We start from the raw sequence: 144,179 nt of genomic DNA on the forward strand, positions 1-144,179 counted from the left end.
TTGATCCTGGGTCTCCCATAGATTAGGGCTGGCAGTTACCGATTCACCATGTGGTTAAAAAAAGCAATGACCACCTTGGCAAAGGCTTGGTAGCAAGGAAATACTACCTACAAATATGTCAAATTTCCAAATGACCAACTTGCATGTTTGCTTTTTTCCCTCAAACATAGTTTGTTGTGGAGACAGAGGACTCTCTTTTACTTATGTCAGTGCTTGTGATAATGCAAGACCGCAAGTGTTTGAAGAAATCTTGCAGTTCTCGGAAAAAGTGATTTCTGCAAACAACATTTTCTGTTGCTAAAACATTGTACAACTTTTTATAATTCATTTTTGCTTTGAAGAAGATGACACTAGCTGATAGGAATTTAAGCTTAGAAATAATCATTGGACAAAAATAACTCAGTTGTTCCTATTTTAACATTTACATTTGATTAAATTGAATAGTCTTTCTATGGCTGATCTACTAAAAAGAACTAGCATTATTAAGTACTAGCATTATTCTAGTTGTTGATTATTCACAAAAGATAACCATGATTCTAATTGTGTACTTTCATTGTTGAGTTCCTTATATATCGTTGTACATATATATATATTTTACAGTCATGATGGTATTTGTAGGTTTTTTTAAGTACTGAAGAAGTTCTAAACCCTTTTTCAGGGTTATGAACATGGTCTTGTCATGGGACTGGAACTCAGGTGGGGAGGTAACCATTTGTCATGGGACTGGAACTCAGGTGGGGAGGTAACCATTAATCCCGAGGTAACCATTTGTCATGGGACTGGAACTCAGGTGGGGAGGTAACCATTAATCCCTCTCGACTACCCGGACTATACATCATTGACAGATGGTATTTTGTAATTGTAGAATCAGGCAAGACATTCTATATCTTCATTTCATTCTAGATGTTCTACTGGAACTCAGGTGGGGAGGTAGTCATTAAACCCTCCGATTACCCGGGCTATACATCATTGACAGATGGTATTTTGTAGTTGTAGAATCAGGGCAAGACATTCTATATCTTCATTTCATTCTAGATGTTCTAGAGTCATAATTAGCCAGCTTACGGGATTGAATAAAACAATTTAAGCTTTTGGATGTTCTGCACTGCACGCCCTCTTTTTCATTATAAACTTCAGTGCTGTTTCAGTTTTGTATTGCAAGCTCTATTATTATGCAGATTGTTCATGTTTCAGTTTTGTATTGCAAGCTCTGTTATTATCCAGATCATGTTCTAGCCTGAGTGTTCTGTATAGATACAGCTATTTGAATTCTCAGCGCAGAGGTTTAAGCTTCATTAGACTGTACTTCTACAATGTTCAAGTCCTGCTTTCAATTCCCGAGCTCTCAAAATACTAAGGTTCTATGGGTATATTCTGCCAGTCATCGACATGGAGATGTTCTTCAGAATTCTATTTTAATTTTTAGTTGTACATCCACATAGTGGATGCATACATTTAATATTCCCAAGAAAAATGAAATGCACAACCAACCCAACTTACCAATTTTTGAACTAAAATTATTGTTAAAGTTGCTAGTATACTAAACGTCGACTCACAAGGGTTTTTCTTCCATCTTTTTAGGCTGCAAAATGTAGTTAAACAATTTATTTTCATTTTCTCTTTTAAAACAAAATCTTAATCTCTCTCTGTACGGCAAAAAATTTAGGAAGAGATAAAATAAATGTTATATAATTTAGGAAGAGCTAAAATAAAGGTTATATGAAAACACACTTATAAAAAATTAAGTTACTAGTATACAAAACATCGACTCACAAGGGTTTTTCTTCCCACTTTTTAGGCTGAAAAAACTAGTTAAACCATTTATTTTCATTTTCTCTTTTAAAACAAAATTTTTATATCTCTCTGTATTGCAAAAAAATTAGGAAGAGCTAAAATAAATGTTACAAGAAAGAATACTTATAAAAAGATTAAAAGAAAAATGTTAAAATTAAAAGGGGGTGGCTAGTCTCCTGAAGAAGCATTATATTAGGCTAGTATGTACAATTTTTTACATATATACAACCATCACATTAATCAACATCATTCACCATATACCAATATACACTCACAATGTTACATAAAGGCTGCACAGCAGCATCACAATAACGGATCTGGGCGGGGAGCGAGTAAGCCGTCAACCCCGCCGCTGAACCATGCACTCACACTTTCAAACTTATTGTTGAATAATTGAAAAATGCAAAATAATCTATGAATAATCTTTTATTTAAGATATGTTGAATGGATTGTTCTAATTGCTCCTCACATTTTTTATTTATAAATGATGTAAAAAGTATTAATTATTCATTAAGTTTAATATTTATTATTTATAAAAGATATAAATAATGTAAAAAATATTAATTATTAATTAAGTTTGATATTTATTATTTATAAATTATATAAAAGATAGAAGGATTAAACTTTTATAGAAATTAAAATTATTAAATATTAAATATTAATTAAAATTGATATTTTTAGAAAAAAAAAATTAATCTTTAAATATTTATAATAAATATAAATTTATATTCATTTTTAATATATATATATATAATTAAAAAATTAAAAACATTATTCATTTTTCTAAATTTAATATATATATATATATATATATATATATATTTATTTATTTCTTAAGAATATTCTTTTCACACATAATTCATGTTTTTTTTTGTATAATAAGCAAAAGCTATCTGGTGATAATGTGCAGAAAAAGCAAGAGCAGTGACATTACAACCACGTGGCTCTTGTTCCATAATTTACAACTTTTCAAATAGAAAATTTGGGAAAAAACAAGAAAGGGAAATATCATTTGGATGAGGGACATATTAGAATTCAGGTAAATGAAGTATTAGCAAAAAATAAATAGGGTTCTACAATTACTTCATGAAACCCTTAATAGTAAAATAGAAGTTGGTTGCAGATACGAATTTAGAAATTGATGTTTCCATTTTGAAGGCAAATCTAGAAAAGGCTCTGAGCCATATGCTAGAAATCAAGGAAATAGCAAGTTTAGGGCTATTTAGGTTGAGCAATGAGTTAGAAGGTTAAGATAATTTAAGTAAGATTATCGAAATTCCTTTTGAATTTCTAAATATAGGATAAATTTGAATCTTGGACTTAAGCAATAGTGATGTGTGTCCATCCCCTCTTGAAATGTTTGGGAAAGGGTCACATGATTCTTTATCTCCTACTAGGTTTGGGAAATGATGGGTTTTATGTTAAGACCAGTGAGTCTTTGCACCCTTCTCGCTTGACCATTCAATGGACATCTCTTTTGCATGTTGGTCACAATGGCATGCTTGCAGTCATGTTCTGGCCACACACAAGGTCTTGCTTCCTGTGCACAAGTTCTATTTGCTATATAAACATTTGTCACACTCACACACGAAGTTGTAAGCACTGTCGTGCAAGCATCGTCATGATCATTCAACAATCCATCACAAGTGTCACGCTTGTTGCGCGCACTATCGGTCAGTCACACTAAAAATATGTTGTCTTGATGGTTTGAGGCATCTTGTCGTCGAGTCGTGTTGAGTGTGTGTTTGCAAGGTCGTGTATGCACAAGTTCACTCACTCACACACTTAGTCATTTTGCTGAAGTTCTGATGACTAGATCACCCTCCAACAACCAGCCCTCCACCCTAGAATCGACTCAAATGACTGTCACCCAGAACAACACAGAAGTGTCCCAACAGGCCATTTCAATTTGCGCAGCCCGCAAGCACATCAACCAAACCTCAAGCTAGTCAACCAGAGAGTTTGACCGGGCAATGACCCAGGGACTCACTCCCCTAAAAAATTGCGTAAAAATTGACACGCATACCTGCTCTATTGACTGAAGAAACTGCGTAGACATGACGGCAGACACCCATTGTCCGTCACTATCTCCCTCAAGAAATTGCACAGTTTTTCCATCCAATCACCTAGTCAATCGGCCTGCTGCTCACCCAGAAAACTGCGCAAATTTCATAAGTAGTCCCTTAGCTTCCAAGCATCTCACTCAGCTTAAAAACTACGCAGAGATGTTCAACAGACCATCCTCCCAGCAATTGCGCAGTTTTTGTCACCAGCACTCCTATAGCCCACTGCTAGCTCCCTGGAAAAAATGCGCATTTTTTCCCGGCAAGCCTCCTGCAGCCCATTTCCAGCTCCCCAGAGGAATTGCGCAATTCTCACTGCCAAACCCCCTTTGTTTCCCGCACCACTTCCCTCAATAAATTGCACAGATCTATCCTCCATCCGAGCCAGATCCCGTAGACAGTCACTGCTGATCCGGATTGCCCATCTCAGTCTCCCAGTGACTTCTGCGCAATTTTCACTGGCAGTGCCCGGAGCTCGCATCCCAGCTTGAAATCTGCCTTGCGCAGTTTCATAGCCTTGTCCTCTTTCCCAGTCACCTGCATCCGAAAACGAACGACAATGCATCATGGTAGACTAGGAAATTTATGGATTTGATGTCGTCTTGTCATGAGTGATTGCAGATACAGGTACATGGATAAGACATGATGCAACAACGAACGGGATGAACAAGGAGAGCACATGCAAGGAGATTTTTTTCGCGAACGGACGAACGAAGAATGCATGCGAAGAGATTTGTTTACAAACGGACAAACATAGAATGCATGCGAGGGGATTTTTTCGCAAGCGAACGAACATGCGAAGCATGCCAAAGTATAAGCGAGCGAGCGACGTGCACATGAGACATCAAGCGAACACCAACGACTCCGCACACCTTGCCATGCGGAGGTGAAGCTATGATACACCAAGAGCACATCCATCACTTAGTAGCATTGTAGCTCGACATGGACACCACCACCAACATGAACATACCAACACTGTCGTGTCGAGTCGTGTCATGAGTCATCTCGGCCACATCACTACTGTGGACCATATTGTTGTAAATCAATGTAATGTAATGTGGAAGTCCAAGAGACCCACATGTAATATGAAGAGTCATGTAAAGTTGAAGAGTCAAATAAGTCAAACAGTCATGAGGGAAGTCGAATAGTCACAAGGGCTAGTTTTACCCTTGGCTATAAATACCCCTCATTTGTACATGCAAAGGAATTTCACCTTGGCTCCTCCCACATAGCCTTGAGAGTCTGTAGTCTTTTCTTTGAGGAGCGAGCAGTGGCTCCAACGCCCCTCTTACAGGGTTAGTGATGTATGGTGTACCGATGTGTCTTGGAACTTTCACTTAATTCAGAAGCCTGATAATAGGCCAGCACGTTTTCACACATGTATTGTAATTGTTTGTAAGACTAATCTTGGAACACTTGTAATGCATGTTTCTTTAACCTATGTTAAAACAATTGAACTCTTTCAGTTGTTCTAATACATATGTTTATGAAAATGTGTTGTATAAGTTGTTAACGTTGTCTTGCCCGTGTGGGCTGCCTCACCGTACATCAGATAGAACTGTTGAAAAGTGTGCAACAAGAAATGCTTGTTGAAAATGCAACAAGATGATGGAGCTTAGTGGAAAGGAGTCGCCTTCACTAAGTGGGCCCGCAGGCAAATTATGGCGCAAAGTCTATTTTTGGATCACAGTAGGAGTGATCACAGCAGGAGTGATCATAGTAGGATTGATCACAGCAGGAGTGATTACAGCAGGAGTGATTACAGCAGGAGTGATCACAGCAGGAGTGGTCAGAGTCTATTTTTAGACTGCTAGTCAAAAATAGAAAATTCAAATATTATTGTCTCATAATAATATTTGGACTATAAACTTTATCTTATCCTCTTGGAGCACTTCAGTTTGAGCTACAGATGTGGCACATGCAGCTGACAGAAGGAAATACGCTTTTCTTATGTGTTAGTTGAGCTATTGCATGCAAGACATCAGTTAGAACTCATGTGGTTGAGTTCTGTGGAGTTGGATGAGCAGTTAATGGAGTTGTGTTCAGTTTGACTTAGTTGAACTAGTTTTATTTAGTCTAACTGATCAATAGACTAAGTGATGAGTTGTGTGAATTAGTTATTAATTAATTCACTAACTATTAACTCATAATGCAACTGAAGAATACATCAGTTAACTCAGTGCATGTACAGTTCAGTGGAGACAGGTGTTAGAGGTTGAGATTGCTATCAGTTGTGCATGAGATTGTGCACATGCATGGGATTGAGTTATGCCAATGATCTCTGCGTAGTGTGGGCCAATACCAAGTGAAATATAGCTTGTGCTCATGTGATTTATAGTGTGGGTGATTTTCACAAGGTAAATAGGAGTTTGGATCAGCCATTCTCATTCATTCTCTTGCAGTATTGTGCAGTGGAGGCAGGCAAGCAGCGGAGGAGATTTGGAGATCAGATCTGAGCTGTATTGTGTGTAACAGGTGGAGATAGTGTTGGATACTTGTGAGGAGTATTGTACTATGTATTGTTACATGTTCTCAATCAATATAATATACAGATAGTTGGGGTTTTTAGCGAGATGATTTCCCCGGGAAAATACTGTGTTGATATGTGTGATTTATGCTTCTATGTGCGCATGTTATTGTTTCTGCTTCTGTAAATTGATGATCAACGTAGAGGAGGTTATGTATTATGCATGTTTTCCACAATAGTGTATAATCGAGATAATATCTATGAATAAGTACTTAATTATTCAAAATTTCTACATGGTATCAGAGCTGGTTGATTTGTAGAAAAATTTCTACAGGATATCAAAGCAAGGATTGATCATTAGATCTATTATTCAGAAAGTGTTTACATTTTATTTCTTCAGGCAGAGTCTGTAATCGGGCCAGGTAGCCTCTGGATTCATCCTTCCTCTGGAAGGTGAGATATCCGGTGAATTCCCATACAGTCGATCTCTGTATGAGAAATACTTTGTTCTCACGAATTTTAGATCAGAAGCGGTTGAGTTTTGAGCTAGTGGAATGGTGCTCAAGGATAAACTCAGAAACATCAAGTGTGAGAATGGAGACAGTATGCCCCAGTATCTCACGAAGTTCACCCAATGTCGGGATGAGCTGCGAAGTGTGGGGGTAACTGTTGAGGATGAGGATATGATGAGTCTAGCACTCCTTGGCCTTCCTCAGAGTTGGCATAGCTACCAGGACTCAGTGAATGGAAGGGAGAAATTGCCAGGATGGGAGAGACTTTGGTCGGATCTTGTGCAAGAGGAGATTAGACGGCACACCAGAGACAGATCTTCATCTATGCATGATGAGGAGAACTGTGCCTTAGCAAGTAAGGCGAAGAAGGGGAAGGGGAAGGTTTCTCTTTCCGAATCCAGTTCTTCCAATGATGGGAAGAAGGTTGACAAGTCGAAGGTGAGATGCTTTCGTTGTCATGAGTTGGGCCATTATGCTACTAATTGCCCAAAGAAGAAGTCCAAGAAGGGATCCGGGGAAGGATCTGAAGGTGAAGCAGCCTCACTTGCTTCACAGTTTGAGTTGGACTTCACACTCTTCGCATGCATGGTTTCATTCATGGTGGGAAGTGGTTGGTTTCTTGACAATGGAGCTTCTTTCCACATGACCGGTGACAAAAGTTTGTTCAATACTTTGGAGGAGAAAGATCTCCATATACTCATAGGGATGGGTGATGATGAGAAGTATAGTGTCTCAGGTGTAGGCACGGTTATTTTTCAGAGGGAGCATGGAGCTCGCCTTACCTTGACCGATGTCAAGTATGTACCAGGACTGAAGAGAAACTTGGTGTCGATCGTAATGCTGGAAAACAGAGGCTATGATGTAGTCTTCAGTAAGGGAAAGGTTTTCCTTATACACATCATCACTAGACAGGTGAAGCAGATTGGTTCACGGGTCAAGAACCTGTATGCTCTTGAGGTTCAAGATGCATGCAAAGCCTTGAGCAGCGAGGCAACTGATGGAGACTTGGTGGTTGAGAGGGAGCGTATATTACCTCTCAACATGTAGAGCCAAAAGAAGTCTCAGACGATTGTGGAGGAGCCACGATTGGTGTAGCAGCTTCAAGAGGTTTTCGAGCAGCCACAACAAGGGAAGTTGAGAGGAGATCGAGTAGAGATATCTACTCATGCAGAGACCTCCAGTAGGGGGAAACTTCGAGCCAGGTGGGCAGAGGGATCGCATGCAGCCATACCTCCAGGTAGGAGGTGGGGTGATGTGGATTGATTGTCTCAAGGAGGAGGGGCAGGATCCTTGAGGTACCCAACCTCTTGGATGAGACCTTGCTACGGGAGCCCCGACGTGGAGCAGCGGGAACTGACTGATTGGGTAGAGATAGATGTGGATGGAGCAGCAGAGAGAGTGACAGTGTAGGGAATCCCAGGACAGCGCATAGCATGTAGGTTGCAGCAATGCGAGAGGCACAAGTATTTTGCACGGTGCTAGGTGGCACAGAGAGGTGTGCAATGGTGCGAGATGCATGGAGATGTTGCAGTAGCACAGATGTCAGAGAGGGAGCACTTGTTAGCAGCAGGTAGAGCTTCATCATCAGAGTATGTTCCTAGCCCAACAGAACAGTTAGTTGGGAGTGTTTTTTTTCCAAGTGTTGTTGGAGCAAAGTGGACTGGGCAGATGTGTTGCATGCAGAACATTCCAGAGTTACAGGATCGGGTTTGAGAGGAAGCCTTTCTTGTTGAGAGGGAGTGTTGAAAAGTGTGCAACAAGAAATGCTTGTTGAAAATGCAACAAGATGATGGAGCTTAGTGGAAAGGAGTCGCCTTCACTAAGTGGGAGTCGCCTTCACTAAGTGGGCCCGCAGGCAAATTATGGCGCAAAGTCTATTTTTGGATCACAGCAGGAGTGATCACAGCAGGAGTGATCACAGCAGGAGTGATCACAGCAGGAGTGATCAGAGTCTATTTTTAGACTGCTAGTCAAAAATAGAAAAGTCAAATATTATTGTCTCATAATAATATTTGGACTATAAACTTTATCTTATCCTCTTGGAGCACTTCAGTTTGAGCTACAGATGTGGCACATGCAGCTGACAGAAGGAAATACGCTTTTCTTATGTGTTAGTTGAGCTATTGCATGCAGGACATCAGTTAGAACTCATGTGGTTGAGTTCTGTGGAGTTGGATGAGCAGTTAATGGAGTTGTGTTCAGTTTGACTTAGTTGAACTAGTTGTATTTAGTCTAACTGATCAATAGACTAAGTGATGAGTTGTGTGAATTAGTTATTAATTAATTCACTAATTATTAACTCATAATGCAACTGAAGAATACATCAATTAACTCAGTGCATGTACAGTTCAATGGAGACAGGTGTTAGAGGTTGGGATTGCTATCAGTTGTGCATGAGATTGTGCACATGCATGGGATTGAGTTATGCCAATGATCTCTGCGTAGTGTGGGCCAATACCAAGTGAAATATAGCTTGCGCTCATGTGATTTACAGTGTGGGTGATTTTCACAAGGTAAATAGGAGTTTGGATCAGCCATTCTCATTCATTCTCTTGCAGTATTGTGCAGTGGAGGCAGGCAAGCAACGGAGGAGATTTGGAGATCAGATCTGAGTTGTATTGTGTGTAACAGGTGGAGATAGTGCTGGATACTTGTGAGGAGTATTGTACTATGTATTGTTACATGTTCTCAATCAATATAATATACAGATAGTTGGGGTTTTTAGCGAGATGCTTTCCCCGGGAAAATACTGTGTTGATATGTGTGATTTATGCTTCTATGTGCGCATGTTATTGTTTATGCTTCTGTAAATTGATGATCAACATAGAGGAGGTTATGTATTATGCATGTTTTCCACAATAGTGTATAATCGGGATAATCTCTGTGAATAAGTACTTAATTATTCAAAATTTCTACAAGAACCTTTCCCATAAACTTGTTATAATGATCGTCGCACTTGCGCGGACTACTTCGTTGAGTGTTGTATGTGTTATTCCTTCTTGTGTGTGTGACTATCGCATCCGTGTGGACTGCTCTGCCGGAAACTGCGCATGCCCTGTTGTCTTGTGTGTCTCTGAAAAAGTTGGGACTTTTCCCTTTCGACTAGAGACTCACTTCCACCCTCTCCCTCTGCGGTGAAAGAACCTTGACACAAGTAACACTAGCACTCACCAGGCACGTGAACCTTGTTGTTCGAAGACAAAGCAGACCACTCTCATGTGCTGACAAGCAAGAGCTAAGGCAAACATTTAAGATAATGGCAACCGGGCCATCATACCGGATGGGACTCCTACACCAAATGGTGTGAGGTCTAGTTGGGACTTCATACCGGGGAGATCCCCTAAATGTTGGCAGGTCCAGCACTGTCAACATTTCTGGCGCTAGAAGGAGGGCCACCAATTGTTTATGGTTGAATGTCCTCTCACCCCCACTCATCAATCATCTGGTCAAGGTAGTAACTCGCACTCCCTCTCACCTACGCATGACTCTGAAGTTGGTTACTCCTCACCTCCCATACGTGAACATGAAATTTTGTATCAGCACCTCTGCTCCATCTGTCCCATCACCCATCAGTTCGCGAAAGTAGTCGGACTGATCCCAAGAATACATCATCTTCCATACGCATCAAGAAATCCAAAAACCACTCCCATAGGGGTTGTTGTATCATTAGTGGAAGAAGCAGTTCTTGCCACACTTGAAGGTCTAGAAGAAGTTGTTGAGAACGGAGAGGAACCTCTGGTCTTCCAACAGGGAGAACGAGACACCCTCATGATCTTGGGCTCAGACTCCGGTACAGGAGGCGGAGGGGAAGGCAGCGGAGGAGGCGGGGGTGGAGATTAACCAACAGACTCAAAGTCGAAACCATCAGATTTTGAAGAGGAGGAGGACGAAGAAGAAGAAGAAGACATGGCTGACCAAAATATGGAATGGATGACTCAGGGACCATTGGCTCTCCCGAGTTCTTTGCTTAGGATGCCAAAGCGCTCGGAGAGAATGCTCACAAAGTTTTAACCTGACAGCAGAGTGAAGGCAGAAGATCACTTCGACAACTTCTACCTACAACTGCAGACGCTCGAGATACGGTACGACGATGTTGCATGTAGATTGTTTCTGTGTACCTTGGATGGTCATGCAGTAGTATGGTATCACAACCTTCCTGTCAACTCCATCCATAATTGGGGTACGTTCAAACGCATGTTTCTGGAAAAAAAAATGATGACAAGACCCTAGCCATGTTGCTCAAAGAATTGGGAAGCCTCAAGATGGAGGGGAAAGAAAAGGTAAAAGATTTCAATCAGAGGTTTTTGTGCATATTGAATAAGTTTGCAGTGGACACGAAACCTCATGACTCCATCACTGTCGATTACTACACATCTGCACTTCCAACTAGCATTGTGCAATTCATCAAGCGAGCTAGGAAACCAACATTGTTAGAAAAATGCGAAAAGGCAATCGTTGTTGACCATGACCTGTGCGTGATTGGAGTCATCAAAGATGACAAACCAGTGAAAGACTCCATAGACGCAAGCAGGAAGCCCCAAGCTGCAGCGAGCAAGGGTAAAGACAAGAAAGCAAGTGATATTGAAACCCTTACTCGTCTTGTCAAGAACTTGACAACAGAAGTGTCTGAGCTCAAACAACGAACAGTTGACACATCTGTGAGCAGCCGGCCGCCCAGACAAAGATAAGGAAGCATGTCATCATGCAGTAATCAATTCCAGACTAAAACTACGCAGAGCTCCAGCTCCGTGTTCTAGGTCGAACAGTGTGCAAACAACAAATTTTGCTCATTTCATGAAGATGAGCACCCGGAAGGGTCTTGTTTGGAATGGAAACTAGTTGCAGGCTCAGTATGCGATCACATGCAAAACATGACGAGCAGTACGCAGGGACATCCAGGAGACACGGATGATGACAAAGATGCTACAACTGATGAGACTTCAAGCACTAGGCATGTGGTCAACATCTATCAGTGCTCACAAGCAGCACAGAAGACAAACACCGAAAAGCAACCCCAAAAGCAAAATGGTTGTTATAATCTCAGAAGTCAAGGGGCTACCCCTACACTTTGGGAGATGCAACAAAGGCTCAAACTGCTGAGGAAGGTTGATCCACCAGCTGTCCAAAAGCAGAAAACACAAAGCAAACTCGGGAAGACAGTGGCAGACAAGATTACATCCATGAGTAGCAAACTACAGAACACCCTGTCAAACAACACGAATACCAATCTCACCCAGACATCTCGGTGAGTCTACCCGCTCTGGATTACAACATTGTGGAAGACATGAAGAAAATTCGTGCAAACATCAATTTGTTTGAGTTGGTGAAGATTCAGAGTTAGCGAGACATCTTGTTGCGCGCACTAAGGCAGACATCTATGGACAACATAGCCTCTACGAGCAAGGGAGAAAGCACACCTTCTAGATCACTTTCAGTTGTGCTAAACACACTCTGGATGGAAGAAGCAAACTTTGTTTTCCCTCCCTTCCTACTTTCATTTGAAATCTTTAACCATAATGTTCACAACTCTTTGGTTGATTCTGGCGCGGCAGCGAATGTTATGCTGCTCTCCGTTGCCAAAAGGATCAATTTGCAATGGAGCAAGACATCCGCGCAGATCATCCATACGATCGGACGTCAGTACCAGCCATTGGTGAACTTCGGGATGTGATCATCCTACTATCTCATGACAGTCGAGTTCACCAGTGCATAAACATTTTTGTTGTGGACATACCGGAAGCGTATGGCTTACTACTCAGCAGAGACTGGTCAGCAAGATAAACGGATACTTTGTTGACTGGTCACACATGTGGCTTCCGTACAAGGGCAAAAGCAATCAAATCCGAGTGTTATCCAAGAGATACATGAGGCACAATGTCACTCCCATCAATGGCGAGAATGAACCGTTGGCCTTCGCAGAGCTCATGTTTGGCAACTGCCTCTTGGAAACAACGTTGGGGTGTTATCGCACACAGCCAAATCAGACCTCACCAGACACGCAGTTGGGTCTCCTTCCTTTCCCAACTGATGGAAATGAAACTTGTACATTGTATTGTAATATTAGTAGCAGTAGTAGTAGTGACGGCAGTAGTAAAAGTGCATCGAACGGTCCATGTACAGACAAGTTGTGGACCATGTACTTCGACGGATCAAAGACATAGGATGGCTCTGGAGCCGGGTGTGTCTTGATTGACCCAAAAAATAGGAAACATTTGATTTCAAGTCGCTTGGAGTTCGAGTGCACAAACAACATTGTTGAATACGAAGCACTCATGTTGGGCTTGCAAAAAGCCATTAGCCTCAATGTGGTCGCGCTCAAAGTGGTAGGTGATTCGGAAATAGTGGTACGGCAGGTACGTAACACCATACATTATTTGTCACCTCATCTCAAAAGTTACCAGCAAGAGGTATGATGACTGATCTCTAACTTCCAAGCATTTAATACCACTATTGTACCAAGAACGCGTAATGCAGCTGCCAATTCTTTAGCAAACACAGCTTCTAGAATGTCATTGCTTAGGGATAGATTTATTGTTGAAATTTTGTATAGGCTTTCTATCCCGGATAATATAACTAATTTACGCGTGTTTGACGATGATCAACAGATACTGGATTCATGGCCAACATTGATATCTTCAAGGATGCAGCGATTGACAAAGACAAGCATGAGTAGTCTCTGCAAGTTGGGGTTGATGACAAGAAAGGCAACCTCATCCCCAAGGGTGTGGTATCTTTGGAAAAGCTCTATCACTTGCAAGACCACTTTCAGGAACCAAGGAACAGTAAAACCCACAACTCTACCATGATGCACGAACTCATTAACTTGGGAATAGGCAGGAGCAGCAAGCCTTTGTCTGCTTGTTCAAACAGTATTGGGATGTGTTCGCATGGACATATGATGATCTAAAAACTTACGACACGCGAATAATCCAACATATCATTCCGATCAAAGAAGGGGTCAAGCCATATCAGCAGAAGCTGAGGAAAGTACATCTATCACTTGAACCCCTCATACAGAAAGAGCTCACCAAGTTGTTGGATGCATGGATCATATACAGAGTTTGTCATTCCACATGGGTTTCAAACCTTGTTCCTGTATGTAAGAATTCTGGGGAAATCCACTTGTGTGTTGATTTCTAGAACTTGAACCGCGCCTCAGACAAAGACAATTACCCTGTGCCGTCTATGGAGCACATTTTGCAGACAGTATCTGGGGCAAAAATGTTTTCCTTACTTGACAAGTTTTCAGGATATAATCAGGTCCTGGTAGCAGAACCTGGTCGACTCAAAACCACCTTTCGTACCAAGTGGGGTATGTTCGCATACAGACGAATGTCATTTGGGCTTGTGAATGCAGGCGCAACCTTTCAATGCGCCATGGACATCTCCTTCCGAAGACTCATCAGACAGAGTGTAGTGGTGTACCTCGATGATGTGGTTGTGTTTTCAAGAAAACGGGAAGACCACATATGCCATATGAAGAAAAAATTTGAGAAATGTCGGAAACACGGGATTTCCGTGAATCCCAAAAAGACCATATTTACAGTGTTTGAGGGGAACCTCCTTGGGCACATCGTTGCCAAAAGCGGGATCAAGGTTGATCTAGACCAGGTCCAGACTATTACACAGATCCCTAACCCATCCAATAAGAAAGCAATGTCGTCCTTCTTGGGAAAGATAAACTTCCTTCAAAAGTTCATCTCGGACTATGCGCAAATAGTAAAACCAATGCAAGACATGATCAAGAAGGATGAAGTCTACAAATGGGGAAAGAGGGAAAAGTACGCACTCGCCCGTATCAAGCAGGCTATCGCAGAAGCGCCTGCACTCTACAGCCCAGATTTCAACAAAGACTTCTTGATATACACCTTCGCCTCCGACAACTCGCTCACTACAGTATTCACTTGGAAGGACAAACTCGACGACAAACGTCCCATCTCCTTCATGAGCGCAAGCATGCATGGAACTGAACTCAACTACCTCGTCATTGACAAACAAGCATATGCAGTATACAAGGCGGTGAAACACTTCAGACCCTACTTGTTGAAGAACCATGGCATAGTGTATATGCCTCACCCAGCAGTCCACTCACTGCTCGTATAGCAAGATCTGGGTGAACGACGTGTGAACTGGATGACAGGCTTGCAAGAGTATGATCTTGACATCAAGCCAGTTTAGATTTTCAAGGGTCATGGTCTCTGCATACTCGCAGCTGAGGTCATACACGCACAGGAGGAAGAAGCAAAGCTCTCCGGTTGGGAGCAAGAAATTGAAATATATGATGTAGTGCGAGCACCACCCACTGCATGCGGAAACTCTTGGTACGAAGATGTGTGTCAGTACCTTGAGCACATCACCATACCCTCTCACTTCTCCATCAGACAAAAGAGAGCATTGCGCCTCAAAGCTTCAGCCTATCACTTGGTGCATGGAGTGCTTTACAGAAAGCACAGTAACAGAATCTTACTCAGATGCCTAGAGGCACATGAATAAGAGAAGGTTTTGCAAGATTTGTATGTCGGACCAGTCGGGGGTCACTTTGTGGGAAATACCACTGCACATAAAGTTATGTGAGTCGGTTTCTATTGGCCCACATTATTCAGGGATGCACATGCTTATGCCCGCAAGTGCCTGGTCTGTCAGTGATGCGTCGGAAAAACATGAAGGTCAGCAGCCCCACTGCACCATGTTGCAATGACTGAACTGTTCCAACAATGGGACCTGGACATCACTGGGGAAATTTTCCCATATCTGTCAAAACAACACCGCTACATTTTGACAGCAACCGATTACTTCATGCAGTGGACAGAAGCAGCTCCACTCAAGCAAGTGAATGACCAAGAAGTCATCAGCTTCCTCCATTAGAACATCATCTCACGCTTTGACATCCTGGTATCACTTGTGTTTTAAAATGCAACTTACTTTTCATCTTTTAAGCTTTATGATTTTTCATTGCAATATGGTATTGTGCTGAAACACTCATCTAACTACTACCCATAGGGAAATGGTCTCGCAAAATCCACGAACAAAAACCTTATCTGTATAATCAAAAAGACCATTTACTCTGAGCAGCGTAACTGGCACTCTGCCTTGACGAATGCCTTATGGGCTGACCGCGTAACACCCAAACCCTCTCTAAATACCTCACCATACTTCCTGGTCTACGGGAAATAAGCCATCCTACCACCCAACATCTACTTGCCTACGCTTCAGTTGTCTCAAGAATCCCAAGGCAAGCATTTTCTGCTAGTTTAGCATAGAATGGATACACTTCACAAACTACAGGAAGAAAGGATGAAAGCGAAAGAAAAGTTCACTCCACCAAAACTGTATCAAGAGATGGTTCGACAAGAAGTCTGCAGGGAAAGCTAACTTTGATGTTGGTGACTTAGTCTTGAAATGGGATAAACCCCATAAAGACAAAGGCAAGAATACGAAGTTCCAGTCCTTGTGGATTGGTCTGTACATTGTACATGAGAAGCTTGGCCCACACACATACCGTCTGCAATCACTTGACGAGAGGATTGACAAACTTCCTGTCAATGGCCAAGATCTCAAGCATTACTTTTAGTAAGCCGGGGTTGCGCCCCACACTATGTACATAGTTTTTTTACTGCTTATTGTTTTGCTTTTTTGCTTTGCTTACTGTTTCTATTTCGTTTGGTTTTGTTTGTTTAGTATCCTGCTATCTTTGGTTTCTAAATAATGTTTTCCTTTACTAAGTTATGTCTTTTGAATGAGTATGTAGTTGAGATCTAAAGAGTCTTGTGACACTGTAGCACTTGGCATGTACTGCTTTCGTCTTCTCTGTGCTTGGTTGTAACCTTCGACCGATGAAGTCTTGACAGAAAATATGAGCCGTCTGCAAGGGAAGTTTGGGTATAACCATGAACCTGTGTCCACACTGGGAAACCCCATGCCTATACTTAGCCTTCTGCTCTGTGTGATCAAGCTCATCCAACTAGTAGAAACGGAGAAGGGGAAAATATGAATGAGAAAACCTATGTCAGAGGTCTTACATGCTTCTCTGAAGGAACAACCTCTTATTCTCTCAATAAGTCGGGATCCCTCTTCCGCCCCAAAAATAAATAAGTGCCTGTGCACAGTCCTCCTAAAAAAAATAGAAAGGCGAAAGAAGAGAAAGGATTCCTACGCAGAGAGGTGAAGCATGCAACTCCACCAGGGTACTGAACAGGCTCTCTCGTAGTGGAGCAATGTGTGTGTTCTTGCATGACTCTATCGGGGTATTGTCCAGGGCTGCTGGCAGTGGAGCAACACCAAAGATGAAAACTTATACTCTAACATTTTTTAACTCACGAACCAAACTACCATTCCCAATTTCGAAACATTGTAATCAAGTTGAAACTTCTTGTTGTGCTTAACTGAGTTGGTGAAAGGTGAACCATGTCTATCCATGGGGTAAGTGGGAAAGCCGAAGTAACCTACACAGCGATTCAATACTCCCCGAAAGACCAAGGCCCTGTGCTGTAACAGAAAATCTAGATTTCAACCAATGTGTCGCCAAGTCTTGTAGCAGTTGCAACACCCTCCAAAATTTTGGCCTGCATCCAATTTCAAAGCCTTCCTTGGGTTTTTCATTGATCTTTTCAAGAAGTTGGGCTCGTCCCGTGAGCTCGTAGTGAGTCTTGGCACCCTCCTTGCTTGATTGTTCAACGGACATCTCTTTTTCATGTTGGTCACAATGTCATGCTTGCAATCATGTTCTGGCCACACACAAGGTCCCGCTTTGTGTGCACAAGTTGTATTCGTTATGTAAACATCCATCGCACTCACACACGAAGTTGTATGTATTGTCGCACAAGCGTCGTCGCAGTCATTCAATGGTCCATCACAAGTGTCGCTCTTGTCACTCGAACCGTTGGTTAGTCACACTGAAAATATGTTGCCTTGATGGTTTGAGGCGTCTTGTCACCAAGTCATGTTGAGTGTGTTTTCTTAAGGTCGTGTATGCACAAATTCATTTTCTCACACACTTAGCCATTTTGCAGAAGTTATGACGACCGGATCACCCTCCAACAGCCGAACCTCCACCCTAGAATCGACTCGACCGACTGTCACCCAGAACAGCGCAGAAGTGTCCCAACAAGCCATTTCAATTTGCGCTTTCCGCAAGCACATCAACCAAGCCTCCAGCTGGTCAACCAGAGAGTTTGACAAGGAAGTGACCCTAGGACTCACTCCCCTAAAAAATTGTGCAAAAGCTGCCAAGCATGCCCGCTCCGCTGACTGAAGAAACTACGCAGACATGTCGAAAATACACCCAGTGTCTGTCACTGTCTCCCTCAAGAAATTGCGCAGTTTTTCCAACTATTCACCTAGTCAGCGGTCTACTGCTCACCCAGAAAATTGCACAAATTTCATGAGTAGTGCCTCAGCGGCCCAACATCCCGCTCGGCTTAGAAACTGTGCAGAGCTGTTCAGCGGGCCAACCTCCCAGCAATTGCGCAATTTTTGTCACCAACACTCCCGCAGCCCGCTACCAACGCCATGAAAAAATGTGCATTTTTTCCTGGAAAGCCTCCTACATCCTACTGCCAGCTCCCTGGGGGAATTGCAAAGTTTTTACTGCCAAACCCCTCTGCTGCTCGCACCACTTCCCTTAAGAAATTGTGCAGAGATGTCCTCCTGCCGAGCTATATCCCACGAATAGTCACCACTGATCCGGATTGCCCATCTTAGTCTCCCAGTGACTTTTGCACAATTTTCACCGGCATTATCCGAAACTCGCATCCCAGCTTGAAATATGCCTTGCGCAATTTCATAGCTTTGTCCTCTCTCCCAGTCACCTGCATCCGAAAGCAAACGACAATGCATCATGGTAGACTAGGAGATTTATGGATTTGATGTCATCTCGTCATGAGTGATTTCAGATACAGGTACATGGATAAGACATGATGTGACGACAAAATGGATGAACAAGGAGAGCACATGCAAGGAGATTTGTTCGCAAACGGACAAACGAAGAATGCATGCGAGGAGATTTGTTTGTGAACGGATAAACACAGAATGCATGCGAGGGGATTTTTTTACGAACAGACAAACATGTGAATCATGCCAAAGTACAAGCGAGCGATGAGTCATCTCGGACACATCACTATTGTGGGCCATATTGTTGTAAATCAATGTAATGTAACATGGAACTCCAAGAGACCCACATGTAAGATGAAGAGTCATGTAAATTTGAAGAGTCAAATAAGTCAAACAGTGATGGGGTAAGTCGAACAGTTACAAGGGCCAGTTTTACCCTTGGCTATAAATACCCTTCATTTGTACATGCAAAAGACTTTTCACCTTGGCTCCTACTACATAGCCTTGAGAGTCTGTAGTCTTTTCTTTGAGGAGCAAGCAGTGGCTCCAACACCCCTCTTACAGGGTTAGTGATGTATGGTGTACCAATGTGTCTTGGAATTTTCACTTAATTTAGAATCCTGATAACAAGCCAGCTTGTTTTCACACATGTATTGTAATTGTTTGTAAGACTAATCTTGGAACACTTGTAATGCATGTTGCTTTAACCTGTGTTAAAACAGTTGAACTCTTTCGATTGTTCTAATACATATGTTTATGAAAATGTGTTGTATAAGTTGTTAACGTTGTCTTGCCTATGTGGGCTACCTCGGCAAACATCAGACAGAACCTTTCCCATAAACTTGTTGTAATGACCGTCGCACTCGTGTGGACTACTACGTTGAGTGTTGTACGTGCTATTCCTTCTTATGTGTGTGATTGCCGCATCTGTGTGGACTGCTCCGCCGGAAGCTGCGCATGTCCTGTTGTGTTGTGTGTCTCTAACAGAGTTGGGACTTTTCCCTTTCGAATGGAGACTCACTTCCACCCTCTCCCTTTGCAGTGAAAAAACCTTGACACAAGTAACACTAGCACTCACCAACCACGTGAACCTCGTTGTTCGAAGACAAAGCATACCACTTTCATGTGCTGACAAGCAAGAGCTAAGGCAAACATTTAAGATAATGGCAACTGGACCATCATACTGAATGGGATTCCCACACCAAACGGCGTAAGGTCTAGTTGGGACTTCATACCAGGGTGATCCCCTAAATGTTGGCAAATCCAACACCGTCAACATGGAGTAACCTTGTTTTAGAGGAAGATAGTGGGATGCAGGTGAATGTGTGAGGTGATATCTCCTAAGATACATACAAGGGGATAACGAGGAGGTGGATGGCGTTTCTTATGGGAACCTAATACCAAGATATGACCCTCTCAATAATCCCACTCAATCTTCCTGGATGCGATTGATTAATGGCGCTGGTACAGCGCGGCTCTTCCGAGCGGGAAAGTGGCGTGGCCACATGGCCATCCACGTTGTAACCAAGACGCCCACCGCCATAATTTATGGCGTTTTAATGCAGTCTGAAAGCCGAGAAACATTAATGATGGGTGAGGGTCTAGGCTACCTAATTTTGATCCTTAAGATGGAGACTGCGGATCGCCTCCCCCTTGTTCTGCCTCCTCTGGCCTGTAACTGCCTCCCCGTTGCTGCAGAGCCGAGCTCTCGAACGACCATGGGGAGAAGGTGCCAGATCCTTTGTTGCATTGAGATGAACGAAGGTGCCCACTTCTCGCACAACCTGCTTTGCTGCTACAGAGTTGCTGCTCAGGCCCTGAATTCTGCCTCTGGTAACCAAATTCCTCACTCTCCTGCCTCCACGAGCCATTCCATCCCTTCTCCTGCTCCTCCAAGCACCCGACATACCGAAATTCACCAAGCAAATATGCCCCGTTTGAGGCACAGAATGAGAAGTCGAAGAGGTAGCAGCCGAGGCAGAGCAACCCGCCCTCCCTCGCTGTCCCCGTCTGACCCGACTCCTGCGGATTCCTCCTCGCCCTCGACTGATGCTCACTGCACAGGTCGGTATCCCAACACCCGCAGTGGCAAAGGGCATGCCCAGCAGACTGGTTTTAGGCGTGATGCGGAAGCCCAACACCCCCCTGATGACTCTATGCCGATGATGAATCCCTGTCATTCAACCCAGTTCCAGTTTAGATGCACTTTGGAGCGCCCTTGTATTATCGCCACCATTTCTGTCGCCTTCAGAGAGGAGCCACAGAGCACTGTCATCCCGGCTCACATCATTCAGGACAGGACTGGCACTAGCAGACGGAACACTCATGGTAGCAGCTCAAGGACTCACAGATCTCCTGGTGACACTCTGAACTAGACGGACGTAGCTCGCTCTGAACCGAACGATCTGAACCGGACAGACAACACTCTAGGCGGTAATGTGAAGTGGAAGCTACGACGAGCATTCCAGGTGGCAAGACGTAGACGGAAGCCACGACAAGCAGACAACAGCATGACGTCGAAGATGTGTATGCCTACGAGTGTCTCATCGTGGAGGAACCTCTACCACATGTTGACACCTAGCAGGCCGCGGTTCTTTATTCAGGTTTTTAGACACCCGGTCACCATCTTTGGGGTCTTTTTTGTAGTTTTGTTGTAATTGTTGTTTTTTGGGGTCAATTTTGTTTCTTGTTTTGCTCAAAAAACTCTTATGCATGGGAATTACAGGCTGGTTCCCCTGTGTGGGCAGCTCACACCATGATTTTTGGACTGGTTTCCCCTTATGGGCAGTCTCTTTTTCAGTTACTGTTTGTTAATACTTGGTAAACTCTGAGACAGGTTCTGTAGAGGCCAATGCCTCCATGTATCATTATTTTTTGTCTCTTTAATAGATTTAGTCTTATTTATAAATAAATAAATCCCACTCAATCTTTTATGGAAAGAAATTCCTATTTATATCATGTTCAAATTAAGATTGTTCGAAAGATTCATCGAGGTAAATAAAAAACTACTCCATCACACCATAGAATGGAACAACACCCCTCTAAGGCTCCCAAATTATCGTGTTATTCCTTAGTTTAGGTCTCAAGCATCCCTCAAAAAGATTAGCCATTACTTGTCTATTTTAAATTCATGAACTAATTTTTTTTTGGGGTAAGAAATTATGGGTGATAAGAATAAGATAATTGGAAACCTTGGAAAAGTCCTATAGGCATGACATTTTTAAGCCTCGTCTGCTAATGGGAATTAAAATGTTTTAGTGATGGATTAATTCTTTTACTAAATGTGTATTGTTTTAAATTAGGTTTTGAAGACAACTATAAGCATTTGGACTTTATTTTGTCTATTATTAATATGTATGGTCCATATGGTTGAAGACAATATTATTAATAGGTATGGTCCATATGGTTGAAGACAATAATTTTGGGATGGTGTTTTCTTCCTAGATTATGTTAAAAAGGGAGAGAACTAAGAATTTTGGGATGGTGTTTTCTTCTCAGTATTATTTAAAAAAAAGAAGGGAATTAAGAATTTTGGGATGGTGTTTTTTTTTCTAGGATTGTGTTAGAAAAGGAAAGGAACTAACATATGAGACCTAAACTTTACTTTGAGCAAAGCAAAGATTTAAGGTGAATCACCTAGAATTGGTAGATTGTTGGATTATTTTGGACACATAATTATAGTTGGGTTAGTTAACATGGAATCCATCAAATTAATGTTTATATGGTAAAAGAATCAGATGGAGTGGAGGGGATTTCTCAAATACATGATAGGTTTTTAATTTTTTATTAATGATATTGATAGATTTAGATTATGCGAGGGATCTAGAGGGTATGACTACTCCCTTTTTATAATTAAGTTAGAGAATCAAGCTAATAAAGTAGCTAGGCCTTCCAAAATTAAAAAAATTTCATTGAAGAGTGATGATTTTAAGGCTTTGGTTAATAGATAATATGTAAAACAAGACATAAATGTTAGGGGACCTTCTAGTTATCAATTTTCTTGTTTCTTTAAAAAAAAAACCTTAAAGAAGTCATGGTGACCTAGGTTTCTAACAAAAAAGAAGAAGGGAAAGTATGTGTTAAAATTGGAAACCAGGGCAAAACTTCATGTGGGTCATCTTATTCATGGCTAATAATATTTTTATTAGATTCCTCTCGTCGAGAGGTGTAGGATTGATATAAAGATCATCCAATTCCGATAAGTATTCATGGAGATATGAATTTATTTTGATTATGGAATTATTATCAAGCCGACCTACAACTCATGTAAGCTCAGAAGCCCAACAGTCACATCTATTCACCCACCAACGTTGTGTATAAATATAAGAGGACTTTTCCTCATTTGGACTCACTCATCTCATCACATCTCTCTCTCTCTACTGCGCAGATATGAGTCTCTTCTCTACTGCGCTGAAATGGGTCTCTCTCTCTCACACATGTGAAGCCGGAAACTGCTGAAACTGAAGCTGCAACTGCAGAAGTAAAGATTGACTTGCGTGGCCTAGAAGATCTCCTCTTTGGAACTGTGTTGTAGGTTCATCTGAACCTCCTTTGAAAGCCGCAACTTTTGGTGGTGGAATGAAGTCAATCCGACGAACGGTTTGCAAGATATCGACTGCCCTAGTTTGAAGCCGAAAACTGCTGAAACTGAAGCTGCAACTGCAGAAGTAAAGATTGACTTGCGTGGCCTAGAAGATCTCCTCATCTGAACTGCGTTGTAGGTTCATCTGAACCTCCTCTGGAAACCGAAACTTTTGGTGGTGGAATGAAGTCAATCCCACTGTCGGTTTGTGAGATATGGTCTGCCCTAGTTTGATAATGAAGCCGCTAATGCTGATGCTACTGATCTAGGGTTCGCTACTGCTGATATGAATCAAATTTATTGTACTATTTCTCGCTGCTGAATTATTGAAGATAAAAGAAGATTTGATCAAAGGGTTTCCCCACACATTGTGGGGTTTGTCCCTGGCTAGCCGCCACATCTTATGTCTCTTGTCTTGGCTTGTTTTCTGTCGATCGTTTAATGTTCTATCTGCACTTTACTTTATGTACATGTGATTGCTAATCGGTGGAATATAATAAGAAAAAGAAGTAAACTGTTATAAGCATAGAACATACCATAACTTAACAGTATGGAAATGTAATTAAAGGCAACTGAACATGAAAATGCGCAAATCTATGTAAATGATGAAGAATGCAATAAATGGACTATCTAAACATGTCTTTAATTTCTCATTAATTTTGTATTAGAATTTGCTACAGGAAAAATATATTAATAGCTATTCAGTACTCACTCATGCTTCTACTTATTGACTAGGAAGAAGAGCAAGCATAGAGAATATGATAAGTACAATGAATCTAGACACATGCACAACAATGGTTCAACTAGAGATGACCCGAGGCATGCAAGCATGCATCTTCCTAGGTTTGCATGCACCTAACCTAAATAAGCAAACCCTAACATAAGGCATCTTGAATTAGAGTGTTCAACATGCACAAATGCATGTGCCACTGTCCTCAAGTCAATTGCACCTTTAAGAAGTACAACGATACCCTAAATGATTGGAAGGTCAATCTTCTACTATACCAATCCAAGTTTCGATCCCCAATGAGACATCCGACCCATTGTGAAAGGCTAAAAGAGTAGACAGAGTGGACATCCCCATGAGTTGGACCTCCTTTACAGGGGTGTCTCTAGACATCTTTGCTCTTGCTAAGTTACTTGGTATATCTAGCTTGTCAACTTTTAGATATCATGTTTGGTCACAATGGTAGTTAGTTGATTTGGTCCTAGGCTTAAGCCCAGATCATGCTACTAAACTATCGATTTCCCATGGTAATTAACAAAAATAATAATAAAAAAGTGACGCAACACCTTATCTTCTAGGAATCAACACTTACACCTAAATTGGACTAAGGATAACCTGGACCCATCTTATCTATCATTGGTGCATGCATTGCATGTGTCTTTACTCCTATGTTGCAGGAAACTTGGGCCCCCTACATTTGCATCGAGCTTCCGTTTTGAACTCTGAAGCTCAACTGAAATGCATTTTATTTTGTAAGAAATGCATTCACATGTCAAAAATGCATTTTCAAATGAAAATTGTATGATTTCTCCTTGATTTAAATGTTGGGACCCAACCCATCAATTAATGAGACTTGTAAAAACATGTAAAACCAAGTTTTTTTCTTTAAAATGATTTCACTCACATTGCACCAAAATGTTGTTAGTTAATGGTGTTGTTAAATTCTCAAGTAAAAGAACTTTCACTTAAATTTTTAACATTACCATTAATTGTTTCATAATGTTTAAAAGTGTTTCCAACCTCATTAGTCTTCATACGGAGAAAGTCGAATTTCATATCCTTTCAAAATTCAGCAGACTTAACAGTTTTCAGAATTTCAGAATTATTTTTATTAGATTCTCTTATGTATGAAAGTATGATATTAGTAATTAATCAAGAGCATCAGTGCTTTTATGTACCCCAATGTTTGTGATATTGTTTGTTGGACTCCTCTATCATGGCCTTAGCAAAAATGTACCCTTCACTCAAATCATTGATCTGGCATGCTAGATTTTTTTGTAGCATATTTTGAAGTTTAGATTAAGTAGTTTCACCAAAATCAGGTGGTGCTTACTGATGTCTCTGAGGATTGAGGTAGTGGCAAAGGACGATACCAATGATGAGAATTCCAATATAACTGATAATGAAACATTACTAATCATTTATATTTCTCATTTAAATAAGCTCTTGTTCATTTATTCATAATGATTTTTGTCAAGTTTATATATATATATATATGGCTTCATTGTTTCCACCTTTTTTGAGGGTCATATTTCCGGTGTGTTTCTGAAACAGGTATCCATTTCCTTATATCATGCAACTTACTTAATTTTGAAGAAGGATACCAAAGCGGAGGAATTGCCCGGACGATCAAAAGTGGTCAGAATCCGGGCAAAAAAATTTCAAAAAATCTTGCAGTAGACTTACTTGAATCATGTTTTCGATGGTGGAAATAGATTCTGCACCATCAAAAACCTCTGGAGCGCCCAAGATCTGTTTGACAGCTGTAACCTAGATTTACAAAAATCCCTGCCAGATTTTATCTAAATCTTGCCAGAATTTCTATGACTTTTCGAACTAAAAAGCAGTCTGTTTAGACTACGCCCTTAACTTTATTCCTTGAAGCTTTATTCCTTGAAGCTTCCGCGAAAGTAACAGTGCACTGTCCAGTCTATGATACTTCTGCACCCTCATCAACAAACTATCATCTTGCACAGAAACTATGTTGTACCTCTCTTAAATGTCATGTTCTGCAGTAACTAAAGGGCTGAGATCTACTGATTCTAGAAAGAGAAAGTGCACCCTCACTGTTCAGTTTGTAGCTGCAAAATCTTCACCGCCGTACCTTCTGATGTAGTACGAGCCTATTCCGACACCTCCTTTATTGAACTGTTTTGTGTCTGTACCTGCAACTTTAAATTCTGTGACTTTTGCGTAGGACTTGCGTGTCCCCAAAATTCAATTTTCAGGATAGTACATGTAACTATCCCCAAAACCACTTTAAATCCTACACCTAAAGGCATATATAATATGGTTCTTCCAACCTGGTTTTTATTAATCTAAAGGCATATATAAGATGGTTCTTCCAATACCTGGTTTTTATTAATCTTCAGTCCTTTTCTCTGTTATATAAGATGGTTCTTCCAATACCTGGTTTTTATTAATCTTCAGTCCTCTGTGAAAAAAATATGATTCCATGACATCCTCTGTTTTGAAATATCATAATATTTTGAATGTCCCGAAGTATAGGACTGCTGGATTTAACGCTATAGTAAACAGCTTAATTTCATATATTCCTTTTACTCTTAATAGTTTTAGCTTCAAAAAAATGATTATTCCCAAAGTAAAATGGCAAGCATCATACATAGGTTATTATAATTAAAATTGAAGGCAACCATGCTTTACAAAGGGCCCATTTCGAAAACAGAAAAATACCATAAAATGTTTGTAAATTGATAAAGACGCGAAAATTAGAGCGATCTTATACACCTTATAGAAGATTACATCAATAGATCTCAATTAGATTTTATCCAATCATCAATAATGCCAGCTAATAGTGTTGAGAGGAATCAATCGCTATAAAAAAGTTTACTTTAGGCAGGCATGGGGCACTCGGTCATGGCCTGGGGCATTTTTTAATTACATAAATGTGTGAACATGGAAAAGGAAAATTGGCGCCTTAAAACATTCTACTTCTGTCCCTCCATTTTTTGTTCTTATTAAAAGAGAAAAAATAGCGAACGTTGTTACTTAAATCAATTACTTATTAGAGATCAGAAGGCAACTATAAAAATTCAGTATTTCTAACATATGTGGGAGATGAAAATATGGAATAGGAGGTGTGTCTCCCTCCCTTTCACCATTACAGCACTTCCCGCAGACCCTCGCCCAGGACATTTTAATTATACTTTCTTACAAAAATGTGGAAACTCTGTAGAAAAGAGATAGGTGCCTCATGAGAGATTGAATGTCCTTCCACATTTGTTCTTCTTAGAAGAGATTGAAAATAGCGAAAGTTGTCACTTAGTTAGAGATAAGAAGGCAACTATAAATAATTCAGTGCTTCTAACATGAGTAGGAGATAAAAGGATGGACAAGGAGGCATGTCTCCCTCCCTTTATCTCGAACCCTGCAAGGGCTTCTCCAGCATGTAGAAGATGGCAAGCGGATGACTACAAAAGGTGAGGTAGTCGAGACTAGGTGGAGTGGAAGCTGTAAGAAAGCAACAATAAAAATGCAGTGCTTCTCACAGTAGGAGATAAAAAGATGAATAGAAGGCACGTTTCCCTTCCTTCCACAATCACAACACCTACACCTCGAACCTTACAAGGGCTTAACCAGCATGTAGAAGATGGCAAGTGGATGACCACGAAAGGTGAGGTAGTTGAGACGAGGTTCGGAGGAAAGTGTGCACTTCTAGAAAATAGCATGGAATTTTGTTCTTTACATTTGACTTCTGCTATTTTTTGGTTGCACATTACACACATGGTGATGGCAAGATTTTTTTATTGTTTTTCTAACCTGAACAAGAATTTTTTGGACAATCAATTTCTTCGAAAGATACCCTCACTTCTGCTGTTTTTTGTTTGCACATTGCACACATGGTAATGTGCAAGATATTTATATTTTACTTTTTTTTAAAGGAACAAAATTTTTTGGAGAATCAATAACTTCAAAAGATCCCCTAACTTCTGCTGTTTTTTGGTTGCACATTACAGCACTTCTAGCAAATAGCATGGAATTTTGTTCTTTACATTTGACTTCTACTGTTTTTTGGTTGCACATTACACACATGGTGATGGCAAGGTATTTATTTTTTATTTTTTAACCAGGACAAGATTTTTTAGAAAATAACCAAATACAACTATTTCATTTCATAAATGCCACAAACAGGCCAATTACAACTGTTACTCTCAAGGTGTTTGTAGTCTATCTTTATAGACATGCTCTCAAGGTGTTTGTAGTCTATCTTTATAGACATGCAGTGGCAATGGACTATATTCCGCTCATTTTCGGAGAAATTTATTAGTTATTTATTATCTACTAATAGAAACATGTCACCAAAAAAATAATACAAAAATAATATTTGATAAAACTACAGAATGGGTTACAGTAAATTTTATGTTTTACCATACATTACCATCACAAGATACCGGTTATTAGTTCCAATTAAGGACCAAATAAATTGGTAATAACAATTGAAAATCGTATAAGCCCAGTTTTATTGTCCTCCCATTTAACAGTGAGAATGTGGGTGTCCAATTAACAGAGAGCTACATTTGAACCTTGGGCTTGGCTAGCTAAAAATTAAAATTAACAATTTAAATATAAAAAAATTGAAGTCACAATCTTGAAAATTCTCATAAATGTAATATCCTACTTATACATGAAACGGTAAAACAACAAATTCTCTTTAAACACATCCTTGAAAGTTACCACATAAGATCTTGCAGATAAGAGAAAGGTGTGTGTTTTTCAGAGTAGTTCAGGCTTTGCACGCCTTTATGTCATGTAACAGTAAAAGACAATGATCAAGGAGATCACGAGTAAAGAATCCAGATGACAAATAATGAATGTTAAATCACAGAGCCAATAGCCCCAATGTAATTATGAATATTATATTACCAACCCTTTAATGGAGAGTTGCAAATGCTAAATGACTTTGTTAACAAGGGGAACCTCTGAAAATTACATAATGGACAAAAATGAACTATCAGTGATAAAAAAGTTACTACATGAAGCTGAGTTCGTCAATTATAAGGAGGAACTTGTGGGAATAAAGAGTACTCATGGATTTATTCAACCAAATGCTCAAACAATAATATTTCTAATTATAGTCGCTATCTATGCTCCCACTCTCATACCTGCAGGAAGATTTACATAAAAACTGTCAGCTTCTAATAAATGTCCACAAGGCTCTAATCAAAACTATACTCATATGTGAATATCATTCTTGCCGACAATTTAAATGGTGAATTAACTTGAAGAAGTAAAACAACACAAACACAATAAATCTCACCAACCATTTGCTAGGTTGTCATATGCTGACAGATATGTGAACTTATTTACTAGAATTTGAAATTAAAGCAAAATTTTAATAACACAGCAATATGATAAATGACTATTAAAAAGAGAACTACAAATGAGACTGAGAAGTAAGGGAGACAACTAAACTATACTCATAAATGTCCACAAGGCTCTAATCAAAACTATACTCATATGTGAATATCATTCTTGCCGACAATTTAAATGGTGAATTAACTTGAAGAAGTAAAACAACACAAACACAATAAATCTCACCAACCATTTGCTAGGTTGTCATATGCTGACAGATATGTGAACTTATTTACTAGAATTTGAAATTAAAGCAACATACTTTTAATAACACAGCAATATGATAAATGACTATTAAAAAGAGAACTACAAATGAGACTGAGAAGTAAAGGAGACAACTAAAAAAGCAGGAACGTCACTTGATAAAGTTCAAGAAACCAAAACATGGGAACAAAGCATGTAACCTCAAAAGGAAATGTCTTATTGCAGGAGTGACAATCAATAGGAGTTGACTTAAGCAGAGCTACTGAGCAGTCGGAAAGAACTTCAAAAAGTAGGTTTCTCCTTCATATGAAAGGAAGTTTGAAGATCCCAAATAATATCGAAATCTGAGAAGCAGCCATAAATTGACAAACACCCAACAGCATATGGAGACAAAATTTGATCAAAGTCAATATCAAAATCTTTCTTCCGGTCTCTCTCCATTCAATCTCCAAGAACAGTTCGAGGTGGTTGGGATGGGGTTTATTGATTTTGTTAATAAATTTAGAAGACATTTTCCTACTCAAGAAAAACACGAGCAAATATATGTGAGTATTAGCCACCAAGCAATGAATGTCAATGATAATTGTATAATAAACTACAACCAACTTCAGTTGATAATTTTGGAAAGAACTCGAACTAAAATATAGCACTCTTCTCCCTTAATGTACAATTTATGGGCATCAAGAAATATAGCAATAGCGATAAAGGACATGAACAAATTATTATCAACAGAACTCTCCTTGTTGATCTGTCCATCTATCAATAATCCAGCAACCCTTCTTTGACCACCTTACATCAAATTTGGCTTGAGAACTTCGTCAATTCCTGCCTTCTTATCCATAAAAGTGGTGTCAAATTTTTTGTATTACTGGGGGCCCTCTTAATGGCTTGTATTATTTGAAAAAATCTTGGTTCTTAAGACTTTGTAAGAGCAATAAAAGTAGAACCTACAAGAACAATAATGGAATATTATGAAGGAGGCTGCACCTTAAGACTTTTGCAAGAGCAATAGAAGTCTAACCTACATGACCAATAATAGAATATTCTGAAGGATATATTCTTTCAACAATGCATTATTTATCTAGCATTATCTTTGTAGGATTTCTGTGTTAACTGTAATTGCTTCAGACAAAACACCACATAACCAAGGAACCCTAGAAAATGAGACTTCGTTTTTTGATGACTTCATTGCTACTTAGCATACAGTTTTCACTTTACATCAATAACTTGGCAATATTCCCACAATGCGGCCCTAGGATCTTTTTTGGGTTTCCCTGTTACCATCCAAAGTTCAATATTTCCACAATCAAGTACTTTAACCATAGGGGGTAACAGTTTGAGTCATCCTTCCAGCTATAGCATGCCATCTAGTGTCTAGTCAACAGGAACCACCCCTCACGTCTTATCACTTAGAGCAATAGAAATCTACTCCACATTCATTACCTCTTGATGCACCTGCATTCAACCTCTTTCCATTAATTTTCCCCTTGTACCTGAAAACCAAAGCAAAACCTCCACCGTAAGATCTACGAAAGTTTAATAAGTGTAGGAGTTTAATTAGGTTTCATACCCATTGCACATTTTGACACTCCTATCTTCTCTTCTACACTGCCTTGCCCTCTCTAGAAGGTCCTTCTCATCACCATACCGGGCTATGTCAGTGAAGGGTCTCTTCACATTCACATCTGCTGCAAAGCTCCTCATATCCATTTGTGTTGACCCTCGCCTCCTATGACTTGCATAAAGATTAGGTTCACCCAACCTAGCCCATATTTTTGCTCAGGTTGGTTCCATCCTCTATGTCCATGGGGCCAACCACAACAATCGATGGCAGTAGATTGCTCAAATGCCTGAGTGCATAGCAGTTTCTCATCTATGAGGTCATCCTCCAACCCATATAAATATCTATCCTTTTTCCTACATAGGCGACAATGCACATATCTGACCCAATCAATACCTCCTTCCCCTTGTAGCATTTCTCCCTTCTTTTCCCAATCTCCACCTCAAACTTCACCTTCTAGCAGTTATGGCCTTTCCTTCGGCACATTTCTGAACATGTTGTTAGGTTTATACCTTGGGTGGGTGCAAGATGTTCCCAAGAATAGCTGAAACCAGCAGAATGTTGCGCCAAAGGCTTTTGTTGCCAAATCTCTTGTACTCGAGGACTCCATCCCAAACAAGTTGCCAACCCTACAATTAAGAAAGTAGTTGTGTTCCCTAACCAAATATCTTGCTTGCGAGGGGTAGACAGTACAGATTGTTGACTCCCAAATCCAGCAGATACTAGATTTGCAACTTACTACATTTTGCTTAGACGACTTGTGGAGACGAAGAGGCTTTAGCTGCCACAGTTATTAGTGACATGTGGGACCAGTGGAGGCTATCTACCTTGGACGCAGCTCTAGAGGTGAAGAGGTTGATTTTGGATGATCAGTTTTGGGTTGATATCAAATTTGTTGTGGAGTTTATAGAGCCAATTTGTGATATGTTTCATATGCAAACACAGATGGTCCATGTTTAGGTGAGATTTATGAGAACATGGACTCTATGTGCGAGAGGATCCAATCCATCACAGATAGGAAAGATCCTACTTTATGGCCACAGTTGAAATCATTTATACATGGGCATTGGAATAAACTAAACACCCCACTTCACATGGCAGTCTATGCAGTTAATCCAAAATGGTATGATCCCACAACAGGAAGGAGACCTCCTTCCCAAGATAGAGAGGTGGTGAAAGGGTTTAAGGCTGCTATTAAAAAAATATATGGTTCTACAAAAGAGGCCTCTGAGATACGAACTCAATTTGCCCAGTTTTCACATGGTCGAGGTGTCTTTGGTTCACATGATGCTTTGACTGATATGTTGAAATATGTAACTAGGTTCGGCCTTCATAACAACATATGTAATCATGATTTTATGTATTTGATGTAAAGAGAAAAATAAATTTATTATTGTCATTCTTGAGGCATTGGTTTCATGCTCAAAAGAAATTTATTTATAGGTCAAGGACCCATTTAGTGCTTTTAGGGCTTGTCATTGATTCTACAAGTCAATTGAGTCATTGTCATGTATGGAAGACCCTTTTGGGCATGCTACATATTGTAAAGAAATTTATTTAAGTCATAAAAGAGTCAAGACCCTCCAAGACCTTGTCAACAAGCTACAAGAAGTCGGCCTACATGGAAGATGAAATCGACCTCATGGAGGCAATTCATACCCCTAGAAAGCCTATAAATAAGAAGGAACTTGACCTCATTTGGACACACATCCAAGACAAACGAAAGAGCAAGAGAAGCAATTCGATCTCCTCAAGAAAGAAGTTAGAAAAGGATGAAAATCAAAGGAAAGAAGAAGAAAAACAAGATCGAAGTTTTTGGGTCTCTCTCTCTCTCTTGTGCAACAAAGTTCTGAAGGTGCAACTAGGTCAGAATTCTAAAACTGCATCAAGAAGCTATGAAGTTGCAACTAGGTCGAAATTCTGAATCTACATCAAGAAGTTATGAAGCTACAACTAAATCAAAATTTTGAAGCTGCATCAAGTTGTGAAGTTGCATCTACGACGAAGCTGTGAAGTTGCATCAAGGTCGAAGTTGTGAAGTTGCATCAAGGTCGAAGTTGTGAAGCTACATTAAGGTCGAAGTTGTGAAGCTGCTAGGTTGAAGTTGCAAAAATTGTTGGGGGTCGAAGTTGCTAGAGAAGTTGTTGGAAGGTCGAAGTGTGTTGCTAGAAGCAATGTAAGGAAAGCTCATCAAGAAGGAAAGTTGACTTGGTCTTGGAGGGGTATTGGTCAAGGGTCATAGGTCTTGGAATTCATCATTTGAAGTTCTATAAGAAGAGAAGAGTTCTTGTGGGTTTTCCTCTCAAAAGGAGAGATTTTGAGCCTATATCTTGTGTCCTCTTGTCTCATTGTTTGGTAGTTATTTGATGATCAGAACACTAATTATAATCAAGTGAAAGAAGAAGTTAATCAAGTTAAGTAAAAACATCACAAGCAGTTATCAAAGTAAGAGAAATCACCTAATCTAGTTGCCCATAGATTTCTCAACATGGTATCAAATGTAATATCCCCAATTTTGTGAGCAAGGGAGTCACTAAGGAATTTTACCCAATTTTAGTAATATTATTTAAAAAGGGGCAAATATTATTGGAGAAAGGTGGCTAATATTACTTTATCGGAGAATAGCGGAAAATTATTATTTTATTAAATGGTGGCAAAAGTGACTTAGTAGAAAATGGCCCCCACCAATAAAATAATATTAAAAAATAAGTCTAGAGGAATGAGGAGAAATTATAAAAGGAGGATGGACTCATTTTGTGGATTATCTTCTACATTTGCAAACAAACACTCACTTGTACGCTTTGTTGTTTAGCCACGAATCTCTCACATGGGAGATTCAACCTCTACTTCGGGGGACCATCCGTGCCCGCCCTAGGGAGGCTGTTCTACAAGAGATTTCAGGGAGTCAGGGGCAGCAACACACATCAGTCACCAACGCAGAGAGAGGGAAGTGCGTATTTCTGGGCAGCCAGAAAACACGCAGAGGGAACTGAAGATCAGCAGGGGACTCATTGCTTGTCGGGAGATCTGGGAGCTGAGGAGGCAGCATAGAGCAAGCATTTTCGCTGGAGTTTGCAGCTAGCTGAGCTAGCTACCAGCAATTCGCATTTCTGAGCAAAGGGACAGTGCAGAGGCCACCCAACAGAAATTCGTGGTGTTTGGGGAGCAGTTGATCTTGGCTAAGTGTCATCCGAGTAGTGAGGAGTTGGATAGCAAGGGTAAATCCAACATTTTGGAGGAGTTTGCAGAGGGATATGCAGGCAGTTTGCAACAGGTCGAATTTGGCAGCCATAGCTGGGGTGAGGCTCCAAGGGGGTCGAAAATCAAAAGTCAAAACCAGCCAAATTCCCTTTTGGGTTTTGGCCAAGGAGTTTGGGGTTAAAAGCACACAATTTTTTAGGCGGTTTTAGTGCAATTTCCAGCCAGTTGAAGTTCAGCAGTGCAGCAGTTTTCTAGGCAGCACAGTGCAGATTGGTGCAACAGCTGAGCAGCCTTCAGCTCAACCATTTTCCTACCTGAGTTTGGCCCTACTTATCCATTGAGACAATCCTAGGTGCACCATTCCACTATATATTGTATTTGGCCTATAGAATTATAATAAAATGGCTCAGAAGTTCTTCATTTGCATTTTTTCTATGGGTGCTTAATGAACATTCGTTTTTTTATTTTGCTGCATAGGATAATTGCTATTATCACTTGTATTTCCTATTTAGGAACATTACATCAAAGCTAAGGTGACAAAACAAGGAAAGGCAGCGTGTATAAGGACCATTAGAAGGGATATCAAGAAAGGTCAAGGCATTAAAGAGGACATTGAGCCATCAAAAAGGGATGCATAAGGGTCAAGCAATCTCAGGAGCATCAAGGAAGGCTACCCATTTCATCTCAAGGATCATACCATCTAGAAGAAACAACAAAAAGAAGACCTCAAAGACTCTACTTTCAAGAAGAACCCTACCTCCACTAAAAGAAAAAGGGACTACACATTAGAAGCATCTTGAAGTCTCCACATTCTAAGGAAGCAAGAAGAAGTGTTGCCATCGCCATCAAGGTGATCTCCCTCTCATTGAAGCAAGGATCACATCTCAAGCATATTTGAAGAAAGACATCTCTAGAAAAAGAAGTATTGTCATCTTCAAGGAAGCTATCATCATCAACTATCATCAAAATCAAGAAAGGCATCAAGTTGAAGATATCATCATCAAAGAAGCATCTTCACTTGACAAGTAAGTACCTTTGTATCTATGTCTGAATTTGCTATTGAAATGACTTCATTCTGCAAGGAGAGCAACAAATTGGTTGGGTCCTCAAATTTCCTTGCATGGAAGAAGAGGACAAATTTGATCCTCATTAAAAATGAATTCATTGGACATGTTAAGGGTTCTATCACTAAACCACCAAAAGAAGAAGATCAAGCTCTAGCGAAATATATGAAAGGGGAAATAAGGGCTCAAAGAATCCTTATAGAATCAATCAAGGATTCCCTCATCCCTTATGTAGCAAAGCTGGAGAATTCAAAATAAATCTATGAGAAGTTGGTAGAATTGTTCTCTGTAAGCACTACAGGAGAAGTCATATATTTGAGAACCGAGTTATACAAGATGAAGGTATCAAAGGAAGAAGGGATAGCCTCATATCTTATGAGGGTGTCACAAATAAGAGACCAACTACAAGAGTTAGGGGAAATAATGTCGACAAAGAAATGACCATCGTTGTGCTCAATGCACTACCTAATGAATGGGGCAACTTGGTATCAAGCATTTACGAAAAGAAGGAAGCCACCCCATTCAATGAAATTTGGTCATCATTATGCAAAATTAAAGAAATCGGGTTGAAGGCAAAAAGCAATGTATGATCAAATGAACAAGTTCAGGCATTTTCTGCCATGGCTAGGAGAAAAGGAAAGTTTGGGAAGTTTGGTCCTAATGAATAAATAAAAAATAATAATAATTCGATATGTCAAAGATCCAACGCTATGGTTGTCAAGAACATGGTCATTTCAAAAGCGATTGTCCAAAACTCAAGAAGGACAACAAGAAAAGGAAAGAAAGGAATGAAGCACATATCATCGAAGAAGTGGAAGAACCTGAGAAGAAAAATCAACGAAGGAAGTGAAAGATCTCTACTATGATTGAGATAATCTCCTTCACTTAGTTCTTTTCAGTTTTGGAAGATAGTTATCATGGTAGGAAGCATTGTAAGTATGATAGGATGCATCATATTAGAAGATGGCAACATTATAGAAGCTTGAAATGATAGTTAAAGTAGAATTCCACATGGTTGTAGCAGTCATCATGATAGAAAGGAAGTAGGTCATGGTAACCTCATTGAAAGCATAAGTAGTATATATGGTTGGAAGAAAGTCATCTAGCATGATAGAATATAGAAAGAATTCATCATACATCATCATCATTAGGAAGGAGCATTTGCAGGATGAGGATAATCAAGATCCTTCGTTGGAATCTTCATTAGAAGGTTCACCTCTACTTGGAAGAAGCAAGTGTCTCGCTGATAATTCCACCTTGTGTTGGATCCATTATTTATAGGGATGATGGTATGGTAACAAAGGAGTGCAACATGTCAAGATGGTTGAAGTACTTTCAAGCAAGGAAAGGAAGTTGCCAAAGGAATTCTAGATGACCAAGAGAAGAAAAGAGGTATGTATATATTTAATAGACTAAGTCATGTCATCATGTGGTTGTAGATAGCATGATTGAAAGCTCCATCTTTTGAGCATGATCTAAGGAGAAGGATCTTTTCATTTGGAAAGATGCATAAAGGCATATGTTTGAACTAATTCACATATTGACAAGATGAAATCAACATAATATGACCTCATATGGAATATGAGGTGGATGACAAGATAAAGGAACTATGTATAGAAGTTGTTGGGAAGCAATATGTGAAGAAAGGAAGAAGCATTCGTGGAAGATGCAACTATAGTAATCAACATCCGATGACTAGAAGAATTGGCTAGGACATCTACATAGAAAAAATATGAAGACCTTGATAAAGTCTGTAAAGGAAGGAGACCCTTGACATTGAAAGTCTTGGAGATGTGTTTATGAATGTGCATGATGTTGATGTTGCAAGAAGCAGATGTCATGATGAAAGGCCATCATAAAAGGTAATTTTGATTTGATGTTCATTTTGATTTTTGAACAACATCTAGTTGGGTTGATACAGGGCTACCAAAAGAGAGTTGTAGATGTCACCTACAACTAGTTATCATGGGAATGGATGGAAGATCCTAAAAGAAACATGACTTGGAAGAGGTAGTTGTATGAAGGAAAGTCGGATGTGGACTAGAAGATCACTCTTTGATGCAAAGAAGGATGGCATGACTATTGGTTCAACACTATGGTTCGTTGAAAGGAAGGTGATGGATGGTCGATGCCCTATGAAGAAAAATCTAGAAGATGAAGGCTCCATAATGAAGAAGATGGAGTTCATGACATCTAAAGGAGGAGACCTACAAGCAGCTGAAGGTACCATGATCTCCACCAGAGAGAAGATAGTTGTTGTTGGTAACAAGTCCCTAGTTAAGGGGGAGCTTAGGCAAGTCCCTGGTTAAGAGGGAACTTGGGTATATTCCTTTATAGGAATGAGTATATCTTCCCTAGTTCAGAAGGAGAGATAGACACATCATTCTTGTCTTCATATGAAGAAAGAATGGAGGACTGGGTAAGCATCTAAGATTGATTATGATGATCCGAGGATGTGGTAGGGCATCCAATAGGTAAGAGTAGTTGAAGAGGAAATTCCTTGAGGATGTGTTATTCCAAGATAGGAATTGTCCTAGAAGGAAATACCTTGTGAACACTCGGGTGGGGTATGTGCCTTGAGAGACAATGATGATGGTGTCTACCAGTCATTGATCTCACCAACATTCTGCTCTGATCTTGTGGAGAGATAGAGTTGTTATTCAAGGCTTTGCTATGTGACAACGTTGGTTGGTATGATGAGATGCTCTAGTATAAGCTGATAAGAGATGGCTTACCAATCCGACTCTTCTTATGAGAATTCTTCAGTTTGAGAATGTCCAATTACCTTGTATGGATTATGAATACCTCCCTAGTTAAGAGGGAGTGTTGAAATATGTAACTAGGTTCAGTCTTCATAATGATATGTAATCACGGTTTTATGTATTTGATGTGAATAGAAAAATAAATTTATTATTGTCATTCTTGAGGCATGGGTTTCATGCTCAAGGGAAATTTATTTATATGTCAAGCACCCATTGAGTGCTTCTCGGGCTTGTCATTGAGTCTACAAGTCAATTGAGTCATTGTAGTGTATGGAAGACCCTTTTGGGCATGTTACATATTGTAAGGAAATTTATTTGAGACATAAAAGACCCTCCAAAACCTTGTCAATGAGCTACAACAAGTCGGCCTCATGGAGGCAATTCATACCCCTAGAAAGCCTATAAATAAAAAGGAACTTGACCTCATCTGAACACACATCCAAGACAAGCGAAAGAGCAAGAGAAGTAGTTAGATCTCCTCAAGAAAGAAGCTAGAAAAGGACGAAAATCAAAGGAAAGAAGAAGAAAAACAAGATCAAAGTTTTTGGGTCTCTCTCTCTTGTGCAATGAAGTTCTGAAGCTGCAACTAGGTCGAAATTCTGAAACTGCATCAAGAAGTTGTGAAGTTGCAACTAGGTCAAAACTCTGAAGTTGCATCAAGAAGTTGTGACGTTGCAACAAGGTCGAAATTCTGAAGCTACATCAAGAAGTTATGAAGTTGCATCTAGGTAGAAGTTGTGAAGCTGCATCAAGGTCGAAGTTGTGAAGTTGTATCAAGGTCGAAGCCGTGAAGCTACATCAAGGTCGAAGTTGTGAAGCTACGGGGTCGAAGTTGCTGGAGAAGTTGTTGGAAAGTCGAAGTGTGTTGCTAGAAGCAATGTAAGGAAGGCTCATCAAGTGTTGAAGAATGTAACTAGGTTCAGTCTTCATATTTATATTTGAGTCAAAGAATGAAAATGAAAATTTCATTATTATTATTATGACTTATTAAGGCATTGGGTTTCATGCTTGGGTCATCATGTTTTAGGTCAAAGTCCCCATTGAGGGCTTTGGGATTTATTCATCATGTTTTAGGTCAAAGTCCCCATTGAGGGCTTTAGGATTTATTCTAAGTCATTAGAGTCATTTAAAGTGGTATCACTCAAAAATCTCCCTGGTTGTGGAAGGAAATAACTACGGTAACCTCTAACCAATCTCTTGAATTGAAAGCTAGCCCTTTCAATCCGAAGGGGGATCCCTTCTATAACTTAGTCAAAATGACTGGTTATGTACTTAACACAATGACTAGATCTGTTGTAATAGGGTTTCAAAAATGTGGTAGGGTTTGATAGATTTCCATTGGGCATGGAGTCAAATAATTGGCTTAACAAGGAGGCAAACTAAAACCTTCACAGAGGCAGGGTAGCTGAGATACTTTGAAATTTAAAAAATGTTGAGATGAAATGCATAATAAGAAGACAATGGTATACTTATAAGAGCACCACAAGGATGAATTCTTTAAAGCATAAGTCAGAAATTTGTGACAGACTGATCATATAAACAAAGCATAGTAAATATGATTTATGTTTATTTACTCTTATCAGTCATAGAAGAATACACATATGACAACATAGAAGGAAAACAAAAACAGGAAAACACATATCCAAACTCTCTCAACACAAGAATCTCTGCTACAAAATTAGTCTTCCTTTATTAAACTTTCAGAAAATACACAGGGCACAATAAGTTTCTGATAAAAAACCCAACCCTTTCTCATTCTTTAGAAACTGTGTTTATAGGAAAGACTACAAACTAAAACAAGTTTCTAGCAAAACTTAATTACAAAATCTAAAAATAATAGTGTACTTTATCAAATACATGCATATAGAAAACTTCCTAATCCTATCTGCGTCTAAAGATCATGTTGTTGCTAGAGTCATGGCTGGAGATAAGGATCGGCAAGTTGAATTTGATGAGGTGGTATCCAAGTCAACAACTATACATAAGCTTTTTCTTCACGAAATCCTGAAAAATAGGGTCCAGTGATCCCTTCGAAAATACAAAACTGTGATAGTTGTTAGAAAATCGAGAGAGGTTTATTTAAATGGGTCTGTTGTGGACAAAAACCTCTTTCAGTTTTGAAAAAATCATTTGTTTGGAAAGTGTGCCCAAAATTATTGTGTTGTACAGGAAAAACAGAGTTTTAACTGACCATTTTTTACAAAAATGCGTTGCTACTCCTGTTGTCGGTGCATTTTCCTATTTTTATTTTCAAACACACGATAACATTAACACTCTTGTTGTCAACGCATTTTTAAATTTTCAAAACTTCAGTAATGCTGACACTCCCGTTGTAAACGTATTCCTCAAATAATTTTCTGAACTCAAAAAAGCGTTGATAGTCCCATTATCAACATTTTTTCCTGATTATTACAAATATTTTGCTGACATTGTAATTGTCAGCATTAAAAAAATTCAAACTTAAATAAATGTGATAACATAAGGAGACCCTTCTTGGGCTTTTGAATCATGTAAAAAGGTTTATTATTGAGTCAAAAAAGGTATTTGTCACATCCACACCAAGTCAGCCTCAAACTCAGTAATTCGACCTCACCTAAAGCCTATATATACAAGCAGTTCGAATTCATTTGGAGACATTAACTCAAGAAGTTCGATCTACATCAAGGAAGTACAAAAAAGTGTGAAGCTCAAGGTGAAGAAGGAAGAAATTCAAGTCGAAGGTTTTGGGCTATCTCTTTCTATCTCTTATGCAAAGTTACTGGGTTGATTGTTGGATCGAAGTTCTACTGCTGCGGGGGTCGAAGTTCTGAAAATGTTGGGTTGAAGATTCTATTGTTGGAAGGTCGAAATTCCAGATTTGTTGGGTTGAACTGTTGTTGTTGCAAGGTCGAAGTAGCTGAAAGGAGGGGCTAACTTGGTGATTGGAGGAGGTTTGTGTCTAGGTTGAAGAGTCTTGGATTATCTCATCTTAACTACTGAAGGAAGAAGTTTGACTGGGTTTTGCCCTGGCAGAGTGCCTACATCTTGTGTATCTTGTTCTTGTGATCTTCATATACATAATTTGGTAATTGTTTGATGAAAGATAATATAACAAAGATATAAAAGAAGCCACTACAATTCACAAGTAATTATCAAGAAAGAGAAATCTAACCCTAACTCTACTAGCATTGATTTCTCAACATCCAGAAGGAAAGTTGACTTGGTCTTTGGGGGGTGTTGGTCAAGGGTCATAGGTCTTGGAATTCGTCATTTGAAGTTCTATAACAAGAGAAGAGTTCTTGTTGGTTTTCCTCTTAAAAGGAGAGGTTTTGGCCCTGGCTGATAGACTATATCTTGTATCCTCTTGTCTCATTGTTCTTTATTGTTTGGTAGATGTTTGATGATAAGAACACTAATTATAATCAAGTGAAAGAAGAAGCTAATCAAGTTAAGTGAAAACATCACAACTAGTTATCAAAGTAAGAGAAATCACCTAATCTAGCTACCCATAGCTCTCTCAACATGAGGATCTGAGTGATTGGTGGTGGCTTCATGGTGTTGATGCTCCTGAGTTGCAACAATTTGTGATACGATTACTTGGACATGTAGCTAGTTTCTCATCTTGTTTTTGTATTATTTAATTAATTTAATTTACATACTTAACATTGTCTTGACTCTTCTCCTAACAATTTTCCATTAACGGTTTTCCATACGATTACTTGGGCAGGTAGCTAGTTCCTCAGCTTGTGAGAGGAATTGGAGCACATATGCTTTCATCCATTCATTGAAGAGAAACAGGTTGGGATCAAAGAAGGCTAAGAACTTAGTATACATTCATAGTACACTTCATCTCATATCGCGTAAAGACCCAGGGTACAGGGAGGGTCCTTTCAAGAGATGGGACCAATACACAGATGATGCTACATGTGTGGACGAGGAGATACAGCCAGATGGTCTTATTGAGCTACCTCTAGTTATTATGAATGAGCAGGAGGCTCCAAATGAGAATGATCCCTCCCTAGAGAGCTTGTTGACTGAAGATCTTAGTGACATGGATGACATGGCTTAAGGAAGCCTAATTTTATTCAATGTTCAGTTTCACACAATGTTTTAAAACTCCGACTCTGGTTCGGAAACGGCCGAGGGTCAGCTCCAACTCCGACTCTGAAACGATATCGTCTCAGCCGGTTTGATTTCAGTGACTCAGTCATTGTAAAAAATACATTAAATATTTATTTTTTTATAAAAACATAATTTTAAAGATTTTCATTCATGTTTCCAAGCATAAAGCTTTAGAATATAGGGAGAAGACAACATATGATCAAAGTAGGCTCATGAATATATCCATTATATCAAAATGGCACCCAGTGCACTGTCCAATACAAAGTTCATACTTAGCCACCAATGCCAAGATTCTTTTTTGCCTCAGCCTAAGGACAATCACTAGACTACAACAACAATAATACCAATTCTCTGCCCCTAATGAAGTCTCAAAACCCTTGATTTAATTCTGGTCAAGCTCCAGAACAATCAGAGGTAAATATGTATTTATTAGTCCATTGCCAAAACGTTTGCCTTTTTAAAAACATTGTATGGCTCAATGCATTGTTTCAGTTTTATAATTTATGCCACTAGGATAACCATACTTCGGCCTTGTAATTTTCAAAACTTTCTCACGGTGATAGATTACTTTAGGGCTATAAATATCCAATAAACAACAACCCAACCATTGATATGTAGGAGGCAGAACAACTTTTGACAAATGTGCTTCGGGATTTTTGTCAAAGAGTCAAGTCAGCCGAGTTGTTACTGAGCCAGCCGAGTCATTACCGATTATGCCGGGTTGTTACCGAGTCAACTGAGTCAATGACTGGCTCGGTAACAACCCAGACAACTATTATGTTTCGACCATTGAGCCGACCCAGCCAGGCATTGGCTCGGTCTGACTCGGCCGAGTCGAAGTCGAAACGGCCATTTTTTTAAACAATGGTTTCACTTTTTTGGGAATTTTGAAAATTTGAAATTCCTATTTCATGTTTGGAAATGCCTCAGGGCAAATTTTGAATGTAGTATGACAATGGACATACATTTACAATTCTAATATCTATTATCATGATTCACATCAATATGTAAATTGCAATTTCCACTTGATATCAAATTTGAAATTTCAAAGTGATTTATTTTTCTTGTTGTAAGTTGGAAGATTTCAAAATTCATATATATTATAATTTATATGCCCCCGACGAACCCACATACCCTGTTTCGAAAAGTGATGCACTCATCCCCAAACCCACGTTTCCTGGCAATGTAGGAGCAAACCCTTGTATAGGTTTAAGCTCCATCTCCTCTTAAAAATAAAAAATGAACATTTTCCTAGATTCACTAATCTCTCCAATGAATAATCATAAAATAATCCTCTCTAACAAAACTTCTTACTAAAAATACAAAGAGCTTGTTAAGATCCATAATTTCCTCCAACAGGTTACAATAAAATATTAGGAAAAAAAAAAGACAATGAAGCTCACATCTAACTAACTACAATAGACAAGGCAACATATAGTTATTCAATGGCAACAATAGATAGTTAGGAATAATCTAATCAACAGAAATGTGTTATTCCTCAATGCTCCAATAAACAAGATTGATTCTCCAAGAAACCAGTAATGTACCAAGCCAATACTTCAACCAATTCAATATTGTCTACAAATGTCAAATATAAATAGATCAAATCCACTAATATCACTGAATTCTTCTAAAAGCCTACAGAACCTGGACTATCCTGTCTTAATCGATTGTCTAATGAAGTATCCACAGTAGGGTCAATTAGCTGTAGCTCAGAATATGTAACTTCCATCCACATAAAGTCATTTGAGAAAACTCACACTAGATTTGTATGCCTTTGTTTGTAGTGGGGGATCCATTTGTTAGTTGTAGCCCTAGGAGGGCTAAAAACCAAAACCTTGTTTTTGTAACAATCCGATTCCTTTCCCTTTGCTTTTGCTACCCAGAGTCATGTCTTCCTGTGGTAGACTGCAACCCTAAAAGGGACATACCTCTTAAATAGGGCGGGTCTCAGAAAAACGGCCACTAATCTTGCCTCACAATGCCACTGAATGGCCTCAAAGTTGCCACCGAATTTGCCTCAAAAGGGGTGTCAATTTCTGCCTCAAAGATGTCATGATTTCTGCCTTAGAGATGCCATGAATTTTGTTGTTTTTCAAAGAAATGAATTTCACGATTTCTAGTTCAAAATGGAAGATAAATGAGAATTTTACTAACTAGTGTGAAATCTTTCACCACCGAATTTAGTAGAGGAAATGGGGTCTTAAAACCCTCATAACCATAGCACAAGAAAACAATTAGATTTGATCCAATTCGATGATGCTAATTTGATTCCAACTCTCCTCTATTTATAGATTTCTTCATGGGCTCCCAAATGTGAGGGGTTGTGAATGCAACCCCCAATTTTGGGTTTTTTGCCCCAGCCGACCCAACATTTACACAATGTTGCCCCAACATTGGAAAAATTGGGTTTTACCCCTTTATCAAGACTATAGCCTACGAGATTGGATAGGTTATTTCGTCCTCCCTTGGCCAATCAATTAGGAGAGGACATTACAATCACCCCTTTCCAAAATTGCTTTCCCTGAAGCAATTGCAAATTCAGATGTTGTAAATTTCATTCTCCTTCCCATGTGGCATCTTCTTCCAGTAGATTTTTCTATCTAATAAGATATTTTGAGTTTACTCTGCCCCTTAGTCTCTTTTCTTATGTTTCCATGATTGCTTTTGGAATTAGCTCCAGTTGTGCAAGTCACTATCCGAGAACCTTCTTGAGACATGATACATGGAAGATGTTATGAATTCTGATTTCTCTTGGTAGTTCTAACTCTAAGCCACTTCGTCGATCCTTCAAAGAACTTTGTATGGCCCATAAAATCTGGGTTTATCTTTTTTGCACTACTTTTCTTGAGTGTAGATTGTCTATAATCAAAGTGAAGCAGAGTCCAAGGCAACTAACGTAGTTTGGTTGCGACATGTTCTTATCGAGCCTCACCCTAGTTCAAAACTCAACTATAGAGTTAAGATGTGACAATCAGAGCACCATTCAGCGTGCATATAATCCAGTTTATCACTCCCAAACCAAACAAATTGGCCTAGATACTCACTGCATTCTAGACATTGTTGCAAATGGTGTTATTTTTTTGAAGTATTGTCCCTCAAAACAGCAAGCAGCCGATATCTTCACCAACTCCATGACGGAGGTGAAGTTTGTATGACTTTAACAATTGTTGGGCATGTGGGAAGTTGTCATCAAGGGGGGGTGTTTATGTAATGAGATCTTCCTCCATAAGTGTTCCATCTTCCTAGTCATTATTGCGAGGGAGTGTTGGAATGTCACTTTGGAAGGCAATAATGTTTAGGTTATGTCTGAAGAAACTCTAATTTTATGTAAGAGGGATATATACTATATCCCACATATCCCACATTCATCATGGAGTAAAGTATCCTTGTAATAATTTATAATATAAAGAGATGAAATTACACTATGCCACATGTATTATAGGGATGTAATTTCTCAATACCTCTTAGCACATAATAAAGGTAAGGGAGTCACATAAGACATACAAGAAAAATATATGATAGTCTTACCATTGTAAAGTGGTGAAATGTTTATGGCGGTGTTCTTTGTAAGGTTGGAGATTCTAAAAATAGTAAAGACACTATTACCTTTTCGTGGATGTTTCCCCAATTGGGATTTTACCATATAAATCTGGTGTGTCATCTTCTTTTTTGTCTCATTTTTTTCTTTGATTAAATGTTGTTATGTTGGATAGGAGATTAGATTAGCAAAGTTTTGTTTTGTTTATATTGAAAATATGTTTCTACATATTTTCAATATAAACAAAACAAACCTTTGTTAATCTAACCTCCTATCCAACATAACAACATTTAAAGAATGGAAGATATGAGAGAAAAAAGGAGAGGACACAAAGTATTTATGTAGTAAAACCTCAAAATTAGGGACACATCCACGGGAAGGTAATAGTGTCATTACTATCTTCAAAAATCTCCAACCTTACAAAGAGCACCACCACAAATGCTTCACCATTTTACAATGATAAGACTATCATATATTTTTCTTGTATAACTTATGGGAAACCCTAACCTCTATAATGTACCAAGAGGTATTGAGAATTGCATCCCCATAATACATGTAGGATAATGCAATTTCACCTTTACATAATAAATTATTACAAGGGCATTTTACACCATGATGATTGTAGGATATACGTCTTTTACATGAAATTAGTGTTTATTGGGACATAAACTAGAGATTATTGCCTTTCAAAGTGACAAATCCCAAGAAAATATTTCTTTAACATGTAAGATATTTGTCAACAACTCCATGGTGCAATAGCCACTGGCTAGTACAATTAAATGATGTTGCTTGTTAAAACAAAGTACAAGGGGTTTCTATGATTTTGTTTCTAAGGTTCTAGTGCTTAAAAGCATACATTTTGACCAATTTTTTATATCCTTCTCCTTGCTTGATTTATTATTAAAAATAAAATAAATAAAAAAGGCTAGACGTAACCTATACCACTTTTTTTTTTTTTTGAACTACCCTCCTCTTATCACAAAGAAGCTAGCTCACCCACTTTTAGCATCATAGAGGAATCATTAGCACCATTCAAATTGGTCACCTTTGACTTAAAAGCCACGAGTAGGGGTTATCTATTCCACCAAAGTCATCCCAGATCGCCTAAATATGAAAGAATACAATGCAAATGCAATTTTATGCAATTGAATCAAAATAGCATTCATGCAACCATGTGAAGCTTAACTACATGCAATGCATGAGAGAACATGCCCTACTTAGCCATCACTTTCATGAGGGAGTTAACTTGGCTTAGTGGAGTAAATTAGCTCATAAAAAACAAATGGAGTAAACTAGCTCCTAGAGAATAATAAATAGGATCTACTATTCAAGTGCACTCTTGTTCCTATAAAATAGGATTCTTGTTCACAAAAAGTAGTATTTATCCCCACAATGTAGAGAGGAGCACCCTTGTCCCTAGAAAAATGGAATTAGCCTAATATAATTCCCTAGAAGTAAGGGATGACGCTCAAGTGCACCTTGAGAAGGATAAAATTATACATGTGAAAGAAAATTATAAATGTACACCAATATCCGCCCTTAAACCTAACTCGTACCATGAATGAAAAAAATTCGTCTTCACAATATGAATCCATGTTATGTACCCAAGTACAAAAAAAATCCCCAAACAGGGAAAACTCAATGAAAAGAACACCCCCCACTCCTCCCTCCCCCCACCAACTCTCACCCAAAAAAAGAAAATAGAGGATAATGCGAAGTAGATTAAGCAACTTGCTCCTAATTATATTTCTCCATCACTACCAAGTGAACTCGTAAATTATGAACTCTTGCTTGATGAAGGATTTGGTAAAGATGTTTGCAATCTATTATGCAGATTGGCATTATTACAAAACAATAAGTCGATCATGAATCAACCCGTAAATGTAATGTGTGTGAATTTCAATGTGCTTGGTACTCTGCCTTTGAACCAAATCTCTAAAGATCTGGATGGTACTCTAATTGTAACAAAATATCACTGAACATTGGATACCAAACTCAATGAGAATATGCTTCAACTAAATGGCTTGTGTTGCTAACTTGCTACATTCACTACACTCTCTATGCTTTGCCTCTACAATCAATAAAGTGATGCTTCTTACTTGACCAACAGAAAAGATCGAAACCAAATCTAAATACGTAACCAAAAGTGGACTTACAATCTATGTCATTGCCCAATGCCAACCCAATTAAAAATTGTGTAACCAACTAGATCAAGAGTGCAATATGCTGCATAATGTATCCCAAAACTGAGTACCCTTAACATGGCGTAGAATCCTGTTTGCAGCATTCCAATTCATGAAGTTCCTATATGTATCTGGAAACTACTCTAATAGCATAAGAGATGTCAGGGCTAGTGTGGGTGAGATAAAGCAAACTCCCATCTAATTCTCTCCACCATGTACTATCCACCAAATGTGTGGTACCTACTACCACAATCCTCAAGCTAGATGCTTGAAAGAAAAGATGTTGCAACAGATGTAGCGTCCCTAAATTTTGGATTTTTGTGCAATATGGTTAAGGGAGATCTCCAAAGCCTATGTCAGGCAGATCAAAGGAGCATGATTACACCATCGGTGAGCCTAGCAAGTTTGTAGGAGTTTTATGGGGCCTGAGTGGTATCACTTACCATATTTCATCATAAAGCTCAGTTCCGCACAATTCGCTCTTGGTTTCGTTGCATTCTGGCGATTCCTGTATAAAGGGGTTAATAATAGGCATATTTCAATCAATTACGCTCAAAGTGCTATTTGGAGCTTATTATTTGGAAGAACCAGTGTTGCGAAAATCGCGATAATATCGAAAAATCGCGGTTTTTTGAAAATGGCGATATTATCGCCCAATTATTACGTGAATTTTTTTTGCAAAAAATCACGAAATAATCGCGATAACTTGAAATTATCACGATTATTACGAAAAAAATCTTGAATTTTTTTTTGCCGATTTTTTGAGGAGGAGGAGGTGACACAACCTACCCAGGCTACCCCTGTCACCAGTAGAGGACGTGGTCTACCTCCTATAGCTCCTAGTTCTTCAGCTTCTAGAGCACAGCAGAGTCCACTGCCAACTCCATCGGCATCTACATCTAGAGGGAAAGCTATTGCATTTTCTCGCAAGAGGGGCAGAGGAAATCAGTGGTATTAGTTATTTGGTTCATTTCATTGTATATGACATTATGACTCATGATATGAGATACATTATTATATTTTTCGTTGATATTTTGAGGCTGAGTTGGGACTCAAGAGTCAGGACTGACTATTCAGGACATGATTCACTATTATGTGTGATGTAGCACTAGAAATGATATTACACATCTTATATACTAGTTCTTTTATTATATTTATGTGTCAATGTATTTATTTTATGTTATAGATGCTTTAGATATTAAAAAAATTGAAAAAAATGAATATTTTTGTATTTTACGATTTTTTCCTGATTATTTCCCGATTTTTATGATTTTCTCCCTCGCTGATATTATCCTGATAACGATTACTGCAACACTGGGAAGAACACCTTAGTGTAATAGCTCGTTGGAATCAAGGTGAAAAGATCTACAAGGCAGAATGATGAAAAGGGCTTTTGGGTGGCCAATGTGATCATGGAGGAGAATTAAGCATTTTATGGGGTTAAAAGTGGCTTTAATTAATTAGTAAAAGCAATGTTCCACGGGACACGGCCCCTAGGGTCAAGTCCATGCACCCGGGACAAGGGGACTTCTGGGAAAACGTTTCCCCACGTCCTCCTTTTGGGGAGACGAGGGGAGATGCAGGGGGGGGATGTTTCCCCAATGTGGGGGAAGCGACTACTAAAAATGGACTATGCACCCCCTTAAATTTGCTTGTAAACAATGATTTATGACAGGGAAAACCTAGTATTTGACAATATTTCCCTACTAATGATATGCAATTCATGTTAATGTTAAATTCTTAAAGTAATAGTGACATTCTCTTCTATATTTCATTTTCATCCTTTTACTTAAATTTTTAACATTACCATGAAATGAATCAAGAAGTTTGAGAGTGCTTCCGACCTCATTGGATTTCATATGGAGAAAGTAAAATTTTAGATCTCACTCAAAATCCAGCAAGCTTAACAATTTTTCAGGAATTCAAGATTCAATGGATTGCAATGTTTCCATTGCATTTTGTCATGTACAAGGGTATGGAATTAGTATTTAATCAAGAACACCAAGCTCTTTGTGTACTTTAGAGTGACTTTTAGACTCATCACTCCACTGTTTTTGAGTTTTAGTTATATCAATTTACTATTCCAGTCTTCAGATTTCAGTATCTATTATAGTCTATTTTGCTTAGTACTAATTAAATTCTAGAATGATGAATGATGAATTTTAATTTTAAATCAATTTAGAACCTAGAATGATGAATGATGAATTTAATTTTTAAATCAATGTAGATTCTAGAATGGTGAATAATGAATATGTATCAGAGTATTTCATTATTGAATCTCGTGGTCTATGGATGAATCATGTAAGGATGATGAGTATGGATCAATGTCTCCCTTGTGCGTCTCCCCACACCCGCGTCTCCATGTCCCGGAGTCTTGGTGGAACATTGAGTAAAAGTCACTTTCTTAAATAAAAAAAGGGAAAGTGTTTTTAATATTTAATTGGAGGGAAAAGATAAAAAGGGTGAATTGTAAAAAAGGTAAATGAGGGGGGGTCTCCCCTCATTATTGCATTCACACACTTGAAAATTAGAATTTTGGAGAGCTTTTGAGAAGGAGATTAGAGTTTTTGGAAACTCTCATTCTAGATGTTGGTTTCAGTGTTGAAACTATACACCCTGTTGGAACAGAAGCATTCAGATTTCGTCACTGGGCTTCATTGTTCAAGAAGATAAAGGCATAGGCAGAAATGAAGAAGGTTTTATCAGTTGATTTTACAATCCGACTTTTGGTCTTCTATATTCTTCACTTCATCTAAGAGGCCGAGTTTCTGAGTCATATCTGGTGGGGATTTGAAGGACTGAGTATCACTGCTGCTTATTGGAATTTGGACTGAGTTTAATTTGGAAAGAGGGATCGAGTTACCCTCACTCTTTTGCTGGTCGTGAATCCATGTGTAGCTGGTATATTTCTCAGCTATTGGAGGGCTGAGTTATATCTTGATTCATGGGGTCGAGTCTGTAGAACAAGGGCCGCATTTTAATTGGAGTAGCCAAGTTTTCATCTATAGTGGGCTGAAATCAGTATATATAGAGGGACCAAGTTCTGCAATTATTTTGTGGGTCGAGGAGCATACCTTGTGGGTGTAATTCTGCATATTAAAACAAAGGCGAGTTGCTGGTTTAGTTTACTGTGCAAACAGCCTATTCGTGGGGCTGATATCTCAGTGAAGGAAAACCGAGTTTACAGTCATATTATAGCTGGTATCCCTAAAGACTATACTGTGGGAGCTGCCCAATAAAAGGGACTGATATATTGAAGCTTGCACTGCTGAAGCTAATAACAGGTTCCTCTTTAATACTGTGCATTGTAAATTCAGTTCACAAGTTAATGAAATAGCTGAGTGTCTTTAGATATATTGCTGTAGCAAATATATATCTGTGGTATTTGCATTTCTGAGTTTATTATAAATACTATTCCGCTGTCGAAGTGCATTCTGGGCATTTATTTAGCATTTTATATCTACTGTTTGAGATAAAAATATGTAAAAGTGCACCTACAGCCATACGTGTGAAAATTGTTTGATAGAAAAGACACAGTGATACATCAAACAAAACTCAGAACTTGAGGGAAACTCTAAGGAATTCCAAGGGGGTATATTACAACAGATTTGAATCAATCATCGAAAATCTAGGAAGTGCGTCTAATGCATATTTGGACTATGCTAATTTGATTCCTAAAACAGATTGGGTGATTTCAAGACTAAGAAAGTAATACAACAGTCCCCATTCATTCATAAAAATTATCACGCCATGTAGATTTAATCACACAACAATAGATGATGCTAAATTCTATGTGATCCATAAGTCATCTACATAAAGAACTCTCAACAAAAGAGAGTCGACCTATTGAAGCATGGAAACATTAGAATCCAAAATACAACCAGAGAAAACTTGGGACAGCAAGAAGGAATCCATCTTTGTATACCAAGCTCATGGTGCCTACTTGAGACCATAAAAAGATTTCTACAAATGAGCCTCCTAACGTTAGGCAGTTGCAATGGCAAGCGCAAGTCAAATGAAATCCATACCCTGTACCCGTGGGAAGCCTTCTGCTACAAGCCAATTTGGGAGGTTGAAGAGGCGATCTACATGGAACAACCACAAATGTATATCCAAGATTCATCTCTTTTGTCTATAGATTGTGAAAATCTTTGTATGGCCTCAAAAAGGCACCACAAGCCTAGCATGCAAAGATATATTCCTTCTTGTCGTCCCAAGGTTTTCTCACTGTAATTCAAATCATAATCTTGTTGATGGTTCTTTATGTAGATAACTTATTGATTACAAGGAGTTCAATATCATCTATTGCTTTGGTTAAATCTACCTTGCATGACAGGTTTTCCATGAGCGATTTGGAGTTGTTGCATTATACTCTTCCTGTAATCTCCCAAATGTAAAATTTGCAAAAAATTGCTTCAAAAAAATTGCCATTAATTTTAATAAACAATGTGCACATTTTTTGAACCACAAAATCAACAGCAACTGGAAATATATTCTGCAACTGAAAATAAACAAGATAATATGCAGAGAATCTCAGCCTTATTTTATTAATATGAAAATATGCTGATACAAGTCACAGTGAGATGGCTGAGGTAATGGCCTCAAAAAGATATCCAATAATTCTGCAGCTGGCCTCCAAAATACCGAACTGCTAAATACAACCTGTGAATTCTGAATGAATTCACCAAGCGGAGAGTTGGGTACACACCCACTCTCATTAAATCACCCAAGGGTTTTCATCCTGGGGCTACTATGGTAAAGAACTGAATTCTCTAATCCACACCAAAGACAAATGATCAAATCCAAGATTTTTCAGGAGCATATACAGCAGTTAGTAACCCATCTTGCAGGCAGATATTTAGAATCCAGGCAGTTTTGGGCAGCACCTACAGGAGACAGGATAGCAGATCTCACAGTGTGGCATGGGAAGTGCGTGGCAGTCTCGCACGCACCAGAATGATTCGGGATGTATGGACCTGAGCAGTGTTGCAGTAATCGTTATCGGGATAATATCGGCGAGGAAAAAAATCAGGAAAAAATCGGAAAAAATCGTAAAATACAATTCATTTTTTTTCAATTTTTTTAATATCTAAAGCATCTACAACATAAAATAAATACATTGACACATAAATATGATAAAAGAACTAATATATAAGATGTGTAATATCATTTCTAGTGCTACATCACACATAACAGTGAATCATGTCCTGAATACAGTGAATAGTCAGTCCTGACTCCTAAGTCCCAACTCAGCCTCAAAATATCAACAAAAAATATAATAATGTATCTCATATCATGAGTCATAATGTCATATACAATGAAATGAACCAAATAACTAATACCACTGATTTCCTCTGCCCCTCTTGCGAGAAAATGCAATAGCTTTCCCTCTAGATGTAGATGTCGGTGGAGTTGGCAGTGGACTCTGTTGTGCTCTAGAAGCTGAAGAACTAGGAGCTACAAGAGGTAGACCACATCCTCTACTGGTGACAGGGGTAGCCTGGGTAGGTTGTGTCACCTCCTCCTCTTGTTGCTCCTCCTCATCATCATCAAAAACTCGGCAAAAAAAAATCAAGATTTTCTCCCAAAAAATCGATATTTTTTTGTAATAATCGCGATAATTTCAAGTTATCGCGATTTTTTGCGAAAAAAGATATGAAAACAAAAAAAAAAACAAACAAACAAACAAAAACAAAAAACGTAATAAACAAACAAACAAAAACAAAAACGTAATAATCGAGCAATATTATCGCCATTTTCAAAAAACCGCGATTTTTTGCTATTACTGCGATTTTCGCAACACTGGACCTGAGACGTGGCATGAGTTGGTGCCAACAGTTGTCAGGACTATGCCACATCCGATATGGCTATGGGATATAGGGATTCAGTTGGATGATTGGTTACTCTATTTTGTGACGAGCAAGATCAAGGTAGAGAGTGACCCAGCTCACTTTTGCTTTGACATATGGGGGAGTGCCAAGGCCTTAGTCACATGGCAAGGTCAGTTTTCCTTGTTACTGCTCTGGACCGAGATTGGCAATATCATGGAGATGCCAAGGCAAGATGAGCTTGGCCTTCACAGATTTTTCGCCATCAGGTTCCAAGAGAGGAGGATAAAATCTACGCATGATGGGAAGTTTGTCATAGTTAGAGTGGCAAAGCGTCAGCATGGTGGCACCCTTCTGAGACTGGCGTGGGGTTTCGCAGTTCAACTACCCTCAAGGGTGATCTGGTTCCTACAGGGGGAGATCATTCAGATTTTCTATTGGGTTTTAGTGGTTTGTTGTTAGCATGGGGGACTTCACCAACATGGTGGGATGATCAACAGAAGAAGATCAAGGGGAGCTCATGCGGACGAGAATTCATCGCCACAGGGGTTGGATTGTATCTTCATGAGCCTACTCCTGATGTACATGAGATTGTCTACTCAATAGGGCAGCTTCACGATGAGTTGCTCAGGATTATTTATTATCTTGATGCTCTACTTTTTGATAGTATGCAAAGGGCTTCTAGTATCTGTCTGGTTGCACAACGAGTGGAGAAAGGTGTGCTTCACATTGATCAGGATGGCTTGGGATCCTGCTATCGAGGGATTCCTTCATGTCGAGATAGTGCTAAGATTGGGGATGACTCAGTGGTAAATTTGTGACACTAGTATTATTGGTGGATTACAGTGGTGATCAATAGTCAGAGAGGGTACTTGTTCAGGCATTGCTTGAGGACAAACAATTTTTGGCGGGGAAGATTGTCACGTCCCCAATAAAAAATTTTGACAAGGAAATTCCCAATTTTGGCAATTAATAAATATTTAGATCAGTGTTCCACGGGGACGCGTCCCCCAGGGTCTGGTGTGCATACCCCTCGCACCCCACGCACCCGGGACGAGGGGACGTCTGGGGAAACGTTTCCCCACGTCCCCCTTTTGGGGAGATGTGGGGAGACGCAGGGGGAACGTTTCCCCAGTGTGGGGGACAAGACTCCCCAAAAGAGGGACGCCTCAAAATGGGCTATGTGTTCCCCCTTAAATTTGCTTATAAACAATGATTTATGACAGGGGAAACCTAGTATTTGACCAGATTGCCCTAATAATGTCATGCTTCATGGTAATGTTAAATTCTTAAAGTAAAAGGATGAAAATGAAAGATAAAGGAAATGTCACTTTTACTTAAATTTTTAACATTACCATGAAATGACTCAGGATGTTTGAAAGTGGTTCCGACCATTGGATTTCATACGGAGAAAGTAGAATTTTAGATCTCACTCAAAATCCAGCAAACTTGACAGTTTTTCAAGAATTCAAGATTCAATGGATTGCAATGTTTCCATTGCATTTTGTCATGTACAAGGGTATGGAATTAGTATTTAATCAAGAGCACAAAGTCCTCTGTGTACTTTAGAGTGACTTTTAGACTCATCACTCCACTGATTTTGAGTTTTAGTTATATCAATTTACTATTCCAGATCTCAATATCTAATATAGTCTATTTTTCTTAGTAGTTAGTACTAATTAGATTCTAGAATGATGCATGATGAATTTTAATTTTAATTCAATTTAGAATCTAGAATGATGAATGATGAAGTTAATTTTTAAATCAATGTAGATTATAGAATGGTGACTAATGAATGATGAATATGGATCAAAGTATTTAATTATCGAATCTCGTGGTCTATGGATGAATCATGTATGTATTAGTAAGGATGATGAGTATGGATCAATGTATTTCATTATTTAATTAAATTATGTATGTATCATTGTATTTATGCTTTCATTACTGAATATGAATTTGAAATATATATATATAGATATATATTAAAAAAAAAAGTTATATAACCCGACGTCCCCCCGTCCCCCCTAAATTTCCCTAAAATTTGAGGGTACTCCCACACGTCCCCCTTGTGCGTCTCCCTGCACCCGTGTCTCCTCGTCCTAAAGTCTTGGTAGAACATTGATTTAGATAAATAAAATTAGGAGAAATAAGTTGTGGAGATATTAAATAAATTTTGGAGAAAAGGCAATGGTTGGAACTTAGGAAAAGAAGAAAAATTAAAGTGAAGATAAGTTGTGGAGATTACCAAAATGGAAATCGAACCATGGGAAGAATCAAACCATGGTATCAAAGCATAGTGTGAGAGAAATTGAACCATGGTATGAGGAAGGGAAAGCAACCATAAAAGGAAGGCTAGAGCCTCATTTTGATCATTCTATTTTGGCATTTCATTTCAGAATTGGAGAGTTTGCTTGAGTTGCTTAGCCAAGTCAACTAGTGTTGTTTAGCACAAGGAATTTCCAAGTGGAATTCCACCCTCATTTCAGAGAACTTTGAGTGTCTCCCTAGTGAGGTAATTTGGGGAGTCCAATTCAAGATTTCCACAGAGCTTTATTGCAGGTATTCACTCAGTTTGTCATTCCTTGGGCATAGGGGCAGTTTGAGTTGATGTACTTGAGTCATTATGTAATGTACTTGTCAAAAGAATAAAGAAAAGAATTTTTATTATTGTAACAATGACTTAAAGCATGGGTTTCATGCTTGGGTCATCATTATATTAGTCAAAAAAATTATTATTGTAACAATGACTTATTAAAGCATGGGTTTCATGCTTGGGTCATCATTATATTAGTCAAAGTCCCCATTGTGGACTCCTAGGATTAATATTGAGTTTATAGAGTCATTGTATATTCTAAGAAAGCCTTCTTGCGCTTTCGAATCATGTAAAAAGGTATTGTATCATGTCAAATATGAATTATGTACCCGCCACATCATGTCGGCCTAAGGAAGATCAAGTTGGCCTAAGGACTCCCATTCAACCCACAAGAAGCCTATATATTGAAGGAGGTTGAAGTCATTTGGATCACTCACTCTCAAGGAAGTTCAATATCTCAAGAAGAGCTGGAGAAGTGCAAACTCTGTTGTCGGGAGGACGAAAGAAGTGCGAGTTTGGGGGAGTCTCTAGAGAAGAAGAAAATAGATCTTTTGGTGTCTCTCTCTCTGTTTCGTGGTCTAGGTTGGGAGATCGAAGTCTCCTAAAGATTTCATTGTTGCCAGAAGCTGCAAGTTGCCAAAAGTTGCTACCTAGTCGAAGTTGCTAGAAGGGATCGAAGATCTTGGAGGCTAACATGGTGTGGAAGGAAAGTTTGGTCTTGGTCTAGGGAAAAGAGTCTCAAAGAATATTATTGAAAGAAAGAATTATCTTGACTGGGTTTTCCCCTCGAGGGGGGGTTTTTCCCTGGCATGTGCCTATATCTTGTGTCTCTTGTTTTGTGATCTTCATATATGTATAATTGCTTGATGAACAATAAGATAATAAAGACGTAAAGGAAGCCAACACACTCACAAGTAATTATCAAGAAAGGAAAATCAAACCCTAATATAATATCTTTGATTTTCCAACATTGTATCAGAGGTAAGGTCAAGAGCAGTCGAATATCACTTTGTTGGCATGGATTCTCCCTCTATGATGAACTACATAAGATTGGGTTTCAACTCTGTTGGAAGATGGATCAAGAAGATCATCTACTACTTATTCAACAAAGTCAAAGTCAAGGATTCTTAGCTGCCCTTACAGGTGCTCTTGCTGATGACAATGCATGGATCATTAATAGTGGAGCATCGAGAGACATGACAGATGAAAGCAAGCAACTTCACACACTATCAAAGGAGTCATCTTCTCATGTAGTGGAATTAGGTGACAACAAAAGTTATGTTGCTAGAGGCCTGGGATCTACATCATTGAAGCTGGATAATGGATCGAAGTTGCATCTCAACAACATTCTCTATGTTCCAAGTTTGAAAAAGAATTACTTTCTATTTCTTGTTTAGAAGATGAAGGGGAAAGAATTGCTTTTGTTGATGGAAAAGTATTGGTTTAGGGAAAGAACTCTAGTATTGACAATGTTAAATTTGGACAACTAGGTCCAAACTCCATGTTCTGATGCTCAGATTAAGAGGCTAATATTTTTGTTGTATTCCTCTTTCTGAGAGGTGTAAAATCCATATAAAAATAGTCTTAATCCGATGAGCAGAACTTATATTTTGAATTTATTATTCTTAATAAATTATATGTGCAAAGGTCAGCCAGTTTTGTAATGTAGGCTCACATGCCCAACAGATGTGTCACACACCCTCATTGATGGATATATATATATATACAGGAAAAGTTGGAGAGAATTTGATCACAACACAACTCACATCTTCCTCTCTCATCCTTAAAAGTACGAGCTCCCTGGAGAACGAATTTCAGCCACACGTGGGAAGGACGAAGAGGATTTTTCTGCTGCTAGGGTTTCTGCTGCTAGGGTTTCGCAGAAGTTTGACCAGCGTTGACTTTGGTCAACGCTTGGTCCAAACAAGCTGAAAACTTGTGGGAGGTTCGATTTTTGAAGGCCATACTACCTGGCACAAAAATCGAGGTCAAAGGGTTGATCGTTTTGCTGCTGCGTTGACTTTTAGCTTGCTGCCCCTGCGTTGACTTTTCAGGACAGCGTTGACTTTTGTAGAACTGACTTGGGTTGACTCATCTACTGGTTGGAGGGTTGTTGTGACACATGCTGGGCTGGCTGACCAAAGGAGACTTTGCTGGTTGAAGCATCCTGTTGACCGCCGAAACAAACTCATACATTTTTCTTGTTTCTGATTTGTCTTCTGTAAGATCTGCTTATATGTTCTATCTGCATTTTGCTTATCTACTTGTATGATTGCTGTGAGAAAAGTGAAATTGCTCTTAGCATAGAACATCTACATAACTTTACATGGTATCAGAGCTGAGGTGAAGACAAACTGCTGATCAGGGAATCCATAAATAAGAGTCTGGTTGCCTACATATCTGAACTAGGCACATCCAAGGAGATGTATGACAAACTGATACTTATGTTCCGAGTAAACAATGTGAACCAAGTGCTATTCCTCAAGAACAAGTTGAAGAATATGAAGAAGGGCCGAGACGAGTCTATTCAAACCTTCTTTATGAAGTTGACCGAAACCAGGAACAATCTGCTAGCTATTGGGGAGACAATAGCTGATCGTGAGATGGTTCTCACCGCACTTGGAGGACTTCCATATGAATGGCAAGTATTCACAACTACCATTCTCAACAATAATACCATCCCTAACTTTGATGAGCTTCTGTCTAGATGTATGCAAGAAGAAACAAGGATGAAGGAATTTGATAATGAAAGAAATGCTGCCTATGTTGCTCATTCCCGAAAGAAGAACTCTGGTGGTTCCAAGGACAAAGGAAGGACTAAGACTCAAAAGAAGAAGGGAAAATGTTTCACCTGCCATAGGACTGGACACTATGCTAGAGAATGCCCCTTCCAGAAGAATTCTCCCGATAGTGACGACAACAACAACAACCGAAGGAATGGGAATCAAAGAAATGACAAATCCAAAGGAAAGAGGAAGGCTCACTTTGAAGGAAACCATCCACCTTCTAAAAGGACCAGAAATACCAGGTATGAGGAGTCTAATGTTGTTGATAAAAGAAATGAGTATATTCTAATATCTGCTCTCTCAGCTGCATCTCCGCCCGACACTATGGATGTCTGGCTAATCGATAGTGGTGCCTCAAGACACATCACCGGATTCAAGGAAGCACTTTCTGACATGGTTGAAAGGGATACTAATCTAGAAATTACCCTTGGGGATAATGCCACTTATCCTGTGAAAGGGACCAGGACTGTGACCCTCCACTTGTCTCAAGGACAAGTCCTCCATCTACAAGATGTACTCTATGTACCCAAATTGAAGAAGAACCTTGTGTCTGTATCTGCCATGGAAGACAAAGGATTCAATGTAACTTTCTCTGATGGAAAGGTACTCATGTGGAAGAAGAGCTTCAAGGAAGCTATCTCAATTGGTTTTAGAGTTGGTACACTCTACCAGGTTGGAGGGAGTCCGTTGGGAGCTATGACTTGTGATACTATCCGTCAAACCGAACTATGGCACCGAAGATTTGGACACCTTCATTACAAGGCTCTTCCCGAAGCAAGGAAGGTGGTGACAGGGATGCCTGATTTTGGAAATAATCATAAAGGTGTATGTAAGGGCTGTGCTGAAGGAAAACATACAAGGGGACCTTTCCCCTCAAGTGTCACAAAGACATCTGAGATATTGCAACTGGTCCATTCTGATCTTTCCGGTATGTTGCCTGTAACATCCCTGGGGGGATGTTCTTACTATATGACATTTACTGATGACTTCTCTCGCAAAACCTGGATATACTTCTTGAAGAAGAAGGATGAGGCTTTCATGTGGTTCCGTACCTTCAAAGCCTTGGTGGAAAATATGACCGGAAAGAAGATCAAGATTTTGAGGACTGACAATGGCACTGAATATGAGTCAAATGAGTTCAAAGACTTTTGCAGAGAAGCTGGCATTAAGAGGGAGACTACCACTGCATATACTCCTGAGCAGAATGGTGTCGCTGAACGCAAGAATAGGACTATTATGGAAGCTGCCCGTGCCATGCTATGTGACCAGGGTCTTCCAAAGTTTCTGTGGGGAGAAGCTGCAAATATTGCTGTGTACATTCAAAACCGATGCCCTCATTCCGCTTTGGACTCCAAAACTCCCGAAGAGGTTTTCTCTGGTAAGAAACCTGATGTCTCACATTTTAGAATTTTTGGATGTCCTGTCTATTTTCATGTGCCGAAAGAAAAGAGAAGTAAGCTGGATGCTACTGGGAAGAAAGGAATGTTTGTGGGCTACAGTGAGACTTCTAAGGCATATAGAGTCTATGTACCTAGTCAAAGGGAAGTAGAGATAAGCCATGATGTCACTTTTGACGAAGATGCTTCCCTGAAGAAAGTAGTAGATCTTCCTAGATCTGAAGAAAACCATGAAGAAAGACCTGGAAATCTGGAAGAACCCCAGGATGAGACTATGCCTGATGTTGAAGAGCCAATGGACCCTATTGATCCTTCCCCTTCTCTAGGAAAGAGGCCATCATGGCTCAGGGACACCCTCGAAGATGCTGAGGGTCATGCTGCCCCAAGGGGAACATTCCGAGAAAGCAAGAAGCCGTGTAGATACCAAGGGTATCTAGCTGCCATGAGTACTATTATACAATCTGAACCTGGATCTTTTGAAGAAGCCATCAAGCATCAAGTCTGGAAGGATGCTATGCATGAAGAATATGAGGTTATTATGAAGAATGATGTCTGGGATGTGGTCCCGAGACCGAAGGACAAATCTGTTGTCACCGCTAAATGGCTCTACAAGATTAAACATGGATCTGATGGGAGTGCTGAAAAGTTTAAGGCAAGATTTGTTGCCTGTGGCTTCTCTCAAAAGGAAGGAATTGACTATGACGATATATTTGCACCTGTGGCTCGATATACCACCATCCGATCCATCATAGCCCTTGCTGCTACGCAAGGATGGAGTCTTCATCAGATGGATGTCAAGACTGCTTTTCTGCATGGTGCAATAAAGGAAGAGGTGTATGTAGAACAACCTCTGGGATTTGAAGTTCAAGATCGAGACACTTATGTCTGCAGGTTGAAGAAAGCCCTCTATGGGTTAAAGCAAGCACCCAGAGCTTGGTATGAGAGGATGGATAGTTACTTGATGAAGTTGGGCTTCACTCGAAGCAATGCTGATCCAAACCTTTACTTTAAGGTTGAGGAAGGAAAGCCTCTCATTCTAGTGCTGTATGTGGACGACCTCTTCCTGACAGGTGATGACCCTCTCATTCATCAATGTAAGAGGGAGCTTGCTGCTGAGTTCGAGATGAAAGACCTAGGACTGATGCACTATTTCCTAGGCCTGGAGGTCTGGCAGAGACCTGGAGAGATTTTCCTTTCTCAAGGAAAGTATATTGTGAAGCTTCTGGAAAGATTTGGGATGGTGGACTGTAAGTCCGTGTCGACACCAATGGAACTCAACTTTAAGAAGTTGCGTGGCAGCGCTGCAGGGCCTATCTTGGCCAATCCTACTGAGTATCGTCAACTCATAGGAGCTTTGATGTTCTTAGTGAACACCCGTCCGAACATATGTTTTGCAGTGAATACTTTGAGTCAACAGATGGTTGAGCCTCATCATTTTCACTGGGTTGGTGCCAAGAATCTTTTGAGATATCTTCGGGGCACGATAAACCATGGGCTGAGATACACTGCCGGGAGTGTGATACTCCGGGGATATACTGATGCCGATTGGGCTGGCAGTGTGGTGGATCGTAAGAGCACATCTGGATGCTGTTTCAATCTTGGTTCTGCTTCGATCTCATGGATGAGCAGGAAGCAGAAGTCGGTGGCTTTGAGCACCGCGGAGGCCGAATACATTGCTACTAGTATGGCCTGTTGTGAAGCAGTTTGGTTGAGGAAGCTCTTTAGTGAGCTGTTCCAACATGTGCTAGATACCACTGTAATACTCTGTGATAATCAGAGTGGGATTCGTATGACTGAGAATCCTGTGTTCCACGACCGATCCAAGCATATTGATATCAGGTACCACTTTATCCGGGATATGGTACAGCGAGGCGCCGTAAGGCTCGATCATATAGGAACTGATGAGCAGGTCGCGGATATTCTCACTAAGCCCCTGGGGAAGGTCAAGTTCCTAACCTTCCGTGAGAGTCTTGGTGTCGTGGAAAGACCCTATGATGTGGGTCCTGTTGGACGATGAGCTCTGGGAGCTCTGGGGGGCTTTGGGGATAGCTTCTCGGAGCTATAAGCACTCATAATGCTTCTGCCCCACCCTTGTGATTATTGAGCTGGTTCGCCACTCATTTAATCTGTGCCCCGTATGCATCCTACCCATTGAGTTCAGGGCTCATGGGAAGTACCTCTCATTTGGCCAATGAGGTGTGGAAAAGCTAGAGACTATTAGCAAAGACTGATGGACGCATCAGAGATTGTCGTACTCTCTATCTAGGATGGCATGGTCCAACCACTTGATCTGGGATCAAGATTTGTGAGGTCTGGGACCTCTGGACTAATTATGTCAGTCGGGGAATGATGTCTTTGTGACTGACCCACTTCTGTTCTGAAATAAAGAAGCCAGCAAAGCAAGTTTCGGCGGGATGACTCACGGTGTTAATTGCACTAATAGATGGAGTTCTCCCTAGTTGAGAGGGAGTGTTAAATTTGGACAACTAGGTCCAAACTCCATGTTCTGATGCTCAGATTAAGAGGCTAATATTTTTGTTGTATTCCTCTTTCTGAGAGGTGTAAAATCCATATAAAAATAGTCTTAATCCGATGAGCAGAACTTATATTTTGAATTTATTATTCTTAATAAATTATATGTGCAAAGGTCAGCCAGTTTTGTAATGTAGGCTCACATGCCCAACAGATGTGTCACACACCCTCATTGATGGATATATATATATATACAGGAAAAGTTGGAGAGAATTTGATCACAACACAACTCACATCTTCCTCTCTCATCCTTAAAAGTACGAGCTCCCTGGAGGACGAATTTCAGCCACACGTGGGAAGGACGAAGAGGATTTTTCTGCTGCTAGGGTTTCGCAGAAGTTTGACCAGCGTTGACTTTGGTCAACGCTTGGTCCAAACAAGCTGAAAACTTGTGGGAGGTTCGATTTTTGAAGGCCATACTACCTGGCACAAAAATCGAGGTCAAAGGGTTGACCGTTTTGCTGCTGCGTTGACTTTTAGCTTGCTGCCCCTGCGTTGACTTTTCAGGACAGCGTTGACTTTTGTAGAACTGACTTGGGTTGACTCATCTACTGGTTGGAGGGTTGTTGTGACACATGCTGGGCTGGCTGACCAAAGGAGACTTTGCTGGTTGAAGCATCCTGTTGACCGCCGAAACAAACTCATACATTTTTCTTGTTTCTGATTTGTCTTCTGTAAGATCTGCTTATATGTTCTATCTGCATTTTGCTTATCTACTTGTATGATTGCTGTGAGAAAAGTGAAATTGCTCTTAGCATAGAACATCTACATAACTTTACAGACAAAGCTAGGGTTATTGGAGTTAGTGAAGGAAGTCTTTATCGGGTTATCACTCCATCTCCTTAAGATTTGGTTCATAAGGAAATAAGTCCCATTGAACTATGGCATTGAAAGTATGCTCATCTTCATTATAGGGTCATCCCTACCCTTAGTCAATTGGTTCATGGTATTCCTGATATGAAGTTAGATCATGAAGGTGTGTGCAAGGGATGGTCTTTGGGGAAACATACAAGAAAGCCATTTCATCATAGTGAACCTAAATCTAAAGAAATATTAGATCTCATCCATTCCAATGTATGCAGGCCCATGTCTGACAAAACACTTGAAGGACATCTCTATTATGTAACATTCATGATGACCATTCAAGGAAGACATGGCTCTACCTACTCAAGACTAAAGATGAAGTATTTGATAAATTCAAGGAGTTTAGGGCTGAGGTGGAAACCCCAACCGAAAAGAAGATAAAGACTCTAAGGTCTGACAATGGTGGGGAATACACCTCTAAAGAGTTAATTGCATATTGTAAGGAAGCAGGTATTAAGAGGGAGCTCATTGTTCCCTACAATCCCGAACAAAATGGATTGGCCTAAGGAAGAATAGGTCAATTGAAGAAGGCATTCAAACTATGCTCCTTGATCAAGATATATCGAAATTCTTATGGGGTGAAGTAGCGATGACTGTTGTGCACGTTCAAAATAGAAGTCCTCATAAGAATCTTGATAATACTACACCTGAAGAAGTATTCACAGGAAAGAAGCCGAGTGTGGATCATCTCTGCATATTTGGAAGTCCAACATATATCCATGTTCCGAAAGACAAGCAAAAGAAGTTGGACTCAACAAGCATCAAGGGAATATTCGTTGGTTATAGTCTTTCCTCAAAAGCATATAGAATTTACATAAAGGAAGGAAGACACATTGAAGTAAGCAGGGATGTCATATTTGATGAGAATCAAGCTTACAAGAAATCAAAGGATATTCCTATTGATTCTGATGACGAAGAAGTTCCCGTATTTGAAGAAGATGAAGTTCATCATGAGAACTCTACTACAAATGATGAAGAAGGACCAAGTGAGCCTATTCAACCGGTGGTTATCTCAACTACAAGAAAGAGACCAAATTGGTTGAGAGCTACATTAGAAGATGCTAAAGGGCATGAAGCTGCGAAAGGGTCCTCCAGGGAAAGTAAGAAATTGAAAAGGTATTCTGGTTATGTTGCATATATGACAAAGTTGATTGAAGCCGAACCATCTACATTCCAGGAAGCTGAGCATGAAGAGGTTTGGAAGAAAGCTATGCAGGAAGAATATCAATCCATCATGAAGAATGGGGTTTGGGAAATCATTCCTAGACCTAGTGACAAATCAGTTGTCACATTGAAGTGGATCTATAAGATCAAACATGTTGTTGATGGAAGTATAGACAAGTACAAAGCAAGGTTTGTCGCAAGGGGTTTCTCTCAAAAGGAAGGCATTGACTATGAAGAAACCTTTGCACCTACAGCAAGGTACACTACCATTAGATCATTGGTTTCATTAGCTGCTACAATGGGGTGGAATATCCATCAAATGGATGTTAAGACCACATTTCTAAATGGGACCATTGATGAGGAAGTGTACATCAAACAACCTGAAGGATTTGAAGTGAATAGCAGGGACTCATGTTTGCAGACTCAAGAAGGCCCTATATGGCTTGAAGCAAGCACCAAGGGCATGGTATGCAAGAATGGATGCATATCTTCTCAGAATTGGGTTCGTGAAGAGTACTGTTGATCCGAATCTATATATCAAAGTCGTGAATAATGAGCCCGTCATTATTCTACTATATGTGGATGATCTATTCATCACTGGTGTAGAACGAAGAATTCAAGAATGCAAGAAGATGTTGACAACTGAATTTAAGATGAAGGATCTACGACTGATAAATTAATACCTAGGTCTAGCAGTATGGCAGATACCTGAAATTCAGGATCTACGACTGATAAATTAATACCTAGGTCTAGCAGTATGGCAGATACCTGACGAGATATATTTGGGTTAAGGAAAGTACATCATCAAGTTATTGCAGAAATTTGGGATGATAGACTCCAAGCCGATGATTACTCCTATGATCACCAACCTCAAGAAGTTGAGGAGCTCCAACTCTAGTCTCGTGGATCCTACCTCATATCGACAGTTGGTGGGTTCCCTAATGTATCTGGTAAATACTAGGCCAAATATATGTTTTGCAGTAAACATTCTTAGTCAGTTTCAGACGGAGCCTCGTCATGATCAGTGGATAGTTTCCAAACATATATTGAGGTATCTTCATGGTACTAAAGATCACTGCCTAAAGTATGATAGTAAGGAAGTCAAGCTAATTGGCTTCACAGACTCTGATTGGGGTGGCAGTGAGACCGATGGAAGGAGCACTACCGGAGGATGCTTTAGTCTGGGAGCTGCTATGATCTCATGGATGAGTAGGAAGCAAGATCTCGTTTCATTGAGTAGTGTCGAGGCAAAATATGTGGTTGCATGTGAAGTAGGAAAAAGGGTTGTTTGGTTAAGGAAGCTTCTAACAGATTTGTTTGAGAAGTCTCTAGCTCCTACTGTGAATAATTGTGATAACCAAAGTTGTATCAAGATGTCTGGAGATCTCGTGTTCCATTCGAGGATGAAACATATCAATAAGAAGTTCCACTTTATTAGGATCTTGGTGCAAGATGGGATCGTGAAGTTAGAGTATGTTCCAACAGATGAACAGGTAGCAGACATTCTGACAAAGGCTCTTCCTAATAAGAATTTTGAATATCTAAAAAACATGTTGGGTTTGGTAGATATTGGTGACTGTATTGATGATAAGGAATTGGAAGAGATTTGTTGAGGCTTTGCGAGTGAAGCATTGCCTAGGGAGACATCAAGCTGGCACTCTGTGTTGATGTTTGGATCTCGGAACTAAAAAGGTGGTGTTGTTTATTGAGTTTTGTCTTGGATACACACTTGTATGTTTGGGTTGGCGGTCAACAAGTAAGTCTGATGGTACCTAAAGGGGTTGAAAGCCTGAATCCACCTTAGTCCCACTTGGATAGATTGCCCTGATTAGGAATCTAGTCCATGGCATTGCAGTGCCTAAATTGTTGAGTGACTGGTTGGATAGATTGCCCTGGTCAGGAATCTAGTCCATGGCATTGTGGTGCCTAAAAGTTCTTCATGTTTTCATATAGTTTGAGATCTTCCATTGTATATGTACATTATGAATACCTCCCTAGTTAAGAGGGCGTTAGAAAATGGAACTATGTTCGATCTTCAATAATGTACTTGAGTCATTATGTAATGTACTTGTCAAAAGAATAAAGAAAAGAATTTTTATCATTGTAACAATGACTTATTAAAGCAAGGGTTTCATGCTTGGGTCATCACTATATTAGTCAAATTCCCCATTGTGGACTCCTAGGATTAATATTGAGTTTATAGAGTCATTGTATATTCAAAGAGACCCTTCTTGGGCTTTCAAATCATGTAAAAAGGTTTTGTATCAAGTCAAATATGAATTATGTACCCTCCACATCATGTCGGCCTAAGGAAGATCAAGTTGGTCTAAGAATACCCATTCAACCCACAAGAAGCCTATATATTGAAGAAGGTCGAAGTCATTTGGATCACTCACTCTCAAGGAAGTTCGATATCTCAAGAAGAGTTGGAGAAGTGTGAAGTTTGTTGCCAGAAGGACAAAAGAAGTGTGAGTTTGGGGGAGTCTCTAGAGAAGAAGAAAATCGAGCTTTTGGTGCCTCTCTCTCTGTTTCGTGGTATGGGTTGGGAGATCGAAGTCTCCTAAGATTTTGTTGTTGCCAGACGCTGCATGTTGCCGAAAGTTGTTGCCTAGTCGAAGTTGTTGGAAGGGGTCGAAGATCTTGGAGGCTGACATGGTGTGGAAGGAAAGTTTGGTCTTGGTCTAGGGTAAAGAGTCTGAAAGAATACTATTGAAAGAAAGAATTTTTCTGATTGCGTTTTCCCCTCGAGGGGGGTTTTCCCTGGCATGTACCTATATCTTGTGTCTCTTGTTTTGTGATCTTCATATATGTATAATTGCTTGATGAACGATAAGATAATAAAGAAGTAAAGGAAGCCAGCACAATCACAAGTAATTATCAAGAAAGGAGAATCAAACCCTAATATAATATCTTTGATTTTCCAACAGGAGGATCAACTATTGTGGGTTGGATTTCCAACTATTTTGCAAGGTTTGAGTAGTAGTGTTTTGTTGGGCATTGGAGCTGATTTTGTCCGGAAGTTTGAAGAAGAAATTTTGGAGGGATTTGGAGGAGTTTCCCTTCAAGGAAAGTGTGCATTGTTACAGCAAATTGATTTTTGTAGCTAACTAGTAGATTGTGAAGGGCTACACGTGGATTTTAGGGTTTCAATGACTAGTGGATTCGGCCCAAGAATTTTTCGGGCGATATTCAGGTCTTAAATCTTCATTCTTATAACAAAGGGAATTGTTGGTTTAGTTGGGATTTTCACACTATTTGACCATTTCGGGTCGACTGGAATTATCACAAAAGTTTTTTGGGTTTTATTGGTTGGGGTGTGAGGAGCCTTTCTCTAATTTTTCAAAATTTTTGGAGCAGTTTTGAGGGGTCATTTTGCAGTTTGCCTCTAGCAACAGCGATAAAATTTTATGGGCAATGTATTGGGACAGATTGAGCCATTTCAGTTGGAGTTTTTCTTAGATCTTCACCTGGGTATTGCATGCTTGCATTAGCAAGCCTAGGTTCTATCATTCTACTCTATTGTACTCAGTTCCAGAGAAATTTTAATAAAATAGCTCAAATTTGTTGCTACTATTCTATGGTTTATTGATCTATTTCTGCTTCTGTAAAAATTGTGCTTGCGTGATTGTATTTTCTTGCTATAGCTTAGTGCATGTTTTGGGTATTCATTGTATTTCCTAATTTGGAATATTACACTTTTGACCTTATGCCACATAATTTGAATAAAGTAATAATGATTTGAACTTGGGGAAGAAATCCTGGATAGTGTTGAAGCAACTTGGGCTAAAATTAATGAGCTCCTTCTCCAACCAATGTCCTTACAACACATCCAGCTTCCCAAAGAGTCCTTCCAACTTGGTGCAGACTCCATTAGGTGTTTTTTGCAAAAATCGATATGGAATAAGAGGTCAAAGAAATTAGAGGGATAAAACTACCCATATGCTTCATAGTACATACATTTGATTAAACCATTTTGCTTTTTCAACAATGAGAATTGGTTTGAATTTCACGTTGTGATCCTATATGGCCCTTTACTTTGCAAAATAATAACCACCTGCGTCTTCAACCTACAAATTGTTGAGAATTCGATAAGGCAGTGAATATGTTAATTCTCTTTAACTTGATGATTGTTTCTGTTATCATTTACCTTATTAGCTTTGTTCCTTATTATTATAGTGTGAGATACATCAAACCACCTGCGTCTTCAACCTACAAATTGTTGAGAATTCGATAAGGCAGTGAATATGTTAATTCTCTTTAACTTGATAACTGTTTGTGTTATCATTTACCTTATTAGCTTTGTTCCTTATTATTATAGTGTGAGATACATCAAACAACTACCAAAACAATAAGAATAGTGACACAGTATACAGGCTGCAAGCGAAGGTCAAAACTCCTCCTCTTGGGGAAAACCTTTAAATCTCTTCTCTTCTTATAGGTACTTCAATTGACAAATACCATGACCTGGTAACTCAGACAAATACCCTCCAAGATCAAGATCAACTCGGCCTCCTACTGTAAATCCGAAATTTTGTCTCCCAGCAATTGCGGCAATTGTTGTTGCTCCTCTTGAAGACTTTGATCTTCTTCGTATGGCCTCTTCTTCCCTTCGCTTGCCTTTCCTTGAGACTTAGGGCTAGAGAGACACCCTAGGTGACCTTCACTTGGCTTCTATCCTCTCTTTCTTCCAAGATCGAACCAAAGATAACCCTTGCGCAGAAACCCTAGCTTTGACTTACTTCAACCTCTTTTTCGTCCTCTTTTTTGCATAGAATGAGAGATGAGTGAGAGTGATACTTTGGAGGACGAGTTCCTCTCTTTATATAGGCCTCTTCAAGGGGTAGACGTGGCTCTTCACTTAGGTCGACTTGACAGCTTCTAGGCCGACTTGATCTTGGAGGGCATTTCGACACTTTAAAGACAAAAATAATTTTCTTTACAATTTACAATGTGCCCATTGGGGTCTTCAATATATGACAATGACTCTTAGACCTAGGACAAGCCCTAGAAGCACTCAATGGGTGCTTGACCAATAAAATAAAAGAACTTGAGCATGAAACCCATGCTTCAATAATAATTTCTTTTTCATTTTATAGTTTACAAGAATACATTTCATACTTATGAAGAACAAACCTAGTTACACATTTTTCGACACAAACTTGTATACCACTCGGAATAATCAAGCTCTCACACTATGTAAGATTCAATTAATCAACCTGCAAGTGAATCTAGAACCTAATTGAGAAGCAATATAATTAACAATTTGAGAGAAGATAAATAGTTGGAGTAATGTAATTCTCATTAACTTGTAGGAAAAAAATAATCATCCAAAGACAAAAAGAATACAATATAGAATTGAAATCATAATTTTCAAAGCTAACTCAATCCAAACCGAAACTGGTCAAACTAGCTAGTTGGACTAGGTTTGGTATTGAACTAGCCAAATGAATGGACTGAAGGGTCGATTCGTACCAATTAGGAACCAAATTGTCACGCCCCTAGGGTGCACTTCGACCATAAGGTTCCCAAGTCCCTTGAGGTGTGCAGAACCAATGTATTTTCTTCCTAAAGGCTTAACCTACTTAGGCTTACTTATACCCAAACTATGCTTCTAGCCTACATGCCTTTAACGAGATCGCTATCAAATTGCAGAATTAGTTTCAAACAATCTCACACAATAGCCCTTCAATAAGTTCTTCCAAAGAAAAAAATAATCATCCAAAGACAAAAAGAATACAATATAGAACTGAAATCATAATTTTCAAAGCTAACTCAATCCAAACCGAAACTGGTCAAACTAGCCAGTTGGACTAGGCGCGGTATTGAACTAGCCAAATGAATGGACTGAAGGGTCAATTTGTACCAATTAGGAACCAAACTGTCACACCCCTAGGGTGCACTTCGACCATAAGGTTCCCAAGTCCCTTGAGGTGTGCGGCACCGATGTATTTTCTTCCTAAAGGCTTGACGTACTTAGGCTTCCTTATACCAAACTACGCTTCTAGCCTATGTGCCTTTAACGAGATCGCTATCGCAGAATTAGTTTCAAATATCTCACACAATAGCCCTTCAATAAGGTCTTCCAAAGAAAAAAAGAATCATCCAAAGACAAAAAGTATACAATATAGAATTGAAATCATAATTTTCAAAGCTAACTCAATCCAAATCGAAACTGGTCAAACTAGCCAGTTGGGGTAGGCGCGGTATTGAACTAGCCAAATGAATGGACTGAAGGGTCGATTTGTACCAATTAGGAACCAGCTTCTTATCTTTCTTTATTAGACTATTTCATCAAACAATTATCAAGAGCATAAACAATAAAGCCAATGGACACAAAAAGTAGACTCCAAGCCAGTGCAAGACCCCTCCAAGGGGAAAACCTAGAAAGAATGTCTTCTCTTTGCATAGAATCAATTCAAATGAGAAATCCAAGACACAAAGACCAAAGCCAAGACCTCCTCCAAGCACCAAGTAAGCCCTCTAAAAGATCTTCTTCAAGACAAGACAAGGTCTACCAAAGTCAACGAAAGTCAACCTTCCTTAAATATGCTCACATCTTAGTTTCAGCACTTTATTTCAAACCTGCAATTCTTGGCTCCTAGTAGCTGCAGAAACCCTAACTTTCACACGTGTGAGAATACAAGCCAAAAATCAGATTTTTTTCTCCTTGCTCTTTGACTTCCTCTTGTCTTCTTGTCCCTTGCTCTTCTTGTCACTTCTTTCTTGCTTGATATCAAACTTTTGAAGTGTGTGCTAATGAGGTCGAAGATCCTTCTATATATATGTTTCTCATGAGGTCGAATAGCCCTCTTTTAGGCCAACTTTTCACAGTTAGGGTCAACTTGGTCTTGGAGGTTATTTTGACTTTCTATACTTAAAAATAAATTCGTTTACATGTTATAACTTGCCCAATGGGTCTTATATAAATGATACTGACTCTCTTGACTCGTGACAATTATTCTTATGACTTGACAAACCCTAGGAGCATGAAATGCATGCTTGACCTAGTTGACCAATCAAATGGAACATGAAACTCATGCTTGAGAAATAATATTTTTCTTTCTTCTTTTGTTTGTTACATAAGATATACATAATGAAATGAGTACAATGACAATTATGAATACCGAAACTAGTTAAATTTTCCAACACTCCCTCTTAACTAGGGAGGTATTCATAATTGTACAACCGGTACAAGGATATTCTCAAACTGAAGAGTTCTCATAAGAAGAGTCGGATTGATAACCCATCTTTAAGCATCAACATCATAACCAACATTGTCAACATAGTAAGGCCTTTAACTGACAAGCTCATTTTATTTCAGAGCATAATGTTGGGAGGCTTTACATGAGACACCACACTACCTCTTAAGGCACATACCCCATCTAAATGTTCACTAGGTATGTCCTTTTAGGATTGTTCTTATCTTGGAATACCCATCCTCAAAGAATATCAGTCCTCTTCGACCACTCTTGTCTTAGATACCTGTCCAATCCTCAAAGAGTGTCGGTCAACTTCCTATCTTGGATTTTCTATCCTCAAGGAGTATCAATCTCAGATGCTTATCCAATCCTCCATTCTCCTTCCTAGTGCCTTCACTAAGATTTACAACTGTTAGTCCTGGTCTAGTGCATGACACATGGAGAATATGATGTCTAACATCACTCCCTCTCAACTAGAGAGGAGATCCTCATTCCCTCTTGATCAGGGAATAGATCCTTGCTCCTTCATTAACATTTAAGGAGACTTCTTACTCCCTCTTAAGCATAGAGGAGATTCCTTACTTCCTTTCAATTGGGAAGTCAAGTTCTTTAGCATGTCTTCATCGATACATCAGCTATCAATTCTTCGTGGAGATCTTCAAGTAGCTGTAGGGCTCCTCCTTTCCTTTGCATTTCATTATATTGAGCTTTTTATCTTCTTGGATGTAGTGGAGCCAAATCTGTAACCGGGTTTGAGCCATCAACCTTTCATATCACTTTCTTCTTATCATCAAAGGCTTTATATTGAGCCAATCAAAATAAAACTAGTCATAGCTCCTTCCAATCATGAAAGTGATCTTCATTGTCATCAAAATATAAACATCAAGTTATTTCTTTGTACTGCTGCCTTTCAATCCCAAGATGATGTAGACATATTGGCCACATGATTCTTCGAGGATTACTAAAGCCGTCCACTCAATCCATGTATAAACAATTGTAGATATACTTGCCTCAATTGTCATTATGCATTTTTGCATCATCCTTCCAGGTAGCAAAACCATATACCAAACAGATAACCAATACCAAAACATTAATATTGTACATACCTCAACATGATGTCCTCTTGTCAAAATATCAAATTTTATTTTCTTACTTCCTTTGAGATCAGCGTCCTTCCATGTGGTCTATCTTCATATTGAACAAGAATCCTTCTCCATGCTTTCGATCAAAGTGTCCATGGAGCAAGCTACAATATTTGCTTCCTTGGAGTTATCATTATCAACTCTCTTTCTTTCTTCAAGAGACCATATTTGATGTTGATCAATATCATCATTTCTAAGTCATACTATCTTGTGAAAGAGTCTTGATCTTTAGCCATTCCAAAGCATACCAACTCCTTCCAAGTATTGAGTAACCACATGGAAGACTTTTCATGCTTGTGTTTATGACCAACTCTTTCTGCAAGATTCTTGTAGACATGAATTCTACCTTCTAGAGAAGAGTTACTAACAACATGCATACCTTTTCTTCCATATAACCATCTAGTTGTCCTTCCTTTGAATGAGCTTGCTTCTATCCTTATCAAAGATAAGCTTCCTTCTTTAAGAGGAGAAAGACTTCAATTATGTCTTTCATACTGCAACTCGACCATCTGCATCCCTTCATCCTTCAAGACTATTGTTTCCACACTAAGTGGAGTATACTAGTCATGTCATAATGCTTCTTCCAAGAACCTTCCCTAAATGATGGTTCTCATTGGAGGATCTTGGTGATCCTTCTTGCAAGATGACTACCTCTAACATTATGTTAGAGAGTGCTTGGATGAACTATGATGTGCAAGATGGTCCAAATCTTCTCATTCTTATCAACTAGATGACTTTTTCCAAAGCAATTTGATCATGTAGTTTCTAAATCTTCTACTATCATACGCTTCTTTCTATGATTGCATACAAAAATCAGGACTTCTTCTAGAAAATGTAATTATGCAAGCTTATTCTAACTTCTACTTTCTAATAAAAGAAAGACAATCTGCAAATGAACCTAATACAAGTGGAGCTCTCTCAATAGTGAAGACCCTTGGGATCTTCTCCTTTCGACTTCTTCTCAAGTTCTTCCTTTTCTTCAGCTATGTGGGCTCCACTCCTTTCCTTTCTTTTGTTGTTTTTCTTATTCTAAGAATTGTTTGGACAATCCCTCTTAAAGTGTCCATACGCATTGCATCCATAGCATTGTATCTTGAACATATCTTGTTTTCCTTTGGTCTTTCCAAACTTCCCTTTCCTCTTTTTGTATTTTACAACAAAGGCTTGAGACTTTTCATTTGATTCAGTGTCATCCTTTACCTTTATCCTTACTTCTTCCAAGATACATTGAGCCCATAGTTCATCAAAAGGAGTAGTATCTTTTCTTGAGTAAATACTAGTTGCAAAACTGCTCCGTTCGGGTGGCAAAGCATTCAATACACAAGTAGTCATTTCTGAATCAAAAATTACTTCCCCAAGCCCATGGAACTGGTCCCTCAATTGTGAGATCCTCATCCCTTTATTGTGAGATCCTCATAAGATGAGGACATAAATTCATCCTTTGACATCCTTGTTCTATATAGTTGATTCCTCAACAATATTTTGACCTGATGTAATTATAGAGTACAATTTCACCAATTTGTCATAGATTGCTTTAGATGTAGTCAAATCAACAACAAAGGGAATGAGATGATCCTTTATGGATTCAATAAGAATCCTTTGCGGCCTTACTTCTCCATTCTCATATCTAGTTAATTCTTGAGTCTTCTTCTTTATCTGGTTGAGTGACTTCTCCAAGAACATATTCCATGACTTTTTCTGTAAGCACCAAATCCATGATCCAACGACCTTGTTGTTGTCCATGCAAAAAGAAGTCATTTGATTTGCAGATTGAGACATGGAGAACAATATGATACTTGTTAAACTAGGGACTTTCTTGATGATGCCTCCAATTGTCTTGATGTCTTCAAGAACCTTCAGGAAACTTCAAAGATGTCCTTCAATAGCAAAGAGCCTTGAAGAGTGAGAAAGATATGTCCTTTCTTCAATGAGAGCTTGATGTAGTAACCTTCCTTCCTTTAATGAGAGCTTGATCCTTCTTAAGATGATGAGGTCTTCTTCCTTATGCCCTTCCTTGTGTCCTTAGCAAATGATACTAAGCAACCTTCTCTTATGCCAATCAAGACGATATCCAAGCTGCCTTCTCCTCACCTTAGCTCTAATACCATGTTGGAGAATCTAGTATGGCAGTTATTTAAACAATTATCCTTATCCTTAATAATTTCTTGTGAAATTTAGTTAGCTTCTTATTGTTCTTTATTAGATTATTTCATCAAACAATTATCAAGAGCATAAACAATAAAGACAATGGACATAAGAAGTAGGCTCCAAGCCAGGGAAAAACCCCTCCAAGGGAAAGCCTAGAAAGAATCTCTTCTCTTCTTATGGAATCGATTCAAATGAGAAATCCAAGACCTCCTCAAGCACCAAGTCAACCCTCTAAAAGATCTCCTTCAAGACAAGACAAGGTCCACCAAAGTCAACGAAATTCAACCTTCCTTGAATCTACTCAAATCTCAATTTTGGCACTCTACTTCAGACATGTGGTTCAAACCTGCAATTCTCGGCCTCCTAGTAGCTGCAAAAACCCTAATTTTCGCATGTGTGAGAGAATACAAGCCAAGAATTAGATTGTTTTCTCCTTTCTCTTTAACTTCCTCTTGTCTTCTTGTCCTTCGCTCTTCTTGTCTCTTTTTTCTTGCTTGATATCGAACTTATGAAGTGTGTGATAATGAGATCAAAGCTCCTTCTATATATATGCTTCTCGTGAAGTCGAATAGCCCTCTTGTAGGCCAACTTTTCACAATTAGGGCCGACTTGGCCTTGGAGGTTATTTTGACTTTCTAGACTCAAATAAATTATTTTACATGTTATAACTTGCCCAAATGGGTTTTATATAAATGATATTGACTCTCTCGACTGATGACAATATTCTTCTGACTTGACAAACCCTAGGAGCATGAAATGCATCCTTGCCCTAGTTGACCAATCAAATGGAGCATGAAACCCATAATTGAAAAATAATATTTTTCTTTCTTCTTTTGTTTGTTACATAAGATATACAAAATAACACGAGTACAATGACAATTATGAAGGCTGAAACTAGTTACATTTTCCAACACTTACAATATAGACAACTTCAACAGTAAACAAGTGCACAACAGTTTACATGGGAGGGGGAACTCCCAAATAGAACTCCCCTTACTTCAACTAATCTTCAAACTTCAATTCACAACTTCAAATATAAAACAACCAAGGTTGGGTTGAACCCCAAGGGTTCATTGCCACAACACTTAAGCAAACTTCAAAAGAGCCTTCAAATGACTCGCTCGTGTAGCCTCCCTAGCTTGCACGACAAGTCTAACCAACAACCAAGACTCATGCAACCTCAACTCGCATGACCAACCCCAATCGGAGTTCGGTTTGTGCAGCTCGTCTAGCTCACACGACCTACCAAAACCAAGACTCAAAAATCTGCGAATGCCCTACAGAACAATTCATGCACCCTGCAGCTCGCATGACCCACCAGAACACAAAAACTTTGCACAACGCAGCTCGTCTAAGCAAGCCTCAACTCGTTCCTCCTTCCGACAGCACATCCACTTATTCGTTCTTTTCCTTGTTGCGGTTTTGTTTACTTCGACTTCCTTACTTGGTTGAGTTGTTTCTTGCCTCCATTCATTCCATGGCTTGCCAATATATAACAGCCCATCATGTTGAATGGTGGTGTCTTCATCTAGCCAGGCCGACCCACACTTGGGCATGATTGACCTTTACTTCTTGCACTAGCCGACCTCAAGTCGTTCACCCACATTACCTGTTGCAATGCTTCGCTTGCACACTAAGAGTCCTTCGTCGTGATCACGCCCTCGGTTAACCTCTATGTGCCATGCATGTTACTTCAGCGCCCAGCTTGCCCTTCGTTTCGCCACATTGTTTGTTTGTTGTTCCACAACAAGAGTGCTTACTTTCGTGTGAGCACCCTCGCCCATTCTGCACGACTGACTTTCGCATGTCATTTCATACGATGCGCTCAGTCATTCCATCAAGCGCCCTCATCTAACCAAACTCCACCACATAATTGCCCATAGCACAATGTCATCACATGAGCGCCCTCACCATTGCAAGGTGCCCAACTTGGTTGTCCCATCAAACGACTCATTACACAACCCCACCAACTTCGGTTTTTCGCCACTACAAGTCGACAAGGGTTTGTTAAGGTCGTCTTAGCACTTTCATGTGCACTCAAGCCCAAAGACCTAACACAAACCAACCTTAACTAGCCGATCAGAGCTCACACACATGAGGGGAGCCTAGGACCTATTACCCACCATTTTTTGGGTAATATCCCTAGGAGAAAAAATTTCTCCAAGATGGTCCTCAGCTGGCAGCCCCTTGTAGCCATCAACTAGTTCATTGTGCCATTTATCTGCCACCTGAGCCAGCCATGCGGTCCCTCGCCCATCTGCCATGATCGTATGTTTGAAGGTGGGCCTCCCGAAGCTAAAGGTATGTCTTGTCATTTTGAAATTGATTTTTGTAGTTTGCTTATCATGGACACTTCTGGGCATGGATTAATGGGGGGATTCGGCGGAAAGGATGGGCTAGGTCTATGCTTCTATCCCCTAGACCCCTTTTAGGCATTAACCTTGCATTCTAGTCACGTGGGATCTCTTTTACTGACCATTTGGTTCCAGGGATGGTATTTCATGGGAAACCCTGATTTTGGTTGCGTGGTCCCACTCCCTTATCTGCTCATATTACCCCCTTTTCCATTCATTATTACCCCATCCATCATTTCTCCCACCTAGGTCCACATTCCTCCATCAGGTCCACATAGGGTCAACTCACCCCTTCCCCTTGCCCACACCTTGGGTCATGGCCTAGAATGAAGCTCGGAGGTTGATGCAACAAAAAAGAAAGTTAAAAGCATATATAGCCACAGTCAACAGGAAAAGTACCACAAAATGCAAAAGATGGTTAAGACAAAAACATTTAGCACGTGGGCAAAAGCCAATACATGAGCTCTACCCCATCATTATGGCAATCACCCTAGTTCCAGCAGTTTCTATGAGCCTCTTCATTATATAGGAACCCATGATTGTCCCAACCCCTGGTGGGCGATGAACCGCCCCACCTTAAAGGGCAGCATTCACTGTTTTATACATCATGTTCTAACCCCTTGAGCCCCGAGCAGTGAATCAAAGAAAATCATAAAAGGGCAAAAGGCATATAAAAAAGGGTGGAAAAATCAAGGCCAGGGCACCTCATGTACAACAATTGCTCCCTCCTATACCTTATAAACCCAAGGATAGGCTTCCCTCTTATTAGCTACCCTTGTGCCCCAGCATGTAAACCAGAGCTGCCCCCTCTCATTCCCTACCTCATTCACCTATCTTCCACATACCACCACCTTTTGACAGATGTACCTTGACTATATTATCCCCTTTAGAAGCAAAAACCACCTAATATGGTACTTGGTTAACCCCATTGGGAGTTTAGGAGACATTGACACATCCCGAAGCCCATTATGAAAGGGCAAACCATTATAAAGTCCCCACCTATAGTCCATGATTAGGTAAGCTCATTTGCTCGATTTCTCTAATTATTTGTTGTACTAGAAGCCTAGGGGACGCATTAGATCTTATGCAGGATTGCAAATGGTTTCCATTTAGGGTTTGGTCTCCCTATACGGGGTCCTAACCCTCCAGAGGGCTACATTGGCACCTGTAGGGTGAGCGTTGAGAACCATGGACTCCACAGCAGCAGAGTACACTCCATGGATCCCCACAGCCATTCAAAGATTTCTCGTGGTTCACATATTCGATGAGGAGGGCGAACTTGATTCATCATGCCTAGTCAGCCCCAAATCCACACCATACACTTGGCAAATGATCCAGGACTTCCACGATGATGTGGCATCACCTACACCATCATCCTAGCCCTTGAGGGCAACCTATAGGCATCTTCGATTTGTTTGGAGACCCATGAGGACACTTGTGTGCCCCCACATGTCATTTGGAGCACCACAGGTTATTACAAGGGGCCAACCCCTTGTCCACTGCTTTTGAGGGTCTTATTCTTCATTGTGGCACCCATGGACCTCATTAGGCCTCTTAGAGGGCCCTACGACATGCATAGATTATTATTTGACCTCTTGAGAGGCTTACTTTTTCATTTGTGAGCTAGTTTGGTGGGCTTGTCACCAAAAGGTTGTATTATTAGCACATTATTTTATTTTTGGGGCTTATGTAGGCCAAGGAGGCTAATTCGAACTCCTTAGATGTGTATAAATACAAGTGAGGTGAGATCATTTCTCATCATCACTTTGGATTGGATCTCTCTCTTCTTTAGAGAATTTCACACTTTTTTCTAGAGGATGAATTGGAGCATTTATGGATGAATTTTGATGTATGGTTATTGGTTTATCTTCTCTTGGAGCTTCTCTATTGTCATTTGTGAATGGTTGGATATACTCTACTGCATGTAAGTACGAAATTTTGATGTTATTCTTGTTACTTTTGTCATATATATTGGATGAGATTTTCGTTGTTTTAAAGGGTAATTGTTGCATGCAAATTATTGCCTAATATTGTGGGATTGTCTCCATTATAACGTTCTCTCCATGTATTAGGCCATGTAGTGTGAGCGGAATCTCCTAGGGGTAAAATCAAACCTTGATAAGCCATTCCTCTTGTGCACTTGAAGTATAAAAGCTGCAAGATTGCTTTCACTTGGCATAGAAGGTTTGTGAAGTAATTTTAAGGTCTCCTTGACTGGAAACCAAGAAACCTTACACATAATCAACATAGACTCCATTCTCCCAAGAATTAAGCCACTGATCTACCAAGGGTGGTCACCAAAACACTTAATCTTTCACCTTCTCCCAAGTCTAGCCACATTGGGGCACCTAGGGCATCAATCCCCCGTCAAGTTAGCCACTGAAAAATTTCGATCTCCTAGGGTCTCATGTGTTGGCCTTTCCCTTAGCCCTCCTCCAAATTTGAAGACATTCCGACAATGGAGTTGGGAGAAAAGCCAAGCCCTAGGTCCGAGACCAAAACTTGCCCTGTCATCCCCAAGGCTAGCACTTCCTAGGGTCAAAGCAACATCATTGAGAGAGAATACTTTCTTTAATCCTTCCCACCTTGTCTAGGGTAAGAATATCATTGATTGTTTCATACCTTCCTCATAGCCTAGACCGGGTCCACTTGTCCCCGTGTGGTCCCTCTCCTTCAAAGGACCATTCTTCAAGAACCATTTGGGATACCAATTCTAACACGGATTTAGGGTGCGGGGAACTTTCAAAGCCAATTCCCATATACCTAAACCCCAAAAATCCTTTCCCTTGAAGCACATAATACCTTGCTTAGAAAGCAACCAAGCCCCATCTTTCAAAACCTTTTAGGAAAAACTTTGGGTCACTCATATCCATTGCTTATCACTCATTAGTGACTCCATACATATCGGGTCTCCTCCCATCTGTGAATGTCCATAAATAGAAGGGACCCTTGGCTGAGGTGACAGTGGACCAAGACTCCATTTGTTGCCCTTGGCCTAGCATTTGCCCTTTAGGGATTCCCCTTATGTCCCTTGCTAGTTTGAGCGGTAACAGGACCCAAGGCGGTGATAACCAATCAATTTGGTGTCTAACTAGCACAAATCACCCAGTCAAATCTCACATGCATGAGGGGGTGTTTGGGCCTGGAGATGGCATTTTTTGAGGTTTTTTTGGAGTAAACCAAGGGTTGTATGATTGTATCCCTCCCAAAACATCCCCGATTAGCTATAATTATTAAAACCAACCCTCCCCCTCCTATATCATAAACCTAAACAAAAACCTAACTCAACTATAACAATGCTAGCAATCGATGGTAGTGTTAAATTCTTAAGTTTTTAACAATACCATTACTTGTTTCGAGATGTTTGAGAGTGGTTCCAACCCTGTCAGATTTCATATTGAACTCCTCTGATGTTGGTGGTATTGATTGTACTCCTTTGTCATGGACTTAACAAAGATGTACCCTTCACTCAGACCAAAACAATTGGTTAGGCATGTTAAGGTTTCTCTACCATATTATAAGATTGAGGAGATGAAACCTTCACTCGAACCAAAATCATCAGTTATGCAGGTTAAGCTTTTTCCACCATATTATAAGGTTGACGAATCCAAGGAGTCCGAGGACTTTGAACCAAGTGATATTTATGTAGGTCTTGTTGACAATCCTATTTCTAGTAGTAGTGAAGAGTTTAATGAGTGATCATGTTGATCAATGGTTTGTAGTAGGCTAGTGGCCCAATAGCTTGTAACATGGTTTTTGGACTCTAGAGACCATTTAGAGCCTCATTGAGTATGAAGTTTGTTGTTGATATGTATTGCACTCGGTGCAATTTTTATATATTCAACCTTACATGATATATAGAAGAGCAACTTTGCATATTTTGCCTCTAATGGTTTGGAATCTTAAAATAAATTATTCATTAAAATTTGATTATTATATTTTAAATAATTGGTTCATCAAATATAGTTTAATCTAGTTCCATTTCAAAAACCCGTTTCGAAAAGTGGTTGATTTGAAGACCAATTCCAATTTTTAAAATTATGATCGAAATAGTATTCATGCAATTATGCTAATTAGCCAATGTTCTTTCATGAGGGAGTTAAGTTAGCATTTTACTAGCCAACTAGAGTAAAGTAGCTCATAAAAGACAAGTGGAGTAAAATAGTTCCTAGAAAATAGGATCCACCCCCCACATGCACTCTGGTTCATAGAAAGTAGGATCTCGCCCTAAATGTAAGAAGTGCTCCTATCCTTAAAAAGGCAAAATTAGCTTAGGATAACTCCCTTGAATTAAGGGACAAAGCTTAAGGGCACTCTCCAAAAGTCAAAATTATGCGTGAGAAGGAAAATGATGGATTTACATTGTAAACCAACAATGACATGGGCTTCAAAGAAATGACACAAGTGGTAGCTTGGTGGCTTTTATGACAAAGTAAAATGTTAGCTTTGACTTGGGTAGGGTCAAAACCCTCTAAGGCACACAGGGATGTTAGTTCAGCCACCTATTTAATAAAGCCATTTGGTTGGAGTTCGTGAAGTTATTGTAATGTGGCCACTTGTTAAATGAATTCATTTGATCTGAGTTCCATATTATCTCAAGATAAAAAGAGGCTATATTGACAACAAAATTTAATTGAGAATAAAGTTATAAACACATTAACATAAACCAAAATCTAACACAATGAGGGTAGAACTATTGATTGTATTAAAAAAACAAGGCTATACTAACAACAAAATTTAATTGAGAATAAACAACTAAACATACACCAAAATCTAACGAAACAAGGGTAGAACTATTGATTGTATTAAAAAACAACCATAAAATACAGGAACCAAACAATCAAAACCACTTCACCCCTTGGGAACCCTAAACTAGTTTGTGAATTGGACCACCTGGTTCAAAAAACAAGTTTGACCAATTCAAACACCTTTGCCCAAAAAAATGATGCCCCAACCCTCACAAACCCTAAATTAGTGTTATATAGTGATGTCCCTCATTGTGCTGAGAGGCACTCTCCATCCCAATATGGTAGAGATGTTGTAATGTCCTGTAAACATTTTGACTCGGTCAAAATAAAATTATAATAAACCTATGTCAAAATAAAAAATAACTTCAATCTAAAATAATAAAAATAAAAAATAATTAAATTATTATTATTATTATTGGTTGGGTAGTTAAGGTAAACTTGACTTTTTCAAGTTATAGTAGTTTTTGAGCTCCAAGTTTACGAAAACCCATGGTATTGACCCATGGTATTCATGTGCAATATAGCCTATTTAAAGAGGGAAATTAAACCAGCCTAGATCCATCTTAACTCCGGATCTACCAAGCGCCAAGAGGGATCAAATCTTTTTTCACTTTGAGAGAAGTTTGCATCTCAAGAGATTTGATCCCTCTTGACGCTTGGTAGATCTGGAGTTAAGATGGATCTACGTTGGTCTATTTAATGTCTAATGGTTTGGGTTTACATTGATGTACATGACTATTTATTTTTTACCAATTTTTCCATATTTTACGTACTTTTTAGTAAGCCGGTTCATAAACCAATTTGTTTGTTGGTTCCAATTTGGTCCCATTATGACCTTCATCCAGTTCAGGCTTGTAATAATTTGCAACTATCTAGGAATGAACTCATTTAAGATGTCTGCCACTATTAAAACATTAGAGATCAAAATCCTTCAAGAATAGCATGACTAGCATAGAGATATCTCAATCCTGGACCTATTAAGCATTAAGAAGGATCAAAAGGGTTACAATTCCAAACACAAACCTCGCAGCTTGTAATAGATCCAGGATTGACATGAATCTATGTTGTATGTATGCATATGTATATGTTTATGGTCAATGGTTATTGTTATGCTGGCCTTTTTTAGCATCACACAAAATAACAAAGATCTTGCCCCAATTGGACTGTAGAGCACCTTGCTTTTCTCGCTGTAACCAAACAAAAGAAGGCAAATTACATCATATATTTACCCATATGACCACCGCAGACATCAAAAGGCAGGCCCTACGATAACAATATGGGTAAAGCTGAAGGGGTTATCCTATACTTTAGCCTTGGTGAATGAAGCAAAGAGGATTGTGCTAGACCATTACATATTAGCAATAACTATAGAAGGCTCTACAACGAGTTAAGATTGTTGTTTCCTTGCATAAAAGAAAAAAAACAGCCTGTTTTAAAAATTCCAAATGCTAACACCCCATGAGTGTAAGCTGGCTCTTATAACATATGAGTTTTGCCGGTCGATGAAGGAAAAAAGAGGGCCATTGCAAAATTAATTGTTTAGCATAAGAAGCCAAATTATATAATACAACACAAGGGCTCTAATCCAGCCAAAATATTCATTTACTAGTTGAGTGGGCGTATGTTTTGAAGTTTCAAGCAGCATCAAGTTGCAAGAAAAAGATCTTTACTGCATCTAAATCAAAAATCCATCTTAAAAAAAAGACAATTTACTGGCCAGATCAGCAAAGTGCTAAGTTGTCCACCAGGGTTCCAATTTTTCTGTGGTCTACCCCACCTAAATGGCATGTCAAAACGGACGAAGCGGACGAAGCCAGGTGTAAGCCCTGGGAGATTTAGGCGACATGGATAACCCTCAAACCTGCTAACCAAGCATAAGAAAATTTGCGCTATGCAATGCAGCCCCAGACGTCGGGGTGTGTTTCTCTGCATCTTCAAAATAGAATAAACGACAGGAGAGGGATGTTAGCATTAATAAGATAGGCTGCATAATCAGATGCCCGACCTCCTTAATGGGTTGGAAAGAAACATGGATTGACCTCAATTCATATTGAACTCCACATTAACATTTCTCCATGGTCGATGCTTCAGCAAGGAAGTTTTCCTCATGTCCCTCCATTACTGACACCTGCACCTCTTTTCTAATGTTTGTGTCGGGATTTCCACCACCCTCTTCTATCCTGCACCTACTTCTGAGTTTAAATAGATGTATTTTCTCTTGCTGTATCTAGGGTTACGATTTGGTTACATTCTTCATACAGTAGTTTGGATTCTCTAATTTTAGTTTGGATTCTTTAATTTCATGCTTCACCCTTTAATTTGGTTTCGCACTCTTTCAGTATGTCTCCATATAGGAAATGGACATCAATACATTAGCTTATCTTATCTTATATTATACATCCGACGGCCTTCGTGATCTTTCCACTGGATTACTTCAGCAGTCTCATGAGTTCAAAGTTGTGGTAGGCTGTGTAATTCTTAACAAATTTGCCGTAGTTTCTCCTGTGCGAGATAATCACAAGCACGGCTGGCAGCCACCAAGTGATTCAATAGAGGGGCTAGAATTCTATTTGTATGGATTTTAGAGAAAAATTTGAAATTTAACTTTCGCAGAAACATCAGAAACAGGTTTCTGCCAGAAGCTAAATGTGTGATAGAAGTTTGTACAAAGTATAATAATGTAAGAGACGATCTAGATACTCAAGGTTTATTTCGCTGCCAATTCTCTGTAGGAGGTCCCCCATGGTTTTAAGATTACCTTGACTAGTTTTCTCTTCATTTTTTCGGAACTGCAATGATTTCAAGGACACAAACCAAGAAATTTAATCACAAAACCATTGTTATTTCTTCGAAAATAATTACTGACGAACCCATCTGTATCATATCAAAAATACAGAAAGACATTTAGAAATAAAATAAAATAAAAATGGGCGGGCAATGAAACCCCACCTTGAAACCCTCGGCCCTGAGGCACCGAAGATGGGCATCGATCCATTTGGTGCATGCATCCTCCCCGTGCTCGACGATGCATTCGTCTCTCAGCTTTTTCGTATTGGGGCAAGCACAGCATATCTTCTTCTTAGGTTTCACCTCGGCCTTCGATTCTGCTTCTCCCGCGTTCCCGTTACCATTCGAATCCCCTGCCCTTGGAGCGCCCCTGGACACTTGCACCTCAAGTTTCATGTTGGCGTTCCTGGATTTTACCTATGGCAACCGACCAAAAGATCCCTCGCTATACCTTCCAACCAAACTTTGAATTCTTACAACAGCTCCTCGTCCTCTTATACCGAGCCTTTTTCCTCCTGTACCGAGATAGATTTTTCCGCAACAGAAACTCTTACTTGGCGAACTTTCCTCTGACACACGTGGCACTCCAAATTTTTTTGGGGCCATACTCGTGGCACCGTGGGTTGGAATTTGACGGGCATTTTGCCCGTCAGAGGCCATTTTAACCGTTAAATACGTTGAAAATTTTTAAATGACCGTCTGCATGACGTGGTTTGAAGAGTGAAGAACCTGTTTTTGACCGGTTATAATATTTTGAAAATGTTATTAATATCTTATTCGGACACTTCGCTCCTATAAACTTCACGATCTTAGAATAAAACATAAGTCTCTATCCTGAGTAAGAAATTGAGGTATCTCTTGTACTCTAGTGGGAGCTTTGATACTCTAAGATTTGAACTTGAAGTGAGTTTTTATTATGAATTAACTCGATGTAAATGGATTGGTATGCTTTACATTTCAATTATAAAGAGTAAACGAAATTAATATCATTTTTATAGAAATCAATTGAGTTGTTTTTACTGTGATTTTTTGGACTTTTTAGTGTTTGAATTTAGCAAAAAAATTTGAGGTGAAATCTTGATTTGTGTTATTTAAACTAGTTTTTTTACTGTATATATCGATTCTGCACCCTAGAAAATCCTTAGGACACTTTGATTGCACAGGGTTACCCATCAAACTTGTGATTGAATAAATTCTTGCCAGATTTTAAAGAAATTTGACCTAAAAAACTCACCTTAAAAATTTCCAAAAAATCACACTAAAATCAACCCCTAAATCAATTGGTTTACATTTTATAAAGGTTAAACAGCACTCTGATCATATTTATAATTAAAGAATTGAACTTTTTAGTTATGATTATTTTTAAATGTTAATTTTTAATAGTTATTTTTTATATTTATTTTATAAAAATATATTAGTTTTAGTTTGAATTTATGAGTAGATATAATAATTATTATTTTTTATGTGTGGAGTGTAAGAATTTTATATTTAAAAAAGTGTTATATATATATATGAGAGTTAATATTTTGTTTGGGATTATTTTGAGTTATTTTTAGTTTAATTTATTAATAAATATAATAATTATTATTATTTTTATGTGTTTATATAGACATTTAAAATTTAGAAAAATGTTTATTTTATATATGTATATTTTTAAAAAATTTATATGATGATTATTATTAACTATTTTAATTTTTAGGTTTTTTTTGGAATTAAGTAATTTATTTTTTAATGAAATTGTAATTTTGTGTTGTGTAAATCACTTTTGTTTTATTTGGGATTACTTTGAGTTATTTTTAGTTTAATTTATTAATAAATATAATACTTATTATTATTATTTTATGTGTTTGATATAGAAAATTAAAATTTAGAAAAATGTTTATTTTGATGATGATGATGATGGTTAGCGTCCACTAAGACCAAACTTTGGTTTATTGGACCTAAAGAAACAAATTATTTAATTTGATTTAAGATTTTATTCCTATGCTCAAAAAGCTTGGAGAGAAGCCTCCCAAGCTCACTATAAATTTGACATCATAAAAGGCTAGGAAGGTCAGTATTGGGACAAAGATTATGAAACTGAGATCAATGTGGTTGTACCCGAGGCACCCTAAGAGGAAGTGATTTTCATCCTAGATGTTCCTATTCTCAGAGAGATGGCAGATCCTTTCCATCCATGGTGTTTTAGGAACTGCCCAACGACCTGTTTCACTACGGAGCTCATGAGAGTTCGTTTTAATCTTTGCTATATTAATTTTCTTCTTTGAGCTAGTTAATATAGAGAGATATTTTTGATCTTGTAGAGTGGGGTTGATGACCTTCTTATAATAAACATGAGCTCATGAGAGTTCGTTTTAATCTTTGCTATATTAATTTTCTTCTTTGAGCTAGTTAAAATAGAGAGATATTTTTGATCTTGTAGAGTGGGGTTGATGACCTTCTTATAATAACTTAATTTTCTTTTAGCGGCTAAATCTTCCTCACACCACATTTTTTTCTTTGAACTTAGAAGTAACAATATTTTTAATGTTATTAATGTTTTGCAATGCATCATTCTCGTTGACCTTCCAATAGTTTAACCAGGCCCTCGTGTCTTTATACCACCCCCGTTTGAGCCTTAAGTGGATTTGGCTGGAATTTAAAGCTAGCTTAGGAAGTCTATGATCTCCTACGTTATTGAGTTTGTGCTTGTACAACAGAAGCCTATTCTGGATTTGCTCATTTTGCTCATATATTTTTCAAAAAATTATATGATGATTTTTATTAAATATTTTAATTTTTAGGTTTTTATGTGGAATTAAGTAATTTATTTTTTAATGAAATTGTAGTTGTGTGTTGTTTAAATTACTTTTGTTTTATTTGGGATTACTTTGAGTTATTTTTAGTTTAATTTATTAATAAATATAATACTTATTATTATTATTTTATGTGGTTGATATAGAAAATTTAAATTTAGAAAAATGTTTATTTTATATATGTGTATTTTTAAAAAATTTATATGATGATGATTATTAACTATTTTAATTTTTAGTTTTTTTTTGTGGAATTAAGTAATTTATTTTTTAATGAAATTGTAGTTTTGTGTTGTTTAAATCACTTTTTTCAATGTATAAATCAATTTAGTAGATTTAAAAATCTCTCAAATATTAAACAATTAGAATTCAATAAACACAATTTTTGTTTTCTTTATGATTTACTTAAAAACATATTTGAGATATATTTAGTGAATTGCTCTCCATAATAATTTAATATTTTTGTCTATTTTTTCTTTTTTAACATATTAGGGAAAATGATTATGTTTTCTTTATGATGTTTTAGTTAAAACAATAGCCAATTTGAATTCAAGCTTCTGTGATCTATAACTTGTTAATTCATGAAAATTTTCGGAAAAAATCACATAGAGAGTATTTGGTCAACGCGTTTCGAACCATAGTGTGGTTCATCTTCAAGACAAGATAAGGTTATCTTTAGGACAAGATGAAGAGACATATCTGGAAGGAAGGTTAAATAAGAAGATAGGTCAACCTAATGGTTAGAGGTAAACGGCTATATTTGACTGGGGAGGGAAATTTATATATATAATATTATAAACCAAAATTGATTAAATAATTAATAAATAATTATTATTTAATATATTAATTAACTTATTCATTAAATAATTAATAAATAATAATTATTTAATATATTAATTAACTTATTCATTCCTTATTGGTTAATGTATTTATTTATTTGATTCTCCGATTAGGAAAAATGAGTAAAATAAACTAAAATGAAATATATAAATAACTAAACTAAATAAAATATAAAATAATAAAAAGGATAAATAAATATATATTCTTAAAAAAAAAAAGAGTAAAAGATAAATAATAAAAATGATAAATAAACAATAATACAATGAAAATTATTTAAAAATATATAATAAAAAAATAAAAAATGGCTTTCCTAAAGTCCTCGCAAAAATTTCTCATTTTCATCACCGCAAGTTTAGGGAAGACATTGAAATTGAGCGGTCCTCTAATAACATTAATAGGGATGACGGCTGGAAAAATAGTAGCTGTTGGATTCCCGCCCTCTCCTCTTAATCTTTCTCCTCTTTTTCTGAGCTTTTTATCCCTTTTTTTTTATATAGAGGATTCCCCTTTCTTTTTATTTATTTTTATTGTTTTTTAGTAATATTATGTATTTGTGATCAATTTCATTTATTACTATTAATATTATGGTTATTTTTTTGATTGATTTTTATTTATGATTATTATTAATATTTTTATTTATTTATTTAGGTTTTTTTTAAGAACACCTTTTTTTTATATATATATTTTTAAATAATTTTCATTGTATTATTGTTTATTTATCCTTTTTATTATTTATCTTTTACTCATTTTTTTAATTCTATTTTATTTATTTACTTGTTTATTTATTTATTTATTTATTTATATTTATTTTTTAAGAACTCTCTCACTTTTGATTTTTATACATTTATTTATCCTTTTTATTATTTATTTATTTCATATTTTATTTAGTTTATTTATTTAGTTAGTTATTTTTATATTTTCATTTTAGTTTATTTTACTTATTTTTCCTAATCGTATAATCAAATAAATAAATACATTAATAAATAAGGAATGAATAAGTTAATTAATATTTATTAATTATTTAAGCAATTTAAAGTAAATAGTCGTTTGGTTGGTTTATAGTACTATATATATAAATTTCCCTCCCCAGTCAAATATAGTCGTTGACCTATCTTCTTATTTAACCTTCCTCCGAGATCTATCTCTTCATTATTAATTATTTAAGCAATTTAAATTAAATAGTCGTTTGATTGGTTTATAATACTATATATATATAAATTTCCCTCCCTAGTTGTTGACCTATCTTCTTATTTTACCTTCCTCCCAGATCTATCTCTTCATCTTGTCCTAAAGATGAACCACAGTGGCTGGTTCGAAAATTGTCGACCACATACTCTCTATGTGAGTTTTTCTAAAAAATTTCATGAATTAACAATAGCCAATTGTTCACCACAATATTTTAATATTTTCTATCTAGTTTTTTTAACATATTGGGAGAAAAATAATAATTCAATTGTCCAACTCATATTATGGATAATCATCCCTAGGAGCCATCCATAATGCAGGTTGACTCACCATAGTTATTTCACAAAACCATGACCCTGGATTTACCCTACTAGTGGTTTGGGTCTGGTTTTCACTCTTACCAAATGCCTCTACTTCTACGTCCATTAACTTGTTTCTTTATGTCTCATAAACTCAAACTCTTAGCCAAACAAAAACAATTTTAAGACATACTCTAGACCTACAAAAAGTTTGTCAACAATTCCACTTTATAAACACAATTCTTTTATAAAATTTGTAAAAATTGTGTATATATTTAACTAATGTCATTGTTTGTGTTTTACTCCTCTATCCATCACTGACAAAGTGTTTTATGAAAGGCCTATTTGAAATTTTTTTTTCATGATGAGATCTCATTGGGTGCTCGATCAAGTATGATTTAATTCTCGTAGGTATCACTTAGACGTTCACTATGTTCACCTTAGAGAAAAGGGGGAAAAAATACATATTTCATACTCCTTAGAAGGAATGTCATTCAATAAATCACAACTTGTTCATTTGATCAGGGTAAGTTGGATTAAAATCCAAGTCCAAATAGTTTCCTTGAAATCCAATGAACATGCATTTATCTCTTATGCAAAAATCATTAACAATCCCACTTGAATGGAACAAACAATCATTTCTTGAGTGTGCTAGTACATCATCGAACCTATGTAGCCGAAAACATTACGTAGTTGAAAGCACAAAGCCTCTTCCTTGTCATAATGAATTTGGACCACAATCATGCTTGTTGCGACTTGCTCTCTCTAAGTGTATTCACCACCCATCTTTATTGGCTTATTTGGGTGGGGGTTGTCACAGTGTCAATAACACTACCTTATGAAAGTTATCATATGTCATGTGTCACCTATGGAACAGTTGAAGTGTTGCTTCAACTACAGTCTGCACCAGATGTTTAGTGTCTCAACATATCACTTGAAAGCTCTGAAAGATCGGCTCATGAATAACTACATCTACCGCCACTTATGAACTATTAAAACACTTTTAATACATTGTGTTTGCTTGACTTTAAACTCTCCATCGTGGACCTCCATATTGATTCCATGTTATTATGATTGTGGAGAGGATGGGGGGATAGACCATCTTATAGTTTTACTTTGTTGGTCACATTATATGTCACATAAGATATACTTAGTCATATCTTATATATACAAATGCTATGGCAGGTCCTAGTCTAGGACATTTGATTTCAGAGTTATGAATATTTTATTGTGAGTGTTCCATATAATTTCAAACCAAGATTCAAAATTCAATAAGTCAACTGTTTGTTATGGTCATTTTTTTTCTCATCTTATCATAAATATGTGAAATTTTTTAACATAACTATGTTATTGAAAGGTATTTTTTTAATGAAACCTTTATTGGTAAAGGGTTAAATTATTATAAAAACATCACACTTAGGGCAAAAATTTAAACATAACGTTTTCTGAAGGGAAGAATAAAGACTTAAAACATCAAAAAATATATATATACGACAGGTAAAAGGAATCAAAATTCCAACCATGATGGCACGACTCTAAAATAGCGGCGTTAATATATTTATTACGCTGTAAGGCGTCATGCCGTGTAGCACCGGTTGGGATTGGATAGTTTTCACACCCCGCCTGTCATATCTGTTAGGCAACACCCAGAGGTGTGTCAACCAAGGTTGGAATTTGATGGCCAAAATTTCATAAGCCATTTTAACTATAAAATACATTTAAAACTTTTAAATTATCATTTTTCATGACATGTTCTTAAGTGTTTAAAACATATTTTTGAAACGTCATTAATATCCTATCTCAAGTTGTTGAAGAGAACTACCACCTAGGTCGAGCCTAATATAGTGGTACCAACTCATGATTCCTAACTGTTCATTTGTCTTTATCACAAGGAAGCACATCTATCGCTTTTACACACTTGGGTTTACATCAATGTTGGGTGAGAGTGTTACACATGTTTTTGAGTTTTTATTGAGGGCTTTGGGAGTGATATATGATTTGAGTAGCGGTATCTGAGCCGAGCAACATTATGCATAGAAACAACCTCGTCAAGTAGTGATACTTCACTCTAGTAGTTAGGCAGAGAAACAACCTCGCCGAGCAAAATACTTGAGCCGCGCAACGATACTTATAGCAACACCGAAGTAGTGATTTATACAATGTTACCAAGGAGCACGCGAGCTATGAAATAAGTTTGACCTGGTTTTCTAAGGGGACAAGTATCTACAGCCATAGGTAAGGGTTATTCTTTCTCTGACCGAGAATGTTTTTATGGGACCACAACACAGAACTACGAGAACAGGTTTGCCCCATTTTCCTCTGTCTTTTTTGAAATGGGAATTTTAAATTTTATTGTTTGTTGGGGTAGAAGAAATAATTTTGAACTGCAAATAGAGGGGATAGACAAGATCAAAAGGCCATTTAAAGCAATGTCCATGCTTGAAGTGGGTCAAGGCAGTTTTAAAATAGGAGATTCTAGTTTTGCTGCTAGTAAAAACCAAATTTCAGTGGAAAACATATCCCCTCACAGTCTTGGATTAGTGAAAGGGACTACATAGACATATCATGACTTGGAATAGAAACCCTTTTTACTAGAGTTTTAGTAGGTTAACACAAACAACTCAACCGATAAGTGGATCTTTGTAAATGAGAAGCAATATTTGGGGATATTAAAGTGTATGGATGTTAGGAAAAGGAAACAGTTGCAGAAAAAAGGACCCATCGTGATCTTACCAAAAGTAACAAAAAACAACTACGGGGCAACAACTACAAGGGGCCTTTCAATAGTGAAACAAATTGACCAAGGAGGTAACAAAGGAAAAAAGAAAGAGGCACTTTCTTCCCATGAAACATACAAGACAAAACAAATCAGAATTGAAACCTCTACATTAAACAAAGGGAAGAGTAAGGATGGACATCAAAGCAACAAAGACTTATACAGTCCCACAACCTCACCTTTAGTATGGTCTCCAGAACTATATGTAAATGAGCTCATGACTGTGAAAAAGAAGATTGAAATTTTAGAGGCAAAGGTACAACAAGAAGACAACCAGATAAAAGAAATCACAAAAGCTAGAGGGAGGATTGAAAGAGAACAAGTTGTTAAAAGAACAGGTAAGAAGCCTACAAAACAAAATGGAGAAAGGGCAGCAAGAGCTAATCAACTTAAAGCAAGAAATGGAACAAACAAAAGCAAAATAATAATAATAATAATTGATTAGAGCCAACAGGAGCGGCTAGCACAATTCAGATGGAAAAGTTCTAGTCAGTAATGGTAGACATGGAAATAAGAGAAAACAAGCTAATGGAGCAAATAAAAGAGGCTAAATCCTGGGCCTAGGTGGTAAAAGAACCGACAAGTGAACAAAAGGAAATTATAAAAAAACAAATCAAGAGACAAATGAGTGTGGAAAGGGACAGAGAGGAAAAAGCGACAAATATCATCATCAAAGGTTTGAAAGACTTTGGGGAAAAAGAGAGAACAAATATTCTAGCAAGGAATTTTCTCAAGGAGGAGCTGCATTGGACAAGCGGGATTCAACAGGCAAACAGGATAGGAAAGATTATGGGAGTAGGAAGAGATAGACATGTGAGAGTTACTTTAGATGCATGTAGGACCAGGCGAGGATCTTAAAGAATAAAGGGTTGCTTAAAGGCACTCATATCTACTTAGATGAAGACTTAACACTCACCCAACAAGAAGAAAGGAGGAAAGAATGGGAGAAAGTAAAGTCAGCACGAGAGGCAGGAAAGTGGGCATGGTTGAAAAATAGGAAAGCCCAAGTCACTGATCAAGTAACACACAAGAAATAGGGATCCGGGGCCCCATGGGAGTACCTAAACATGGTAAGTTGGAATTGCAGAGGTTATCCATGGAGAAGGGGACCAAGGTTGGGTCTCATAGCTCAGGGTAAAGATATTATTTACCTTATGGAAACACACAAACACAATGGATGTAAAATTCTAGACTTCAAAGGATACACTAAAATCTTTGTTTGGAATGAAGAAACAAAATCAAGTAAAGGACATGGAGGAATAATAGTCCTAATAAAAGAAACATGGACCAGGATTATAAAATTGGAGAAAGAAGACCCAAATAAACAATTTATATGGCTAAAAATAACATATATGGATGCAACAATATGGTTGACTGCTTGTTATTTTGCTCCAAAAAGCTCAAAGTTCTACAAAAAAAAGGAACCTAGATAGTGAAGACCCATATGCAGCATTAAAAAAAAGATATTTCAAACATTAACACTAAGGGAGAAATATTCCTAATTCATGATTTTAATGTTAGAACAACAAACAATCAATATATTCAGCTGGGCAACGATATGGGAGAGGATAACAATCCACTATAGCTTAGAGAGAATGAAGAGCACCCTTGGAGGAGAACACCACAAGATGGGAGAGGGAAGGTTTCACACTTTGGAGCAGAACTATTAGACCTTTGTAGACTAAATGACATGGTTATATGTAATGGCATTAAAAATTGGCCGAAGTCCAATAATATTACTTGTAAAACATACGAAGGGAAAATCATAGTAGACTATGTTATATGCTCTCAAAGGTCTATTTCCAAGTTGTTGAACTTTAATATTGAGTGTTGCCTTATAGAGCTAGACTCTGACCATTTGCCTCTTCTTATTAAGCTTGGTATAAATACAGAAGATCGAAAGGGGGAACATCCCCATCATTCGCACAAGAAAGTTTCAGAACATGGGAGAATTATCTTAAACCAAGAAAATCAAGAGCTCTTTAGGGTTGCTCTTAAAGAACACCTCCCGCTGGCTAGAAATGACAATAGGGGCTTTAAGGACGACGAAACGGATAAAAGATATGTTTGCAATAGTATGTTGATCCCCTTAATACACAAAAGATTTAAAGGTATGTAAGAGATCTAGGCCTATGAAGAGGATCGCAAATACCTTCCCAACTAATCCTTGGTATGATAAAGAATGCAAGGATGTGAAAAGATTTCTCAAAGAAAAGTCAAGCAAAGAAAACAAGATTATATATAAACAATTGATAAAATCAAAGAAAGAAAGTTATGTGATTTCAAGAAGGAAGGAATTAATTTCTTTGGGAAAACATAATCCCAAAGGTTTCTGGAAGGAACTACAGCAAAAGAAAAAGCAAATAGAAAACAATATCACAAAGGCTCAGTGGTTAGACTATGCAAAACTTCTATATGAGTGGAAAAATGAGAAAAGTAAGCCTCCCATAATTGTCTCCTCAACAGAGCTATTTTCGGTTGCTAATATTGAACAAAGTATAAAGAAACTGGCAAATGGCAAGGTGCAAGACATTGATAGTTTACAGGCATAATTTTTAAAATGGGGAATGAAGCTTCTAGCCCCACACATCAAGGAGATATTTAACAGAGTCAATCAAGATAGCTTTCTAGTTGAGTGGACAACCAGTGTTGTTATACCTCTTCACAAAACCAAAGATATCAATAACCCTTCTAACTACCGTACTATTATGATCAACCCTCTTCTTGGAAAACTTTTTGGGAGCATGCTAGAGTGCAAAATCAGCGAATGGGCAGAAAAAGAGGGAAAAAGAGCAAAGGGACAGGTTGGCTTCAGGCCTAAACATTCTACCATTGATCATTGCATCACTCTAAGACACTTCATTGAAAAAGTTTGGGACAACCAAGGTGGGGAAGCATTTTGTTGCTTTGTTGACTTCAAAAAAGCCTTTGATATTGTCCCTAGAGATAAACTATGACACATAATGGAAGAGCTAAAGGTCCCAAAGGAATATACGTCGATTGTTCATAAGCTTTATGAGAGGGTTAGAGTCAGAATCAGAACAAAGGAAGGAATGTTTGAATGCTTCGACAGTGACATAGGAGTCAAACAGGGATGTCCTCTTTCCCCCACATTATTTGGTTTATATATTGATAAGCTTGAATGTAACACCCCTCTGTTGTTATGTAATAAAGCTGGAAAATGTTGGGAGAGATTTGTATTAGAGAAACTTGCCAAATCTGAAGAAAAAAAATATTCAAATTATCATAAATTCGTTTTAAAAACAAATACTCAGGAAAAATATATGTGGGAGAGAAAAACATATTTTAAAGGAAAAAAAAATAGCCTAGGCTAAGGGGTAAGCAAAACCTTGAAAGGCAGGATGCTGCCAAGGAAACATCTGTTGAAGATTAATGTATATAATACATGATGGGAATCATCAAGAGGTTGTTGATTCCAGGAAAAATTTCTCTACTCAGGGGGAACCAGAGGAGATTGGTTCAAGGTTGGGAGGAAAAACTCTTTCCTAGAAGCATTTTCCAGCTAGGAGCATTATTCCAGCCAGGACTTCGGGTAGAGGTTCTGCTAATTTCTTTTATAAATGAACTTGCTGCTATGTTGATTAATCGATTATGAGTATAGGTTTTGTTGATTTCTTTTATAAATGAACTCGCTGCTCTGTTTACTGATATGTTATGAAAAACGTATAATTATTGCTTTGTGATGAATGAAGTAGGAGATTTTTATTTGATTAATTATTCCAGAGATGTTATGTTTGTTATTTTAGACAGTGGTACTATACATGAAATTATGAACAATGTAAACTTTGAAATGGGAACTATAAACTCAAAACGGGAACTCTGGCCAAAAAACTCCAAAAAAACATCAAAAACAGTGCTAAAAACGAAAAGTGTGTATACTGGAACGATGTTTTTTTTTTTTAGGTGTGAATTTTGAACGTGTTTTAAAAATGGCGGTGACTACGAAATTTTCGTGCAAAATATAGCTTCAAAACGAAAGTGATGCTACTGGAATAACGTTTTTTTTTTTAGGGTCAATTTTCAAACTTTTTAAAAATGCTAATAAAACCAATTTTTTATGTCTCAAACAAAGTTAATTTTTAAGGAAAAAACACATTAATGTTTCTGGTAGAATATCATTTTTCTTTCCTAAGTATAAATTTAACATGTTTTCAACCACACCATGCTAGATACAAAAGAAATTGAATTTTTTTCAACTATAAAATTAAAAAACCATGACATTATGAACAAAGTATATCACTCAATGAAATCAAAAGTCTTTATTTGTATATTGAATAAAACAGACATTATATCTCTAATTTGATATTGCATTGTAGATATTTAAACAATAAAATTTATCATACTTAAGACATAATCCAACAACATAAAAATGCTTCATAACTTCTCATTTAACAACATATGGAAAACATTAATTTTATTTGAAGATATGATGCATACATCAGTTATATAATCTGTCTTAAACAATTATTCAAAATCACTCATATTTTCTTGCACACCATCACAATTCATATCTTCAGATGAGTGACTGGATGCTGACGAAGATGTTCCATATTCTTCTCTTTCATCAACTAGTGCCCCATCTAAGTCCACATGCATGCCCAACATTCCAGGTTTAAAAAGTCTTCTAGATCTACGACTGGTTTCAGCAGACTCCCATGTCAACACTATTCCTTCTGGTAACAACCTTTTCAGAATCTCTATCGTCTTGAAGCGAAGAGTTCCTCTCTTTGTTAAATTGAAGTCATAAACAAGTATGTCAACATCCTCCAATTGTAATATGTCTGTGCGGCGGCGATTTATATTTGTACCCTTTCTTTTTCTTTTTCCACCATTTTTTTGTCAACTACCATCTCTGGCTTATACACACCATTGAATGGGTGTGTATTTGTGGCATACCAATGTACTTCAACACTTGTAACATCCTCATTTTCTGTAAAGACCTTTATAACTTTAGCAACCCAAAATGGATAGCCTTTGGGATCTCCATCTGCTAGCACTGCAATCATGCAACCCTCCTTAATATCATGTATTGAACCCCTATAAAGGTCTTCCATGGCTTCACGTTGTGCACGAGATCTTCTGGAACCAATATACATCTCTTTCCATTGCATGTGAAGAATTAATAATACCTTGAGTGTGTTGCTGTTCAACAATGTTTACTTCCTCTTGTTCATTCGACACATTTTGTGGCCAAATAAATGGATTTTTCAAAGGTATATCTTCATTGGTTGTTGTTGAAATGATATCACTTTGATTATTGAAAAATGACTCCCACCAAACTGAATCAGCAATGTCAAAGTACTCATATGTATATCTAATACATTTTTTAATTTCTTCTAGGCAATCAGAATAATTTATATGTCTATTCTGTCTGCGTGCATTCTGAACTTCACCAACTGATTGTAATAACAATATTTTTGATGCAAATATTGGACGATCTGGAATGAACTTCAAAAATTGCAAACCTAATGACGGTGCCCATTCTGTAGTAGTTGAAAACTTCTTGCCCCATATTAGTGTTTTCCCATCAATTTTTTTTATACGAAATTGATGTTGGAAGCTAATATCATTAAGTTGTTCAATGCATTTCCCCTCACCATATGATCCTAGAATAAACCTTCGCATGTCAATAGTTTCTTCCAACACTTCAAAAGCAGGCTCTGGCATGTATGATTTCTTAATACATTCAATTAGTGATGGCAAGCTCCCAACTTCTTTCCTCCTCAATGTGACTGAAAAACGACTGAACATCTGATCAATATGGTCATGTGTGTGCCCAACAAGAAGGAAACCAACCTTTACCTTTTGAAAAATTCTCAATTCAACAAGCATGTTCAGATACCCAAAAACAACCTGATTTTTGTTTTCACGGCAAGTGTTGTCCAATTGTAGATACAAAACTTCAGGAAGATTACCAGACCAATGAGAAATCACATCATGAATTATGGTTATGGTCAGATTTGCATCATTATGAATATTTGGAGCTGTGAAGTACACCCTTGGCAACATTTTCCCATTGAAGACCATACAACCGACCAAGTGAAACTGAATAAAATTTTCCTCTTGTAGATTTTTGGGTGTGCGAACAAAATGTGGTAAAAGTGTTTTCTTCTGGTCCATACCATCAATTATCAAACCCAAATATTTATTTGGATTATCATAACACTTCTTTCGATGCTTGTACAACTTCTTCCTTTCATTTGTTTGTTGTTCGCGATGCTCCTGAAGTTCTTTGACAATTAAATCTACACAACATAAAAGAAATTCATTAAGAAATATGTTTTCATAGTTGATGACTATACAATTTTGAAAGTAAAAGTTATGAACACTTACCTCTTTCTGAGCCTTCACATTTGTCCCTTTTTTATTTAAGAGAAGCACATGTACTGCAAATCCCCATCCTTGTCTTCTTAGGAATACGAACATTATTGAATTCTTTCTTCCATATCTTCACAAAATATTGATATGTAATAAATTGGCCTTGTCCCTCAGCACTTTCTGCATATTCTTTGTATAAGTTGTAGATTTCTCGTCTTGAAAAATTATCTGGAATATGTATTGTCTCTCTATTTGGCATACACTCTCCATGCTTTGAAAAGAAATCTTTCATCCATGACATTGCAGTATTTGATAATGGCCCAAACTGTCTTTTATAACGTACTTCTGAATAAAATGTGGGATCCTTTTCCAAATTTTCTTGAATTCTCGAGAGACGAAAATTCCCAATTGAATGAAACATTTTGAAAGCTTTTCTACACAATAATAAATTCATAATATGATAATCATAACCTGACAATGTAGATTGCATGCAGCCAACTAAATATGAGTTTTGCATGCTTTTATTCATTGACAAATATCTCTTCCTGCTTTCTAATGCAAATGTGAAATCCATACGTTTCAAGCAATTTTTTTGGCAACATTCACTTGAAATGAGAGCGCTGATAGAACTTCTTCTCGTCAGATATTCTGCTCTACCCCTTGTATAACTAGAATAGTTTGCATTGATACGAAAAGGTCTGCTCCTACTCCTCGATACAATATTTCTTGGCAACATCTCCATCATTGGATCATCACTGCTGCTCTCATCCTATTCTTCATCACTGCTGCTCTCATAGTCCTTAGAATCAGGACTAAGAGGACATTGTGATACTCCAATCTTTTGAAAATCATCATCCCGCGCTTCATCACTGCTGCTCTCATAGTCCTTAGCATCAGGACTAAGAGGACATTGTGATACTCCAATCTTTTGAAAATCATCATCCCGTGCTTCATCACTGCTGCTCTCATAGTCCTTAGAATCAGGACTAAGAGGACATTGTGATACTCCAATCTTTTGAAAATCATCATCCCGCGCTTCATCACTGCTGCTCTCATAGTCCTTAGAATCAGGACTAAGAGGACATTGTGATACTCCAATCTTTTGAAAATCATCATCCCGCGCTTCATCACTGCTGCTCTCATAGTCCTTAGAATCAGGACTAAGAGGACATTGTGATACTCTAATCTTTTGAAAATCATCATCCCGCGCTTCATCACCGCTGCTCTCATAGTCCTTAGAATTAGGACCAACTGGACACTTTGACACTCCATTCTTTTGAAATTCATTATCACACTCATCATCACTGCTGCTCTCATAGTCCTTAGAATTAGGACTAAGTGGACACTTTGACACTCCATTTTTTTGAAATTCATTATCACACTTTTCATCACTACTGCTCTCATAGTCCTTAGAATTAGGACTAAGTGGACACCGTGACACTCCATTATTTTGAAATTCGCCATCATGCACGTCAAAACTACTACTCTCATAGTCTTCAGAATTAGGACTGAGTGGACATCGTGACCCTCCATTCTTTTGAACTTCACCATCACACTCTTCAAAACTGCTACTCTCATAGTCCTCAGAATTAGGACTAAGTGGATATCGTGACACTCCATTCTTTTGAACTTCACCATCATGCTCTTCATCACCGCTACTTTCATAGTCCTTAGAATTTGGACTAAGTGGAATCTGTGACTCTTTATTAATTTGAAATTCTCCATCCCCTCTTTCATCACTGCTGCTCTCGTAGTCTTTAGAATCGGGACTAAGTGGATAGTGGAAGAATTCCCGCTATATTCATCAAATATGAATAGAGTTGTTACGCGATGAAGATGTTGATGGTGTATAAACCGAAACTTCACCATCAGAACAATCCATCCCTTTCAAATAGAAGATGTTGAATGATACAAATGGAGTCTCCTAAGAATATTATATAGCTTAAAGAATGAAATATTCCCTCCAAAATTATTCCCTCCAAAAATTTTCGCGAAAATATTTCCCTCCAAAAATTTTCGCGAAAATATTTCCCTCCAAAAGTTCGTTAGATTTATTTACCTTTATTATTTTATTCTACAATTCATTGAAAAACATAAACTAATTTTTTTTATGAAATCAATCACTAAAATTCAAATTGTAAACTACAACTTCTATATTAATTATTCTAATAGTTAAAGTATATAATATTTACTAAACAATTAATTTTTTTTTTTTTTAATTTTTATAATATATTCTAAAACAAATTAATCCCACATTCAATCCATTGTAAAATAACTCTACAATCTTCGCTCTATAATAATTTAAAACAAATTATCCCACATTAATCGTACAGAAAAACATCTTCGTATTTTCACTTATATATTAAATTTCGTTATCACTATTACTTACCTCACATCCAGGTTTTCTGAAGTTCGTTGAAAGACGTGAATTTGTGGAGCAGCTATATTGCTATCAACAACATATTCAACGAAGAATATTTTTTTTCAAAATTTTCATATTAAATTAATTTAACGTCGAAGAAGATTTTTTTTTTAAATTAATAATTTTTCCAAGCCAAAATAACAATTATGTCAATCGTGAGCATGGTGGGCCCAATCAAACTCAATCACCCAATAACCGTGGGTAGGCCGTCGTCGTGCCCCCTTCCCCCAACCCATTACCGATCTTTCCCATTCACCCATGCCCTCTTCCCCCTTCTACCCTACCCATGCGCCAGCCCTTGCCACCCCCAACTCACCCACCCATGCACCCTTTCCCCAACTCTTCCTTCCCTACCCCACAACTCTCCTCCCCATAAGCCCACCCCCTGACTCCCGTTCCCCTCCAATCTCAACTCCTCCCCCCCTTCCTTAACGCCTGCCCCATGGGCCCCACCCCCTAACTCCTTCCCCGTGCCCCCTTACCCCCCCCCTTCTGCCCCTACCCCTACCCCCTACCTACCCTTACACCCCCCTAGCCCTACCCCCCCCCCACCCTACCCTACCCTACCCCTACCCCCCCTACCCTATCCTACCCCCCCCATCCCCCCACCCTACCCCTACCCCCCACACCCCCTACCCTACCCCCCCCCCCGCCCCCTATCCTACCCCCCCATCCCCCCACCCCCTACCCCCCCCCCCCCCCCCCCCCCGCCCCCTATCCCACCCCATCCCCACCCGGCCCACCTGCCCTACCCGGCCTACCCCACCCCACCCAGCCCACCCGCCCCACCCCGCCGCCCCTCCCCCTCTCCCTCCCCCTCCCCCGCCCCTCCCCCTCCCCTCCCCTCCTCCCTCGCCCCTCCCCGGCCCCCTCCGCCGCCCCTCCCCCTCCCCTCCCCCTCCCCCGCCCTTCCCCGGCCCCCTCCCCCTCCCCGACCCCCTCCGCCACCCCTCCCCCGCCCCTCCCCGGCCCCCTCCGCCTCCCCCTCGCCCGCTCAGGGCCACCCCCGGGCCGCGGAGGGGGAGGGGGAGGGGCGGCGGAGGGGGAGGGGGAGGGGCGGCGGAGGGGGCTGGGGAGGGGCGGGGGAGGGGGAGGCGGAGGGGGAGGGGCGGCGGGGTGGGCCAGGTGGGCCGGGTGGGCGGGGTAGGGCGGGTGGGCGAGGTAGGGCGGGTGGGCTGGGTGGGGATGGGGTAGGATAGGGGGCGGGGGTAGGGGTAGGATGGGGGGGTAGGATAGGGGGCGTGGGCGGCGTAGGATAGGGGGCGTGTGGGGGAATGGGGGGGATAGGGGTAGGGTGGGGGCGTGGGGGGGGTTAGGGTGGGGGGGATGGGGGGGTAAGATAGCGGGCGGGGGGGGGGGGATGAGGGGGGTAGGGTGAGGGCGTGGGGGGGTAGGATAGGGGGAATGGGGGGGGTAGGATAGGGGGCCGAGGGGGGGGGGGGAATGGGGTAGGGCGCGGGTGGGGAATAGGGGGGGTAGGGTGTAGGGGGGGGTGATAAGGGTTGGGGGGGGGGGGGTGGGGTAGGGCGCGGGGATGGTGGGGGGGGGGGATCGGGTAGGGGGGGCGCGTGGTGTGGGGAGTGGTGGGCGTAGTGGGGAGGGGCGGCCGTGGGGAGGTGTTGGGGGGTGTAGGGGGCTTGGGGCGGCGGATGGGGGGGAGGGGGTTTTGGGGGCGGGGGTGTGGGGGGACGGTAGGGGGTGGGGTGAGGGAAGGGGAGGCGGGCGGGGGGGGGGGAAGCTTAGGGGGTTGTGGGGGGCGCGTGGGTAGGGGCTCGCCCATACTTGCCTAATGTCTACTTAGCCTTATTATCCCTCACCTGACCTCCCGCTCGCCCATCGACCCGCCTGCCCGTTAGAGGTGGCTGGGCAATTCTGATTATACAAATAAAAAATTTATGGTATATTTTTGTTATTAATTTAAGTTAATATGTTTTTTTATTTACTAATTTATGTGTTTTTTTTTAGGAAAATGGCATCAAGGAAAATTTCTGTGAATCTTTTTGGACCAAAGAGTGTATCTTCAAAAAACATTGGTGAACGAACTCCACCTGAGCTCATGCCTACAAATATTTCAAGTGATAAGAAGCTAATCTCAGATTGGAAAAGTTCAAAAGAGATGAAATTTCCATCAAGAGTCTGGTATGTGAAAGAAAGAGAGAGCACAACTGTGAATATATATCTATACATTGATATACCCCAAAATAATGAAAATTTGGAGGTGATGGGAAGAGTCATAGATATGTGTTCGGTACCAAACACTGAAGTTGTTTACGTACTTACAAAAGCTCCCAAGTCACATGAAAGGATTAAATACCGACTATCATATTCATTATATGACACGAGAGAGGTATCTACAAAGTTGTGTAAACAAATCGTAAATGAGATGACACAAAACATTGTAAGTATTGTTATTTGTATTTTTATTTTACGTTTTGAAAGTGTCTCGCTATATTTTTTTAACTTTGTTTATATTAACATATGATATTTTGTTTGGCAGAATTTTGTTGAAAGTTGTTCAATTAGGTTGGGAGGCATTCATTTCATAGAGCATGATATCATGAAAGTTGTCAGCCATTTTTACTCAGTGTCAGAAGAAGATATGGAAAACATGGAAAATGTAGTAATTGATGATGCTACAAAACTACATCCAAAGAATCAGAAAAAAGGCCTCTGGTGGATAAATCTAGCAAGGGTAAACAAGTTACTTTTGAGGATGATGAAGTTGAAATTGAAAATGAAGCATATGTTGCCATTACTGAAGATGACATTGGAACCGAAGAAGGTCGTAAAAGACCAAAAGTAACAATGCCCATGAATAGATCTCTTGAGAATGTCATGACGAAAAAAAGTAGAGTTGAAGATCTTGAAGTAATCATTACCAGCAGTCAAGAACCTAGTGAAACTTCAAAAGAAAGCAGAGAAATCATTACACCAGGAGCTGATTTAGATGATGGCATAATCAAAACAAAACAAAATGCCATTCGACAGAATTTGACAAAGAGAAACTTAATTGATGGTGGTCGTACATTTCAGTTAAATGTCAGACAAACCTATAAGGCAAGTGAAGGACAATGCCAATATCAAATCAGAAAGCCACATCATCTGCATGTTCACAACTTGAAGACATTGATGAGGTACAATCCATATGCTCATGTGGTTAGTTATGTGCTTCTTGTTGATCCACTTCAAGTTCCCAACAAAGAAGCATTTGATAAGTCAAAATGTTTTGAATACAATTATTATGTGCTTGGGGGAACCATTCTGTTGAGCTCAAAGACAATTGATGGAGGAATATCCTAATAACCCACGTTTTGAAACAATGAAATGTATCATTTATGCTAGTTTAAATGAAACAGAAGCAAAGTTAGTGGCATTGGATCATAATTCAGATAATGAATATAGGATGTCTATGACTTTGATCCAAAAGGTTAGATTTATTCATAGTGAATTCCTAGAAAAATGTGGTGGGGATAAGATAAATATTACTGCAGATTTCTGAAAGGAATGTTGTATGGAAATAGGCTATCAAATTGAAGAGAAAACCAATTCAAAAGGTGGAAAAGACAGCAGATATAGCGATTTATTCAAAGGTATTGATAACATTTTCCAATTGGCATTTAGAACTGGAGATATTTGGAATTTAATTGATGACATTTTTAGCATGTGGGAAGACATTGGCATTAAAAACCAGAGGGTCAAAAAGTCTAAGCCATTGATATGTAGCAACAATAAATCAGCTCCTGAACTGAAGCAACTTCCAGACGATATGACCATCACGCCTTGGAGGGCGATGCAAGGAGTGAAAGATGAAAAAATTGTCAAAACAATATTATCTCGTGTGAGGTCAGGGGAATTATCATTGGAAGAAATGTCTGAAGAATTTCAAAAGTAAGTTTGCTGAATTATTTTTACTTATTTCCAGGATTATAGTTATCTTTTAAATAAAACATGTTGTTATTGGTCGTATTTGTTATACATATCATTATATTAACTTTTTCTTACTTTATCTATGCAGTCACAAAGTTTACATGAAAATTCAGGAACAAATGGTTAAACTGTTGAATGAAGATAGTTGGGATGATGTTGTACGCAACTATCCAGATTCAAGTTCTACATCAACATTAAAAGCTTTTTATCTTGCATTTAAAAAGGTAACTTGATTTATACATTCAGTTTTAATCATCTGTGTACTATTTTTAATTTAAAACTTACACATACATTTGTTTGTTTGGTAAAAGATGAAGAAAGAAGATAATGGAGCACAGACAGTTTCAAGACTTTTATTGAAAAAATAAAGATTGAAAGACTGAGAAAGCAACGTATTAAGAATGTTGTACTTGATCCAACTCTTAATCATTTCATTTGGAATGGGCTAGACACTATTCAATATCAAGTAATACAAGGCGACTGTGAAGACATTGCTAAACTCGTACCAAAAAGGGATTATGCCCTGGTTATTGCAGATATTCCCCATGGTTTCAATATTCCAAACATTTACTATGATAGTGACCCTTATACTTATCAAGCTTTTAATAAAGTGGTGGCGGGATTTATGGAAGTGATGTCATCACCATTATGGAGATTTGTGACATTTCATTCAGACACACAATTGGCAATGGTATTATCAAGCTTCAAGGGGAAAACAAATTCAAGGATGCAGCTTACATGGTAAGATGTTTAAAGGTATATTTGATTAATGTTGAAAAATTCATTTATGTACAAGTTAATTGAACTTTTACTATTTTATGTTACAGGCAAAAGTCAAATCTTCTTAAGAATGAAGATCAACAATTTATAAATGACTGTGAGTTCATTCATATTGATAGTTTGGCAAAAGATGATAGCCATATGTCTATGATTTTTAATCGGGTGGAGAGAAAGAGTCATAGCCAAATATTGACTTATGATGCTGTTGTGAGAAAACTAACATATGAAGACAAAGAAACGAAAGGAGAGATAGTTAACATTTATCAGAAACCACAATTATTGATTAACTATCTTATAGACATATGTTCAAATGAAGAAGATTGGGTTCTAGATTTATTTTCTAGCTCAGGTAGGTTTTGCCACATGGAATTGAATTTCAATATGTTCTTTTTTTTAATTAATATGTCATTGTACTAATTTACTTCATTATTTTTTTGTGCTTGATAATTAGGTACAACACTAGCATGCTGCCTTCAAAAAGGAAGAAATTGCATTGCAATTGAGAAAGATCCATTACAATGCAATTTCATTCAGCAAAGAATTAATGCTCTTCAATTTCTTCCAGATGAAATGCAAGAAATTGGGTTGAGGAAAGGGGACTTTAATGAATCACGTGTGGCAAAAAAGGCAAAGGAACCCCAACCACCATTACATGGAATGTTTGGAAAGACATATATTGGGAGATTTGCAGACATCAAAGACCCATTAGAAGAGGAAATTGCGCAAAAGGAAGCAGAAAATATTGTGGAAGATGACAATGATGAAACTCTAGAGGACGAAGAGTTTGGATTACGTGACATTGTTGATTAAATTTAAGTTATACCTGGAAATCGAACTTTGCAATGTTTTGACTCTGACATTTCATGAAAAGAATAATCAATGAATTAAAGTTGTTATGTGTTCAATATTTGTAATTTGTGATTTTCGCATTGATTTTTAAGCTAATTATTATTTTTTGAAAAAAAAGTTGTTATTATTATTTTTTTGACATGAAATTCATAAAAAAAACTATTATTTGACCATTTTTAGTTAATATTTTTGTATAAAAATTGTGATTTTGACATGTTAATTCTAGCAAAAAATTATCAAAACGTTTAGTTTTTTTGTTATATTTATGTTAAAAATGGTTATTTTTATGTCCATTGTTAAAAAATGTTGTTTTTTAGAAACAATTATTTCATGTGGATTGAAAAATTAATTGAGGATGTATAAATATGTAGATTATCTAAAATTCAAACTATCGACTTTCTAATTTAAAAACGCAAAACAATAAAAACCCCCCTAAAAAAAAAAAATTAAGATAGAGAACAAGAAAATATGAATAAAATGACGACTTCAAAAACTATCAAATTTAGAAAATAATTTTTTACATTTCACACACTAGAAAATTAAAAGTCAAAAAATAGGTCTTTTAAAAAAAGGGTGTGATGCAGAATACTCACTTTTTAAAACGAGCATGAAAATCACTACCATTCTAAAACTTAATTTCATCCTTGAACATGAAAAAAAATTAAATTTCCAAAAACCATGTTCTAAAAAAAACATGTGTATTCTGCATCACCACTTTTGAAAATCGGGTCATTTTTTTGCTATCTCTACGAAACGGGTAACAGTATCAGTTCCTGTTTCAAAGTTTACATTGTTTATGGTTTAAATAGTATTCAGAGGATGATATAGAGCTATTGGAATTTTTATGAAAGTACTCGAAATGTTATTATGTTGCAATAGTTTCAGTAGAGATGTAATTTGAAGAAATAAGTAGATGAATCATTTTTCAAAATGGTATGAATGATCGTTTAGTCATATCATCACGAATGAGTTTCCTGTAGGAAAGAAAGAAAGAAAAATATGAAAGGATTATGATTAAGTTACTCTTGGAAAAGAAAACTGAGACCATTGTATGCTTCTAAAGTTAGCAAATTTATAAATGAAATGGAATAGGAAATAAAAGACAATGATGTATATTATGCATGTAGGGGAAGGTTTCCCTGATTATGAGTGTAGAAAAGTAATGTATTGGACTCTACCATATGCATAGGTAATTTTTAAGTTAGTAATATTAATTATCAAAAGTATGTCAGATAGGAGTTGTCAGATAGAAGGTTAGATCCGACCTGTAGAGGGTTGGCGTGAATGGAATGATGCAGGGTTGAATGATCAACTCAAATTCTATTAAGAAATAATAGAAAGGAAGAATGTACACAATTATCACTAGTTGAAAATTGTTAATTCGATTGTGTGAATTATTTGGCGAGCTAATTTAAGTCTGGGCATCAGTTTGGGTCGTTAGTTTAACACCTAGAACCCTGTAAGAGTAGTGGAATTGCTTAAGGTAAGTGGTAGTGGACTTAATAAATTAGAGAAAGGTTTGCCAACAAGTGCTCAACAACCATCTTTATAGTTCCAATCTATTATCAAACAGTGCAACAATAGTCAGTGAACTAAAGAGAACCGTGGGGTTGTTGTAACCTCCACTATTATAACAAGTTTCGGTTGGGGCCAAATTAAGTTGGCATAAGCAAGAGCTAAAACTCTCCTCTGGAAACGTTTTCAAATTGATAGAACATGTTGTCCCGACTCCTAGAAAGACATAGGAATAAACTTCGTTAGCTAAAGGGGTCATTAACTAGTAGACGAGGGAAGGGGTGGTGAAATTGGTTATATACTATGCAAACCCAAAACTTATACACTGACACACACACCCTTCTGCAAATAACATGTTAACCTCTAAATATATACATTGTCATAGAAGATTTTATACCCTGAAAAGCAGGAATCGGTACTCATTGATCTGATAACATGGTTAAGGGAAAATGATACTAAACCCAAATGATTTTGGGGCAAGATTTTAGTATAGTCACCTTATAAGCTAGCTCTCAACAGAAATAAAATAGAACTCAAAATTGTTCCCATATATATATATATATATATATATATATATATATATATATATATATATATATATATATATATATATATAATTAAAATCATTGCTCGGTACAGTTCCACATTTACAGATTCATTGTTATAGAAACAAGAATCAAAATTGGAAGCATTCACAGATTCATCTTCATAGCAACAAAAATAAAAACTAGAAACATTTACAGTCCCATCATTATAGAGATGGGAATAGAAAAATTGGAAACAATCACAAAATTATCGTTCTAGAGACAAGAATAAAACTGAAAATAATTATAGTTCCATCATTGCAGAGACGAGATTAAAAACTAGGAAAAATGATACAACAAGGGGGGTTGAAACCTTAACCCTCCCTCTTAACCAAGAGATAGCACATCGTGTGCTTTTGTCCTACAACCTGCAAACTAGAAGTCTTTGAATTCCAAATGATGAAGCACAACACTGTCTAGAACCTCAGAGGCGCACAGAGGTATGTTCCCTGGTGGAAATTCTAAACTAGGGAAAATATAAGCCTCAATAAAAGTTGCAACCAAACAAACTAAAAACCTTGGTGAGTTCAACGCAGGAGGTACCCACCTGTAGAACCAAAAAGGGTGGATTAACCTTATGCCAAAATTCATGTCAAAACCATAAAGAAGGGAAACCACATTGAAGGTACCTCACAAAGGATAAAACGAATAAGTTAAATTTGAAATAGAACTACGACATAAAACCTAGAAATCGCAGATAGGTTAAGAAGGGAAAGTAATAAATTTTACCTGTACAGAAGCGTTTGTAAAGTTAGCCACCTTTCAGCTACCTATAGCATAAATTACAAATTAAAACCGAGCCAAGAAAATTCAAAAAGGGTAGAAATGCGACTAGGGAGCGATTTAAGAGAAGGGTTTTCATGAAATTCTACAACAAACGAAAATGCAAACTTACCCTTACTGGTTAATTGACGGCAGAATTTTCCTCCAGCAGAGTAGCCTTTCTAGGCAAGTGGAAGCCAAAAAGGGGAGGCACCTGCGTGTATACTCCAAGCCACAGGGAGAAAATGAGAGAAAATTAGAACCCCAGAAGCTAATGCAATTGAGGAAACAAGTGGTCGAAGCTTTAACACATTCACGCAGAGTAGTCATACCTGTAAGAGGAGCGACGACCTTAAGTCACTTGAGTAGAAGGGTTGCTTCCCATACATGGAGTACAAACCTACAAAATAGAGAAATTCTTAAATCATATGCCGGTAATCATGTTGGAAGAGCAGACAAGAGGGTTTTATTAGGTTACGCTTTTACCTGGTAAGTTGTAGCTGTCGTGATGGTGCTAGAGAATTAGCCAGCGAGGGTCGAAGGCACCACAAGAAACTTTGGACAGAGCCTAGGTAGCACCCTCGCAGAACCCCAACCGTTGTAGCAAGAAGTTACCAAGTGAAAGGCATATGATGGGGCTAGGGTTAATACAAATGCAGGATCACTGTAGATTTTACCTGCATAAATCTCCACCCTTGATTACTAGTACCTCGAGTATTGAGTAGGCACGTGAAGGGTGTGGTAGCCATGTGAACGAAGATGAGGTGTAAGCAGGAGAGTGGAGGAGTTTGGAGGTAGTACCTCCACGTTTAACGCAAGGAGTGCACTTCGAAAACTGGTAGCCTCCTTACCCTAGACGCATAGTTAACACAATTAAGGTATGGTTACGTACTAGCACCATAGTTATTAATGTTTAAAATATAATTATGGTTGTTAAAATAGGAACATGAGCAACCACCATAACACCCGAATACTTCAAAATTCAACCTTAGCTAAGTATGACATTAGGGGTTAATAAATTTACCATTAGTTCCCACATAGCGCATAATTGGGAAGGGAAGGATCTTTACCAAGGCGCCACATTATTGAACCATGCATTATAAACTCAAACACAATATAACTTAATGGTTATGTGCGTAAAGGTAGACATAAGCCTTATGTCATTCCACATTATTTAAGAGAAGATTAGCAAAAGTTTTATTATTGTATTAAAAATAAAAATAAATAAAAAAATCCTCTTAGTGCATGTAATGAAGGAACATATTACAATGTGTAATCCTAGGTGTATGACAAATTGTATCAGAGCTCTAATTACTACATTGGGCCTCAAAGGCACCATCATAAATAAATATAAGATGCTGATAGAGATTGTATGTTTCATAAGGTACTGAGGTGGAGTAGACTACAACAAAATGATGAAAATCTCTCCTCCAACTAATATGGGTGGTGGGGATTTGTATGTGGAATTGGGTGAAGGTAGCACTTCACTACCCTCTCAGTTGGTGGATAGCGAAGAATCTGCAACTGGAAATAGTACAACTTTAGAGTAGTAATGACCAATTACATAAGGCTAGTGCAAAGCAAGAGAGAATGTTCAGAGAGTGGACAGAAAAGTCTAGCCACAGAAGCAGTGATTCAAAAGGACAAAAGAGGTAGAAAAGAGAAATAAAATCTAAAAGATCTGAAATTGGAGGGGAGTCGGGTCGAATATACCCAAAAGTATAGAAAGGAAAGAATATTCTACTACTTGAATTCTTGCTTGATGTTGTACTTGAATCTTCTTCTACCTGCATGCAAAATTTGCCCAGCAAAACCAATCCCAAAACAAAACAAAATACCCTTCAACTTACCTCTGCATGCAAAACACATATAAATGCATAATAATGAATAAATACAAATTAACATTACAATGTGTACCTGAAGTGTGCTTGTAACTTTTGTTGTTGACTTGTTGCAACAGTAGAAAAAGACTCCCACCCTTGATATAGGCCTAGACTCTATGCAAGACTATATCCAAAACTGACCTAAAAATATATACAATAAAAATTGATGACATACCCTAGACTTGCGATGGACCAAGTTCTAAGTACAACAACAGAGACCATTCTATCAACTATGACAATACAAGTAACATGAACATACAACATCATATAGATTTAGCAGACTTGGTGTAGCATCAAGAATATGTAGCATCAAATGTGTAGTATCAAGAATAGGACATCCAAAATGTGGTATCGAAACTAACTGTGACATATAGAGACATAGAGATAGAGACATAGAGATATAACCAAGATCCTGTATATAATTACGTTGTCCTGAAAAACCATATGTCATAGATGATACTAAAAATTCAAATATAAACACCAATCATACATACCTTGTTGTAGGAGACTTACCCTTGATTGTTGATGTGTGGTCCTTACTACAGTGATCCTTGATTGCATGCTTTTTCTTGCCTTCTAGGAGCTCGATATTAAATCTATTATATCTATGTAATTTAAGATCTCCAGGGCCTAAAATTTTGTATTGTGGTAGCCCTATGAGTCCTCTTTCCAACCCCATAGGTATGATCAATATTTGATTCTTCAAGAAATAGTTATGCCCAATCTCCCACGATGACTTGATTATAGATTGGTTGAGTAGAGCGAACTTGTACAAAGTGCCACGTGTCACTGTTGCAACCTTCGGCCCTGAAAAAGATACCCAACAAACTAAAGTCCATCCTATTTCTATCTCTATTTACGAAATTTGAATCCAATTCTCAGAGAGAAATTTATGACAATTTTCCCAACATCACCTTTTTGACATGGAATTCAGGAGCTTGCAAAAACCCTAGCTTCCTCAGATCATATCTTCGAAAATATAGAGAACAAAGATCTGAAATTCAGTCACGAGGTTCATAAAGATTTCGGCTCAAATTGGTGTTAATTTCAGCTTCTGAAGCTTTGCATAAAAAAATTTATAGCGAAAATGCCACAATGACGTATTTGAAGCAACAAAATCCCTACTAGAGGAGGATATGAGGGTCACTATTTATATGAATATATTGATTTGAGAGGGTCCTCAATAAGTGAACATTGGAGGGATTTTAGGAGCAAAAAAAACATTATTAATTATTGACTATTCAATGACCACAACCAATTATGAGTGCCATGCCACAACCCCATACGGTTTTAGCCCACTAACTAGGGTTACTAACTTTAAACACGAATATCTCTCAAATCGTGAAGAATCACATGGCATGCCATATATCAATGGAAACATCTCAACGAGTAGAATCCATATAGAGGATCCTTGACTTAGAATAGAGTAATGTTTCAAGTAAAAATTCCCATGCAAGATCGAGGTAGCCCCTAGTGTTGCTTGGGTTGACATCAATGACAACCACTGATCAACACATGTTGTCAGTGGAATCTTTGAAACTTGATTGGAGTCACCAGGTGAATGGTACAACCTTCATGTGTCTGACTGTTGTCCACCATCAATAATCAGATCTAAAACTTTGACAATCCTTCCTAGGGAAGATGGAACCTTTCGCTCCCTGACAAAGGTGCAAAATGATCCTCTTATTACATCTCATCAAGGAGGTTAGAAACATCCAAATACTCAAATATACATGCAGGAAGTGTAAGTAGTGATCAAAACAATAATAAGATCTATCAATCTAGACAAAATTAAATACATAAAGGAGCATCATAAGTCAATAAATACTTATCTTAATGAGAGGTGATCCTCTCGCTCTTGAACCAACCTTCAAGAGTGATCAATGTCCATTGTCCACATAACAATGTTGACTTCAATCAAATTTATCAACAACCAGGCCTACTACAGATTATTCAATCTAGGGCTTCATCAAATCTGTCACAAGTGCTTGAGCATCTTCACACTGACCATGCAAGGTTTCATATCTCAAATATTTTCCATAAACCAGGGGTTCTCTCAAACCCTAAGCTCATAATATCCATCAAACCCTAATACACAAATTGCATGAGGTTTTCTTCAAGCCCTAGAATTTTTTTAAGCCTCCATGGGGGTGATCTCCATGACTTTTCTTCTACCCAACTCTGGTTCCATGTTAATTTTTCATAGGGCCATATTGTTCTTTGCTTTGACAATTGGATTCCTTCATTAACACATTAAGTTCACCCCATAACATCATAACATTATTCAGATTTACATCATTATTTAGCAGTATATGCAATTATGTAGAAAGAACAATATCATCATCATCAATGTAGCAAAACATAAAGGAACAATAGAAGAAAAGCATTTACACATAAAGACACCAGGATTGGTCGGAGACCAGGGCAAACCCATTATGGGGAAAACCCTTTCAAGTTATTATTCTTAGTAGTTTGTCATCAAATGATTTAGAAAAAGAGAGTACAATGATCCATATCTTCATATATGCAACTAACTAGCAAAACAACTACAACATCCTTGAAATGAACCTAACAATGTATATACTCAAAACCTTGATTCTGGAGTCTATAATGAACTACCATTGTTGTAGTCAACAACTGAACCCTACGGTCACTGAGTGAAATATTCGAAAGACTGAGGTTTCATATTTTAGTTCCTAGTCGCATGGAGGAGGATATATGTGAGTGACTATGGCAGCTTAGTCACTCCCTTAAGCCTGGAAAACGAGCAACTAGGGTCAGATCTTGATTGCGGAAACCCTAACTCCCAGTCGCATGCATAATGAGTTGTCTTTGTGACTAGAAGGCTCTAGTCACATGCATGAGCCTCTGAGAGAGTAACTATAGTCAAGACCTATCTGTGCTATTCCAGTGACTATGGCCCAAAACTCTAGATCTAAAATGCGCACTTCAGACCCTGCAATTTCACTCAGAGTGAACCCGGTCCTTTGCAGACGAGCCTCAGACTTGTGCAATCCAAAAACAAGATAGAAGAGTGTCTCATCATTATGTCTAGATGAGGTTGAGGGCACTTGTATTTATAGCCTTTCAAGGTGGTCCACTTTTCTTTAGGGCCGACCTTATCAAATATGCATATGTGGGCTTTTCTTCATAAGTACACTTTCCCTTATCCGATCTGAGTGATATTTAGGTCGATTTTGGTCGCCTCGAAAGGAGGAATTCAATGAAATCATTATATCCATTAAGGGAGTCATCCAAAGTGGAATTTGACTATAGTTGCATATTTTTAACACTCTGTTTGTGCACAGTGTGCCATAACGAGGCATATCGGGATGCCAGTAATGGTTTATGCACCATGTTAGGAAACTGTGTATTCTCGGTTTATATAATAAAGATTTACATATAAAATTTTATTTTTATGTGTTGGTTTTCCATGAAGGATATAGCAAACACAGAATTGTAGTTTCCAAAAATAAAAAAATAAAGGTTTTATTGAGTTTGTTTCCAAACATAATAAAACCATTAAGAGAGGCAGGGCCACAAGGGCCATTTTTCATCGTTGAACTAAAAAACTAAAACTATGATAAAGAAAACTAGCTGACCAAGAGTGCATAGAATCAAAGGAATCAATCGAGACAGGGTCGTTGGTGTCGTCTACTGAGAAACCCAGTGCAGGGGATAATCCTAGGTGGGCCTTGATTTTGCTGAGTCTACAGTCCATGGTTGCAAGAGCACCTGGACTTCATCCAATTAGAGGAGAATTTCCTCTCAATTTTGAATCCAATCTATTATAATCTTTATCATTAAAGCTTTGAGATGCCAACAAAGGTCCACATTGTGTGTATAATAATTGAAACAACTATGTAAGTGACATGTGTTTGGAATCCATTCTTCCATCTCTACTATCATTAATGATTCTGTCTGGCATTGGAGCTCATCAAGTATCTCTCGTTCTGTAGTTACAATCACTTCTTAAATATGTGGAGGAGTATATGTGTGAAACCATGTATCCAAAAAAAAATTCTCTTTGTTGGGCTTTGAAACTGCCCATTTCCCTATAATAGGTAGTGCCCCTTCTGACATGGGCCCATTGATGAGGAATTTTTTGGCAAAACCGGTGGAGAGAAGAGCGTTGAAAGGGGTGACAAGTGTAATATCAGTAGAATCTTGGGAGGATGTATGCTTTGTAGGTGGCAAGGAGGCTAAAGATGAGGGCAAGGAGACAAAGGTGAGGGAGGGTGATAGAGAGAGGTGGATGCAATGATTCCGAGAGGAACATGATTATACAAGGAAGAAATAAAATATAAAAATTGAGACTTGAGGAAGAGACTAGGAGAACCAGAAACAAGATAGGTCGACGAACTGAAAATTAAAGGGGGAACTATCAGTTGTAAAGGGAAACAACTATGGATTCCCGGAAAGGCTTCTAGATGGATAGGAAAAGAGAGTGACTAAAATAAGAAAAAGAAAGTAACCATATCTTACAACAAATAAATACATGAAACTTGAACTGCTAGTTGAGGTCCTTGATTGGAGTAAGCCCAAATCCATAAGATGAAGCTTTCAATCCAACAAGGAGCATAATAATTCATGTGATTTAATGTGATTATATCCATGGCTATAAGTCCCTACCACTACAAAGGATCAATATGCTTCATGAAGCGCTCATTGTGTGGGATAGGTGAACAACAAGGACAAGAGGAGTGAAAATTCTCTAGATACTAAGTGCGTCGAGAGGAATAAAAAATTAAATGAATTTTCGTGTGCATTCATGGCATGATGGAATTGGAGTTATGGAGCACCTGGTTCAAGGTTGAGGTGTTATACTGAGAGTTAATCATGGGGGGGAGGTGTATTTAGGTCTACCCCCTATATTAATAGGTGGGACAGTGGCAACCCCCACAATCCCACGTGGATATCATGTGTCACCCCATTCAAGGAGTGAAGGCCTTGTTGTGCTTGGTCTAGGCATCTTTTCTTTAGGGGTAATTCCTAGATTGTATTCATTTTGTGGAGATTGATGTGGCTTAATTTTTGTAGGATTTGTAAATGAGAATATTAGATAGCGTATTCCCTATTTAATGCACTTGAAGGGCGATAATGACCAAAGTGAGAGAGAGGAGATCAATAACCTTTTCCAAAGCACTGGCTAGACACCAATTGTGTAAGACTTTACTTGAATGGATGTCATTGAGAATACTAGAGATCATATTGTTTATTAATTGGGAGTCCCCTTCTATGATCACCGTAGAGAAGCCCAAAGAGTAAGAAAGACACAAGCCATCCTCTAAGGACTTTAGCTTCACAATACTGTTCCCGGTGAGCCCTAAGGTGTCAAAGAGTAAGGAAATAATAGGGCCACAATGATCTCTAAAATCTCCCCCAAATCTGCTAGGGCTTGGATTTCCTTTAGATGCAACATCTGAATTTAAGTTTTCGAATTCAAAGGGTGGGAGGTGCCAAGAGGAGGGATGTAGGATGTCTATATTTCATTGTTGTTCTCTTCTCAATCACATTGACTTGAATTGCATATTTAAATTATTAAGTCAAATTTTAATGAATTTGTGGGAAATCGAGAAGTTATGTTTAAGAATTATGAATAGTGTAATGAAGTGGTTTTCACACTAATTTCAAATGAAGTTGGTAATAGAGTAGGATTTATCAATGAATTACAAGCATTAGTGTTGAATACTAACGAATTCAAAGCTAAAAAATGAAGAAGGTTCACTTGAAGAGTTTAATCCCAAGATCAATATGTGACTTGCATTTCCATGACAAATAATGTAATGTGAAGGGAAGAAACCCTCATTGAGTGCGAAAGAGCATTTTAACAAGATTTTCTCAACATGAAACCATGGTTAAAGAGTTTTACAGAAAAAAGAAAGAGAAAATGGAGAAGGTCTAAGGCCCACCTCCTAAACCTCCTCCTCCTCCTTCTCCACCTCCATCTCTATCTCGAAAAGGGAAACCATGAAAGATAAATTCCAAATTATCTTTGTTAAAATTGGATGTAAATTTTGGGTTTTTGATGTATAATGGCATACATAATTTAATAAATTAAGAAAACTGAAGATTAATGAAAGGTTCAAATAATTGTGCACAAAGGATCCAAGGTTAAACTAGCTACACCTCGACTAGGAGGCATCACACTAATATGGTGGGAGAGTAAGATTGAAGAAGATATTTGTGTGAAAGTTAAAATGACATATTTTTGGTATGAATTTACAACTGCATTAGAGAATGAATTCCATCCAATGTAAGAAACACACATTAATGGGTTAAAAGAATCTAAAATAAGGTAGAATAAAAAATGTGCAAGATAATACTCAAGATTTTAGGAAAAGGGAATTAACATTGGACATTCCTCTTTACATGCAAGAAACTTTTTTGAAGTATATTTTTGGGTTGCATAGTTATTTGAGGCATATTATTATTATGTTTAACCCAACCAATCTTGATGAAATTTGTGTCCAAGCTACTCACATTGAGTCAAGGGAAAGAATGCCCATGAGAACTTTTTGAAGAAGTTTGCTCCGCGAGTTGCGAGTGAGAAAAAAGGAACGAGTAAGGTGAAAATAAAAACTAAAATGAAAAAAGAAGATGAGAAGCCTACATGTTCACATTGAAAATAGGAAGTACGTGTTGATGCTAGGTGTTCGAAAATTCATCCAAAACTAAAACCAAAGTGTTTAAAAAATAATAAAGGTAATAAGGATACCAATACTACACTGCAACAAGATCTATCAGATTTAGGTGATGAGACCAAGATCGCTCCTATTAATGTATACACACAAAGGTGAGGCTCTTGGGATTCACATTCCAAGGTCTATATATATTTTTTATTTTGTATTTACATATTTGCACCATATTTTCCCAATCTCAGAGGATTAGGTGTCAACATCCCCTCCCCCCATCCCCCCTTTAATTTGAAGGGGTGTTTTTAAGTCCAAGCATTATTTTGAATCTTTCAAACTTTTATATTCCAAGTGCTTTGGTCAAAATATCTACCATCTGCTTATTTGCGGAACAATGGCATGGGTGAATAGTCTTGGACTCAACATGATGTTGTATCAAATTATGCTTTGTATTGAGATGCTTGGTTTAGTCATGGAATTTTAGATTCCTGGCCAATTTTATTGTAGAAGTATTATCAATTAAAAGAGGAGTACAATGCATTTGTTTCTCCTGCAAATCTTCAAGAATTTTCTTGAGCCACACAATCTCCTTGGTTTCTTCCACAACGGCCACATATTCTACCTCTATTGTGGAATCTATTGGGATTGACTATTTGTGTGACCTCCAAGAGACAACTCCTGATCCAAGGCTCATAACCTGAAGTAGATACTCCATTTTTTTTTTATCTCCATCAAATTCTGAATTAGAGTACCCAATCAAGGTGAACTCATCCACTTGTGTATATGTGAGTCCAAAGCCTTGAGTTCCCTACAAGTACCTTAGAACTCTTTTTGCAGCAGACTAATGACCCTCACAAGGTTTTTGCATAAACCTAGAAAGGATTCCAACAACAAATGAAACGTTTGGTATGGTAGTAGTGAGGTAGTTAAGACTTCCTACAAGTTGTATGTACTTAGTTTCATCCTCAAATTCATTTCCTTCTTTGCATGTGAGCTTTAAATTTTGTTCCATTAGAGTAGACAAAGGATTGAATTCATCCGTGCTAAATTTGTTCAACAAATATCCAATGTACTTCCTTTGAGAGAGGAATATAAATTCCTGATGTTGGGTTACCTCAATACCCAAATAGTAGTAAACATATCCCAAATATGTCTTCTAAAATCCTTTCCTCAATTATTTATTTATAGATGCAATATATTTTTCATTGTTCCCTGTCATCAATAGATCATATACATATACCACAACATAGAAAACAACTTTTCCAAATTTCTTGACAAATAAAGTTGCTTCATCAATATAAAAGTGTTTGGAATTTAGTTTTAGAAGTTGCTCAGTCAATTTTTCATAACAGGCTTGTGGTGCTTGTTTGAGGCCATACAAGGATTTGATAAGCTTGCATACTTTATGCTCTTTTTTTCGTTCACAACAAAACCTTTTGGTTGAGACATAAACACATTTTCTTTCAGGTCTTCATTCAAAAAGTCAGTTTTTACATCCATTTGATGGGTTTTCCATCCATTATGAGCTGCCAAGGCAAAGAGAGTCTAGATGGTAGCCCATTTTGCTGTAGGTGCAAAAGTCTCCTCATAATCAACTCCTTCTTTTTCTGTAAATCCTTTTCCACGAGCCTTTATTTTTGCTTTTCAAGCGAGCCATCTAATTTATACTTGTTCTTGAAGACCCATTTGCAACCAATTGGTTTGATTCCATATGGAGGGTCCACCAGTTTCCAAGTTCCATTATTTATAAAAGCATCATACTCTTCTTACATTTCTTCTTTCCATTCATCACTAGAAGGAGCTTCTTTAAAGGAAGTTGGTTCAAAATTAATAGATAAATTTATTCCACAATCATAAGAAACATCGATATTAATAGTTGAATCAGAATTATCTCCATCATGTCCATTTTGTCTAGTAGAATTTCTCGTTCTTGTCTTTCTGACCTTATCAGGATGAACACTTTCAAGTGTCTTAGTGAGCCATTTTGGAGGACCTTTCTAAGATGTCCTAGGTTGTTATGTTGACTGAGATGGGGTTGAATCAAGATTTAGCCTTCCAATTCTCTCAATCACATCACTCAAAGTGTCTTCTTGATCTAAATAAGTAGTTGAAGCTTCATAAGGGGGAGAGAGTGCTTCAAAAGGAGATTCCACAAATTTATCTAGGATAGGGATCCCCCTTCAAGATGTGTAATCTCATTATCAAATCGTGAAAATATTTTGCATGCTTGAATATATCCAAGGGATCAATCTTCCACTCAAAAACATTGTCCGTTTTGGAAGATTCAAGAAAAATCACATCTCTAGACAATATAAAATTATTATTTACTTCATCGTAGAGACAATATACTTTGGAGGTATCTGAGTACCCCAAGAAGATACACTTTTGAATCCTTGCGCCAAGTTTGTTTCTCCGTTCCTTAGGAATCAAGGCATAATAGGTGGAACCAAAACCCCTTAGATGCCTTACCAAAGGAATGTGGCCATACCACATTTCATTAGAAGTAATTTTTTTGAGAGAATGAGATGGACATCTATTTTTAATACACACTGCACATAGAACTACATCAACCTAGAACACCAACTTAATTTTTTTGAAAAACATCATTTAATGAACCATATTTAGGATTGTCCTATTCATTCTTTCAACTACAACATTTTTTTGAGGATTATAAGGCACAGTTGTTTGATTTTGAATCCCATGGTGGCGAAGATTGTTTTCAAATTAATTTGAAGTATATTCTTTTCCATTATTGGTATGAATAGAGCCATGCATGAAAGTTTTTAAAAGTTTCAAAAGCTTAAGATTTTTTCTTCAACAAATATACCCAACACATTCTAGTTTAGTCATCAATAAAATCCATCATGTATTGATGTATCGTTTTCAATCCATGCATGAAATTTTAAAAGTTTCAAAAGCTTCAAATTTATTCTTCAATAAATATACCCAACACATTCTAGTGTAGTCATCAATAAAATTCAAATTCATCATGTATTTATTTCCATTTTCAAAAGGAACAAGCATAGGGCCACACAAGTTAGACTGAATTAGTTCAAACTTTCTACGTACTCTGGAAACAAATTAATGAAATGGATGTTTGTTATGTTTTCCTATGATAGAAGCATCACATTGTTTCAACTTCCTAGGAATGGTTGGCAAACTAGTAACACCATTTATCTTTAATGCACAGAGATTTTCATAGTTTAGATGCCCAAATTTAGCATGCCATAAGAGCTTGGATGACAATGTACCTTCATTAAAATGAGAATTGTATGCATAGTTATGCTCAGGAGGACACATTCCTTGCAAATTCAAGAGTCTTTCTTCTTCTATTCCTGTGATGACAAGTGAGTTGTCTGATGCTTTTCTCACTTCAATCTCACCATCAAACATGTGAATGGAGTGTCCTTGCTAGTGGATGTGAACCAAGGACAACAAGTTTATCCAAAACTATAGGAGGTAGAGAACATCATGCAAAAGAAAGTTAGGGAGTCAAGGCAATTTGAGCCTGATGGTGCCAAGTTTGGATGGCTTGAGTTTTGACTTGTCTGCAAAATAGACTGCTCCATCTACATTGTCATTGAAATCTTCAAAGAAATATTTTTGAAAGTGCATGTGGTAGATTGCATCTGTGTCAAGAAACCATGCTTATTTCCACAAATCAAATGAAGAATTAAACAAGTCTTCAGTTTTTCCAATATTGCAATGTGCCACAATATAATGAGTAGATTAAGGTGTTTTACCTTTCATTGGATCTTGTGTTTTACCTTTCTCTTCATTTCTTTCTTTCTTGATTCTGTCCCAAGATATTTTGCATGTGGATGCATCATGCCCATTTATGTTGTAGCATATACCATGAAGATCAAGTGTTCCTCCTTAGTAATGTTGCCCCCCCTGCCTCTGTTATTCTTCTTTCCATGACCTCTTCTACCACTTCTTCCTCTAGGAGAATTGTGTGCATGATTATTTTGTTTCTACAAAAGGCATGCAACTTCGTCAGAAGAATGAGCAATTGTCTTCGTCTTCCCAAAATCTTTCTCTCTTTCTGCAAACTTCTCCAAAATAGTGTCAAAGGTAATCTTTGTAATTTGGCTACTAGCTTGTAATGATTCAAGATAGCGAGAATATATGGGATATAATGCCTTAATGAAATCTATGAGAGGGACATTGATTTTAACTTTGATGAATTCTACATCATACATGATAGCTCTAATTTTAGAGGTTAGGGCAAGGGGATCAGCGTCTTTCAATTCTAGATTGAAGAGCTTAATCATTAGTTGGACTACCTCAAGCTCTAAGTGTGAGTCATATAAGTCTTTCAACTTCTTTAAAACATTAAAAACATTGGTAATTGGTGTAATGTGATGACTCACCTCTTCATTTACTGATGCAACAATTAAGGCATATGCCTTGCTATTCTTGTTCTCGCATATGTCAAGATTTTTGTATGTTGTGGCTTTGTAGGCAGATTGCCACCTTCTCCTTCACATACACCTTTCCATAATTGATTGAAAATTAGGGTATTCTTTATCTTCCTGGACCATTCATGGTAATTCTCTTTTCTAGTGAGAATAATCTAACTATTTATATGAGAGAATGCATCCTTGAGTAGGGTCTTGTAATGTATGCTTCAACTTATATAATACAATGAAGAAACATAGTCACATACAATCTAATTTTCCATAGAAACTCCTTGTGGCTCAATATGTCACATTATCATTACACAACACTTAAAATTTTCAACATAAAGCTTTATATCAGTTCACCAAACATAACAAAATCCATTAAAATCAATTGAAATTTTGGTCAAAGATTAATATATCATGCGAGTGAAAGTAAAAATCAAGCAAAATCAAGCCTTACATTATGAATGACAATAGGTTCTTTGTTGAGCATCGTGCTACTAGGCATGCTGGATGGTCCATAAAGACTCCTTAATTCTTCGATTCATTATGATATCTTCGCTTTGACATGTGATTTCAAGCCTCAACTAGTAGGGCATTGTTATTCTTGATGTAGTTGAAGAGATATCAAAGCATGTTCCTTTTCTAGCTCGATATGGAGTTCCTCGCTGAATAATCAGGTAGCAAAAACCCATGCTAAATGATAACATGCTTTGAATTCCCTTGAGATGCCACCAAAATATTATTCTGCTACTGCTAAAATCCTAGACAGTCAATGTAATTACAACATTAATATACACAATGGTGTGAATTTAGCCACAAAAGATAAATAATTGCAATATGAGCCAGATTTATAAATGGGGAAGCCACTGAATTCCAATGCTTACTTTGCCATCTAGTGAAATGTAGTGTTAGCGCTTGAGTTTGAAACCATTTCAATCAGACCCTATTAGTTGCCTAATTCAGTTAGAATAAATGGGTTGGGTATATAGATAACACATGGTAAAGTTTCTGTGTGTTGCTAGTAGATAGGTATGCAAGAGATAACTAGTGTTTGGGTAAATGGAATAGTTTTTACAATCAAAGGAGTTACAAAGAGGGAAGCGAAATTCCAAATTGAGACCTGTGCTCTAGTACCATTTCAAAACAAGCATATGGTAACTCCAGAAAAATCATCTCTCTATTCAGAATAACATTAATATATACACATAGAGGAGAGATCACTAGGATTCGAATTGCAAGGTCTCTTCATTTCTTATTTTGTATTTACATATTTATACCATATTTTCCCAATTCTAGAGGATTAGGTTTCAAAAAGCTATATATTCTTCAAGCTTTTCTAGCTCTAACACTCATTCTTCAAAATAAGAAACTATGCATGATGAAAAGAAACTAAGTGCGTTATTTCATATCAGAGTCATTTCGAAACATACAAATATTGATACACCTTTTTACAATGGTTCACAAGCTAATCTCATTTATGAAGAAATTTTTAAGACATTGGGACTTGAAACTGAGCCTCATCCAAAACCATATACTTTAGCATGGGTACGTGAAAATGTTATGTTGCAGGTGTCTAAACAATGTAAGTTAAGATTATTACCTCTTATTTCACAAATGAAGTAGGGTTAGATATTGTACCACTTGATATTTGTAGGATTATTTTGGGAATTACATATTTATGTGAAAGGAAGGCCATCTTCCATAGGGAGGAGAACAAGTATCATATAAAAAATTATGTGATTGAGTATATTGTGAGATCCCATGATGTGAAGGATAGCTAGTCTATTGTTCTATAGGACAACTGAAAAGGATTTTTAATGCAAGATTTTTTTTTTTATACTCATGATTGCAAAAATATTAGGATGATGACAAATCTAATGCTTTCAAAGGATGTGATCCTAAACATAGAGATGAATTAGTTATGATTGTTTCTAACTATGATGAAGTGTTTTAGGAACCAAAAGGATTAACTCCCAAGAGAGAGATACAACATGATATCTATTTACAACAAGATGCACCTCTTCCTAACATTGACATGTATAGGTTAGTTGTGATTGAGAATGAAAAAATAAACAATCAAGTTCAAGTTTTTCTCAATAAAGGAATCGTCTAACCAAGTATATCTCCATGTAGATCACCCATTGTGTTGGTACTAAAGAAAGATGGTACATGGAGAATGCTTATGGATTTTTGGGAATCAACAAAACTACAATGAAAAATCATTACTTTCTTCCTCATATTGATGATTCATTAGATCAATTGAAAAATGCAATATATATCATTAAGTTAGACTTAAGAAGTGGTTATCACCGTATAAACTTTTCTAAGAGTGATATTTGGAAAACTACTTTTAAAACAAAACATCGTTTATTTGAATGGCTAGTAATGTTATTTGGGCTTTGTAATGCTACCACCACTTTCATGCAGGTTTTGAATGATGTATTTGGGCCATCCATTGATGATTTTGTAATAGTACACATAGATGGTATATTTACTTTCAACCAAAAATAAGAAGATTATTTAAAGCATGTTAAGAAAGTCTTAGATGTTTTGAAAAAGAAGAAATTGTGCTTAAAGATATGAAAAAGTGAATTTGGCAAAACATATTTAGTTTATTTGAGCTATATTGTAGGGGGTGGTGAATTGAAAATTGATATGTATAAAGTTGAAGCCATCATGAAATAGTTTAAGCCTAATAATGTAACACAAGTCAAAATCTTCTTGGCAATAGTTTAATATTGCAGGAAGTTAATTACTAACTTTTCATTTTTTTCATCTCCTTTACATGCTTTGACAAGTACTAATTGTTGAGCTCTGAAACTACATCTCTCTTGCACATTTTCCTAGACTTTTTCCCCTCACCAGTACCTCATAAGCTATCAAAGATCATTGCATATTGATTCTAAAAGAGCATTCAAGTGGTTTTCTAACTATGTTTTTGTGTTTGCTATTTGAATTAGATTTTGCTCATTAGCTGCGGAATGCAGCCACTTTCGGCAACTGATTCAACTTTCCGTAGCTGTTTTTGTTGATCTCTAGGTTACAGGTGTCATCAAGCAAAACAAGGCACGTGGGCAGTTCAGGAATGATCTGGACATGGATGAGGTCCTATTGGTTTAGCCAGATTCATAAAGGAAAGTCGTGGTCAAACAATGGTCAAATGAAGGAGTCCTACGGCAACAACTCTCTATTTTTCAACACGTGTAGGGTCCGAGGGCGTTCTTAGATCTCTGGGTTCATTTTGACAGTTGTAGACTACCTCCACGACACAAATCCAACGGCCATATTTTGATAGATTGAATGATCTCGGCAACCATCATGCTAAACTCATGGATGTTGTCTTTCACGTGTCCTATGTTGAAGGTGTTTCATAAGAAAACAATTATGTAATTACCCTTATAAATAACGCGTTTGCAAACGCATAGAGTTAGTTAGTTTTTAATGTCGTTTTGCTGTTAGTCATCGTACTGTGCCGTGAACTGGACATGCTGTTGTAACGAGAGGAGTCTTCCTCTGTTTTGCAATACAATAGAACTCTATTTATATGACTATGTGAGCGTAATTCCAGACTGATAACGTGTTGACCAAGGCCGTGCAGAGGGCTCCTGCAGGCCGAGGTTTTGTTTTCTTTATTTCTGTACAGTTTCATGTATTGTTTCCTTATTTCCATTGTACATATTTCATAATTCGTTCACCTGTGTATATTTCATAAGATAGTCATGGTGTTAACATTACAGTCCTGTACATGATTTTTCAAGTATTGTATATTGTTGCTAACACTGATCAGTGTGTGTTTCAGGATAGGCTAGGCTCGAGCATTTTCATACAATTTTTACGATAACTAGTGACATGAGATTAGCCTTTCTGCTGACTTTGCTTTTCTTAGATTTTCAATTACAGTTATGCTTTGATTTCAATTTTATTCATTTGCTTTGTCAATTAGTTTAGATATCAAATTCCTCATATCATTGACGTTATCTCCAGAGCCATAGCTTAGACTACTTGGAGAGCTATCAGACTATGAATGATGTGATTTGATCTTAGCTTTATTTTTTTGCAATTAGATATCAAATTCCTCATATCATTGACTTTATCTCCAGAGCCATAGCTTAGACTACTTGGCGAGCTATCAGACTATGAATGATGTGATTTGATTTTAACTTTATTTTTCTGCAATTAGATATCAAATTCCTCATATCATTGACGTTATCTCCAGAGCCATAGCTTAGACTACTTGGCAAGCTATCGGACTATGAATGATGTGATTTGATTTTAACTTTTTTTTTTTGCAATTAGATATCAATTCCTCATATTATTGATGTTATCTCCAGAGCCATAACTTAGACTACTTGGCGAGCTATAGGACTATAAATGAAGTGAATTGATTTTACTTTTATTAGTTTGCAGTTTTTGATTTGTTTGAGTGCAATAGCTTAAATTTTATTTCTATATTTAGATAAGTAGCAAAGATAGAGATTTCATGATCAGTAGTTCATCATTTGTTTGATTCAAGTAGCTGCACATTTACATTCTTGTTCAAGTATTGATTTCATCACTAGTATGTTTTAAGACCTTCTGAAGTGTTAAGTTTTGGAAGTCATCATAAAGGACATAATTGCCTTAAAATCTATACCCAAACCTGCCTTCTAAAGTATTCTTAAAACTTAGGAATAGGATTATCATTTGCATTAGGAGACAAACCGAGATAAAACCCCCAAAACAAGATAAAATTGATAAAAAGTAAGAAAGAGGCTGTCTTGCACATATAGTGCACCACACTTCATCAGTTTACGACTCCCGGATTGATAATTAATGTAGCAATTTAGGACATACTAAATTGACTAACATTTTGGCGCTGTTGCTGGGGAAGTGTAACTAGGTAGCCGATCTCTTAAAAAAAAAGGAGAAGGGAAAATTGATAACTTCTTGAAGTATGCTCTCCTCTTGCACCTAGCGTGATCTGGAGGATCAGAAAAGAGAGTTATTAGTTCAATAATTTCTTGATTATGCTCTCTTCTTGCACCTAGTGTGACCTGGAAGATCAGAAAGAGAATTATTAGCCCGACCTAAAAAAAAAAAAAAAGAAAAAAAAAAAATGACATGCATAGAGCAAGAGATTCTAGGGTAGGGTTTATAGCTAGGGCTAAAAGTTCAATTTTCACAACACCAGCTACTTCAAGGCATAAAAAATATACACCTCCATCATCTCCGACTCATACTCCCAGCCTTAGGAGTCCTGGAATTCAAGGGGCAGCAGCCGAATTAGGAGACTCTCCCACACTATCCGTTAAATCTGATCTAGGAGAAGAACCTTTCTTCACTTCTACAGGGGAACATATTGTAATCAAAGAAGTAGAATCACCTGAAGAAGAGGAGGGAGAAACTCTTCCTCGTTCACCATTAATAGAAGAACCAGAGGACTCTGAGGACTCTGAGGAAACTATCATGACAGAGGAAGTAGTAAATGGATTTAGAGGAGGGGGTTGAGGTAGAGGAAGAGGAAATAATGGAGGAGGTAGAGGTAACAATGGGGGAAATAGGGATGGAGATAACTCATTCAGATTCCCTATATCCGATGAGGAAACTCATACAACAATGAAAAACATTTCAACATGTGTCCTCCCAAACTTTTATGGGTTGCGAAGTGAGGATCCTGAAAAATTTCTATTTGAGTTTGAAGTCTTGTGCCGAACCTATGACTATATGGAAGACTCTCAAAAACTCAAACTGTTTCCTTCAACATTGAAAGGAGCTGCTTTGAAATGGTTCCTGGGATTAGTCACTCAGTCTATTAGGACTTGGAATGATATGAAACAAACATTTTTGGATAGATACCTGGACTATTGTATGCCCACCAATCATAAGGATGAGGTATTCAAGATGATGCAAAAAGAAGATGAAAACTTGGAGGATTTACTTGAAAGATTTCATTACAACTTAAAGAGAGCAAAAATCTGTACTTTAGATGAGGAAACCTTGAAATCCCTTCTATTGAAAGCCATTAGAGATGAATGGATAGATATTTTAAACATGATGGGGAAGGGAGATATTTCTCAACTTCCACTCCATGACATAACAGAACTATGTGTCCATCTCTCAAGGGGAAAGTCTAAAACTGGAAAAGGGCCTAGATATCCTTCTCTAATTAGAGAAAACAAATTCTGCAACTAGTTCAGTAAGTAGGGCAGAGATTGGCAATATGCTTGATGAGTTCAAAACTGATATTCTAGGGAGCCTTAGTGAACAACTAGACACCCTTAAAATTCAAAACAAGCAGAAAACAGAAGCTGATGCCTTGGCCATCTTTTGCCCAAAATGTAGAAAGAAACATGCTCTAAGGGAATGTCCCCTGGATGAAAAAGTTGTAGAAACATGCATGATTTGCTCAGAAAACCATGAGACAAGGATTGTCCTTCAATTCCTGGGCTCAAAGCTGTCTTTCAGGAAGATCCAAATTCAGTAGAGTCCCTTTGTTTTGTTTCAAGAAGACCATGGCAGGGGCAACAAAATCAGGGATTTAACAATCCTATGAACTTTCAGCTCCTGCCAAATTGGAATTCTTGGCAACAACCTTGGCCCCAATCTCAAAATCCATACCAATCATGGGCACAAGGGATGCAAAATCCTTATGGGAGATTTGCTCAATTTTATCAATATCCTCCATCTTTCCAAATCAACAAAATCCACCAATTCCAAATCAAAACCCACAACTTTCATTACCATTCCCACAACAACAACATTCTCAACAAAATCCAAATTCTCAACTCTTGCTTCCATTTCAACAAAAGACAAATCAACTACCAGCCCAACCATTGCCAAATCCCAACAACAAAAATCCTCAGAATGCTTGCATGGTAGAAGGACAACAATTTCCTACCTATATGATTGTTCCTCTTAATGATTTTCAACTCATATCTGGTAGAGTTTTAGAAAAACCTTCTATAGATGTTCAAGAGCAAGGTACTTCTGAGGAGGATTCTCTTAAAGTCAATAAAGGTTCTGAGGAAGCATCTCTTCAAAACCCAATCATTCAAAAAGAAAAAGAAAAATAGTCAACCCCCACAACTCCTATAGTTGAGCAACCTGCATCTTCATCCATGCCTCCTTTCCCTGAAAGATTACAAATTGACAAAGGGGTGGAAAAACAAATCTTGTTGCCTGACTATGATTTTCTAGATGAATTGAAGAATGTGTGTATCAAGATTCCGTTGCTACAAGCCATTCGAGAGATTCCTATTCTAGCAAAAACAATAAAGGAGTTGAGTCTTCAAAGACCAAGAAGGAAACCAAGAGATACAAGAAGAATCCACTTGGTAGGAAAAATTGTAGACATCATGATGGGAAAAATTACTATGCAGAAGTATGTAGATCCAGGTAGTCCAATTGTCAAGACACATATAAATGGGATACAAATTCCAAACACTTTGATTGACTTAGGGGCTGTTATCAACATTATGAGTAGACAGATTATGGAACAACTTAAACTTCCTAATCTTCTTTTTACACCCACCTTACTGCAACTTGCAGATAGATCAATAATCAAACCAGATGGTGTACTAGAAGATATTTCAGTCTCCTTAGATTCTTGGGAGTATCCAGTAGATTTCATGATTTTGACTCCCAAGAGTAATCTAGGAGGACATCCACTCATCTTAGGAAGACCTTGGCTAGCCACAGCTGATGCTTTCATTAGCTGTAGATATGGAGATATGTACATTTCTGATGGTAGTTCGACGAAGAAATTTAATCTGTATCCTCTAGCAAAGGCAATTACAGAAGTAGGAGACGATGAATGGGTCAACGATGAAGATATTATACAACCTATCTTTAATGTTTCTGAAATTAGTGAAGATAGTCAAATTTTGAACACATTAGAAAATTTTGAAACATCTTCAAAATATGACCACACACAATTTCAGTTAGATTCTGAAATTGAATATCTATCATCAAGACAAATGTATCTTTACTTTGGAGGAGTTTGGTAGCTCTACCATTGAGATTTTTCCAGGAAAAACACTGAATATCAACAAAAATTTGGAAAAGTCACAACAGGAAGAGCTAACCAAAATCTTGCAGAAACATTCTATTGCATTTGCATGGGAGTATACTGATATGAAAGGTATTGATCCTAAGACTTGCATCCATCGTATCTATATTGAGGAAAACAGTAGACCAATCAGACAACCTCAGAGAAGGATGAATCCAAATCTTAGGGAGATAGTGAAAGAAGAGCTCCAAAAACTACTCAATGTAAATTTCATTTACCCAATTTCAGATAGCCGATGGGTTTCTCCTTTGGTTATAGCACCCAAAAAGAATGGTAAATGGAGGCTATGCATTGATTACAGGGAATTGAACAAAGCAACTTTGAAGGATCACTTTCTCTTGCCCTTTATCGATCAAGTATTAGATACATTAGCAGGCAAAAAGTATTTTTCATTTCTGGATGGTTTTAGTGGTTATAATCAAATTCAAGTAGCACCTGAAGATCAGGATAAGACCACATTTACCTGTCCATGGGGAAATTTTGCTTATCGAGTGCTTCCTTTTGGATTATGTAATGCACCTGCAACATTCCAAAGAGCAGTACTAGGAATTTTTTCTAATCTAATGCATGATTGTGTAGAGGTTTATATGGATGATTTTACAGTTTATGGTGATTCGTTTGAAGAGGCATTAGAAAATTTGCAAAAATTCCTTATAAGATGTAAAGAAACAAACCTTTCACTAAGCCATGAAAAATGTTTTATGATGTTTACTGAAGGTATTGTTTTGGGACATCATATTTCAGGGGATGGGATTAAATTTTATAGATAAAAAGTTGAAGTCATCTCCAAGTTGCCTATTCCAAATTGTCAAAAAGATGTTAGAAGTTTTTTGGGATTCACTGGATATTATAGAAGATTTATAGAAAACTTCACTAAAATAGCATCTCCACTCTTCAAACTGCTTACAAAAGACTGTGAATTCAAATGGGATCCTGATTGCCAATCAACATTTGAAACTTTGAAAACAAGAATATCTGAAGCACCTATCTTGAGAGGACCAAATTGGAAACTTCCTTTCCATATTTCTACAGATGCTTCAGATACAGCTCTAGGGGCTGTATTGGGACAAAAAGATTTAGTTCCTTATGCCATTTACTATACCAGTAAAAATTTAACTCCTACGGAGTTGAACTATACTGTGACTGAAAAAGAGTTCTTAGTTGTTGTTCATGTAATCAATAAGTTTAGACATTTTATAACAGGATATGAAACTTTTATTCATACTGATCATTCTGCAATTAGATATCTAATGAACAAACCCATTACTAATGGCAGAATTACAAGGTGGCTCTTACTTTTATAGGAATTCAATGTGTTAGATAGACCAGGGAAACAAAACACAGTAGCTGATTTCTTGTCTAGGATTCAGAATACTAAAGAAGATTCTCCTGTAGAGGACAAGTTTCCTGATGAATATTTATTTGCAGTAACTACTAAGACTCCTTGGTATGCATATATAGCTAACTATTTGGTTACAGGGAAACTACCTCCACATTTATTTCCTGGTGAAAGAAGAAATATTATTAAGGAGAGTTCAAAATATTCATGGATTTCTAACGAATTGTTTAAAACAAGGCCAAACTTTGTGATCAGAAGATGTGTTAGGGAAGATGAAATGCCTGATATTCTCAAAGCATGCCATGACGAACCATGCGGCGGATACTTTGCTGACAAAAGGACAGTCTATAAAATCATCTCTTTAGGATATTGTTGGCCATCCCTCTTCAAAGATGCAAAACAATATGTCAAAAGGTGTGATAGTTGCCAAAGAGTAGGGAAACCTACCCTTTCAAATGAAATGCCATTGCAACCACAGGTACTCATCGAACCCTTTGAAAAATGGGCTTTAGATTTTATTGGACCTATTAACCCACCATCTAAACAAAGAAAGTATATATTGGTATGTACTGATTATGTCACTAAATGGGTAGAAGCCAAAGCATTATTTTTTGCTACTGAGCATGCAATTGTTAGTTTTCTTTATGAGGATATTTTTACTCGCTTTGGTGTTCCAAGAGAAATTGTGACAGATCAGGGAGGACAATTCACATCCAAACTGGTGGAGAAGCTGATGGAAGAGTACAAGGTCAAGCACAGAAAATCTACTCCTTACCATCCACAAGCAAATGGTCAAGTGGAGTCTACAAACAAAGTTCTTGAAGGCATCATTACCAAGACTGTTCATCTACACAGAAGAGATTGGGCAGAAAGGCTTCCTGAAGCCTTATGGGCCTACAAAACTACATGGAGGAATACAACAGGACATTCTCCCTATGAACTTGTTTATGGGAAAGAAGTCCTACTCCCCATTGAGTTCCAAGTCAAAACTTTCAAGATGGCAGTTCAGTTGGGAATGGATCTATCAGAAGCCCAAAAGCATAGAATGGAGCAGTTGAATGAGCTAGATGAGATCAGACAAGAAGCAATCCTAAGAACTGATCTAGTTCAATATCAAAGAGCTAAGTGGCATGACAAATACATCAAGGAGAAAAAGTTTCAAGAAGGAGATTGGGCATTGCTATTTGATTCCAAGTTTAAAGATTTCAAAGGAAAATTTCAGACTCATTGGCTTGGGCCATATGAGATTGACAAAATCTTTAGCAATGGAGCGGTAAGAATCAAAACCATTGATGAACATCAAACTCCTCTTATTGTGAACGGCCACAGATTAAAGATCTATCATAAGCCACTCTGAAAAGAGGAATTTGTCAAAATCTTTCAATATAGTTATGCAATAAGGCTGGTGAAGAAGAATCCTTCTTCTCCACCAGCCTAGTATTTGTTCTTTTCTATTTTTATGAAGAAAAAAAAAATGTGTACAAGCCTGAAAACAATCACTGATTGGCAGTATTATACAGAAAATACAGGGCGAAAATCAGGAACTCCTGATGCCCTATATTTTCCAAAAAAAAAAATCTTTCCTTATTTTATTCATAGTTTCATGACATTTCACTTCATTTCACTTCACTACATTTCATTTCATCATCTCATTTCGCCAATAAAATTCCCTTCATGATCAGTTCTCATATATCATTCACTCAGCCATCATTCATTTCCATCCATCTCTATTCAGTCATATGTTCACTGTGTTAGTATTCGTAGCTGAATTCAGTTTCTGCAACTAGAAATTGATTCCGCAGCTAACACTATGTTATTCAACATTGACAGTCAGATGTTAGCCAAATAATGATGAGAACCAAGTGCAGGTATGACAAGGGAATTTTTTTGAAGATACAAAGCACCTAAAGCACCAACAAGAAGTAGCTAATCAAAGGATAATGGACGAAAGTGGCAAAAATTCCAAGGTATGAGCAAGATTTATTTCAAATAGCATTTAAAAAAAAAGCACATTCTATATAGTTATGAAACCACGGCCCCATTATATGTAATGATTAGCCTTTGATAGCTTCCATAACCGCTCCATGACCTCTACATTATTTCTCCATGAACCTTGCATTAATTTTTAATGGCCTCATGATCCGCCTCCGAATTTAACTCGTGTTTATTTGTACGTTGGCATTCCACCTGCTGAATCAGGTAATTATGAGGACGTGATCTATTTGATCACGGCTCTGTCCCGCCGCACATTCCGCAGCCATTTTGAGAACGTGCTCACGCTTATTCCGCAACCGTCTATCTCAAAAGCTAAGCTCACTCTATTCCCATACTATCCCGTTTGTTATTTCTGGCCTGTTTACACTCCCGCGAACTCATTCTCATTACCTGTTCTCTGCTCTTTCGTTTACGATTACTGGTTTTTCTCCACAAACCTTTGCCATTCCCCGCTAACACAGCCGTTTCACCTCCGTCAATCCATTATTCACTCAAACGTATTTTAAGGCAGGAGGTAGGAATGGGTCTTTTGTTAAGAGCAGAACCGGAAGGGCCCAAATTCATGGAGGGGTATCCCCAATTGAAAAACATACTAAGGAAGGCACGGTGGCTACGGTTCATCCAAAAATTCAGAGCCTACAACAAAGAAATTAGGAAGACTTTTGCGAGGCCTTTTAATGGCGTGGAAGTTGAGGTTGGAGGCCTTAAATTTTCAGTCGCAGAGGCATCTATCGCTGCAGCAATGAAACTCCCACAGGAGGGGGAACGGTGGTTCAAAAACAAAAGCTTTGACGAGAGGGCCTGGAGGGTTATCCTACGCAATCTAGGTATGGATATAACCATTTTCAAACGTGGTATCCCTGTCTCTGCTTTAGAAGAAAAGTGGGCTAGTCTATTATTGATAATCCAGAAGTTTATTACATGTGAGGGACAGTTCGGGTCCATGTATATGTACCACACCCGGTTGCTAATGAATTTTCTAGAAAATCAAACTATCAATTTGCCTTACTTTTTATTGAATAGTCTGAAAAAGATGTCCATAACTGTCCAAAAGAATCTGGAGGACATAGAACCCCACCTGTACCATCACGGCCTTGTGAAAATTTTGATAGAAAAATAGTTAAAGGAAAAGAAGGACACCTGGGAACAGTTTTTGGTTAGAAACTTCTTTCAAGATCCACCTGAAACACCCGAGAGCAGCTCAGCAAGGAAAAGTAGGAGAAAGAAAACAAGTGTGAGAATTCAGGACACTCCTACTAACATAGTTAAAGAAATTAGTAAGGAAGAAAAGCTGCCAGAAAGTAGGAAGGAAAGAACTGAGGATAGGAAGCAAAGAAAATTAAAGGGGAAAAGAAACATTGAAGCTGTCTATCAAACCCCAGAACCTTCCTCAGAAGAGGACCACCAAATACTTTCTGAAAGACTATTTTATCTTCAGGAACAATCAGCTGCAGCAAAGAGGAAAGGGAAAGAAAAACAGAGTGTGGAGAAAGAAGACACTAGCTCACAAAATTTAAGGAGGAGCTCCAGACTTAAAGGAAAATTGAGGAAACTACAAACTAAAGGGCCCCAATTCATTGATTTAGGAGGAGAAACACCGGAACAACCTCCAACAATTCCTCTTGGCCGTGGCCCACACCATACTCCTATTCCTCAGCCAGATTTTGAGATTAGTCCTTCTCAGCCAGATCTTGAGATCAGTCCTTCTCAACCAGATTTTGGGGACAACCCAAGGAAGACTACACCTGAGATAGATCCAACCCAGCAAGAAATGTATGATTATATTGAAACGTTGGAGAAAACTGCCACAGATCAAGGCACTTCATCTGCCCAGCCTAATACAGCCCAGGAAGCTCAAATCCAATCACTAAAACAGGAAGTTTTTGAGTTGGAGGTCCTAAATAGACACATCAAAAGAGAAAATGAAACATTGAAAGAACAGGGCAGGTTAGATAAGATTATTCATGACAACACCATGTTTCATCTTGGGCTATGGCAGAAGAAAAATAGAAAATTAAAGAAAAAGAACAGGAGGTTGAGCAGGGTTCTCATCAATCTCAAATTCAAGTGCCTAATGAGGAAGCCGAGGATGATAGTGGTCCTAAGAAAGAAGAAAAGAAGGCTGGATGTGTTGGCAGAGGTCTCAGAACACATGAACTGAAAGGAGGATGGTCAAAGTTTTGGTTGCATGGGGACATGCAACACCTTCACAGTGGGGGTATGTTGAGCTCTGAAATTACATCTCTCCTGCACATTTTCCTAGACTTTTTCCCCTCACCAGTACCTCATAAGCTATCAAAGATCATTTAATATTGATTCTAAAAGAGCATTTAAGTGGTTTTCTAACTATGTTTTTGTGTTTGCTATTTGAATTAGATTTTGCTCATTAGCTGCGGAATGCAGCCACTTTTCGCAGCTGATTCAACTTTCCGCAGTTATTTTTGTTGATCTCTAGGTTACATGTGTCATCAAGAAAAACGAGGCACATGGGCAGTTTAGGAATGATCTGGATATGGATCAGGTCCTATTGGTTTAGCCAGATTCATAAAGGAAAGCCGTGGTCAAACAGTGGTCAAACGAAGGAGTCCTACGGCAAAAGGTCTCTGCTTTTCAACACGTGAAGGGTCCAAGGGCGTTCCTAGATCTCTGGGTTCATTTTGACAGCTGTAGACTGCCTGCACGACGCAAATCCAACAACCATCTTTTGATAGATTGAATGATCTCGGTAGCCATCACGCTAAACTCATGGATGTTGTCTTTCACGTGTCCTCTGTTGAAGGTGTTTTATAAGAAAACAATTATGTAATTTCCCTTATAAATAACGTGTTTGTAAACGCATAGAGTTAGTTAGTTTTTGATGTTGTTTTGCTATTAGTCATTGTACTGTGCCGTGAATTGGACCTGTTGTTGTAACGAGAGGAGTCTTCCTCTGTTTTGCAATACAATAGAACTCTGTTTTATATGACTGTGTGAGCGTAATTCCAGACTGATAACGTGTTGACCAAGGCCGTGCAGAGGGCCCCTGCACGCTGAGGTTTTGTTTTCTTTATTGTTGTACAGTTTTATGTATTGTTTCCTTATTTCCATTGTACATATTTCATAATTCGTTCACCTGTGTATATTTCATAAGATAGTCATGGTGTTAACATTACAATCCTGTACATGATTTTTCAAGTATTGTATATTGTTGCTAACACTGATCAGTGTGTGTTTTAGGATAGGCTAGGCCCGAGCATTTTCATACAATTTTTACGATAACTAGTGACATGAGATTAGCCTTTCTGCTGTCTTTGCTTTTCTTAGCTTTTCAATTACAGTTATGCTTTGATTTCATTTTTATTCATTTGCTTTGTCAGTTAGTATATCAAATTCCTCATATCATTGACGTTATCTCCAAAGCCATAGCTTAGACTACTTGGCGAGCTATCGGACTATGAATGATGTGATTTGATCTTAGCTTTATTTTTCTGCAATTAGATATCAAATTCCTCATATCATTGACGTTATCTCCAGAGCCATAGCTTAGACTACTTGGCAAGCTATCAGACTATGAATGATGTGATTTGATTTTAACTTTATTTTTCTGCAATTAGATATCAAATTCCTCATACCATTGACATTATCTCCAGAGCCATAACTTAGACTACTTGGTGAGCTATCGGACTATGAATGATGTGATTTGATTTTAACTTTATTTTTATGCAATTAGATATCAATTCCTCATATTATTGACGTTATCTCCAGAGCCATAGCTTAGACTACTTGGCGAGCTATCGGACTATAAATGAAGTGAATTGATTTTACTTTTATTAGTTTGCAGTTTTTGATTTGTTTGAGTGCAATAGCTTAACTTTTATTTCTGTATTTAGATAAGCAGCAAAGATAGAGATTTCATGATCAGTAGTTCATCATTTGTTTGATTCAAGTAGCTGCACATTTACATTCTTGTTTAAGTTGCACATTTACATTCTTGTTCAAGTATTGATTTCATCACTAGTATGTTTTAAGACCTTCTGAAGTGTTAAGTTCTGGAAGTCATCATAAAGGACATAATTGCCTTAAAATCTATACCCAAACCTGCCTTCTAAAGTATTCTTAAAACTTAGGAATAGGATTATCATTTGCATTAGGAGACAAACCGAGATAAAACCCCCAAAACAAGATAAAATTGATAAAAAGTAAGAAAGAGGTTGTCTTGCACATATAGTGCGCCACACTTCATTAGTTTACGACTCCCGGATTGATAATTAATGTAGCAATTTAGGACATACTAAATTGAATAAACACTAATCATATCTTTCAATGGGGAGGTAAACAACAAAAAACCTTCGAGACTTTGAAATTGAAGATGAATATAGCCCCAGTTTTGGAATTTCCAGATTTACAATGGCCATTCAAAATTGAAACCATTGTAAGTGATTATTCCATGGGAGTAGTGTTAATACAAAGGAGGAAACCAATTTGTTATGATTATAAGACCTTCATTGGTGCTGTAAGAAAATATCCTACTTATGACAATAAATTGTATGATTTGGTAGAGTGTGAAGAAGTGGAAACACCATTTGATGGGAAAAGAGACATCCATCCATATGGATAATTAACCTTTACAATATCTCCAATTGCATACCAAACTACAAGAAACATGTCATTTTCATTAGATAGGATTCTTGTAACAATTCCATTTGGTCATTAGGTATAAGAAAGGTATACAAAACAAAGTTGTTGATATGTTATCAATACTTTTTGTGTATGCATCCATTATTTTACAATATAGTTCATTAGTTTGTGAAAGTTACATTGAATAATATTTTATAGATGAAGATTTGAAGGATTTACATGAAATACTAACCCATGGCACCCTAGTGAAAGATTAGATTATCATGTACACAAAAAGTTATTATATCATCTTGGTAAATTGTGTGTTCTAGAAGATGAAAGAGTGCATGTAAACATGGAAGCATGACTAATTTTTTTATCATTTTACCATAAGAAAAATAGTACCTCAGTTGACTCTAGTTTTATGGACCTTATATGTATGAAAAAGTATCTAGTTATGCAAAATTATGTTGCCATGTGCATCACTGGAAAACAAAGTAATAGAAAATTTGGTTTATATCTGTCACTTCTTGTACCTTTCATCCATGGGAATGTGTGCCTATAGATTTTGCAGGGGGTTTTCCTATGTATAACAAATGTTATGATTTTCTGTATGTTATAGTGGAAAGTTTTAAAAATATGTGTGATTTGGTGCCATATAAGAAACACATGATAGAAGAAAAGATTGGACACTTGTTCTTCTAGCATGTTTGTATTTATTTTGATTTTCCCACATTCATTGTATTTGATTGAGACTCCTACTTTTTAGGGAATTTTGGTGAACTTTGTGGGGATTAATGGACACTAAGCTTCAAGAGCACTACTTCTCACAAATAGACTAATGGACAAGCATAAGTGGTTAGCATGATAGTAATACATTTACTCGAAGTATATTGTAGTAAACATCTTAAGTTTTGGGATGAATAGTTGTATTATGTATAACATGCCTATAACCATGTCATACATTCTTCTACATAAAGGTCTCCTTTTGAGACATATTTTGGGTATTTTCCGAAGACTCCGTTGGAATTTACTCTTGGGAAAGATTTAGTGGTTGGACACAATGATGCAAACAGGCCAATAAGTTCATTTAGAAGATCTAATTGGTTCATCAAGTTGTGCAAGAATAGTTGGAAAAGATCTAAGTCAAGTATAATACTAGGCATGGCAAGCATCGAGTTGATAATCACTTCCAAGTTGGTGATAAATTTTGGCTATAAATTATCAAAGAACGCCGTAAAGGTGAAGTAAAAATGCTCAAGCCAATTAGGTATGGTCCATTTAAAATTTTAAATACTGGTGACAACTATTTCTAGTTAGAATTACCTCCATGCATGTAGATGTATTCCAAGGTTAATGTTGAAAACTTGAAACTATATGACCATCCTATGATCATGGATCAAGGTGAAAATGTTCAAATTCCTTTTGTTAATGATTTTTCTTCTCAATATCTCCATGATTTGTCGAAAGATGTTTTTATTTACAGGAAGGCGAGGACTCCATGAATAAGTAATGTGGAATATATTTGTGTGGGTCTAGAAAGAATGCATCTTCGTAAAGCAAGATTTATGGAAATTGGAAAAGTGTTGGAGTTGTACCGTTGCTTTCTAAATAAAATCAAACTTTTGGTGGTCCAAAATATTCTTAATGGGTAGGATTAATCTAGGATGACTCCCGCAATTGATCTTGATGGTTTTAAATGAGGATGAAAATGATCTCATAATGAAGAGCACATTAAGAGATTTAAAACGCAATTCGAACATGATCAAATGGAAATTGTATGCAAAAGGAATGGCCTGTGGAAGTTGAAGACATACAAGGGAAATATTGACATGTGAACCAATGGAAAGATAACATGTGGATCAACTGTAGGATCACATCTGGACTATTATGAGGTTGACATGTGGACCTATTAACAATCAGCACATGGATAAATATGAAGGTTCTTAAGTGGCACATGGAGGTTAGTTGTTTAGTATAAAAAGAGATTTTTTATTATCATATCAAATTCTATAAAATAAGAGATTCAAAATATTATCAAATAATGTACCCTCACAAGAGTATCAACCCATGAATTCAAAGCTCCAACAACTAGTATTTTCGTATGTGATATGGAATGAATACTACACTGCGTTAATTTAGTGCATAAAATATATCGACCACATGCTCTAAGACTTTATATGAATTATGTCATGAATATTGTCCCATAAAATTAGTACTTAGTACCAAAATCTTGTGCCATAAAAGCATAGTACTATTTTATGTGTTTTGAACCATGATATGCCCTCTAAAACTCCAACAACTTACTGCTATACAATAAGCCATTACATTGCTATATAATGGAGTGAATTTCTTTTGAAGAAAAGAAATTAGTGCTTGTATGAAGGATAGGCAAGATACATTCTTTTAAGTAGGAAGAGGCCAAAGAGAGTTTGTGGTACCAACCCCACTGTATTCTATGGAGAACTTTAAAGATGATTTTGGAGAATGTATTGACGTAAAGAAGATATTTTCATGTATTTTTCATCATTTTTAATGGATTGGTTATTTGTTTCAAGCAGACTTAGAGACATAGCACAGGGGGGATGGACTTTGTTAATAAATTTGCAGAGTAGCTTGTATATTTCATTGTTGTTCTCTTCTCAACATCATTCATTTAAATTAGTTATTTAATTTATTAAGTAAATTGTTTAATGGATTTGTGGGAAATTGAGAAGTTGCATTTAATAATTCTAATTAGCATAATGAAGTGGTTTTCACACGAATTTTGTCTTAGGGATGCTTTAGCTATAAGAATCAATAAATCTCAATACTCTTCCATTACAAGGAAGCCTTGGAAAATGATGGATGACATGAGGGATTGTGTAACAAAGAATGGGTTTCCTAAGCCAAGAAAGTGAGTGAATAGAAGGAAGAGGAGGCTTGAATGAATAACATGTTAGTTGGGATCATGAGTGTGATAACTTTTTTCTATCCCTCTTGTAACTATCACTATGTACTGTAATTCATGTAAATATTGTGGAAATGCAACACAATGAATAGGATGAGAGGAGTGGACACATATTCAGAGTTTGGGGAGGAGTTTCTTGGGAAGCGAATTGAATTCAAGGTTGTTTATTTAATATGGCACCAATTTTTCTAATTAGGTTTAATGTCCTACACAACAGGCAGGGAGGTGGAGTATGGGATCCCCTGAGTGGAGGACAAGCCCATACATCCTTTGTCTTTGCGATCCATGGGGAGTGGTCAACACATAAGAGGAAATGAGGGGATTAAGAAGGAAAGAGGGCTGAAAAGAAAAGGGGCATTCAGATAGACAAGGAAAAAGGCATCTAGAGAATATACACGTGAGGAGGGTGTGGCTATGATTGAGAACAAGACATTAACACAATATAGTGTGTTGAGGTTGCAGGTATGCTAAGATAGGCATATAGACATTGCAAGCAAACTCATAGGAAGAAGAATGCTAGGAACAACATTAGCAAAGGAGCACATTGAGGAGTGTGGTTGAAGAAAAGAAGCACGTGGAGACATCGTGTATTTTGGAGACCTATCAGGTCAAAGTGGAAACACATTATGCTTTGGATTCCTAGTGAGCAGAGGGAAAGATTTGTATGTTTCTAATATCTGTAAGGTTAGAAGATGGATATTTAGTGTGGTTTGGATCCCTAATTGAATAGGTGGAGACATTGTGGGATATAATCTTGTTCTAAGAAGGTGGAGAGAGGATGGTCTCTGGATTCATCTGTGATCAGATTGATTCACATCAGTTTAAATTCCCTTGAGCACTTACTCCTTAGACTTTGACTACGTCTCAAGGGTGGCCAAATACAAGAAATATTGCAATGTTCCTGGCCTACAGTTGGGTGGAGTGCAGAAGTCCCTCCCTCAATTTCCATTCATTTGTATTTACTTGTACTTTTGTTGCATTAGGGATGTTGTATATGAAAATGAGTGTATCAACAATATTAATCCAGGAATGTGTATTCCTATTAATTTTCATTGAGATGGTTATGTGATTGTTCTCATGGTTGAGAGGTAATTGTAGATCCCTGTGACCATTGATACTTTCCTAAGTGTAGAGATAATTACATAACATGTATAGTTGCTTTTTGAGTTTAGCTAACTGTCTGATCCAGATTCTCTCAGCTATTGGAATTAACCAAGATCTTTTACTTCTGTGATGTTAGAAAAGATAAAACATAAAGGAAGCCATTAAATCAAAGAACACACACAAGTTGATAACGGAGTTCTCCCAGTGTGGGTTACATCTCCAGGCTTGATGTCAAGAGTGGGAAGTTGCTTAATTAAATGTTGCAAGATGACAATGAGGACATGGTGCATTATTTGTCATTACAAGGATAAAATACCTCAACTAGAGTGGCCTGTCTCTTCACGAGATGTTCTCCTATAGGAACTCTCACTCATATGGGCCCTCCTTTAGCATGACAAGATATCTAATTTTCACATGAAATGGCATACAAGTATCCTCAAACATAGTAGAAAACAAGGATCTCAACATCAAAACATCATCTCAGCAAATGAAAAGAAATACATAGCATCACTGCATCATATAACTCCACTTTCGGGGATGGCTTGAAAATGCACAGGTGTGCTAAAGAATTGGACTGCACCGTTGAATTCGTGGCGCGAAATCGTGTCGAATGACTGTAAACTCAACCCCTTTCTAACACAATCACTT

At 37.9% G+C, this 144,179-nt stretch overlaps 1 protein-coding gene across 1 annotated transcript; it reads right to left on the reverse strand.

Annotated features, from left to right (window-relative positions):
• Positions 1-28,803: 28,803 nt before the first annotated feature.
• On the reverse strand, positions 28,804-86,037 carry LOC149187249 (cytochrome c oxidase copper chaperone 2-like). Its single transcript, XM_089411328.1, has 2 exons — positions 85,669-86,037; positions 28,804-29,097 (listed from the first exon to the last, which is right to left on the reverse strand). The coding sequence occupies exons 1-2, from the start codon at positions 85,900-85,902 to the stop codon at positions 29,092-29,094; spliced, it is 240 nt and encodes a 79-aa protein (XP_089267454.1). The 5' UTR covers positions 85,903-86,037; the 3' UTR covers positions 28,804-29,091.
• Between the last annotated feature and the right edge of the window lie 58,142 nt (positions 86,038-144,179).

The sequence above is a fragment of the Pinus tabuliformis genome, chromosome 3_1 (genome assembly GCF_031772625.1).
Source record: "Pinus tabuliformis cultivar Carrire ecotype Pingquan chromosome 3_1, CPIR1, whole genome shotgun sequence".
NCBI lineage: Eukaryota > Viridiplantae > Streptophyta > Pinopsida > Pinales > Pinaceae > Pinus > Pinus tabuliformis.

Excerpts from the sequence above, each read along its gene's own strand:
- LOC149187249 (XM_089411328.1), bottom strand. The coding sequence starts at position 85,902 with ATGAAACTTGAGGTGCAAGTGTCCAGGGGCGCTCCAAGGGCAGGGGAT.